Source organism: Carcharodon carcharias, chromosome 9, assembly GCF_017639515.1.
Source record: "Carcharodon carcharias isolate sCarCar2 chromosome 9, sCarCar2.pri, whole genome shotgun sequence".
Taxonomy (NCBI): domain Eukaryota; kingdom Metazoa; phylum Chordata; class Chondrichthyes; order Lamniformes; family Lamnidae; genus Carcharodon; species Carcharodon carcharias.
The window spans coordinates 95,651,540-95,778,861 of record NC_054475.1 but is presented as its reverse complement, the minus strand read 5'-3'; the positions used below and the strand labels follow the sequence as shown (position 1 = coordinate 95,778,861).

At 40.9% G+C, this 127,322-nt stretch overlaps 1 protein-coding gene across 2 annotated transcripts; it reads left to right on the top strand.

The window, feature by feature from the left end:
- The first annotated feature begins 14,563 nt into the window (after positions 1-14,563).
- On the top strand, positions 14,564-122,621 carry zdhhc9 (zinc finger DHHC-type palmitoyltransferase 9). Of its 2 annotated transcripts, XM_041195807.1 has the most exons (10): positions 14,564-14,582; positions 15,017-15,184; positions 81,010-81,170; positions 93,688-93,846; positions 96,735-96,872; positions 102,605-102,653; positions 113,632-113,734; positions 114,855-114,958; positions 119,298-119,385; positions 122,263-122,621. In XM_041195807.1, exons 2-10 carry the CDS (start codon positions 15,027-15,029, stop codon positions 122,485-122,487), a joined length of 1,185 nt encoding a protein of 394 aa, XP_041051741.1. In that variant the 5' UTR covers positions 14,564-14,582; positions 15,017-15,026; the 3' UTR covers positions 122,488-122,621. The 2 variants fall into 2 exon arrangements, with proteins under 2 accessions (XP_041051741.1, XP_041051740.1); XM_041195806.1 differs by lacking the exon at positions 14,564-14,582 and having other exon boundaries at positions 14,760-15,184.
- The last annotated feature ends 4,701 nt before the right edge of the window (positions 122,622-127,322 follow it).

The following is a 127,322-nucleotide window of genomic DNA, read 5'->3' as shown; positions in this document are numbered from 1 at the left end:
CATGCAGCGCATGGTTGTGAATTATTTAACAGATAATACAAATACAGAACTTATGAGCTTCTGAGCTGTCATCACTATGCCTGAGGCTACACAGTCCTGGGTCCCTCCTGTCTAGAGATCCATCTGATGATTGCTGCCATTGCAGGAAATGTACCCTTCAGTATAATGATTTCTTTTGGGATATAAATGATGACTAAATTACAGTTGCAATCATTTCTTTCCTGGTGATACTTTTTCTCCTGTAAATTATTGTAGTATCGGAGATCACTTTAAGCTTTTAGGTTGCTTCAAAGTACATGATAATGTACTTTCCTGCTGAAATTATATAGAAATTACCTCAAATATGAGCTCTCAGTTTGCATGCATATCTTGCCCCATGCAAAATCATTGTCTTGTTAATTAACCTGATACCATGGGGCGAGCTGTATGCATGAACTGAATGTTATCAAGTGAACCATATTTGTCAAGGAATCAACATATCATGGAAACTCAGATGGCAGCTATATTAAAGAAAAATATCCATAGTACTCAAAGGGCTTTTATTTTAATCACTTGAGGTTGGTAACTGTTTAGAATAATGAGTTACACTATTACTACTTGTGCCTCTAACTAAGCTGTTCCAGTGCAGCTACAACACTAACATCTACCTGACAATGTGGAAAATTGCCCAGGTGTGTTCTGCCCACAAAAAGCAGGATAAACCCAATCAAATAAATATCTCATCAGCTTACTCCCAGTCATTAGCAAAGTGATTGAACATAGGAACAGGACGATTCAGCCCCTCAAGCTTGTTCTGTCCATTAGCTAAATTATGACTGATTGATACCAGCTCACCCCTATTTAATGCTTTTAATCTGTATACTGTACCTCACCTAATAAAAATCTGCTCATCTCAGTCTTGAAAATTTCAACTGAGCCAGCATTCACAACCTTTTGGAGGAGAGAATTCCAAATTTCTACTACCTTTGTGTAAAAAAATTGCTTCCTGATTTTGCTCCTTAATGACCTAGCCCTAACTTTAAGATTAAGCCTCCTTAGGAACATAGGAACAGGATTTAGTCATAGGGAACGCAGTGTAAGAATCAGAGCTAAACCTTTTTGGAGTAAAATTAGGTAGGACTTCGACACACAAAGGAAGTTTGGAACTCACTTCTTTCCCAACATGCTGGTTAGGTTAAAATTGCCTGCATAGTATCACACATGTAAAAACATGATTTTAAAGGTATAATTATTAACTCCCGATTTGTACTGGGTAAAGTTGTAAATACTGACACATGCCTCTGGGATCTGAGTCCCAAATCTCACAATGGCAATCAAATCAGGAGCTAAGTGGTTCATGATACAAAAAGAACATATTACAATGTGGTGTTTAAACATTCAGTGTAGATTATACACTGTATACAATATACTTCAAGTGTTATAACATAAACTACATACTTTGTTTCTCTAATCTGCTTATGAAAAGTGACATGAGGGGTAGTAATCTGATGCCATACAATTTCATGTCCTACATAAGTAACAGCTCTGTTACACTTAAACCTACATCACTTTACATTAACCTTACTCATCATGCCTGCAGAATAATAGGAAAAGGTAAGAAAGCCAAAGGATGCTTTTTAAAAAATAACAGTTCAGTAGCTGCACTGAGTTTATGATAGTAATTCAAAGTCAGGAATTTGCTTGAGTTAATAAACTGCTCAGGCTTCATTAATGGTGTTTTCAAAGCAGTTTGATAAAATTACTTCTTGTATAACTTACTGCCAGGTATCTTTTGTCACATGTAATTAACTACCAGATGTCTATTGCTTTATATGTACTTCACCAGCAGCTGTTATCCTTTACATAATTTACTGCAAAGCTTTATGTTATTGTTTTTGTTATTTTACAGGAACACTTCTAACTTTTAAAACATTAAATTATTTGATTAGGTGGCGACATTGAATTCTGTGCAGACTATATTAACAGGAACTTAGTAAGAACAAATAAAAGGATTTTGAACTTGGCACTCAAGATATGAAATTGGAAAAAAAGTGGAATCAAAGATTTTTGTAATTAGTATCAATGCAATTGCAACACCTGAATGCAATACAATACAATGTTCTACCTACAGGAAAGAACTATCAGCCTCAAAGTGCCCAGAGTGGGACAAAAGAATAGTCTAAGTTCTTCCTTATGATTATTCACCAGGGGCAATATCTAGAAAGTGAATGCAAGGATTATCTGGTGATAAGAGGACCAATCTCAACTGCAATGCCTCTTGTAGTTGGATAGCCTGTTAGCACACAATCTGAGCTCATACATGATGAGTGGTGACTAGAACAAGCTGATGGAATAATGGACTAAGAATCAACAAAAGCAACAAAATGAACTTGCATTTATGTAGTATCTTCTCACATTTCAGTAGCATAGGGAATCATTACAAATTTTGTACAAGTTAATTGCAGCCGATCCACTGAAGTTTTTTTTTCTGCATTAAAAAGATAGCCACAACAGTCCAATGCAGAATTATATATAAAATTCAATGGAGGTTTTCAACAACTAATGTTTTTTTAAGAGATTTGGATACCACATCTGACTCAGCATAGTGGCCTCCAGTTTTAGGTTGGTTCCTTATCTGGGGAGGCAGGATCTTCCAGTATTGTGAATTTTCTGCTTCAGTTCCACCCTCTCTGACATGGTATTATAATTAGTGAGAGGGCATAAACATACAATGAGTTATAAGAGCATAAATGAGGAAATTGAAAGAAATGTTTCATGTGAAGAGTTACTGGAATTTGAAATGTGTTAACACAAATGGCTACTGAAACTATCCTATCATGACACTTACGAAGGAAATAGATAAATAATTGAGGAGGATAATATTAGATAGTGCAGGGAAAGAAAAAGCTGAATTAGTGCAATTACTCTAATGTGAAGGTGGCCCAAGCAGAAATAGAATGGTAGCATAATGGTAATGTTACTGGACTAGTAATCCAGAGGCCTGGACTAATGCTCCAGAGATTAAATTAAATTAATAAAATAATTCTTCTCATTAACATCTGGGATTGTGCCAAAATTGGAAGAGCTGTTTCACAGAGTAGCCAAGCAATAGACTGGCATAGTCATACTGACCAAATCACACCTTACAGCCAAAGTTCCAGACTCCTCCATCAACATCCCTGCTATGTACTGTCCCATTGGCAGTATAGACCCACCAGACATAGTCACACAGTGGTATACAGAATGAGGGAGATGCCCTGGGAGGACTCAGCATTGACTCCGGATCCCATCAGGTCTCATGGTACCAGGTCAAACATGGACAGGGAAATCTCCTGCTGATTACCACTATCCCCCACCCCCCTCAGCTGATGAATCAGTACTCCTCCATGTTGAATGCCACCCAGAAGAAGCATTGAGGGTGGCAAGGGATCAGAATGTACTCTGGGTGGAGTCTTCAATGCCCACCACCAACAGTGGCTTGGTAGACCACCACTAACAGACCTGGTCAAGTCCTGAAAAGGCATATCTGCAAAACTGGGCCTGCATCAGATAGTCAGAGATCAGATAAAACAGAAAAACCTACTTGATCTTGCCCTCAACAGTCTGACTGTTGCAGATGCATCTGTCCAATTTAGAATTGGTAGGAATGACCACGCAGAGTCCCTGTGGAGACAAAGTCCTGACTTTACACTGAGGATGCCCTGCATTGTCCAATGCAGCACCACCGACATGGGAGAGATTCGGGACAGATCTCGCAATTCAAAACTGGCCATTCATGAGGCACTATGGGCCATCAGCAACAGCAGAATGGTATTCAACCACAATTTATAACCTCATTGTCCAGCATATCCCTCTCTCTACTAGTACCAACAAGCAAGGTGATCAACTCTGGTTCAATTAAGAGTTCAGAGAGGAGGGTATGCCAGGAGAAGCACCAGGCATGCCTAAAATTGAGATGCCAGCCTGGTGAAGATACAACAAAGGACTAAATGCATGCTTATCAGCTGAGGCAGCATGTGATAGACAGAACAAAGCAATCCCACTACCAACGGATCAGATCAAAGCTCTACAGTTGTGTTACATCCCGTCATGAATGGTGGTAGATAATTAATCAACTAAACAGAGGAGGAGGCTCCACAAATCATCCCCATCATTAATCATGGGGCAGCCCAGCATTTCAGTACAAAAGACAAGACTGAAGCATTTGCAACAATCTTAAACCAGAAGTGCCGAGTGAATGAGTAATCTTGGCCTCCTCCTGGGAGTCCTAGGACCACAAATGCCAGTCTTCCACCAATTCAGTTCACTCCACATGATATTAAGAAATGGCTGAATGCACTGGATATAGTAAAGACTAGAGGACATGACAACATCCCGACTACAGCACTGAAGGCTTGTGCTCCAGAACTAGCCGTGTCCCTAGTCAAGCCATTCCATAACATTTTACAACATTGGCCATCTACCTGACAATACAGAAAAATGCCCAGGTATGTCATGTCCAGAAAAAGCAAGACAAATCCAGCAGGGCCAATTATTCCTCCATCAGGTCTACTCTTGATCAGCAAAGTGATGGAAGGTGTCATTGACAATGCTATCAAGCAGCGCTTACTCAGCAAAAACGTGCTTATCGATGCTCAGTCTCAGTTTGGGTTCCGCCAGGGCCACTCTGTTCCAGATCTCATTTTATGCTTCATACAACCACGGATAGAAGAGCTGAATTCCAGAGGTGAGCTGAAAGTAACTGATCTTAACATCAAGTCAGCTTTTGACCAAGTGTGGCACGAAAGAGCCCTGGCAAAGTTGAAGTCAATAGGAATCAGGGGGAAAATTCACCAATGGTCAGAGGCACCCACAGCTCAAAGAATGATGGTTGTGGTCGTTGGAGGCCAATCATCTCAGCTCCAGAACATCACAGCAGGAATTCCTCCAAGCAGTGTCCTACACTCAAACAATTTTAGCCATTTCTTCAATGACTTTCCTTCCATCATAAAGTCTGAAGTGGAAATGTTTGCCAATGATTGCAAACTGGAACTAAACAGTGTTCAGTTCCATTCACAACTGCTCGGCGCTGACGCAGTTTGTACTTGCATGCAACAAGACCAAGACATCATGCAAGCTTGGGCTGATAAGTTGGAATAATATTTGTGCAACACAAGTACCAGGCAATGACCATCTCCAACAAGAGAAAACCTAACCAATTTTCATTGATTTTCAATGGCATTACTATCATTGAATCCCTCACTATCAACATCCTGGGGATTACTATTGACCAGAAAGTTAACTGAGCCAGCCACATAAATACTGTAGCCACAACAACAATTCAGAAGTGAGAACTCACTTCCTGATACCCCATAGCCTGTCAACTATCTAAAAGACACAAGTGAGGAGTTTTATGGAATACTTTCCAATTGCCTGAATGGGTGCGGCTCCAATAACACTCAAGAAGTTCAACACCATCCAGGATAAAGCTTCACCAGCACTCCATCTGGTGCCTTAAACATTCACTCCTTCCAACACTGTCGCACAGTGGCAGCAGTGTGTATCCTTGGAAAGATGTTCTACCAAAACTTGCCAAATTTCCTTCGATAACACCTTCCAACCCATGACTTCTATCATCTAAAAGAAAAAGGGCAACAGAGACATTTTTTTTTTTGCAAAAATATATTTTATTCATAAAATATCTTCAACAACATTCCAAACCATTTCAAAATCACCATTACAAAAGTACAATCAGGTTCAACTTTTACAACATGTATCACAAGGTGCATCAGTACAAACAATGAATATTACAATCATTAGCAGACATTCATTTTGAGCTGTACATCCTGAGGGGGTCTACACAGTTCCCAGTCCCTCGGTGCACTGTGGCAGAAAGGTCTTAGGCAGCGACCCTTCCCCATTGCGCCTTTGCGGCAGTTGCCCCAAGCTTTAGTGTGTCCCTCAGCACGTAGTCCTGGACTTTGGAATGTGCCAGTCTGCAACACTCGGTCGGGGACAACTCTTTGCGCTGGAAGACCAACAAGTTTCAGGCAGACCAAAGATCATCTTTCACCGAGTTTACGATCCTCAAGCTGCAGTTGATGTTTGTCTGGATGTGTGTCCCTGGGAACAGCCCGTAGAGCACAGAGTCCTGTGTCACAGAACTGATCGGGATGAACCTCGACAGAAACCACTGCATCTCTCCCCAGACCTTCTTTGCAAAGGCACAATCTACAAGGAAGTGAACAACAGTCTCTTCCACACCACAGCCACCTCGAGGGCAACGTACTGAGGGAGTGAGACTCCTGGCGTATAGGAAGGATCTGACGGGGAGGGCCTTTCTCACCACCAGCCAAGCTACGTCTTGGTGCTTGTTGGAAAGTTCTGGCGATGAGGCATTCTGCCAAATGACTTTGACAGTCTGCTCAGGGAACCATCCCACAGGATCCACCCTCTCCTTTTCCCTCAGGGCCTCTAAGATGTTATGTGCCGACCACTGCCTGATGGACTTGTGGTCAAAGGTGTTTCTCTGCATAAATTTTTCCACGAGGGACAGGTGGTACGGCATGGTCCAACTACTTGGAATGTTCCGCGGCAGCGTGGCCAGACCCATCCTTCGCAACACCGGGGACAGGTAGAACCTCAGCACGTAGTGGCACTTGGTATTTGCGTACTGAAGGTCTATGCACTGCTTGATGCAGCCACACATAAAGGTGGCCATCAGTATGAGGGCCATGTTGGGCACGTTTTTTCCCCCTTTATCTCGAGGCTTGTACATCACGTCCCTGCAGACACGATACATTTTCGACCTCCAGATAAAGCGGAAGATGGCTTGGATGATCGCCACCACGCATGGATGTGGAATGGGCCAGACCTGCGCCGCGTACAGCAACAGTGAGAGTGCCTCACACCTGATGAACAGGTTCTTATCCGCAATGGAGAGGGAGCGTCGCTCCCACATGCCCAGTTTCCTTTTCACCATAGACACTCGCTCCTTCCAGTTTCTAACACATGCCCTGGTCCCTCTGAACCATATGCCCAGTACCTTCAGGCCGTCAGCCCTGACAGTGAAGGGACAAAGGATCGGTCAGCCCAGTTCCCGAAGAACACGGCCTCGGTCTTCCCACGATTTACCTTGGCTCCCGAGGCCAGTTTGAACTGGTCGCAGATGTGGATCAGTCTGCGCACGGACAGCGGATCCGAGCAGAAGACGGTGACATCATCCATGTACAGGGAAGCTTTGATCTGAGTGCCTCCACTGCCTGGGATCATCACTCTTCTTATGCCCGGATTCTTCCTGATGGACTCAGCAAAGGGTTCTATGCAACACACAAAAAGAACAGGTGAGAGAGGACAGCCCTGCCTGACTCCAGATTTAATCAGAAAGCTATCTGATTCCCACCCATTGATTGAGACTGATGTTAGTGTAGATCAGTTGGATCCAATTGCGAATTCCCTCCCCAAACCCCATTTTGGAGAGCACATCCACCATGTAGGTGTGTGATATTCTGTCAAAGGCCTTCTCCTGATTCAGGCTTATGAGACAGATATCCACACCGCTGTCCTGTACATTGGCAATCATATCCCTGAGCAGCGCAAGGCTGTCAGAAATCTTCCTGCCTGGCACAGTGCAGGTCTGGTCAGGGTGGATCACCAATTCCAGAGTGGATTTGACCTGATTGGCGATGACCTTGGACAGAATCTTATAGTCCACATTCAACAGTGAAATGGGTCGCCAATTTCTAATTTCCTCCCTTCCCCACCTTGTGCTTGTAGATGAGGGTGATAATGCAACAGAGACATTAGAATATCACCACTTACAAGTTCATAAGATCATAAGAAATAGGAGCAGAAATAAGCCATCTGACCCATCAAGGCTGCTCCACCTTTCAATAATATTATGGCTGATCTGATTGTGGCCTTAACTCCATTTCCTGCCTGCATCCCCTGCCCAACCCAAAACCCTTGACTCTCTTGTAGATCAAAAATATGACTAACTGTGTTTTGAATATATTCAATGTTCTCTGGGGAAGAGAATTCCAAAGACTAACGAGCCTATGAGAGAAGAAATTCCTCCTCATTTCCATCTTAATGAGGGAGACCCCTTACAGTTGGGTTTACTAGTAGTGATTAGGTAAAGGGACCCTGGCTAATTTTTCTCCCTGTAGCCCATGCAGTGAGGTCAATTGTAGCACCCCAGTTGCTGCTGAAGTACCATTGGTGTTTTATTTTTAATAAACATTTGACCTGGAGAAAAGCATCTGCTTTGAAAAATAAGCTATGTCATGCTGACTTTTGTTTACCTGGGGCCTGAGGCAAATGACAAATTAGAGGATGTCTCGCAATTCTGAACAATTTACAATAAGTGACTGCAAATGCATTACTTTATACTAGTCACCATGAGTCAGAATAAAAGTATGCAGTACTGTAAGCTGTGTGAAATCATCTTCAATTACATTTAATTAATGATTATAAGCAAAATATATGACAAAGAGTACAATGTTGATTGATGAACAGCTGTGACTGATGTCACAGGTTAAAGTCAGAAACAGTGTTATTGTAAAAACAGAATTATGCTAGCAGTATAATTTGAGTGATCTTAAAGGTTTACCTGGGCTTTCACTTTTCGATGATACACACTGCTACCACTGCGCTCGTGGTGGAACTCAAAGAACTGATCAAGCAGTGTTCATCAGTTATTACCAGGGACTATATTCCTGGAAGGTTGAAAAAGTAAATTATTTTTCATTTGTTCAGCCTCCATATACAAATACAATGTTATTGTCAACTAGAGGGAAAGAAAAATACCACTGTCCCTTCAAAACATTTATGCTCTATGTGGTCACATAAGAGTCAATAATGCAATGTTTTGCACGCGTAAGACCATTCCCATTAGGTGACGGTGCTTGTTTTATCAGGTAGTGGGGTCTGAGGTCAAGTTCAGTACCAACTGTATGTGTGCTGACAACCTATGCACCTATTGAAGTACATTGTGGAAAACTATAGACACAGAGAATGTGATTATCCATCCATTGTTATCAAAGCTGCATTGTCTCGTAATGTGGTCAGAGCACCTGAACAGGGCTCAAGAGCCTCATTGCTCAACAAAATGGATAATGCATGAGAATTACTATGTTCATCTTCTCTCTCAAAATAGGCTCATCCTCTTTTCACTTTTTTGGTGGAACTGCTCTAAAATGGGTCTATCAATTCCACACTTTGTTTTTCTTGTTTTGCTGTGTTTCCAAAACCGAACTTACTGTGAGTTTTCTAATGCTGTATCCTATCTATTATCTATTTCCATTTCAATGGGGATGGGGCATTATGTAGGAATTATGTAATTCCTCACTAGGAGTTATGGATACCTATTTCAACATGCCCCTTGATTTGCAGGTTCTGGAGAAGGAGTCAAGAGGACACATCCAAAATAGTTCCATTTGTACCTCAGGTGATGATGTAAGGTGTGACCATAAGTTCTTACTCTCATGTACAAAGGGAATTAGACATATCTGAAAGTACTGCACAAATATGCAGCTGCTTTGTGGCTCTTGCAGTGCAGCATCCGTAGGAATCCTTGGAGAGAAATCATGGGCCTGTAGCATGTCCCTTTAAGGACTGCCTGTTAGGCTGAATGTAGACATAGCTTTCCTGAATGCAGCTAAGTTTTCCTACCTCAGGACAAACCGATACCGCAGAGGGAATTTCAAGCAAGTATTCAGCCAATTATTTACATATGCAGGGCATTAGTGCCTGTTGCAGATATGGGCCAGGATATCATTCTTTTTGCCTATACCAATATGGCAGGGGATACACTACTAACTCATAAAGTGTGTGCCTTCCTGTCTGCAATATTTGCGGCTTAGGACACTTCTAGTGACCAAGAACTCATTGCTATGCAGCCACATTTCCAAGCCATATTGTCTTATGCTGTGTTAAATATAATGTTATCTGATATATGTCAAATTGACCTTTTACGCTAGCAAAATTTCTGGGCTGGAGTTCAATAATTATATGCCCTTAAGTGTAAAATCTGTTGTCCTGAATACCAATAAAACTAAATTTAACCAACTTTTTACAACATGGTGGGAGAGATGTTTCAGGAGGTGCTGGGAAGATTTTTCGGGTATGATGGGGTGGTAGGTATAGGAACCTTAAGCAGGTGTGAGAGCCTGAGATAAACATGAAGAGGACTTGTAGGGTGTAGGAGCTCTGTAAGGTAACAGTCATGGAGTTTGAGTGCATTGAGAGAGAGGACTAGGGTCTAATAGAAGTGATTGCGTTGAGGAGAATTTCGGGGCCCGGAGTATGGGATCACAGTAAAGCGTGGGTGAGGGTGTGGGGTCTAGTAATGGACTTGGAATGGGACAGTATTGACATGTCAATGGTGGGGTGTGGAAGCACTGGGGAAGAGATTTTTTTGGGTGAATTTGCATGGAAAGTTGCAAGGTGACACTTACAAAAGCACAATGATATGTGTTTTTTTGATGATAAATCAGTTGTGGGCGATAGGCAACGTGCTTGGAAATAGAGGATGGTCAACAAGAAATGACAGGAAGGAGTGGGGAAAGATAGTGCATTTAGCCTATCATAGCACAAAAGGTGGTGTGGTTATGATAGCAGTGGGTTCAGATTTGGCCTGTTCCTGGCACAGTGGGTATTGGAAGGTTTTTTCAGCAATGACTTGGGAAAATATACATTATTAATTTAAACTGCTGAATATGTATTTTAGTAGTCCAGATCTTGCTTGGAAACCTCAGTAGACTGGCATCTGTCACGTACAACTCCTGCATGGAGCTAGAATAAAGACACATTCTAGTATAAGAAATAAGAGTGTCCCCAAGTGTCCAGGCCATCAGGTACCTTAATGTGAGTTTGTAAACATTGAGTATGTGAGGACAATTGAATGACCTATGTCATGAAGAGATATTAATGTCTATAATGTTATTGGAAATTATTTTTTAAAAATAGGGTTTAGTGGTGTGTGTGTCTTAATTGGATTAAAGCTAGCTAGTCTGGGTGCTTTGATGTATAGTAGTTTTGAGATGTTAGATAAACGTAAGGAAGTAAAAAGGTAAAGTGTAATTTTGCATTTGTTGAATAAAACATTCAATAGTGAGAGTAAAATCTTGCACCTAGCTGGGAGATGCCAAGCAATGTGTTTATATTATTAATAAAATTAGTGGGTTGAAAATGTTATTGTTAGAAGATGTGATGTTAAAGCCTAGGATACAATGGGAAATTTACATTCAAAGGAAAAGCTAGGTATAAACTGAAAGGAGTTTGTGTGTAAATCAGAGGCATTTAAGATCTATTCAGCCTGTAAGCCTACAACTGTGTCTGCAAAGGAACCAAATTGCAAGGAACCGCATTTTGAATTTATAAGGTCAAATATGTTTTGCCTGGTGTCTGCTTAAAGTCTATGGGTTATTGTTACCCTGGTGAAGATTTATCTGGGAGTGATTAATTTGGTGATTTGTTTAAAAGTTATTATGGTAGTAATTTGCAGACATGTGTATGTAATTAATTTGTTGTTAAATTAATAAATGTTTAATTTAGTTTTATATTAAGAAAAACCATTCAAGGCTCGGTGGTCTTATTCCTGAATTCAGAGCTGCATCTCAAACATACCAATTGAAAATATAGGTTACGACAGTTGTTCAAGTTTCCCTCTGGGATTTAAACAACTCAGCCTTTACCAACTGCTGTGTTATAACACCTATGCTCCATTCAAGATTTATCCTTCTAATAGTTTGCAAATAGGAATTGGAGATACACGGGTCTAAAATATGTTAATTTACTCCTTTCTTCATCGAAATTTACTTAGCAGGAGTTAGGAGGATAACAATAATCATAAAATATTTGTTCCAGCATAGAAATAAATCAGCTGCTACTCACAATCTTCCAATTGTCTATTATAAAATTGCTCTAACAGTATTTTGTACCCTTGCAAAGTGTTAGGAACTTTATAACCATTGTGTGGAATCATTGCTCATAATTTGTGCTGACTACTAATGAATTGCATATGACACTAGACAATTTATTGAACTTGTTTTTGTCTTTGAGAGGACAAATAATCCTGATCTTTAAAATGCTAAGAAGAATAGATAACTTAGATGTGATCAAGTTATTAAAATTGGACTGAGTATACAGCTAGAGGATATGTGTTGAAAATCAATTAGGCTTAAAATAGAATTCAGATTAGAATGTTTTTTTCCTCAGGGCTGATCTATTAATTAACATATTGAGGGTAAAAGTCTGAGTTAATCAAATACCTCTTGGGTTGATGATTCCTGAACTGTTGTGACTTTGGAAAAGTCATTTTAAGGGAAGCAATCTGTCCGAGATACAAAATATTTGATAATTTGCCTATTCTGCATAGCACGATTGAGTCCAGGTCTTTGTATATAGAGAATTGTAGGATTAAATTGTAAGATTAAACATCTATTGTGTTATGGAATTCTTACAGCCTCAACCACCTAGCTTTTCTTTCCCGCCAAGGTCTCAGGAAACTATTAGTTTTGGAAAGTGTGGTAATCCTGGCATTGAAAATTGCAAAACAAACTGAAATAGTTGTTCTGCTCATACCCAGTGGCGAGGATGTGAAAATACATGTAAATCAAGATATTGAGCTCTGGGGTGCCAACTGTGTGGTCTGATGCAGCTAGCTGGATTATGGGTGGCTAGTATTGGGCTGATCAGTTGACAACCAGAGAAGTGCTCTTGCATATGGAGCACTCCTGCTCCTGCTGGTCCCACAAAAACAATTTTAAACTTATCTTGGCTCAATTTCTTCAGCTATATTGCATCCAAAAGAGGGTAAGATGTAGGAGCAGAAGTAGGCCATTTGGCCCATCGAGTCTGCTCTGCCATTCAATGAGATCATGGCTGATCTAATAATCCTCAACTCCACTTTCCTGCCTTTTCCCCATAACCCTTGATTCCCTTACTGATTAAAAATCTGTCTATTTCAGCCTTGAATATACTTAGCAACACAGCCTCTGCAGCCCTCTGTGGTAAAGAATTCCACCGATTCACTACCCTCTGAGAGAAGAAATTCCTACTAATCTCTATCCAGTTTCACTCAAAACTGGTCTGAGCTTGCATAGTACATGCTCCAACTATTTTCAACCTAAAATATCAATCAGGTTCCTGAGTTCGCATTATAATTGTGACCTATTTTTTTGAAACAGGCAGTTGCTTTGGGCTCCCAGCACCATTCTCAAAATGGTGCTGCCACATTATCAGTATAACAGGTTGTTAAGGCTATTCATCATATTTTGAGTTTCTTATTTTCCTGGTAGTGGCAGGCAGAGCAAATGAAAATCGGTCTCAAAATTTGTTTCTTAAAAATTAGTTTTCCACTTATTACTGAGCCTCATTGAGATCGGAATTAGATATATTGGAACATAATTCACTGAAGCCATGAGCCTAATGGCAACTGCTGTTAGATTTTCCCTTGCCTGTTTAAACTCATCAATATTTTGCACCCCAACTTAGTGGAAATGCGAGCTGAAAAGCTCATAGCGAGGGAAATCAGGCATCTGAAACTTGAGTGAACAGGGAAAGTAACTGATTAAATGAGATACACAATCAAATTGAAGGATTATTAAATAAATGGAGATAAATGGTAAGGACTGAGAAGGAAGAGAGTTGTGGAGGTGAGATCACTGAAAGCATTTAAAGAGGAGGTACATAGATGTTTGAAATATCGGGGAGTTGAGGGCTGTGAGGAGCTGGCACGAAAGAGGAGTTGAGGCCCCTGGGAGATCAGCCATGATCTTATTGAATGATGGGGCAGGCTTGAGGGGCCAAATGGCTTACTCCTGTTCCTATTTCTTATGCTCTTAAGTATAAAGTAAGTGAGTGAATTCAATTGCAAATCAGATACAGAAAGAGAAATAAAGAGAAAGGGAAAGAAAGATTGGATTGAGAGGATAAAAGGGGGAAATTATTAAAAAAATTACATTTCACACATTTAAAATATCCATCAATTAAAATCTGACGAAATAAGTCTCCATACTTGTAATATTTAATTTTCAATGCCAGAGTGGTTAATTGATAGTAGTCAAAAATTAGCATATCGTTAAAAGAATCTCTGACGGCTAATCTAGTCTTAATTAAATATATGCAAATTTTAAATTGCTCCAAAATAGGCTCCTTGCGTCAATGGAGCTCTAACTTTCTGGGGCGAGTATCTACTGCGCAAATGCAACAACTTCACGCCATTGAATGCAGTCGAATAATGAACCAGTAAGATACCGTTTTAACAAAGATAATAGCTGAGTGGTGCCTCTTGGACGGCAATTTTTGGGTTTCATGTTTAATCACAAATCAGTCTTCGTCTGAAGTTGTTGCAGTATTTGCGCATAAATACTTTTTTAACACAGCAAATTGTGATCATGAAGCAGGAATATTGGTTTTAATAGACATGACACCTTTACTGACTCCATCTGTGAAAATTCTACCCCCACCATCTCCCCCCGCCCCCCCATGGCTTTGATCGTCGACTAATATATGAAAACATAAGCCGTCATTTGCATCCTCTGTTCTAATCTCTTCAAATCTGCCCTTGGTTCGAGCCGGCGATCTCTAGCAGCAGGTAACAGTGGCCACTCCATCTCTCGGTAAGGATGGTGTGAATGAATGAATGGGTCGCTTCAAGTTGCCGGAACAGCTGGAGGTGCGCGCACGCGTGCGCTTGCCCGCCCGCCCCACGTCGACGGGAACCAGCAGGTGAGCGGGGGCGCGCGTAAGGCCGTGTTACCCAAGTGGGACTGGGAAAGGGCGTGGCCGACGGGAGCTTCGGCTGAGCCTCAGAGATGGAGCAGCGCACAGAGAGGTAGCGCTGAATATCCCTTCAACATAGGAGCCGGGGTAGAGGCAGGAAAGGAAGGAGCAGTCAGGGATAGAGCATTGCATACCCGGGGAACAAAGACACATAGTAAGGGCGATAAGTGCCAGCTACATTGCACGCTGTCATCGAGCTCTGAGACTTTTAAATCTATTTTTTTTTAATGAGGTCGTGATATATATTTCACTTGTAAATAATTATCGAAAGGAATACAACGATGAAGAGCGAGAAAAAGCCAACGCGGAAATGGCAGAAGCTGCCTGGGAGAAACACGTTCTGTTGCGATGGCAGGATCATGATGGCTCGACAGAAAGGAGTTTTTTACCTCACCGTCTTCCTCATCGTGGGAACCAGCGCGTTGTTCTTCGGCTTTGAGTAAGTAACAATGACAAGCATAGTCCAATTGATTTTTGAGGGAAATGGACGGATTATAAGGACTTCTGAAAGTGGCGAGAATCGTATTATTTAAGCAGGAAAATCTTGTGTTTGAGGGGCCATAAAGCATTCGGAGCGCAGCTTGAATTTCTATTTAAATCCATTCCTGGCGTAGAGCTTGCAACTGCTTTTCATGCATTTTATTGTATGGATTTGAAAGACCCTGTGTCCACTACTTTTGTTAGTAACCTGTCATCTTAGCTTTTGGATGCAAGTTACTACTTTTTGTAATAAAAATAAATCTATTTGTTTCGAGGAGTTTATAATCTTTTTCTCTAAAATTTCACTTGTAAGCACCGTGACCTTGGCAGCTATAGCATATTTGTTTTTTATGTTTTAATCATTTCTAGATTCTAAAATGACCATAATTTTGCGATTTGTTATTTTGGTCAACAAAAATGCAAGCCTCAAAGGTCACAATTCTTGTGGACTGGGAGTGGAGAACAGCAAGACAGCTCAAGTAATTCTCATCGTGGTGACGTTCGCGATTAAACGATGCATTATAATTCGATTTCCTTCGTGCCGTCGTATTTGACAAATTATAGATAAAATGGCTTGCCAAATAAAGTTTGCGGTGTCGAATTTAAAGGAGTTACCTTTTTAGAGTACTTTTTAAAATTAAGTATGATTACTCGCCATTGATTTTTAAGGTATAGCTTTAAAAGTTTCAAAACTGTTTTCTTAAAAGATTCAACTGATTAAATGCATGACGGTGTGTTGAAAAGTCCTCGATTTGTTTCATGGACTTATCCCAGTTAATTTCAGGCAGGGCAAGAGTGGTTGCCTGAATTTCCCTGGATGTAGAAGGAACAATATCAGTTTGGTTCCTGGCTGTATAGCATTTGGGAACAGCATCCTCCTCAGATGAGGAGTACGGATATCTTGGTGTCTCCTTGAGGAACCAGTCGGACTTGCCTGTAATTGTTTTATGTTCAAATGGACTAGTGACATTTGAAGAATGGTCATTTGCTTGGCTAGCCTGTTTTGTTCTACCAGCATGTCCTGTAAGGGAAAAAGTAGTGATTTTTTTCCCTTAATTTGCATCTATTTTAAAAATGCAAGAGTCCCCCAGGCTGGACCAATTTGTGTGTTTTATTTCTCATTTTGCTATGAGCAGATAGTATTGTATGTAAGCATTTCCTTTTCCCATTTGGTCATTACATTTACAGCATTGAATTTTGTTTAGAAAATAAAGTAGTCCAGTGTCTTGTATTAACAATAGAATTGCTAATGATTATAAATGTTACCCTTTCATGTAAGTAGGGACCAAGCAATGTATAGATCAGGAAGCGTTTAATTTGTGATGCCCTCCATTAGTCCACTTTATAGTCTCCCTGTGACAACTTTGGTACTTCTAATTAGATTAGAATTGGTCAAATTAGTTTTGCATAAAATCCTTTGGTATATTTTCCTGAAAATTAACTTTGTATCCGTAAACAAATGTAATTAATGCTCCCAAATTATATCCAGCTCAAGCAAGCCCATATGTGAAGAAGTGTTCTTTGCTTCAGGAAGCTATTAAAGCTATTCAAACCAATAAAAGTGACAGTTATTGTGTTCCGCCCACCCTGTAAAGTTACCTTGGAATATCAGTGGGATGGTTTATGAGCCAGCAGGTGTATTTTAGTGTTCAAACGTTAGTGCTGAGCATAAATTTGAAACTAGATATTCAATTTTAATGTTCTTTTTAAAAAATAGTAACTAGATCCTGTTATCAAAGCTATGCTGCTCCTATCCTAGCCTATGCTCTCATAGGCTTTTATGGCCTTGTTCCTGCTGAGTTATGTTGGTGCTCTGTACCCGGTGTCTTGTCAAAGCCCCATTTTCATTTTCAAATCCATATGTAACCTCACTCCATTCTACCTTTTTGGTCTTTCTCAATCCTACATGCATCCTCTGTTCTCATTCTGCTTTAATGTGCCACACCATTTTCCACACCATGCCTCCAGCTTTTGTTGCAGTGGATTAATCCACTGTAACTACTTGCATTTGGAATTCTCTTCAGTTCCCTCAGCATTGTTATCTCCCACCAAAGCTTTTATCAGAGCAATTAATTTTTGACCATACTGTTGGTTGCCCAACTTTTCGCCTTCCATGTGTCACCTGATTTTCTGTGAAGTGTTTGGATAGTTTTATTCTTTGGTGGGTGCTATGTAAATGCAAGTTGCTATTGCCCATGCCTTGTTTTGCCCAATATTTCCAGGTTCCTTGAAGTACTGTGTAATATAAGCGCTTTACACTGGTTGCTGTATCTCTCTCAGCTCATGGGAATGGGTAAACTGAAAAAACGTTAACTGCTCTGTCTTTTCTTTGTCGTAAATGTGTTTGTGTTTGAAAAGGTTTAACGAAAAACAGGTAGTACAGCATAATAAATATTTCATTTCTATCTTACATTGTCAGATGGTAAAGATGTTAATTCGTAAGGAACTAATTGGAATCCAATCTTGAGCACTTGAAGTGTGATAGTTCGCAAATTAGGCTTATTAGGGTTATGAACTGCACAACAGTAAATTTAACAGATTAATAATCCAATTTGTTGGTCCAGGTTTGCATTGACTATGTTGTGCAAATGCTCCCTTCACTGAGTGTTAAAACTGAAGGATATTCTAAAAGGGAAGTGATGAGGTATGAAAGATTTTATCCTGGGTTAGGAGTGTTTTGCACCAGGATTTGTGAAGTGAATGGGATTTTATGCTTGGATCTGAGCATGTTTATTTGGATTATGAATACCTCCTTTTGCCCAGATTTTTTGCAATACGGTTATGCATAATGTGGGATTTTTTCTTTGACAATGTAAAGAAACACCATACATGACTTTGCTCGTCCTGCGAATAATATTTCAAAGGGACAGGGTCCAAGTACAAAAATGTGACACCCTGTAGAATTTGGTACAGCACTTTTTTCCTCTGTTGAATTAGGTTTAAATCTTGGATCGGTTACTGACCAGTAGTCAAATAGTTTGAGATCAAAATGCAGTTTTTATTGACCTTGTTGCTGCCATGGTTTTCCCCAAGGGCTTCAGGACCCTGCCATCAGGCTTGAATGGGAGTCAGAAGCCCAGATTTTAGGGAACTGTCACTCATCTGTGATTTTCCCCAAATAGGCCAGTTAGTGTCTTGCCATTCAATTAATGACATTGGGCTGGCTCTCAAAGCTGGAGGGCCAGTAAGATGATCAGTAGCAGGATGCCTTATTTGCAGGTAAGACAAGTGGAGGCATCTCAAAATGGATCCATCCTTTCACCAACTTTTTGAAATGTAAAATTAAAAACATAACTGAAGCAGCTCAGCCATCAAGTGCAGTTGCACTTGAAGACGGGTATGCAAAGAGGGCCTCGGCCGAGTGCTGGCCCCCTGGTCTGCCACTGGGAGTTTTCCACCACCTCTAGGACTTGGAGACTGACTGGAAAAATTTCAGCTGGCCTCTGACAATAAGTCACCAATGAGTTGAATTGACCACCTGCCACTGGGCAGTAGTGCTTCCACCCCAACCAAGACCTTCTCCACACCTGCCTCTGAAAAAATGCCACAGGGGTGTTTTGGAGTTGGGGAAACTGGCACACTGATCCTCTCAATGCCTGCCCCCATCAGGGGCTATAAGTAATCCCTGTAGAGTCATTATAGCACAGAAGGGGGCCATTCTGTCCATTAGCTCCATACCGATTTGCTGTCAAGCAATTCAGTTAATAACATCCCTCCACACACTACCTGTAGCCTTTCAAGTTTCTTTCCTTCCAATTGCTTGTCCAATCTCCTTTGGAAATGTTTCCACTTCCTCCACCCTTATTGGCAGTGAGTTCCAGGACATTACCACTACATTTAAGAAAAAAAAGTTCTTCCTCACATTCTTGCCCAAAACCTTAAATATGCCCTCCAGCCCTTGTCCATCAACTAATTTGAATAGCTTCTCTTTGTCTACCTTACCTAAACCTGTCATAATCTTGTATACATCGATCGGATCTCCCCTTAACGTCCTTTGCTTCTGGGTGAACAGCCTCAACTTAAAAAGAACATGAGCAGGAACAGAAGTAGGCCATTTGGCCCCTCAAACCTTCCAGCCATTCAATAGGATCATGGCTTCACTCCATTTTCCTGCTTGACCCCAATAGCCCTTGACTGCGTTGTAGATCAAAAATCTGTAACTCTGACTTGAATATATTAAATAATCAAATCTCCTGTGCTCTCTGGGGTAGAGAATTCCAAAGATTAATGAACTTCTGAGAGAAGAACTTCCTTGTCACCTCCATCTTAAATGGGAGACCCTTTTTTTAAAAAAATGTGCCTCCTAGTTCTAGATTCCCCTATGAAGGGAAAATCTTCTAGCATCTACCCTGTCAAGCCCCCTCAATATTATATATTTCAATAAGATCCCTTCATTCATCTAAACTCCAATCAGGATAGGTTCAACCTTTCTTCATAAGGCAACCCTTTCATCCCATCAATTTAGTGAAACTTCTATGAATTGCTTTCAATGCAAGTATATCACCTTTTAATAAGTAGACCGAAACTACATGATTCTCTAGGTCTGACCTCGCCAATGACCTGTACAGTTGTAGTGAGACTGTCCTATATTTATACTCCATCCCCCCCAGTAAAGGTTATTTGCCTTTCTAATTACTTGTTGTACCAGAATGCTATCTTTTTGGGACTCATGTACGAGGACACCCAGATCCTCCTTCTGCAACATTGTGCAGGCTCTCTCCATTTAAATGATATTTTGCTTTTCTTTTCTTAAAGTGAGCCACCTCACATTTTCCCACAATATACTCCATCTGCCAAATTTTTGCCCATTCACTTAACCAATCTAGATCCCTTTGCAGACTTTATATCCTTCTCACAACTTGCCTTCTTACTGATCTTTGTATTGTTAGAAAATTTGGCTGAAATACAGTCTGTCCTGTCAGTCAAATCGTTAATATAGATTGTAAATAATTGAGAGCTCAGACTGATTCCTATTGCACACCACTAGTTAGTTTGCCCACCTGAAAATGACTCATTTACCCTTGTTCTATTTTCTGTTAGCCAATCCTTTCTCCATACTCATTATTGCCCCCAACATCATGAGCTCTTAGCTACATCTACTGGCCACCTTTATCCGCACTGCTTATTCCTTTCCACCCACCTGTGCTGACTTTGCCAGATTGTCTTATGATTTTATGTTTTGCTATTACTCCCTCAATAGATTCCAGCATTTTCTCAATGATAGGCTAACTGGCCTATAGTTCCTATCTCCCTCCATTCTTGAATAGGGGCATTAAATTTGCAGTTAACCAGTGCACTGGGACCTTGCTAGAATCTAGAGAATTTTGGAAGATTATAACTAACGTATCTACTATCTCTGCAGCCACTTCCTTTCAGACTCTGATGCAGACTATCGGGTCCACTGGACTTGTCAGCCTTTAGTCCCATTAGTTTTCCGAGTACTTTTTTTTCTCCTAGTGATTGTGATTGCTTTAAGCTCCTCCCTCCCTTTTGTCTCTTGGCTTTCTACTATTCCTGGAATGCTTTTTGTCTTCTACTGTGAAGGCAGATACAAAATACTTATTCAAAATCCCCACCATTTCATTGTTTCTAATTAATTTCCTAGTCTCATCCTCTAAAGGACCAACGTTTACTTTGGCTACATTTTTAAAAAGTATTGAAAAACACAGTAAAAGCTTATACATTTCTTGTTAGTTTATCCGCATTCCAATTTCTCGCTAAATTTTTTTTTAGTCATCCTTTGCTGGTTTCTAATTTTCCCAATCTTCTGGCTTACCATTAATCTTTGCAGCATTGTGCATCTTTTATTTCATTTTGATACCATCCTTAATTAACTTTCCACCCACCCAACCATTTGGTGAAGATTTGAGCAAGCGCTTCTGCTATCTCCATTCGCACTTCCCTTAGCAAGCCATCCAGACCAGGTGAATTATTGAATCTAAGCACAGCCAGCCTTTCCAGTACATCACCCCTGTGCCGCCCCCTCTCCCCCATCCATTACCTAATTTCTGCTTCTACCACTATTTTACCAGCATCCTCTTAATGAATGCTGATACAAAGTACTCATTAAATATCTAGCCTTGCCCTGTGGCTGGAAACACATATGACCATCTTTGTCCTGAATAAAATCCACCCTGCCACTAACTACTTGCCTACTATTAACATGCTGGTAGAAGATTTTGGATTATCTTTTGTCAACTGCCATTCTATTCTCATTTGCTTTCCACACTTTTTTTCTTCACTTTCCTTCTCAACTTTTTGTATTTGGCCTGGTTCCTGCTTGAAGAATTCACTGTACATGCATAATACAACCTTTAAAAAAATTTTTGTTTTATTATGTTCTCTATCTTCCTTGTCATCCAAGAAGCCCTGGCTTTGGTTCCCCTTCCTTTCCCTCTTGTTGGAAAGTATCTAGTCAGTACTGGAAACATCTCCCCCTTATAGATCAACCATTGTTCTGTTAGCATTTTCCTGTCAAAATTTGGTCCCATTTTACCCTGGCCGGTTTCCCCCCTCATTCCCATTGAAGTTGATCCTCTTCCAATTTAAGTTTTACTTTAAATTGCTCCTTGCTGTTTTGTTACTAATCGGAACCTTATGATGTGGCGATTACTCTTTTCCAAATGTTCTCCCATAGACATTGGTCCACTTCATTCCCCACCACCAGTAATGCCCCCTTCTTACTTGGACTGAGAACTTATTAGTCAAGAAAGTTCTCATGAAATTTCTCTAGATCCTTTTTATTCCAACATTAATTATCCAGATATTGATTTGAATAAAATATTGCCACTCTAGTTCTTGCATATCTGAGGTTTCCCTGAAGATTTGCCCTTTTAACTCTTCCTCACTATTTGGCTGTCTATAGAATGCTCCCAGCAGCATGCTTATACCATTTTTGCTTCTAAGCTCTGACCAATTGAGTTCTGCCCTTTGCCCCCCTAAAGAATATTCTCCTTTCCTTTCAGCACTACAATGTCTTCCCTAATCAGTATTGTCACACCTTTGCCTACCTTTGCCATACAAACGTTTGAGAATGCACCAAAAGCAATATATGCAGAGCATTTAATTTATTTGCCCTTGGCTTGTGAGCATTGCTGACAAGAATAGCATTCATTCTCGATCTCGAATTGCTTTTGAGAAGATGGTGGTGAGTCACCTTGATCCATTGCAGTGAGTATGCTGTGGATATACTCATGTTGCTGTTAGGGAGTGAGTTTGAGATTTTTGACTCAGGGACAGTGAAAGAATGGCATTATATTTCTAAATCAGGAATCTGTGAGACTTGGGTGGTGCTGCCATGTGCTTGCTGCCCTTGCTGTTCTTGGTGCTAGTTTTCATGTGTTCGCAAGGTGCTGTCAAATGACGCTTGATGAATTGCTGCAATACATCTTGTGGCTGATACACACTGCTGCCACTATGTGCTGGTGGTAGAGGGAGTAAAAGTTTAAGGTGGTGGATAGGGTGCTGATCAAGCAGAATCTTTGTCCAGAATGGTGTCAATCTTCTTGAGCATTGTTGGAGCTGCACTCATCCAGGCAAGTGGAGAGTGTTCCATCACAATCCTGATTTCTACCTTGTAGATGGTGGACAGGCTTTAGGGAGTCAGGAGAAGAGTTAGAAGCTGCAAAATTCCCACCTTTGACCTCCTTTTGTAGTTGCAGTATTTATTTGGCTGGTCCAGTTAAGACCCTGGCCAGTGGCAACCCCGAGGATATTGATGGGGGATTCAGCCATGGTAATGCCATTGAATGTCTAGAGGAGATGATTATATCCTCCATTGTTGGAGATAGTCATTGTCTGGCACCCATGTAATGCAGGTGTTAATCACTTATCATCCCACAGCTGAATGTTCCGATTTTGCTATTTATGGGCACAGGCTGCTTCATTATCTGAGTCGTTACAAATGGTACTGAACACTGCAATCATCAGTGTACACCCCAATTCTTGATCTTATGCTGGAAGGAAGAGGGTTGAAGCAACTGAAGATGTTGGGCCTTGCATACTATTCTGAGGAACACCTGCAGTCTTGTTTTGGGACTGAAATGATTGACCTCCCAACCAGAACAACCATCTTCCTTTGTGCGAGGTATGACTCCAAGCAGTGCTTAAAATTTTCCCCGATTCCCATTGGTTTCAATTTTGCTTGGGCTTGTTGCTGCCACACTTGGTGAAATGTTGCCATGAGTCATGCACCCGTTATGAAGCGTGGTAGAGTGAGAAATCAAAAGGCCGATGCAAAATATTGATTTTTACCTGTCAATGTCATTAAATAGTAACGACTTCAACACCATTTGCTTCCCCAAAATATTTTTATTTGCATTTTTTATCTTTGCAAATTTAAGACTTCTCCCCCTCTATTTGGAGATTTAAAAAAAAAAATCCACCTTTAAAAGGCCAGATACTCTTGTGGGTGACCTACTGACTAAATGCACAGCAGATATGGTATTGATGCGCACACATTGTGTTTAATCCATGGCTGATCTCTCAAAGCAAGGCAGGTTTTCCTTAGCCTGCCTAGGCATTGAAGTAGGAAAAATAAAATCAGCTGTGGGAACCTGCTGGACATTGGGCATACTCCCAGAAGCTTGCTAACATGCATGGAATTAATGTTGGTGTCCTCCGGAGAGGAGGCAAAGAAAAAGCAAAAATTGGGGTGAGGAAAGTTAGGTAAATTAAACTAATATTTTTAAGCCCAATTAGTAAATCCAGCTGTTGATGTGAGATCAAATATCCATTTCACCACCAGATATATTGGTGTGACTTGTCATAGGGATACAAGGGGAATTTGTTTGAAATTTTAGTGATGTGTCTGGATATACATTTTGCTTTTATATTTACAACACTGCACTGTTCAGCTTCTATTTTATCTTTGGAGGGGGTGGTGGTGGGAAGTAGGTGGAGTAGGTTTTGCTGCTGGAAATGTGGCTTAAATGCTCACTTGTTGAGTTATTGCTTGGTTTGGAATAGTGTTAACATCATTTTGGACATAAGTGGGAGCTGTCAAAGTGTGGCCTATCTGGATGCACTCCAAAATTAGCAAATGAAGTGAGTGTTTTATCCCTGTGGCTGATCAGACTTGTGCCAGTAACACTCTTTTTGGGAAATCAAGGTAAAGATATAGGTTTGTGGAATATCACCCATACTGACAAGCCAAGAATCCTCAAATTGGTAGTCAGGTGATCTCCAACATGGATTCTGAAAATGTTAGTCATGTCAACTATTTGTATGTTGTGTTCCAACCCAGTGTCAGCATGTTGGTGTTCCTTGAGAAAATGCATCATGGATTGGAACTTTTGTGATCCTTCAAGGTTCTTCCATGAATCGGTTGGCTCAAGGCTTCTGCACCTGTGCTAAACATTTCCTAGTGGTTGACTCATTATTTGAGTGTCCAAGCTGAAAGTGACTTAGATGGATCATAATTTGTTTCTTGTTTTCTAAGCTCGCTTTCCCTTTATTTGCTTCACTTCCATTTCTTTTCAGTTTTTAGTCATTATCTTGGATTAGCATCACATTTTGCATTCAACTATGAAAGTGGCAGAGCTAGGACTGTGCTCGAGGACCTGTGTGCAACTGGTTTCACCTTCGTTGTTGGGGTTGGTAGTATAGAAGGAGGGGCACAGGCAAATATTTGTATACTCTACATGTAATTTTTATTTTTTTATTTATTTTCCTCAAACCAAAATGCAGAAGTTGGCAAAGACATTTTGGGAACACAAACCATGAAAGTTCACCATGAATTCATGGTTTTAGTTTTGAAAGAGCAATAAAATGTTGTGTTTTGTTTTCTTAAATTTTCTAATCCAAAATAATGTAATAAGTTGACTTATTTCAACAAAATATCAGTTTTTATTTAAATCTATTCATAAAACGCCTGCTCAGGAGAATTTGGGTGAGACTTTCATGCAAAGGAAGTGCAATCAGTAATCCATCGTCTACAATGTGAAAATGTGTGGCAAAGAGTGCACCAAAACATCATTTATGGTAGGGGAGATCCCTCAAGAGAGAATTCTCTTCTTATCACTTAACTGAATATAAACATCATCAATGCTTCTATCCCTCTAAAAACCATTGTCGGACATTTACTGTCTTGAACGGATCCTCTAGGCACTGAGATTAGATGCAAAATTCCTTAGTGTTAACCTTTTTTGTTTTGATGTTTGGTGTGTTACTGGCCTATTTATATCCTGTTTTTCAGACAATTGAATTTGAACAAGTTTGACTGAGAAACTCTGATTAACAAGACATAAATTTCTTTTAAACTCTGCTTATCAAACACATGAATAAATAAAACCCACAGATATTTCAGCATTTTGACTTGCTGATCATATTCTCTTTTTCCTGGAACAAGCTGGATCGTTATTTTGAGTTTTATTCATGGGACATGGGCATTGGTGGCAAGGCTAGCATTTATTGCCTATCATTAATTGCACTTGAGTAGGTGGTGAACTACTGCCTTGAACTTCTGTGGTCGACATGATATAAGTGCACCTAAAGTGCTGTTGAAAGTGTTCTAAGAAGTTGATCCAGCGATGAAGGGGATATATTTCCAAGTCTGGATGGTGTGTGGCTCAGAGGGGAGCTTGCAGGTATTGGTGTTCTGATGCACCTGCAGCCTTTGTTGCTGTAGGTGGTAGAGGCCGTAGGTTTGGAAAGTGCTGTTGAAGGAATCTTGGCAAGCTGCTGCAGTGCATTTTGTAGATGGTGCACACTGCTGCTGCTAGGTGTGCCATGGATGGATGGGGTGACAAACGAGTGGTTTCTTTCTCCAGGATGGTGTTGAGTTTCTTGTAGTGAAGCTGCATTCATCTGGAAAAGTGGAGAAAATTTCATTACACTCCTGACTTGTGCCTTGTAGATGGTGAACTGGCTTCTGAGAGTCAGGAGGAGAGGAGTTACTCTAATTTTCAGCCTCTGACCTACTCTGGTCAGTGGTGGCCCCCACCCACCCCCAAATGTTGGTGATGTGGGAATTCAGCAACAGTAATGCTGTTGAATGTCAAGGAGAGCTAGTTAGATTCTATCTTGGGTATTGTCATTGCTTGGCATCTGTGGCTCAAATGTTAGTTGCCAATTATCAGCCCAAGCTTAAATGTTATTCAGGTCTTGCTGCATGTGGGCACAGACTGCTTCAGTATCTGAGGAGTTGCAAACAGAACTAAAACCGCATAATTATTGAACAGTCCCACTTTCTGACCTTATGAGCGGCTGAGAGGTCATTGAAGCAGCTGATACTGGTTTGATCTGGAGTACTGCTCTGATGTCCTGGGGCCGAGATGATTTGGTCTTCAACCACAACCATCTTCCTTTATGCTAGGTATGACTCCAGCCAGTGAAGAGATTTCCTCCCTCTTTTCTACCACCGTCCCCCACTCACCCCACAGATTTCCATCTTGCAAGGGTTCTTTGATGCCACATTTGGTCAAATGCTGCCTTGATGATGAGCTTTCACCTTGCCTCTGGAATTCCGCTCCATGTTTGGCCCAAAACTGAGGTCTGGAGCTAAGTGGTGCTGGCAGAACCAAAACTGAGCATTGATAAATGCTGCTTGATAGCACTGTCAAGAACACTTTCCATCACTTTGCTGATTGAGAGTAGACTGGGGCAGTAATCCAGCTTGGGTTTTTGTTGCTTTTTCTGGACAGGATATACCAGTCACATTGTTGGGTAGCTACCTGTCTTGTAGCTGCACTGGAACAACTTGGCTAGGGACATGGCTGGCTCTGGAGCACAAGTTTTCACTACAGTTTGGATGTTGTCAGGGGACTGTTTAATAAACTAATCACACTGGATATAGTAATGTTGCATGGAATGAATCAAATTAGCTGAAGATTGGCTTTGATGCTGGAAACCTCAGAAGGAGGCCGAAATGAATGATCCACTTGGCACTTCTGTTAAAGATGGTTGTCTGGTCTTTAACCCTATGTGTACCATGACACGAGTTAACATACAATATAGATAAAACTCTTTGTCCCGTTGCATTTTTTGTAATTATTTGTTTTCACATGTAAGTTTATGTTTTGGGATGTTTTTGAGGTATCGGCTTTTGTTGAGCTCTTTGTTCCCTCCTGATTTACAGGATTGATATTTTAAATTACAGGAGGAGGGGGAGTCTAAAATCCCCATTTTACAGTTCTGTGATTAAACAGATTAGAACCAGCAACAGGAATTAATTCCAGACATTTCACTAGAATAAAGACTGTTGTCAGATCCTTGTTTTGAGGTCCAACCATGTGTTTTTTTTAAATGGTAGAGATATGACTCCATTAATTGAACCATAATTGAGATTAGTTTATATACAGTTTCCCCCTCTTGCCTCTTGAATTGTATTTATAATCTAGGTTGCTTAGCTATTGCAAGTATTTTCATAATCCCTAAGGTGCATGTTGACAAAGCTATTGACCCTTGATGGCAGCATGCCAGTTACATCAATAATTGCCCAGTGAACAGCGAACAGCACAAGGTGCAAGCTCTTGAGGTTATGGTGTTCCTTGTAAACAGGTGGTAACAATTACCAGTTCTGTACAACATAATGTTTTAATATAAGTACACTTCTTGAGGTCATTACCCTTTTTTATATAAACAAGCAGGTAATCAAAGTGTTGCTAAATGAATTAGCCTGCTTTGCTCCTCTTAAAAATAAATGCATTTGAAAATTTGTGGAATTGAAATGTTCAATAAATAAGTCTGCATCCAAATGAAAAAAGGCAACTTATTGTTTCTGGTGGGGCCTTTTGTTAACTATCATGGTCAGGAAGTTCTCCTAAATGTATCTTAGCAAAATGCAGGAGAGAATGGGTTGAAATCAAGACTAGGAGTTGCAATTTGAGAACTGGGGGGAATCATAGTAGTTTTCAGTCTTAAAATCTCAAGGTTGTTGGTTTACAATCAAAAGATTTGAGATTGTAAAAATGGTTTGGCAAGTTCAGGACAGATGTAGGCACATTTCTTAATGCAAAGTGTGATCAGCACCTGATCAAGTGGCAGAGACAAAACCCCATCAAGAGAGTGTGACATTTTATGGTGATCAAAAGTTTCTATGCATGGATGAGCCAAATGTGTCCCTTGTGCACTTGTTGTTTTAATACATAAAAATAAGCTTCATCCTGCCCCAGTTCCAAAGTTCACTGTGGCAGCAACAGCTGCAGTTGCAATGTGTTGAAGGTCGGGATACCATAACTGGTTGACTTCTGTAGGTGAGCATGTATTTTCAGCAGCTGGAAGAGTTCTGTAGAACTATATTATCACCTTGCTGAGGAACTCCTGCATTGTTGCAAAAATGAACAGCTATAATTAAAGTGTTCCATTGGGTGCAGTTAACATTGATGGTCTGTAGTATTTACTGGGTTAGTGGAGTGGGGAGTGGTTAGAGTTTTCCATGTGATTATGGTGTTTGATGTTTTAAAACATTTTATAGACTGAAAGGTATTGCCTACTGGGTGTACTGTTAATTTGTACAGTGAAAATGGAATGGAAAAATGGATGGACAGAGGTGAAACTGTTCAGTCTGCCCTTCTAAGACTAATTATTTCCTGAATGTGCTGACTCTGAATAATGCCTGCTGCTGCTGAAGGCAAGTTATGAAGAGCTGACCAGAGAGGCATTCTAATGTTGTTTTTGAAAGAACACCTCAAGACACGTTATTTTTCAGCTAATTGAAAGACTGTATTCATAGTCTGAGGTAATGATTTCCCACGTGAATCCATTTTGAGGCTTGAAAATTGCTGTGACCCCAGAGTGAGTCAGATTTTGGGGGGGTGGTGGTGGTGGTACAGCTGAGAGAGCAGTTGGATGGGCATCAGGTCTGTGTGAGAGTGAAGTGGGGAGAGATTTGTGAGAGCAATGTGTTTAAACTGCAGGGTTTTTAAAAACACCTACCTGTGCTCGACTATTATTTTTGGGACAGGAATCATGCCTCAGATTGTCAGTTAGGGCATGCCCACCATCATTTTGGAAAAAAAATGTGAGGGTTTAAGGGACCTCGCAAATCCATGGCATCCATTGTTGCCTCTAAATTTGCAACCACAGGATCTTGTCTTACGACCCCGCTGGGGGTCATGACCTATAGTTCGGGAAGCCCTGGGTGAAGGAACTAACAAATAGATCCATGTCCATGGATATACAAGGTTGATATCCAAATTCCAGTTGGAGTTAGATAGTGCAATAGTCAACTTTCAGTTTATAAATAGCAATTGAATTGCGATTAGATACAGCCTTAAGCTTATGTTTTAACTCCAGATAAGAATGAAATAGTATTTTATACCAGTGACAGCTGACTGGGTTCATTATGTCCTTAATACCCTTTAGAAAGCAGTACAAGGTGTTACCAGGTTCTATTTTGCAGTTGATTGAATTTACTGACTTCCTTTTGCCTTCGTACTGCAGTTTAATGTACAATGTTGAAGATAATTCTTTATATTAATTATCTAATTAGAAAATTTCTCGACAAGAGGTTTGTAACAGCACATTTACTGCGGTTACATTTGAGCAATTGATTTGCTGCATATTATACTAATCTTAAAACCAGTTAACATTTGCTAAAGTTTGTGGGTTCTTTAATCTTTTGAAAGAATGAAGGCCCTAGTTTGGTCCACTGTGCTGTTCGTTGAACTCAGCTAAGGCAGCATGCATGTGTGCTTGTTTTTTTTTGAGTCCCTGCCTGCTAGAAAAATATTGGCCAATGTTCCCACATCTGATCTCATTCCAACAACCCCTCACTGGAAGTGCATACTTGTGAATGTCAGTTGTTGAGATCTGCCTTAGTAGTTATGCTTCCTGCTAGTAATAACTTGCCCTCACTCAGTTGGGTTTACATTTAAAAAAAAGTATTATTTCGGCAAGATACTGAGGGCAGCTGGCCAATTTAGACTTGTAAGAAATTGGTGGAAGAAGGAGGGTGGAAATTTCTTTGAATATATTTGCACAATGTAGAGGGCAAACATTGGAACTGCGCATTGGTCATGCACCTTTAGTTGATCTTTCATTTCACTTGTATGCCGTTGAAGCTTTTCATCATGAGGACAGTTTTGTAACAACACAATCTGAAAAGGAACAACAATTTATAGTGCATAAGAGGGTGCTAATGGTTGGCAAGTGAATTCTGGTAAAGGTGTTGCCATGGTGAATGCACCAGGGAGCAGTTAACTGCCAAGGTCTTGTTTAAATTCTTCTAACCAGGTAGGTCGACTCCTGTCAAGGTATTGCCATGGCGAATGAAGCAGGGAATGGCTGTCCCCTAAGCTTTGTTTAGTTGAAAAAAAGCAATGTGTGGATACATTCTTTGTTTGCAAGGGCCAGGGCCATGTGTGAATACGTGTAGTGTCTAGACTTGGCCTAAATAGCCAAGTGGTTATGGTACAGGGTTTGTAACCCCAAGATCAAGAGTTCAAATCTCACCATGGCAAATTATGAAACAACGTAACTTCATCTGAAACAGATGGAAACGGGTTTGTACTCGAAAGAGTTACATGTAGTTTCTAGCATATGTAAATGAGCCATACTGCGAGCCTGACTTGATGATCTTAAGTTGGTAGTGTAATTAGCGTAATTGGGATTGTTTAGGAAGTGTTGTCCAATCATGGAATTACAACTAACATTGGACACTTCTGAGTTTTGCAAGCATGGTCTGGTTGAGTACAGTCAATGCCTTGTCTGTTGCAAACAGTCGAAGGGATGCGCAGTTTGATAAAATGCACCAGTTGTTGGAAAGTACAGCCTAAATACCTGGCATCCATCTATCTTAGCTATGACTTGTTCTGCACAGAGATTTTGGGCCAAATGGTTGAACGAGTTGCTATAAATCATTAAGTTTTCCACATACATGGTGGAGGATTCCTTCACCTTTGTGAAGACTATAAATGATTGGCATATCGATAGCAATTCTGTGTCCATGTGTTCATTGGACATTGCTAGCCTATTCATGAATGTACCACTTGAGGAAACCATAGACATTTGACCTATGTCACTATATCATAGCGATATTGACGTGCTGCTACTGTTTGAATCGGTAGTCATAAAACTTATGAACTTGGGAACTTTTGTAACTGATTTCAGTTTTAACGACACCATGTATGCCCAAATAGATGATATTGCCATGGAATCCTGTGTAGCTCCAGCTCTCGCCAACATCTTCATCGGTTTCCACAAGAAATATCTCTGGAATGACCCCTGATCTCCTACCCCTTGCATGCTTCTGATATGTAGATGATATGTTTGCTGTCTTTGAATCTGCAACTGCACATAAGAATGCCCTTACACACCTTCATGGGCTCCTTCCTGTGCTCAAATTCGCCTTTGAAATGGAAGAGTCGAATGCGCTCCCTTTCTTCGACATGCAAGTTGAGAAATCTGCTAGTGGATTTTCTACTACTGTCCACTGCAAGCCCGCCTTTGCTGTTGAATATATTCTTTTGGGGTTCCTACAGTTCCACTAACTATAAGATTGGCCTTATCAGCAATCTCGTGAATAGGGCCCGAGCTACTTGCTCATCATGCAAGCTTGATGGTGACATAGGGAACATCAAAGCTGTCATGCAGGATAATGGTTACCCTGATCAGATCATTGGTCGCTGTTTATTGCACAAACTCATGGGTCTAAAGCCACCATTTCTGGTCGAGAAGTGCTACAGTTGCCATGGAAGAATAAAGTGTGTCAAATTTGAGCAACCGGTGAAGCTAGTCATTTCACGCTGTGACTATACAGTAGCAACACGAGTGGTATTCTTCACTGACAGGATGCTGCCATCAAATCAAAAAGATATTGCTTACTGTACAAATGAGTAATGTGATACATGAATTTGTGCTAGTGTGATGCAGTTATGTCAACCATACGTTCCAATGACTGGAGGATTGGATCAATTGGCACATCCTTTCAGCCATATGCAACGGGCAAAGTTCTGACCATATTCAACCAGCCCGTGCTTGCAAAATTTGAGCATTATGTACAATATCAGCTGTGATTCTGCATTTGGACAACACTTAGTGTTATTCTTAATAAAAAGTCCCGAATATGCTAACGACCATTTTAAGATTATCAGTCAGGCTCGCAGTGTGGCTCACTTACACATGCTAGAAGCCACATATTCACACATAGGACCCTGTCCTTTGTAAACAGAACATGCCCATGCATTGCACTTTCTTTGACTGAATGGAAACTTAGGGGGTCAGCCATTCCCTGGTTCAGTCCCTGAGGAAGTGCCTTGACCAGAGTTGACCAGCCTGGTTAGAATATTAGTACGAGGTGATAGGAGTGAACTGGCTCCCTCCTACTTAATTTCCTCAGTTGATCACAACAAAGGCTTAAGTTTCTTGTTTGCGAGGGGCCGCCGTTTCTTGTTTGCGAGGGGCCGCCGTTTCTTGTTTGCGAGGGGCCGCCGTTTCTTGTTTGCGAGGGGCCGCCGTTTCTTGTTTGCGAGGGGCCGCCGTTTCTTGTTTGCGAGGGGCCGCCGTTTCTTGTTTGCGAGGGGCCGCCGTTTCTTGTTTGCGAGGGGCCGCCGTTTCTTGTTTGCGAGGGGCCGCCGTTTCTTGTTTGCGAGGGGCCGCCGTTTCTTGTTTGCGAGGGGCCGCCGTTTCTTGTTTGCGAGGGGCCGCCGTTTCTTGTTTGCGAGGGGCCGCCGTTTCTTGTTTGCGAGGGGCCGCCGTTTCTTGTTTGCGAGGGGCCGCCGTTTCTTGTTTGCGAGGGGCCGCCGTTTCTTGTTTGCGAGGGGCCGCCGTTTCTTGTTTGCGAGGGGCCGCCGCAATTATTACGAGATTTTGGGGCGCTCCTAGGTTTCTGGTAGGGCTGGCTTTGCAAACCAGGTGATGCTCTTATTCCAAAAGTGGGAGGGGGAGAGAGAGAGCAGTTTCCAGCCTGTCTGTTCTGCTGGAGATTTTCTTGACGTCCCCTGTGTCAGTTGCAATCTCTGTTTATGGTGAATGGGCAACCTTAACTTGAAGTACTTCACCCATTGTGTACTTCTAAGAGGTTCTTGGCGTCTGTCTGTGGCAGCCATTGTTTCAATAGTTAGCACTTCACATTTTTAATTTCTCTTCCTTACACAGTTGCATGTTTCGAGGGTTGTCTGGAGTACAGGAAACATGTCTCCCTACATGCTCCCCTGAGGGTAATTTGTTTGTTTCCCACCTTCACCTTAGAATGTGGCCTTTCATTTTTTAAGCAGCTTGCTCTGTCTCAGTTCAAGTTACCAAATTTCCAAGTTAGCTGAAAGTTGCCTTGTGATAAAAAAATTTACACACCAGCATGGCAGTTAACGTTCTCTGATACATTCTCTACGGCAATACTTCTGCCAATAAAAGTCCACTTGCCAAGCAATCAGCACCTTATTCTCATGCGGTATAAATTGTTCCCTTTCTGTGTATGTGTGTGTGTATATATAATATATTCATAAACAAATATGGCAATCTTATGGCATCTATTGAATCAACTCTTGAGGAAAGGTGTTCTGTGGAATTGGACAAGGGAGTGTGACAAAGCACTGAAGGTTGTTGCTTGGCAGTACAGAATTTGAGCTCCATGCTTCTCCAGATGGTAGAGCATCTTTTTCAGCCTATCATCAGTTCCAAATAAGCAGAACCATATGTATGTTATCCAAATAGAGCTCTAGTCTGATTTCCTGGCAAATTTGGTTGATCACCCTTTGAAAAATTCTGGGGGCTGCCGAAACACCAAATGGCAGCCTATGAAACTGAGAGACCTGTGTATCAATAGTTCAGTATGACTTGGACTTGTGATTTAGCTCAAGTTGCAGATAGGTGTTTGTTTTCAAAGTTAGATCTGACAATCTGGCCTCCTATCAATATTGCAAAACGTGGGGGTCCTGCTCACAAAATATTGTGTTGATTACATTCTAATATCTGATTTAAGGTTACCTTATCCCTATGTATATTCCTATGCTACCATTTGACTTTGGTACTACCCCTATGGGAGTAACCCAATTACTCTGTTTTACCTTAGATAACGTTCTCAGTCCAAGTCTTTTCAGCTCTTGCCCTAGTTTCCCCATTAGAGCATAGAGTACTGGGCAAAACCTGTAATAAACTGCTCTTGCGTTTCTCCAATCTTGTACATTAGCCATATATCTTTGAATTAGTTTGCTGGTTTCACTAAGCACCTGAAGGTACATCTAGATCACATTGCAAGATATGTGAGTTTTGCTTCAACACAAAAGCTTGTTTTAATAAAGTGTTGTTAAGTAGTTTCGTCTGAACAAGATAAAAGCAAAAAGCTCTGAAGAAGAGCCATATGGACTGAAAATGTTAACTCTGTCTTTCTCTCCACACATGCTGTCAGACCTGAGTTTTTCCGATATTTTTTGTTTTTGTCATCCGAGCAAGGCTGGTTTTTCATCCTTCACAACGATGGGCAGTTTTGCACACTGCTCATTTGTATGTGACTGGAACCAACACTTGCCATTATGGGAGTTTTCTCCTCTCTAACTTCCTAATTCTAAGCACAATGTCTCTAGCTGATGTTAACTCAACTTTTCAAGTGATTCTAACTACCTGATGTCCCCATGTCGACCTCTTTGTTTAGTGGAGCCAATGTTGCTTGGACCACAATCCCTTGTGAATTTCCACTAGGCATCCGTGTGCTTGGATCATATGGATTTCAAGCAACCACTTCATTGACAACTAAAGCAGTGGCTGCAGCTTCATCCATGCCTTGGCAAAATGAACTTTGTTGCAGCTGTAGCATTTTTGGCACAGAATGCTTTCAGAAATGGACCAATGTTGGCCTGAGCACCACCAAGAAGATTTTGTAGCACCATTGTTGTCACAAACTGCTTTTGAAGCCTTCTGCTTACTCAGTTGCAGTTTATTTACTTCAGTTAACTGGTTGTTAACTCTGGCTTCTCTTGAGTCACATTCTGCTATGCCCATGGACAATGCTGTTTGGCAAGCTATGTCAGCAATTATTGAGAATGTGTTCACTTTTTAAACTGCGCATTTCTTGAAATTCTCAAATTACAACAAATGGATAGCCTTTTCAAGGTCATGATAAGCTCTCTAATATCCCCACTGGGCATCTGATTCCTTGTTCCAAACGCATGACTTTCTGCAATCTCCACTGGCTTGGGATTGTAGTGCTGCTCAGACTTGCACCACTGTCAGACATTTTGTGCATCTTCTGGCTTGGCTTAGGGGTGAGCAAATTTTCAGTGCTTCATGCACTTCTGACAAAAATATCATCCTTTTCATTTCCCCCACTGTCTGATTACTGGTTAGATTATCAAAATCTTCTAGGATATTATTAGCAGTGAAAAACATCTCCTATTCACTTCACATAAATACCGAAAGACACTCACTCACAGCTTTGCCCCAGTTACCCAATAATACCTGTTATGCAGCCATCTTTGTACACCCATGTGTACAACATTTTTTTCTTCTAAGACCGGATTTTCAAATCTATTTTGCAGCATGCAAAAAACACACTTCCTCTGGTCCCTTTGAAGCTGCTTCAACCCAAATTTGTTCTGTTGGGGAAATTCACAATTCCACTCATGTTGGCAGGCTGTGATATCTTTGCAGGACAAAGTGTGTGCTGCATGGAGTTCAAGTACCCCAACTGAACTGGTTTATTCAGGTTTTGATTTAAATACATACATACTCAACTGGCCACAAGAAGGTGCAGGTACAATTACGTTATTCCCCCCCATGTGCCTTCTGCTGCTTGGGCCCCAAGCCCTGGCATGGCTCCCAATGCTCCTCAAAACCCATCTCTTGTCTTAACAGTTTATATGGTGCTGTTAAACTTTGCTTGATTATTGTCTTATGAACCATCATGGGATGTTTTCATTGTTAAAAAGACTATATAACTTCATGTTGTGGGAGGCTTCATCTGGTATTTTTTTTGTAACAGGATGTGACAACACAGATCATAAGCAGTTTCTTTGTTCACCTTTCATTCCATGGTGCACCTACTTGATCTCCCAGTCTTCCCAATTAAATGGTCAAGGTTGTTAATGTTAAGATTATCTGGTGTGAGGCAGTTTCCTACTAATTCATAATAAATGCACCAACTGTAATTTTTAATTTCTAGATCACTAAATTTCTCTTTTTTTTAAAAGCTGGATAAAGATATATTTAAACAAATCTTTTGGCTAGAGGCTGGCTGTGCTAGGAGAGAGGTGAACTGCAAGCTGCTTACTCTTTGGTCATTCTGTGTTCTGCATCCTTCAATCTGGTTTCCAGCAGAGATATGAAGATGTTTTGGGGCTTTATCACACTATCATTATGGACCTCTAGAAAATGGCCCTTTTATATTACTGTTGGATGCGCTCTTTACTTCATGGGAAGAGAGAGCAATGATCATCAATCTGTGTTTTGGGCCCGGAGTAACTTACCTTCTGAATTAGTCTTCCTGCCATCTTACAAGATGTGAGTCAGGTGTATGATGGAATATTCTCCACTTGTCTAGATGAGTGCAGCTGCAACTATGCAGTAAATCCCCATTTTAAGTTGTCTCATTCAGTGTTGTTCTGCTTAGTGCCATGAATATAATGGAGCTGGTATGCACACTTGGTAAAGCAAGATGGCCTGATAGTGCTGTTTCACGCCAGGGTTGCTGTGGCATTGCATGACCCCATTGGAGCAGCCTCTCCTGTGCCCTCACCCTGAGCGTTTGAGTGGGAGGCAAGTAGAAAGCAACACACTTCCTGATGAGTTATTTCATTTATGAATATAGGAATTAGAAATGTACAGTATTTCAGCTTAAAGGTATAATGTTTTAATTGCTTTTTCTGACAAGCAAGGTCCTACAGAACCTATCTACAACTTTTACATTGGTTATAAAAGGAAAGCCTGATTTGCTTAGTTGTTTCACTTAACGTTTTATTTTTCAGAATGCAGCAATAACTTAAACCAGACATTACTGTTCTTGAAAGTGAACGTCAGGACAAAGTAGCCCTCTTTGGCACCTCATCCACCACCTTAGCCATTCATTCCTTCCTCCACTAGTGCATCATGGCTGCAGCGTGTACCATCCATAAGTTGCACTGCAGCAACTCACTAAAGCTTCAACAGCATCTTCAAATTGTGGCTTCTAGTTAGAAGGGCAGCAGACACATGGGAACATGACCACTACAAGTTCGCTTCAAAGTTGCACGGCGCATCCTGGTGTAATATCTCGCCATTCCATTATTTTTGTTGGTCAAAATGCTGAAATGCTACGTAATACTGCTGGAGTACCAGCACCAAACAATCTGCAATGGTTCAAGCAAGTAGCTCACTGCTACCTTGTGTGCAATAAACACCTGACCTTGCCAGCATTCCTTGAATTCTATGACCGAATCTGGAAAAAAGAGGAAAGTCTGACAAAATCATAAGCTGCATGATCTCAACCTTTTAACATTTTGTATTAAAACATAATTTAGTAAAAGGAGTTAATACTGGAACTCTCCTTGAAAACAACTAAAGGATAAACAGTTTTTATTTTTAGGTCAATCAACATTGTGTGAAGCATAGGTTCCTTTTTAAAGTTGAGAAACTGAAGTTTTCTTTGGTTTCTCATTTCCAGTACTTGGCCCGTAGCTCTGTAGGCTATGGCGTTTCAAGTGCTCATCTAAATACTACTTCAAATGTTGAGGGTTCCTGCCTCTATCACCCCCTTAGGCAGTGTGTTCCAGATCCCAACTAGCTCTGGGTGAAAAGAATGTTTCCTCAAACCTCCTCTAAACCCCCTGCCTTTTACCTTAAATTTATGCCCCCTGGTTACTGACATCTCTGCTAAGGGGAAAGGTTTCTTCCTGTCTATGCCTCTCATAATTTTGTATACCCTCAGCCTTCACTGCTCTGGGGAGAACAACCCTAGCTTACCTCATCTCTCTTCATAGCTGAAACACTCCAGCCCAGACAACATCCTGTTGAATCTCCTCTACACCCCCTCCAGTGCAATCACACTGCTCCTATAGTGTGGCAACCAGAACTGCACACAGTATTCCAGCTGTGGCCTAACTAGCGTTTTATACAGCTCCAATATAACCTCCCTGCTCTTACATTCTGTGCCTTAGCTAATAAAGGCAAGTATCCCATATGCTTTATTAACCACCTTATCTACCTGTGTTGTTGCCTTCAGGGATCTATGGACATGTACACCAAAGTACCTCTGATTCTCTGTACATCCCAGGGTCCCATTGTTTATTGTGTATTATTCTCTTGTCTTGTTAGTCCTCCCAAAATGCATCACCTCTCAGGTTTAAATTCCATTTGCCACTGCTCTACCCATCTATATCATAAAACCATTGAAAAGTTACAGCACAGAAGGAGGCCATTCAGCCCATCTTGTCCATGCCAGCCCGAGGACACCCAGGTGCCCTTTCTAATCCCACCTTCCTGCACCCAGCCCATAGCCCTACAGCTTACAGCACTTAAGGTGCAGATCCAGGTACTTTAAGAGTTTTGCGTTTCTGCCTCTACCACCAACTTGGGTGGTGAATTCCAGACACCCACTACCTTCTGTGTAAACAAGTTCTTCCTCATGTCCCCCCTACGCCTTCTGCCACTTATCTTGAATCTATGTCCCCTGGTTCTAGAATTCTCCACCAAGGGAAACAATTTTATCCTGTCCACTCTGTCTATTCCCCTCATAATTTTGTACACCTCAATCAAGTCACCTCTCAGCCTTCTTTGTTCTGAGGAAAATGCCCCAACCTATCCAATCTCTCCTCGTAGCTACACTTTTCTAACCCTGGCAACATTCTCCAGAGCTATTATATCTTTCCTGTAATGTGGTGACCAGAACTGCACACATTACTCCATTTGCGGCCTCACTAGTGTTTTATACAATTCCAACATTATATCCTTACTTTTATATTCTATACCTCTGCCAATAAAGGAGAGCATTCCATGTGCCTTCTTTACAACCTTGTCTACTTGAACTGCTGTGTTCAGGGACCTGTGCACTTGTATGCCACGATCTCTCACTTCATCTACCCCTCTTAGTATATTCCCATTTATTGTGTAATCCCTGTAAGTGTTTGACCTCTCTAAATGTATGACTCACACTTCTCTATGTTAAAATCCACTTTACCGTCCACTCCACCAACTATATCATTTTGGAGTTTATGGTTATCCTCTACGCTATCCACTACTCGGCCAATCTTTGTGTCATCTGCAGATTTCCCAATCATGCCCCCCATGTTCACGTCCAAATCGTTAATATATGACACACACAGCAAGGGTCCCAACACCGAGCCCTGTGGAACACCACTCAAGACAACTTTCCATTCGCAAGGGCATCCATCGACTGTTACCCTTTGTTTCCTGTTACAAAGCCAAACTTTTATTCACCGTCAACACCTCTTTGTCCTTTTGTCTGACATCTTTTGGCAATCTCCACCCATCATTGGCTCTCTATCCAGCTCACCTGTCCCGTTCTCCGCCCCCTCCCCCCCGAAACCAGCTTATATTTCACCTCTTTTCTATTTTTCCTTAGTTCTGATGAAGAGTCAGTCGGATTTGAAATGTTAACTGTATTCCTCTCCGCAGATGCTGTCAGACCTGAGTTTTTCCAGGTGTTTTTGTTTTGGATTTCCAGCATCCGCAGTTATTTGCTTTTATCTTTTATCCAGCTTGCCACATTACCCTGAATCCCATGGGCTTTTACTTTCCTGACCAATCTGCCACGTGGGACCTTGTCAAATGCCATGCTCAAATCCATGTACACAACACCCACTGCACTACCTTCATCAACCCTTCTTGTCATTTCCTCAAAGAATTCAATCAAATTCATCCTGTAATCTAAGGCATTCTGTTACTCACAATTAGAGGTTGTGGTGGAAGAATTAATCCAGGCTGGTCTCTTGGTTCAAGACAACTTCTCAGTACTACGAACTTCCTAGTAACTTCCACAGTGTTCCAGCTGTAGCTTTTTTATTCTATTTAGATGGAATAACTAATGCTCATCACCTGTTTAACTAGCAATTGGTTTTAACAAGCTGATTGCCATATTAACACTCCCCCCCCCACCCCCCCAAACCCTCACTATTTACAATGCCACCAATTTCCGTATTTTCTATGAACTTACTGATACCTTTGATATTCACGTCAAAACATTAATCTCAAGTCTAAATCATTAATTACTTGATTGTTTAAGCCAGTGGGTAGAGTTAATTGAACAGAGAAACATCTAGACACAAGACCTGGGCTCTAGCAGAGACGACATGTATAGAATCCTGTAAATTGAGAGATTTGAATGTATTGTAAATAAACTTTTTGGATTTAGACATGTCATCTCTGCATTGCTGGGAGATAATTCAGTCGTCTAAGACATATAACAACCCAGCAAATACAACAGTAACTCAAAATGTTTCTCAAAGCCTGTCTGAAATGGAGGAAACACAAGTGTTGGAGAGACTGAGCGCTTCTCACAAAAACATCCGTTTTATATGACAAAGATCTTCTGGAGTTTCTTTTGTTTGCTTGCATAAGTTGCCAGTGAATTTAGTAAAAACATTCAAGGTTAAATAAATGTGGTTAAAGGTTCTGTGATAAGATATTTTTCTGTATGGAAGGGACAAATTCAATAGGCTGCCACATTCCATATTCTATGTTGGTATGATCCTACACAGCAATCGAAGGGTGAATAGCCTGTCTTCCTCCCATTCTGTTGCACAAACAATGGCTCAAGATCTAGAATTTTTAGTGGAAGGGTTTGGCACAGAAAGGGTTAACATGGCCAGTAATGCCCAGACTAGTCTAAAAAGAATACATGACCCGAGTCTAGAAGACAGCCTTGTACTGGACAGGTGTGTGTAGAAGCAAGGATGGAGACAGTTCCTAGCTTGCACCTTATACTGTATATGTAGATAGCTACTAGTAGTTAATAAGCACTTAAACTATATAAGACTCAGAACCTCCATGAAACCTACCAAACTAAACACAGCTACACACATCTGACTTTGACATGATCAAATATCCTTAAAAGAAAATATATATCAGCGAAACGATTGTTTTACACTGCTCCCTATCTGGCCTTGGCACTTTTGTCTCACCATCCATTGATGTATTTTTAAGTTACAATAGGCACATTTGGCAATCATTAACACTTTGAGGTTAGTTTGGGTAACAACGTTGGTGACCAGTTGTGTGTGTCTAATTGATTTGTTGTACCATTAACTATTTTTTTTTTTTGCAGGACTATTTATGGTGTTGAATGGCTTTCTCATGTTTAATTCTGTAAATATTTGGTATTGAACAGGTTTCAAAGCAAAATTTAGAGATAATGGGGATGATGCAACACTGCTTAACCAGTTTAATATTTAGAGCAGCCAAGGGAATAACCACCTTGTGCAATATAACAGTTAAAGCATACCATCTTTAACCCAATCTGTTTAGTTACAATGTTTTGTCTATTTACTCATTGAACATTTACCACACTTAAGTAGGAATAGGTACAGAAAGTGTGCTAGCTGGCAAAGAATTGCTGCCTTTTGCCCTTTGCTACACTCCTGAATTTTGAAACTTGGGAGCTCCATTGAATGAGTGCAACGCACTAGGTATATGTGAACATGTGCTTTCTACATACTACAATAATATTTACTGTGGATGTTGGCTAATTGCTGATAACTTTAACACTCCGTTAGTTGCATGTCAGTTGACTTATCAAAAAGTCTAGAAGCCCTGTTCCAGGCTGATTTCCTGACTAACAGCATTAGAAATGTAGGGCTAAAACAATAGTAACATTAGTATTCACGCAGTGTGGTTAGCAGGATTTCAGTGATGCAAGGTTATGTAGTAACAAAAATAGACACATTTAGCAGGTAACAGGGCAGTGGTGGATGGGATGTTAAAAGATGGGAAAATTCAATTGAAATTATACTAAAATCACATCAATACACCCCTTCTACATTGCAGACGATGAAGTACATATTCCATCATTTAAGCACTTTGAGGACCTGAACCAAGTAAGCCCTATTCCTTGTCAGTGGCGTTGTATCCATTTGAATTGTGGGATGTCCAGCAGTACAATTCATACATTTGATCTTTCCAAATATGGGTTGTGACTGGACAACTATTTGAACTGTAACAAATAACTTGATGGCAGGTTTGGCAATAATGGAAGTAATTTTCTAGGATTCACGCAAAAGGAATTTCTGGCCTTCAAGAACAGTATCAACTATGTTGCCTCCAAAGAGGCACTCATGCCCCCATGACTGCAGAGATCAAACCTCAAAGAATTGTACAAATACCTTTTACATTTCTAAGGTCAGGCCCTAACCAAAGGAGATGATCAGTCTGTGAGGGCAAAAGGACCTTGATGTCTCTGAATTTATTATTGTTTGAAACTTTAACCATCACAAGAATGTAGAAAAGGAATATACATCCTTTGTCCAAACCAAGAAATGTGTCTCATGTCACATGGCCCAAACCAAGGTGGAGAAATGGGAGTCATGTCACATGCCCCGCACAGCCCATTATCATGCCTTGTAGAGTTGCAAAAGGTAGACTGCCATTTCACCATCCAGCAGGTAGCAACAGAACCAGAGTTCACTTCCAGGTTTTAATGCCTGACCCCCATCTAAATTGTTTCTACTGGATCTTCTGAACTTTGTACTACAAGACTAATTAATCTCTGTGCCTATCCCAGCAGGAAAGTCATCTCTTCTGGATAAGTGGATTATCCAGTATCATCTACAGCCTACTTCCTCTGGGGAAAAAATACTTTGGGCTTTGATTCTGGACTTTGGGCTCGTAAAACATTAATTCTTATCTTCTCAGTGGCCTTTGCCCTTTTCACTCCTTATGGCACTTATTGGATGAATGTACTGGGGCTACGTAGCGATGCCTCCTCCACCATTTTGTGTGTGAAATAAACTAGCCCTTTTAGTTCATCCTAGCACGAGTTTGCTGTGGGGTTATTAATACAAAATTGGATCACACTGAAACTGAGGGGTTGGGAAAATGTACCGCCTCTTAAAAGGGAGAAATCAAAAAACGCCTTTGTGTGCGAACTGGTGGTGAGAGGAGAATCAGGGCTGTTTAAATTAAACCACCACTTGTCTGTAACATTGTGTTAAGCACAATACCTTCATTATCACATTGATCTGGCTCGGAACACCTGGTAGTAATACTGCTGTGATATGGGAGAAACCTTTTTTCCATCCAAGGTGTACACTGAGTGTGAAATGCAGCCTTGAGCATGGAATTGTGCTTAATGATGGGAAGGCATATGCATTTACGAAGACAGTATTTTATATAAATTTCCTTGGAAAATCAGCATGTTATAACTTGAGAGGTAAGTGAATATTTGAGATGCAAAGCAAGGTATTTGTAAGTTGTGACTCAAGTAACAGCAAGAAACAACCATGATAAAAACTTGAATAGTGCACTGAGTTAAATACTGGCATGTTGTCACCTTTGAACCTGTTAGGAAATGCAGCTCCATGGGCAGGTTATTAAATCTCCTTTTTCTGCTGAGTGGAAAGTGTCATGTGTGAAATATAAACAGCATCAGTATAGTTTTTTTTTACTGAGATGAGCTAAACTAATAATTCGGTGCTAACTGGTAATATTCCAAGGCCATAGGATTGTTGGTATAGGAAACTTCTATTTAAGTACTTAATTGGAGCAGAGGTATGTTGGATAAAATGGAGGGAGTTCATCCTACAGTAGCCATTTCTTGAAATGTTAGTGCTGAAATCTGTAAATTGAGATAGGAAGTGTTGAAGATTCTCCAGTATGGATGTTACTTGCTGAAATGAGGGAAAATAAGAAATCTATAATGGAAATTATTAGTATTATTGTAGGGGAATTGAAGGGAAAGTTTGTAAATTCAGAAGCAGTGCTTTTAATTTAAGATTTCGAAGTGAATCGAAAGAACTTGTATTACTATCACACCATGTCATATCCTTAAGTCACCCCAAAGTTTCAGCCAATAAGCTAGTTGTCAGTTAAACGTGGCAGCTGATTTGCGTGAAGCACAGTTTCAGACCTTCAGACCCCGAGTCTCCATCATAAAGGCCACATACTTCCATCCTGGCAACAATGCCCTTGATAGTTTCTACCTTAACCCTTCTGTTGTTGAAACCCTCTTGTTTTTTTAAATAGTGTTATTCAAGAAACTTGTTTGCAGCCTGAGGGATGAATTGCAGTGTAGTTGACTTTGAAAAATTCATATGTAGGCTAAGCGATCGGGTTAAAAACATGCAAAAATGCAACAATCATGCAGTAACAAAAATAGACAAATTCAGCAGAAACAGGGTAGTGGTGGATAGGATATTAAAAGCAGAATATTAAATTAGACTTAATTACAAACTAATATGCTATTCCTACATTACAGACACTGAAGTACATCTACATTTCATAATTCGGCCTGTCTGCAAGCATGACCCAGAGCTCTCTATCTCTTGCCATTTCAATACACCACCCTGTCTTCATGCCCACATGTTCGTCCTTGGCCTGCTGCAATGTTCCAGTGAAGCTCAACGCAAACTGGGGGAACAGCAACTCATCTTCCGATTAGGCACTTTGTAGCCTTCCGGATTTAACATTGAGTTCAACAATTTCAGATCATGAACTCTGTCCTCCATCCCCACCCCCTTTTCCCAATAATTTATCTTTTTTAATATATTTTTCTTTTCCCACCCATTTCCATTATTTTTAAATGTATTTCCATTTTGTTTCATCTCCACCTTTTTAGCCTATTTCGATTTCCCCCCCCCGCCCCCCAGTAGGGCTATCAGTCACTTGCTCACCCTGCTTTCTACCCTTAATGCCCCCATTAGCACATTACTTAGCTAACATCACCACCGTCAACACCCCTTTGTCCTTATGTCTATGACATCTTTGGCAATCTTTTCTTTGCCTCCACCATTCACTGGCCCTCTATCCAGCTCAACCTGTCCCATCCCCCCTCAACCAGCTTATATTTCACCTCATTTCTATATTTCCTCAGTTCTGATGAGTCATAAGGACTCGAAACGTTAACTGTATTCCTCTCTGCAGATGCTGTCAGACCTGCTGAGTTTTTCCAGCTTTTTTATTTTTGTTTCAGAGTTCCAGCATCCTCAGTATTTTGCTTTAATCATAATTTAAGTACTTCATTGAGGATCCGAGCCATATTCGCCTTCCCAGTGACGTAGGCATCCCATGAACAAATATATTAAAATAAATTGTGTAACCATCTCCCCCTCAACTGTTTGCCCCTCCGACTGATGTTTTCTGCATTTCTCCTCCCTTCACCCCACTGTTGGCACCCAAGCCTTAGCCAGTGAGACGCCATGTTCTGGAATAAAAGGAAAATACTGTGGATGCTGTGGATCTGAAATAAAAACCAAGAGCTGGAAAGACTCAACAGGTCTGGCAGCATCTCTGGTGAGAGAAAAAGTTAACATTTTCAAGTCCAATATGACTCTTTGGAACAGTTCTATAAAAACATTTCAAGTTCAAAATGGTGACTCTGTTTCTGTCTTCAGATGCTGCCAGGAATGCTGGGCTATTCCAGCACTTTGTTTTTACCCCCATGTTCTGGAGTTCCCTTGGTAAACTTCTCTTTCTAAACTTCCCTTTCTCCCTTGGTTCTCTTTTAAGGCCCTCATCTAAATCTGCCTCTTTTACTAAGCTTTTGATTATCCTTCCTAATATCTCCTTTGGCTCAGCATCCATTGTTTTTATTAAAATCTGAGGCAACTTGGTATGTATATTTCTATGTTAAAGGTGTTGGTGGTGTTTGCTGGAGGAATATTGGACAACTGAGAATTGCCTGCCCTTCAATACTGGCATAAATCCCTTATGCCCACCTGAGTAGTGAAACCAGTTTAGTGTCTCAGCACTGCATTAGTTTCAGCCTAAATTATTTGTGCAGGCCTGAATTGAGACTTGAATGCACAATCTTCTGACTCTGGAGTGTGCTACTCCCTTTGATAATTAATTGTAAGGATTTAATGCCATCTCTGGATTATGAACTACTAGAACTTTGGTCTTTTGGATTACAACTTTGATTAATCATTGTGCTAATGCATAATTCATAATCTCTTTGACTACTAGTGCATTTGTGTAAATTAGTGAATTGCTTGATGCAATGGTAGTTTCTCTTGAACTCTATATTGTGGCTAATTATTATTATATTATTACTAATAATCATTAGTTTCTGGAATGTGGTGTTAAAATCCTATTCTGTTGAGAATGGAGTGAGAATTGCAATATAGCTACCAAGCATTCACAAAACTTGCCCTCATCACAGATTGTGCTTACTTCTGCTGTCTTGTCTGTATTTGCCATGCTCATGCCGAAAAAGAAACTTATGCACAGTAAATGTAGGAAATTTAGCCCACTCCTGACTTGTGCCTTGTAGATGGTGGACAGGCTTTGGGGAGTCAGGATTTTGATAGTCGGGTATTCAGCAATGGTAATACCATTGAATGTCAAGGAGTGATGGTTAGATTCTCTCTTGTTGGAGGTGGTCATTACCTGGCACTTGATTGGCATGAATGTTATTTGCCAATTGTCAGCCCAAGACTGGATGCTGTCCAGTTCTTGCTGCATTCCAACATGGACTGCTTCATTATCTGGAATCATAAATGGTGCTGAACTTTGTGTAATAATCAGCGAATTTCCCCACTTCTGACCTTGTAATGGAAGGAAGGTCATTGATGAAGCAGCTGAAGACAGGACCTAGGACACTACCCTGAGGAATTCCTTGAGTGATGTCTTGGAACTGAGATGATTGATCTCTAACAATTGCAACCATCTTCTTTTGTGCTGGGAATGACTCCAACCAGTAGAGCTTTCCCCTGATTCCCATGGACTTCAATTTTGTTAGGGCCCCTTGATGCCACATTGGTCAAATGCTTCCTTTCTGCCATCTTACTGTACAGGTAGTGGTGAGCAATACTTGTACATCGGATATGATTCCAGAAATGAAAATGTGCAAGTTGTAGATTTTTAAGCAGCTGGGAATGAACAAGAATACAGAACTTTCAAAATTGACATGGTTGCTTCTCGGGGATCCCTTTATTCTGAGCACAATTGATTTTTTTGTCAAAAAGTTGTTCCCAATATTTTAGCAAGCCAAGAGATGTTCAGACTACTTTTTTGTTCATACAGTTTGTAAATATATAATAATTTAATTTAAATTTGCAAAATTTATTTGGAAGAATGCTTTCAGTAATTCAGTCACAATTGATGAATTATACTTTAATGCTATTCCTTTACGACTAGTGCTGCCCTTGTCCAAGAACACATATGCAGACCTTTTTCTGTTGGAACTCATGGATTGTGTTCAGGAGTTGGAGCCCTAGGTGGGTGGAGAGCAGCACTCTTCCTATACAGGCTTAGACATTTATGGGGAAGCTAGATAAGTATGAGGGGGAAAAAGGAATAGGACATGCTGATAAGGTTAGACAAAGTAACATGGGAGGAGGCTTGTGTGGAGACCAGTTACGCTAATTGGATTGTTTGTGCTGTATATTCTATGTAATTCTATTTAGGGCATGGTTACTTTGACTTTTCCAAAACTAGAAGAGATGAGGGGTGTTGGTGTAGGAATGTGGAAAAACATTTCAATTTCCAAATGTATAAACCTGTGTTGAATCTCCCATGTACACCTAGTGTCCCAATACCTGAATATCACAGTATACGTCTGTGTCCTAAACATTTAAGCTGACACTATTGTACCTTGCCCTAGGAAGTTTGCCCTTAAATTGGCTTGGGGCCCTCCTTAACTTTGCAGTCTTAAACTTGCCACATGGTTGGGATCTCTTCTACAAAACTGGTTAGAATAGAGGTCTAGTTTTAGAAATAAGCTGTAAATGAAGGGCTCCTAATACATTTTAGTAATTTGTTATAGCTTTTTTCTTTTGCACAGATTTTGATTTAGTTTACATGACATCTCTTTCCTGTACTATTGATGCTGCCATTAAACAAACTACTGTGTGAGCAAGGGGTTTTCCTGGTCTGGGTGCTGTGTTCTGCACTTGGTACACACCCAGTGAGCCAAAAGTACTGGTTTCCAAAGCAGAAAATCACTCCTTTATCTAGAGATGTGCAAAACTGATGTCACATTGCTTTTTGCTGTATGTCACATTGTTGTAGTCCCTTGGGTTTCTCTGTTTATGGGTGAATTAACTTCTGACTATCAGTGTATAACCATGGCAAATCAACAATCCTTGTTTTTGACACTAAATTTCCCCATTCCAAAAGAAACCTTTGTTTGAACAATACTGCTTGAACCCTGGTAAAACAAATACAACCTCAGTGGTTTCTCATGGTGCTGCTGATGGTAAAACTAAATGGGAGCAGTAGATACCACACCCATCACCAGACAACAAACCTTGCATTGTTGACTTACACTAACTGTTCTGTCTTCTAGTGTCAAAGCAGGTGGGGGGAGGGGATGGCTGGTGAACAAAAACTTGCAATCATGAGTTTCAAACAGCAGTGTTCAATGTTTGACTCTGCTGTGCAATACATCCCATAATATAAGCAGAATAAATTCCAGAGCAGCAGCAGCTTATGCAGAGCTGTATGCAATTATTTCAGTAAGCTGTTATTGACCCATTATTTACCAGTAAGTTTGAGAACTTTGAACATTTTAAGAGCCATCAGAAGCGTAGTTTTTTGGAGTTAAATATCATCTATGTTTTCCATCAGTCCTTAGTTGACACAGCAAAATCGCTTATTGCATTAAAGAATGTAGCAGAAAACATTCAATTCTGTGGTCAGCAAAACCTGCAGGACAGAGGCTGAACGAAGCTCCCTGCCCAAGCATTAATCAGTACATATATGTGCATGGTTATGGCTCTACTTGCAGGCTTGACTTGTGCTTCTGAATTTGCAGCCCAAAGAGCAATATAGAGGTTTCAGAGAGCATTTTGCTGGGCAGGTATACAATTTTGAGGTTTTGTTTATTGTTGAGTTTGAAGAAGCTTTTGCACTCAAATTAGTAAAATGTATACAAACAATTATCAGTAATGAAGCAGCAATTTTTCATATTCTGTTTGGAAAGAATAAGTCCTGAATGTGGCTAGGTATTCATTGAAATAGCCTATATTTAATGCAGGTAGCAAAACACTCTAACCATACAGAACTTTTTACTTGCCCTTAATGTCCCTGTTCTAATGACTCACACTGGGACACTGGACTTCAGGTAGCCGCTGCTTTCTGGTGCATTATTTAAGTGGCTATTTTTCCACATGTAAGCCCATATTTTATGAGCATTCATTTTTGGATAGTGTTTGGATGGCTTGGGAGGAAGGGTAAGTGATGGGGGAAACCTAGACTCTTCAAAATTTTGCTTCAAGGACCATCAATGTTTGTGTAACAGATTTGAACTTGCGCCCCAGAAATAAAAGGGCTATACCTAAACTACACCATGCTGCCTCCTTTAATCAATTTGTCACCACACTTGAAAACAGTTAATAATTGTCATCAACATTATTGATTACAAAATGGGCATTGTTAATCCATTTGAATGTTTGTTTATTTTTAAGTGAAGGACATTTGGCTGTATTTATTCCAAATTGAGGGGAATTGCGATACAACGTATTGCATGGTTAATGTGTTTACCCATTAAGCTGGAAAAATGGGCCTTACAATTTTGTTTATACACAGTTTAAAAAAACGTTTGTGCAGTTAACTCAAGATTGTGGCCATCAATTAACCTTGGTGTAGGAGAGCCACATCTCTTTCTCATTTTCATAAGCCTCAAAACTTGTCTCTGATTCACATCAGCTGAATGCCATTTGACTACTTCCCTTAACTTCCTTTAGTTTAACTTGCCTTCAGCTCACTCAGCTCCTTCTAATCCCTACTTGAGAATTGCTGGTATTTCTTTAAATGCAGCTCTATAAGTGCATGTAAGCCACTTGTTACTTGCTTAAATTTATAGTTATGATATGGGAACGAAGCTATTGTCTTGAATAATTTGCATCACATATTCTTGGAATAACAGTGAGGCTCATGGACCTAGAAGGCTATTACTTGTGGAACAGTAAGAACCCCACTGCCTCTGCTGTCCATTTTGCTTCATTTCAGTTTTAATGGTCCGAGTGGAGAATTGTTGAACCGAGGCTGCTGCATCTCCCTGCAAGTAATTGATTGGGAAGGTGGTGCCTGAGAGTTCTTAATGTTTCTTGGTGTGGGGATAAGTTTGTGCCCTCTATCTCCTTCAAAGGTACCAAGACTCCCAATACTGAAGATTGAATAGTATAAAAATGATTTACTATATATACACGTGTAAAATTCAAGTTTCTAGGGATAAATTTTTAGCTGATAAGTAGGTGATCAACTTTTACAGTAGTACTATTTTCGTGGGGTTGAAATCCACTCCCATCGTCTTGCTATCACAAGAGTTGCCAGATCCCAGCCAACCACCTACCATCCTCCACCCGAAAAGTAAAAGAAACTTTTGAATAAAGGGTTCACGGATGGGATATGCTGTTATAGATGTAGTACTAATAAACAAGTGTTAAGCAGATACTAGAGTGTCTCCTGTCTGTCCAAGAACCAAATCCTGTGCCCAGAGTCTAAGACAGAAGGAGCCAATCTCTGAAAATGATGGCAATGGAGACATTGATGTAAAAGACACCATCGGTGTTATTGAAGGAACCAGAGTGAATAAACATTTGAAAGCACCTCAAGAAATTTTAGCAAAAGGAGATGACACAATGGGAGGGGTAACAATGACTTAGCTAGTGAGCAGTCCCTGTGCTTGACATGCCAGTTTAACTGCCTTGAGGGCCAGCAGTGGGAGTTATGGAAGTGCCATTCTGTCTAGTATTGAGCAGGTCTTCATGAAAAAGAGCCAAAACTTTGAGTTAGTTCCTTTCTTTATGCAGTAGGTCCAGTAGCAGATGATATTCTCCTCCATGCAGGTGTCCCCGGCAGATTTTGATTCTGTTATTAAAGCCTTTGATAGTATCTTTAATCCACCTGGTGTCGAGCAGGCGATTCAGAGCATTGAATTGGGTTATAATTTGTGGCAACACTGAGGCTTCACATGACTCTCTAGGTATGGTAGATCCATAGGCAGCAGCAGCCGCATCCATACAAAAGCCACGCTGGTAGCCATTTTGAGATACTTGCATTGTGGTGCAAAAACCCAGCATAGACACCAAGACTGCCCAGCAGGGGGTGTGGAATGCGTCCAGTGTGGCAAAACTGGCCCTTTCAAGTGTTTCTGCAAACTCAGCAATTTTAATCAAAGTCAGAGACCAATTGATATTTAAACAATGCATCCCTTCCAATAAATGGCAAGTCCAGAAAATAACTACCCTATGAGTTCCCAGGGAAGCAGATGGTCTTAACCCTATTGGTCAGTTACAGTCCAAGTTTGAGGCTTTGATACTACTTATAAAATTAATAGAGGAGCAGCTGTTAATGCATTAGCAGATGACTTTGACAGGCTTCAGCTGATGACCTATTATCCATCAGATGTCAAGTTACAAGGTCCAGGTGGCATAGACCTTCGTGTCAAAGGCAGGATTATTGCTCCTCTGAGCTACAAGGGGCAACAGACCATTGATTCTGCTCTTCATAATTGATGTATATCACTATTGAGTTGCTATGTTGACATATGTCTCGGAATCTTCAACTAGATGACATTCATCATTTGAACAACTGTCTTTCATGCAATAATTTTCAGCCTTCCACTTAGAAGCAGTGGAAACTTTTGCTTCAGAAGTTGAGGAAGTTTATACACTCAGCAATAAGTTCCTTCCTTTCACAGTGACACCATCTACTAGACCCAGGACAGACAAGTTATCAATCTTGGTTCTTTACTAAGTAAGGTCAGAGGTGGAGGATACAGAAGGCGCTGCAGCAGATAGTGATTGTCCCCCTATGAAGATCTGCTGGACCTGAATTGGCTCTTCCAGTGAGTAATGCGGAAGAATCCCTTGCAGTACAGTAAAGCCCTGCCATTTTGCGTGGGTTACGTTCCGCAAAACCTCACGAACCATGAGAATACTTTACAATGGAAGCCAGTTAGGTTCCAGCCATCCTAAAATTCTACGTGTAGTAAGGATCAAAGGCAAAAGACCTGTTTGTAATAAATTGAGAAATTTACTGGAGAAATTGTTTAATAAAACAAAAATGTAAAATTTTTCACACTTACAGCACCTCACTTGAGAGTGAAGGTGGAGTGCGAGTAGGGCCAAGGGGAGTTCTTGCTGCTGGGGTCTTTGGGTGGGTGGGCAGGCTGGGGGGGGGGTTGTTGTTGTGTGTGTGTGTGTGTATGTGTGTGTGAAGAGGCTGGTTCTGGAAAATATGTCATGGATACCTCCCCTTTTCTTTATTCAGGTGGTTTTTCTTTTCTCAGCATTTTGTAAAGATGGCTTCTATTTTTTATTTTTAAAACCACAGATAAGTGAATGGGTGAAGTGGTGTACAAAGACTTTTGCGAGAATAAGGGAATTTACAAAAAAGGAAGTCATGAATGGTGGGGCTTTACTGTACTGAGTGACCTCCTTAGAGGTTGAGGTCCTAGAGAATGATTCGCCTTTCCTGTTGATGGATACATCTTATGAAGCCACTGTTGTCTTTTTGGAGGAGTTAGCTATGCTTTTAATGGCTGCACAGCATTCAGATCTTAGTTCCACTGAATCTACCAATTTATTGCCTACTTTATCATTTGCCCACGAAAAGTCTTCCAGAGAGAGTGCTTTGCCTGAGTCCTGGTCAGAACCCATAGAGGATCTCACTGCTAAAGAGCTGGTGCATTTTAAGGGTGAAAGTCAGTTGGCGTCCATTTTCAGTCACAGATGAAAGTTGTCTTCTCTTCAAAGCTGGAGGTCAGCATAGAAGCTGCAGCAGAATCTTTAACACCTCTGAAGCTGCAGAATCCAGCAATCCTATCCCAGAGTTCATTGCCGACAAGAAATTCCTTTCATTATAGAAAATGAGGCTGTCTTCTCTCCATATTCTCAGCAATTCTTCCCATTGCCCAAAATAGAGCAACCTCAAGTGTGGCTCTCTTACCACTGCCTATAGAAAATAGATGGTTCTCCCAAAAAACGATTGGGAAATCATTTCTCCTTTTCCTGACCAGTCTTACAGGAAGTTGGTCAATTTTTCCTTCGTCCAAATTCATTGATCATCAATACCTTTTCAGCCTTTGATATAGCAGTCAATGATACAGCAATGACAGTCTGTCTTGGAGTGGAAGATCGTTCCTCATAAGCTTCTTCCCAGAGTCCTTTGAGGGAGCAGCAAGTTCCTCCGTATACTGAGTTCCTTTCTAGTCCCAGAGGGTCCAATGGATGATTCTCTTTTCAATCAGTCTTTGTTGGAAAGTCTTTGTTGTCGTTTCTAGTTCAGTCATCCTGAAACCTGTACTCTGCTTTCCAGCTATGCCGACAGCAATGCTAATAGTGTTGTCCTATTCTGAAGATCATCTACTAGATGCAGAAGAAAGCTCTTATGTCACCAAGATGCCTTCCCTAAAGATGGAGAATACTGTGGGAGATTGAATCCCCCAGAACTCTGATTTGGTGAGGGGAAGAGTTGGAGTTGGCTAGAATCTGTAGTTGTAAGAAAGGAGTTGCAGAAATTTAATATAAATAGCTAAAGACATAGTTTCATGTTCATTGTTTAAAAAGTAGGAAAACATACTTTGGGGGGTGGTGTAGTATAAAGGGTTAATGGATGGGATATACTAATATGATGTAGATGACGTACCACTGACATTGATCAGTCATGTGTTAGACTCTTGAATTTGGAATCATGCTTGGGAGGTAGGTGTCTACTCTGTAACCTGTTTATTAATACAACATCTCAAATGTTAAGCAGATATCAGAATATGCCTTTAGCCTAAGAATTAATCCCACGCCCAGAGTTCAAGACAGAAGGACCCAATCTCAGAACACGAGCCAAAAATAATTTGCATTATTGAATTTTGAATAAATAACCTCAATGGAGATGGGCATTGGATTGTGTACAGTAAATTCATCAAATCCCTCGAGTTAAGGTGCGTACTACTTGTCGAATATAGTTCCGTTGGCTACATGTCAGCCATCTTCCGTGTATTGCTAGTGTTGGCAGGCTATGTAACATGGTGGAAACATCACTGCATACTCTATCTGGACTTGCACTTTGACAGGATCTAATCGATGATTGAGGGCAGTTGCTGAGGTTTTTTTTTCTCCTGTTTTGTCTCAAGCATGAACAGTGAATTCAGACCAGTCATTGAATTAGCAAATTTCCTCTTGTGCCATTTAGTCATATGCTTTTTATCAGCTAAGCTATTTTAACAGCTGGAATATTCTGAGGAAAATATAATTTGAGTACTGGCTTAGGAGTATCAAAATATGTACCCTTGGCATTCTGCCAGTGATTTTAACCAAATTCTCTAAATTTTGCATTTGTCTCATATTTAAGAGCTCATTGTTTTAAATTCAGTATTTCTTGTCATTAGAAAACTTTGATTTTTCTGTTCCTGTTTGCTACCATTCTGAGAATCATCAAATGACACAGGTACAGAAGGAAGACATGTGACTCTTGTATTTTGTATTTCCTGTAGCCCTGCAGATTCTCCCCCACCCCCTCCTTTTTTAAAGTATTTATCTATTTCCCTTTTTAAAAGTCATTATTGAATCTGCTTCCACCACCCTTTCAGGAAGTGTGTTCCAGATCAACATTTTGCTGTGTATATAAATACTTAAAAAAATTCTCCATGTTGCCCCTCCTTTTACCAGTTCTTGGCTTACCAACCCTTCTGCCATTGGAAACTGTTTCTGCTTATTTGCTCTAAAACCATTAATGAATTGGTTTGTGTATCAAACATCTAAGGAGAACCAGCAAATTCAAGTTCTCTATTAGAATAAATCAAAAGCAAAATACTGCAGATAATGGAAATCTGAAATAAAACAGAAAATGCTGGAAACACTCAGCAGATTGGGCCGCATCTGTGGAAATTTCATGTTTTAGGTCAATGGCCCTTCATCAGAACAACTTTTAGAACTTCTCTAACCTCTCTCCACAACTGGGTCTTGACATCTTTCCTCAAGTGGGTGCCTATAATTGGACACACTATTCCAGCGAGGACCTAACCAGTGATTTATTACAGTTTAACATCGATTCCTTGCTTTTGTCCACTCTGCCTCTGTTACAAAGCCTAGGATTCCATCTTTTTTAAACAGCCTTCAGTTCCTGCACCCTCTTAAAATTGTAACATTTAACTCATATTGTCTCCTCTTATTCTTCCAACAAAAATGCATTACTTCACACTTCTCTGCAATAAATTTAATCTGTACATCTATTTCACCAGTCCATCTTATGCCCTCTTGAGGTTTGCTATCCTCCTCGCCTTGTATTACGCAGAGGTTTGTCACCTGTAAACTTTGAAATGATGCCTATATATCCAAATTCAGGTCATTAATATCAGTGCAAAAAAGTGATCCTAATACTGACCCCTCTGACACAAGACTATAGTCTACACTACCTACCCCATTCCCCAGTCTGTAAAGCAACTGTATTCCTCTCTGGTAGATATAAAGAAAATGTCCCCATTTGTGGAGTGCCCAAAACTAGGGCTATGAATATAAACTAACTAAAATTAATAGAAAATTGAAGAGACACCTCTTTACCCAGAGTGGTATGGCTGAGTATCATGCCATCACGAGTGAAGTAAATAACATGAATATTTAAAGGATAAGCACATAAGCTCTGAAGAAGGATCATATGGACTCAAAGTTAACTCTGTTTCTCTCTCCACAGATGATGCTAGACCTGAGTTTTTTTCCAGCATTTACTGTTTTTGTTTCAGATTTCCAGTTTCTGCAGTATTTTGCTTTTAGCACATGAGGGAGATGTGGTAAGGAGGAAATGCCGTGATATGTTAGATGATATAAGGTGGGAGAAGGCAGATGTGAAGAATAAATGTTGGCATAGGAAGCACAGTTGGTCAAATAACCTGTTTCTGTACCATGCAGTCGAGGTACTCTTAGATTTGTTTCTTGTCCGATTTTGTATCCACACCGCTATTGCTCCTTTAAACCTTAAGGCATTCAATTTTGTTAACCAGCCTACTATGTTACTTTATCAAAAACCATTTGAAAATTCAAATGTAATCAACCATGCTAGCTTCACCAACCCTCTGACACTTCAAAGGAATCATTAGAAACAAATTGTGTTTGACTAACTTAATCTGTGCTGGCTGTCATAATAACATTTTTTCCCCGAATTACCCTAATTTGTCTTAGAATTTAACTTCAAAGTATATCTAATAGCAATGTTAGGATAACTGGCTTTTAGTTGCTGGGCTTATCCCTCTCTTTTCTATCCACCACCACCACCCACTCCCTACCTTTTTTTTGAACAGGGCTGTAACATTTGCTATCCCCCAGTCCATTGGCAATACATCCATTGCTAAAGAGGATTTGAAAATTGTGGCCAGATCCTTGGCTATCTCAAACCTTGCATTCCTAAGCAGCCTAGGATGCATCTATCTTAACTGGGTGACTTTTCCACTTAACACTGCCAACCTTAAAGCAGCCTCTTTCTCTCTCACCAATTGTAGCAATATTTTGCAGAAAAGTTGAAACCATAATTCATTTAGTATACTTAACCTGCTAATTGCTAATTTTTATAGGAGCAGTTTAGAAATTCTAACTAAACTTTGAGGCAAGGCACAGTTGTGATGTGGTAACTCCTTCAAGGTTAAATAGTTTGCCATTTATGACCTGCCTGTTACATGAAGAATAGCATTTCGCTCATGTATCAGAGGGCTGCTAAATTGCTCACCTCGCATGAATTATGAGCAGTGTCAATGTTTAATGATGCCAACTTTCACCGATTTTTTTTTTTCAGAAATAAACTAAGCTGATCTCCACATCCACGTAGCGGCAGAGTTCAGATGAATGCTCTGATGTTGAACTTGTATGGGTATCTTTAAAATATTTGGATCTATGGAAATGTGGAAGGTCAATTACCCAGCAATTAGCACCGTTCTCTGCTTTTATAGTAGATTTACAGAAATCCTATGTATGTTATCTTGCATGTAATCACACATTGTGGCAATTGATGCAAAACTTTTTTGGAGCTGTGGGCTTGGGTTGAATACATTTCTGCTTGTGTACCAAGGCTGTTGAGTGAAAGCATGTAAAATTCTGGTTTGCATTGGTGATGGTACAGGGCATAACTGGAAACCTGACTCCAAAGTATAATTGAGGCCCAGTCCTCAACCAAGGGTGAGGCTGTCTTCTATGCCTTGTATTTTATAGTTTGGTCAAGTATTTTTATTTCAAAAAAAGTAAATGCTGGAACCACTTAGCAGATCTGGAAGCAATCAAGGAGAGAGAAAAAGCTAATGCTTATTATCTTTCAGAATCTTTATGAAAGTCATCTTAATTTCTCCATTAAGCTGAGAACTTGCTATTTTGAAAAGGTTTGCGTGTCACAGCAGAAGAAAAGGTTAAAGCATTTGCAATTGTCTTCAGCCAGAGGTGCCAAGTGGATGATCCATCTTGGCTTCCTATTGAGGTGCCTAGAGTCACAGATGCCAGTCTTCAGCCACTTTGTTTCACTCCACATGATATCAGGAAATGGATGAAGGCTCTAGAGATAGCAAAAGTCAATGACCTTAACAACATTCCAGCTGTAGTACTAAAGACTTGTGCTTCAAAAACAGCATACTCTTAGCCAAGCTGTTCTAGTACACTGACGTCTGCCCAACAATGTGGAAAATTGCCCAGGTGTTAAGTCCACAAATCAGGACAAATCTGATTTGGCTGACTACTGTCTCATCAGTCTACTCTTGATCATCAGCAAAGTTATGGAAGATGTTATGGAGAGTGTTATCAAGTGACACCTACTCAGCACTGACTAGGTCACTGCTCAGTTTGGCTGTTCTGTCAGGGCCGCTTGGCTCCAGACCTTACCGTTTTGTCCAAACAAAAAGAATTGAATTCCAGAGGTGAGGTGTGAGTGACTGCCCTTGACATCAAGACAGCATTTAGCCAAATGAGGAAAGAACTTTATGAAGGTTAGTGGCATGATGTATGATGGTGAATTTCCTACATTTATTTAGAGCAGTACACAATGAGAAAAGGCTACCCTTTTCAGCTTTACCAGCACTTGGCCCATAGCCTTGAATGTTATGACGTGCCAAGTGCTCATCATGAAGGTGGCAGAAATGAGTCTACTGGTGGTATCCCAGGTGAGAGTGAATATATAGATCGTGGTAATGTCCTACACACAAGGACTGCCATAAACCTCCAATATAGAGGATGTATAGCAATGTTCTGTAGGATGTTGACTTTGGGAAAGACAGGAGGGAATTTACCTATTGTGCATGTTAATTGATTGGTTAACATGGTTTAAAAGCAGCAATTCTATGATGTTAGATATAGCAACAATTAGAGTCCTTTTACAGCTACCCTTTCATGTGGCACCCCCCTCCATTCCCAGGTCCTGGCAGCCTAATTGGATGGCAGAACCGTCCCTTGCCTATTTAAGGCCCCGACCCAGGGGAAAAAAATACCACTGCTGAATCACAGAATCTCAGTGCAGAAGAGGCCCTTCGACTCTGCACCGACATGAGAAACACCTGACCTACCTTCCTAACCCCATTTACCAGCAGTTGGCCCATAGCCTTGAATGTTATGACATGCCAAGTGCTCATCCAGGTACTTTTTAAAGGATGTGAGGCAACCTGCCTCCACCACCCTCCCAGGCAGTGCATTTCAGACCATCACCACCCTCTGGGTAAAAATGTTTTTCCTCTCATCCTTCTGCCCCTCACCTTGAACTTATGTCCCCTTGTGACTGACCCTTCAACTAAGGGGATCAGCTGCTCCCTATCCACTCTGTCCATGCTCTCATAATCTTGTACACCTTGATCAGGTCGCCCCTCAGTCTCCTCTGCTTCAACGAAAACAACCCAAGTCTATCCAACCTCTCTTCATAACTTAAATGTTTCATCTGAGGCAATGTCCTGGTGAATCTCCTCTGCACCCCCTCCAGTGTAGCCACATCTTTTCCTATAATGTGGCGACCAGAACTGCACACAGTACTCCAGCTGTGGCCTCACCAAGCTTCTATACAACTCCAACATGATCTCCCTACTTTTGCTTGTTCCAATTTCATGACATATGTGGGTTCGTGACCCAGAATTGAACGTTTCTCTTTCCTATCTCCTGGAAAATCTGGCCGTGGTTTTGAAAGATAGTGTCATGGAATTCAATCTCAAACACCAAGAATGGAATTTGAATTATTCAGCCACTACATCAGTGGGTGAGATAATGTATTGTGCATTACAAATCATTCAAATATGCTTGTGATATTGCAAAAGGTTTACTATTGTTCTGTTTGACGATTATGGGCAATACTAAAAAAATGTTGTCTGGCCAGAGATGGGCAATTGACAAGCCCAGGGAAATTCCTAAGGCTTAAAATCTGATTCCATGTTGGCAGAGAGAGACAATTGAAGCTTGCTTGTAGCTCTTCCGTCTACCTGCTTATGTAGAGTACCCAATGACTAATCATTATGTTGAACCTTATTGTAAGTGTGAGCTTCAAGGCAAAATGATATATATGACAAGCAGTTAGCCAAGGTCAAACCTTACTGTATTTCCCATTAACTTCAGTTAGTGTCTGAACTACACCGTCTAACCACTGAATTCTGGTGCAGAAAAGCAAAGATTTGTTATAAAACAGCCTTACATTACAACATTGACTATGCTCAAAGTACCCTCAAGGCCACCTAGCCTTCCATAGCACCAACCCATTCAAACGCCGAAGATGCATTACCTACCCTTTTAACATCCTCCCTTCCCACTGGCCAAAGTCCCAAACATGGATGATAAAATTATTAATTTGTACTTATTTAATTTAGTATATTGCAGCTGCTGCTCAAGATGCAATCTCCTCTACAGTGGGGAGACCAAACAAAAATTGGATGAGTGTTTTCATTAGACATTTATATTGAATCTGCAAACATAATCTGGACCTGCTGGTTGTTTGTCACTTTGGTTCTTTGTCCCACTGCCGCATTAACTTTTGACACTTTTACAGCTTTCTGGACTTGCCATTTGAAATGTTTAAGCTAGCCCACGGATAACTTCCCAAAATATTACACAATAGTTAACATGAGAAATCTAGCTACACCTCAACCTGCTAAATTAGCTATCAGGGGCATCAGTCTTAAAAATCAGGATGTACTTTATTCAAACATTCAGTGCACTATCTTATTTGGATACTAGTATTAGCAGATCTCCAGGGGATTTATTCTGAGTCAGAGGTTATATTCTTGCGTGGAAAAGGGTGGGGGCATCTTCACTGAAAGGGAAAGAAGTTTGAAAGATCTCCTTAGAGACAATGTAGCAATGTTTTGAGATAAGAGCCCTGAAAAATAAATTGGCATTTCCCCTCCGGCACTAGTAACAAAGAAAAAAACATAGCATGCAAAATGAAGGGGCAGTTCTTTCCTTTACTCTCCATTGTTGTTAGTGTGAATTGTTATAATGGGCACCAGAAGTGTTAGGGTATGTCTTAAAGATGTCTCTGTGGTCTTTTGTAGGTTAACTGTAAGTCTTTATTAACTATTAGAACTATTTACATATGTGCAGTAAAGGGTACAAGCTAGGAGCTGTCTCCATACTTAGGTTTATTCACATCTCTGCTCCACATCACATTGGCCCTGGTCTGTGTCATGTGCCTTTTTTATGAATGGATTAGGTTAAAATTATCCTTAATATTAAGCAGGACCACTCAATGCTAAGTTTAAATTCAGAATTTCCAATGTTTCATTTTTATTCTTGTGCCATTCTTTTGTTAGCTGAGCTCAAACAAAAATAACTGGCTATCTATTTCGAGTACATGGCAAAATGCAAAGATTAATTCCATGCTAAACTTGTAACACTCTGCTAGATGAAGCTTGGATATAGTAAAAACATGTTTTCAGGAAAAAGAACAAAAATTTGGTAGTAAAACAAGAATAAGGGAAAAGATTAATTTCAATAGACATTTGTTGTCAGTAATTCCCATCAATAAACAGCAATCTTGGCAAGCTCTGATCAACACGTTTGCATGCTCGGAGCTGCAATATCCTGTCTTGATGATTCTCTTCAACCAATTGTGATAAATCTGACAAACTTTATGAACCAATCTTGAGGCTTCTCAGAGGGGCTGACATCTTCAACAGAAAATATGTAGAAGCATTTCAAAACAAAATACAGTACAAGTTTTAACATTTTATAGTTGGCAACTTTAGATTTATTTTGAAATTTGTTCTTAGGATGTATTGGCCAGGTCAGTGTTTATTGCAAATCCCTAATTGCCCTTCTGAAGGTGGTGGTGAGCAACCTTCCTGAACCACTACAGTTCATGTGTAGGTACACCCACGATCTTATTAGGCAATTGCAGGATTTTGACCCAGCAACAGTGTTGTTCCAAGTCAGGGTGGTGCCTCATTTGGAGGGGAATTTGAGATGGTGGTATTCCCATGTGTCTGCTGCACTTGTTCTTCTAGGGATAGAAACTGAAGTAGCTATCGAAGGAGAGCTGCCATTGTTTGCCAGTGTTGGAGGCAGAGTGTTTAAGGTGGAGAATAGCTTAGAGTTGTCAGAGCTGCACTCACACAGGCAAGTGGAGAGCCTTGCATTCCTGACTTGTTTTGTTGATGTCAGGAGGAGAGTTATTTGCTGCAGAATTCCCAGCCTCTGACTTGCTTTTGTAACCACAGTACGTCTTTGGCTGGTCAAAGGTAACACCCAGAATGTTGATTTGTGGGGGAATTTATACCAGTCATGTCAAGAGATGGTAGCTACATCCTGCTGTTGAAGGTGCTTATTGCCTGGCACCTGTTTGGTGTGAATGTTACTTGCCTTTTGTCAACCCAAGCCCGAATGTGCAGGTCTTACTGTATGCAGACACGACTGCTTTGGAATCGAATGGTTCTGAAGATTTTGCAGTTAACATCCCCACTTCTGACCATATGTTGAAGATAGAGTCATTGATAAAGCAGCTGAAATGGTTAGGCCCAAAATACTAACCTGAACATGTCATTGGGGTGATATGATTTGGTCTGCATCAACTCCAAATTAATGAGGGGCTTTCCCCCACCTGATTTCCATCAACTTCAATTATGCTAAGGGTCCTCAATGCCACACTTTTTCTTTATTCTTTGCGATGTGGACATCGCTTACAAGGCCAGCAATTTTTGTCCATCCTTAATTGCCCTTGAACAGAGTAGTTTGCTAAGCAATTTCAGGGGGTAATCAAGAGTCAACCACATTGCTGTGGATCTGGAGTCACATGTAGGCCAGACCAGGTAAAGATGGCAGATTCCTTCCCTGAAGGACGTTAGTGAACCAGTGATAATCGGTGAGAGTTTCATGGTCATTATGGAGATGAGCTTTCCATTCCAGATTTAGTAACTGAATTTAAATTCCACCAGTTGCAGTGGTGGAATTTGAACCTGTGCCCCCAGAGCATTAGCCTGGGCCTCTGGATTACTGGTCCAGTGAGATTACCACTACACCACTGGTTTTTCACTAAACATCCTTGTGTCCTGACCCTTTCCTCCAAATTGCTCAAATGTCTGTTTCCAGCATCTGAGTTCTCTCTCCTTTAACCTGACAATGTTTCATTTACTGTTGGAAAACCCAAAAACTTGCAACTTGTGCTGCGCTGCATCCCGAGAATGGAATGCTGCCCACTTACTGACTGTTAAACGGCTGTGCTACGATGTTCCCGCATAACCAGAAATTCTCACTGGCATCCGGAATTGGGAGGTAATCCGCCTCCGGATGACGATGGAAGATTGACAGTGCTATCCTGGTCTGCAAGCTGCACTTAATGAGGTAGTTGGCCATTGGTAAACCACCAGTCGGCACTGAGGAAGGCAGCAGGCAACTTTGGTTAAGTTAGTCTCCATAAACTTCTCATTTAAAGATGATGTGCTTTACTGCTTGCAGTTCTAGGTGCAAACAAAATCTCCCATGCTTGAGGTACATTTGTTAGTTTAAAATCCAGCTTCTGGAAAAAGTGTATTAGAATGCAGTGTGAAAATGAAAATGAACAAGATTTTTAAATGGAAATTGATCTTGTCATTGCTCATTGCATAGTAAAGTTAGAGTGGAACAGTGGAATCTGGCTGGGATCTTTTGACAAACAAAGCTTTGGATCAGTTTTTTTTTAAGAAAGTGGAACAAAAGTCTGTAGCTTGTAATTGTTTTCAAAAATTGGGTGCCTGAATAGAGTTGCGGATTCTGGCTGGACATATTCCAGGAGATGTCATAAAATGACTTCCTAACTTCAACTGCACCTCCCTGAGACTCCTGCCATTGCTCAACCTACATGTCAGTCATCATGGAGCCCCGCCTTCCAAAGCTTTTCGATATGTCTCGAATTTTTTTGAAAATCTGGTCGCCCTCTGGTACAATAAAACTAAGATTTCCTTTGAACTGTTGGTGCCTTGGTTCAGTGTGTTTGGTGTACTCTCTGCAGGTTTGATCCCCACACATTGAAAAAGTGATTGAGGCTGGGAGGTAAAGAGAAGGTATTTTAGTTAGAAAACAAAAATAAAAATACCTGGAAAAACTCAACAGGTCTGGTAGCATCTGTGGAGAGGAACATAGTTAACATTTCGAGTCCATATGACTCTTCAACAGCAATTTAATTACTTTAGGTATTTTAGTTAGGTTAGGCTTAATAGTTGTGGCTGTCTTCAATGGAGGAGCATAGGCTGGAAGAAAATAGCTGAGGTTTTTCTAAATAGATTGAGTAGATTCTGCACAGTTTGAAATGATAGCATTTAGGGAACTGAAAGGCATCTACATGAAATATTTACACAGAGGTTTTGATGAAATTATCATTTCTTACAGAGAAATCTTGTTCTCTGGATTGCTTTACTGGTATGTATGGAGAGTATGGATTGCTTGCAACCTTTAGAAGAGCGCTGGGCAAGTTCCTAAGAGGGAAAAATCATTTAAAATGATAAAAAAAATCAAGCAACCGGGAATTCTGGAAATCATGAGTTACCACTGTTTTCAGTCACTTGCTTGATTGTTATGGAGGTGGGATCATAGAACAATTTTCAGATCGTATTTCTTGAGTTCCTCACAAGCATTTTGGAGATTTCCGATGCTGCCAGACCTGCTAAGTTTTTCCAGGTAATTCTGTTTTCATTTTGGAGATTAGCCCACCCTATAATCATACAGTCAGAGGACATGTCATGTTTGGATGGGCTTGCTTGTCCCTACAACCACACCACCCCTCTCCACTTCTCCCCCCACTTTAAACCAGCTTATATTTCACCCCTCTCCTTGGATTCACATAGTTCTGTTGAAGGGTCATGAGGACTCGAAACATCAACTCTTTTCTTCTCTGCCGATGCTGCCAGACCTGCTGATTTTTTCCAGGTAATTGTTTTTGTTTTGGATTTCCAGCATCCGCAGTTTTTTGTTTTTATCTCATGTCATTAGAATGATGAGTAAAATTACTTGAGGCTCATTCAGAGCAAGGTACCAAATGAATGGTTAAATTTGAAGTTGTCCTGTTTGTATCGAAATATCTAATTTACCACACTGATATCAAGTTACCACACATGTGACATTTTGACATGATGAAAGGAAAAGTAAACTTTGAAAGGGTTGGAATAAATCTTATCATTACAGCAGTTCCTGTTTTACTTCACTCCCCACATTATTTCTGAAAGCACAGTTGTATTTTGTTGCCTGATAGGTGTTCTCGTTGCCTTTTTCAAATTGCTGTTTCTCATATGTGTCAGCAGATGATTTGATCATAGCTGATCCCAGTCTTGGCCTTGCTCAACATCCATGAGTGTTTTTCAGTAGGGGTCACAGTGTAGTAATTGGAAGTGAAACCTAACTTTATTTTTCTTTTGGTTCTGCCTTTTCTGCAACACATGGCATCAAGCACAGGCTGATAATCAAACCTCTTTGGCTTGTGGAGCTCAGTAACCTACTGGGCAGTGAACTTGTCCATTTTTGAGAGCTGTTATTTTAGCACCATCTGATCTACAAGGGGCATAACCAGAGGGCACGATAATCAGGCATTAGAGCTGCTCATTTAAGCCTATTTATTTAACAAACTAAGTTCTCTGATTAGGTTCAATGTTGTACATTTCACAACTCATTAAAGGTTTGGCAGCATCTGTGGTGAGAGAGAGAAAGTTAACGTTTCGCATCCATATGGTACGGACTCAAAACGTTAACTCTGTTTCTCGCTCCACAAATGCTGCCAGACCTGACTTTTTGCGAGCACTTTTTTTATTTCAGATTTCCAGCATCTGCTGTATTTCGCTTTCATTGCGACCATTATAATTGGGTGGTATTTGTAATGGAAGGTTCTTTGGTGACTCTATCTTAATGTTAACCCACTTGAGTTAGTAGCACAATCCAGTAAACAGTCAACTATTTTCTTTCTTTGACCACAAATGTCTTTTTTTTTTAGTTTGTGTATTTTAACAGGGGTTTACCTCAAAGGTTAGATATGGGACTCAGCTGAGTCCCACAAAGCTCAGCAATGTACTTAAATATCCACTTCAGAAAACCACTTTGCATTGCATGAGGTATCATTTATTTTCCATGTCAACTAGCCTTGTATATTATTTGGATTGAATGCAGTTTTTTCAAAAATGTACAGAACTAGTTATGGATGTGCATAAATGTTGTCACCGTTTTTTCAATTCATTGGGATGATTATGGCAAGGTCAGCATTTTTTGCCCATTCCTAATTGCCTTTGAAGGTGGTGGTGAACTGCTGAAGTTCATGTGGTGTAGATATACCTATAGTGCTGTTAAGAGGGGAGTTCATGGATTTTGACCCAGCCAGCAGTGAAGGATGGTGTGGGGCTTGCTGGTGATGATGTTCCCATGTGCTGTACTACCCTTGTTCTTCTAGGTGGCAGAGGTTATAGGGTTGGAAGATGCTGTTGAAGAGGCTTGCTAAGTTGCTGTAGTGTATCTGTTAGATGGTACACACTGCTGCCACTGTGTGCCAGTAGTTGAGGAAGTGAATATTTAAGGGATGGATGGATTAACAGTTAAGTGGGCTGCTTTGTCCTGGATAGTGTCGAGCTACTTGCGTGTTGTTGGAGCTGCACTCATCCAGGCAAGTGTAGTGTAATGGAATACTCTCCTGACTTGTGCCTTGTAGATGGTGAATAGGTTTTGGGGAGTCGGGAGATGAGTTACTTCCTGTATAATTCCCAGCTTCTAACCTGCTTTTGTAGCCCAAGTATTTATATGGCTGGTCCAGTTCAACCTCCCAGGATGTTGTTAGTTGGTGATTCAATGATAGTAATGCCATTGAATGTCAAGGAGAGATGGTTAGATTCTCACTTGTTGGAAATGGCCATTGCCTTGTATTTGTGTGGCAGAAATGTTACTTGCCACTTAACACAGCCCAAGTCTGAATGTTGTTCAGGCTTGCCAAGTGTGGCACAGACTACTTCATTATCTGAATGAGTTGCAAATTGAATTAAATACTCTGCAATGAATTAGCGAAAATTCCCCACCTAGATGTTCTGGAGGGAATGTCATTGAAGCAACCAAAAATTGCTTGGGCCTAGATCTCTACCCTGAGGATTACCTGCAGTCATGTCCTGGGGCTGAGATTGTTGGCCTCCAATGACCACATCCACCTTCCATTGTACCAGGTATGACTGCAGCCAGTGAAGGGCTTTTCCCTGGATTTCTATTACGTTCAATTTTAATAAGAGCTCCCTGATGTCTCACTGGGATGAATGCTATCTTGTGACAAGGACAGTCACTCTCACCTCATCTTTTGAATTCAGCTCTTCTCCTCTTTGGACCAAGGCAGTAATGAAGCCTGGAACCAAGTAACCCTGGGAGGATCCAAAATTAGCATTGATAAGATTATTGATAAGTAATTGCTGTTTGATAAGGCTATCAACAAATCCCTTTCCATTGCTTTGCTGAAGATTGAGTGTAGACTGGTTTGTCCTGCTTGTTGTGGACCAAGCTGGAACAGATCATAAATCTAGTGTGCATAGATCTGAAGCCTCAGTCTTCATTCAGCACCATGCATGGAATAATGTTGGAGCCTGTCGGCTTTGCTCTAACCAGTGCCTTTTGCTGTTATTGATAATGCATGGAGTGAAATTAATTGGCTGAAGACTGGCTTCTATGATGACCTCAGGAGGAGGTAGTTGGATTTAGCCACATGGCATATCTGGTTGAAGATGACTGCAAATTCTTCAGTCCCATGTTTTTCACTCACCCGTGGAGTTCTGCCATCATTTCAGGTTGGCGATGATCTTTCAATTGTCCAGGATTATGACAGGATTTAAGAACTTTTATGTGTCTTGAAGAAAAGTCTGTGACTTGGAACGTAAGCTCTGTTTCTCCTGTCACACCTGCTGCCAGATCTGAGTATTTTCAGCATTTTTTTTATTTCTGATTTCCAGCATCTGGTTTTTGTTTGTTCCCATCATTTGGTTTTCTATTAAATGTGGCTTCCACTGTTTACAACACAAGACTGTATGTATGCTAGTTTCACCAGGTCAGGATCTCCTTTTTAGGTATGCCTGCTGTAATTTCTGATGTGTTTTTCTCTGTTCTTTGTTTCAGGGCTGGTCTTATGGCTTAATGGTAATGGTGGACATTATGCTGAGGTATATGCTGAGCCATAGGTCACACATTGTGGTGGAATACAATGCTGCTGCAGTTGATGGCCCACAGTGCCTCATGGTTGCCCAATTTTGAGCTGGTAGATCTGTTATGAGTCTCTCCAATTCAGCATGGTGGTAGTGCTAACCAACATAATAGTGTGTACCTGTGTGAAGATGGGGCTTCACCTTCACAAGGACAGTATAGTGGTCACTCCTAATACTGTTATGAGCAAATGCCTTTGCGACCGGTGTATTGAGAGGATGATGTTGACTTTTTTCCCTCTTGTTGGTTCGCTTTCCACCTGTCACAGGCCCAGTCTGGCAGACATATTCTTCAGGACTTGACCAGCTGGGACAGTAGTGATGTTGCCTAGTCACTCTTGGTGATGGGTGTTCATGCCCCAACCCAGAGAACATTGTGTCCGTGCTGCTTCAAGGTGGTGGTGAACATGAAGGAGCACTGATTCATCAGCTGAGGAAAGGCAGTATATGGTAATCAGCAGATGGTTTCCATGCCCATATTTGACCTGATGTTAAGAGATCTCATGGAATCTGGAGTCAATGTTGAGTACCTGAAAGGCCACTCCCTCCTGACTATACTGGTGGGACTGTACATTGCCCCAGACTCCTCCATTACCATCCCTGGTAGTGTCTATAAAGCATGATTTGGTGAGTGTGACTGTCAAGCTGTTGCCTGGTCAGTCTGAGTGACAAGTTCTTCAATTTTGGTACAAGTCCCCAGATGTTAGTGAGGATGGTTTTGCAGTGTGGGTGTCCTTTTGGTTGTGTCAAATGCCTTGGTTGATTTGAGTTGCTGATCTGGTTTTATGCTTTATTTTTGTGGTGGCTGGATACAGCTGAGTGACTTGCCAGACCATTTCAGAGGCAGTTGAGAGTCAACCACACTGTTGTGGGTCTGGAGTCAAGTATAGGTCAGATTGGGTAAGGATGGCAGATTTCCTTACCTAAAAAGACATTAATGACAACGATCAGTTTTTTACTACCTTTTTTATTCCAAATTCAGCTAAATAACTGGATTAAAATGCTCCACCTGCCATGTTGGGGCTTGAACTCATGTCTCTGGATCGTTAGTTCAGGCTTCGGGATTGCTAGTCGATTAATATAACCACCAATATAAAATTGGGCAATGTGGAATGTATGAGTGCTGAAATCACTTACAGATTTTTCATGTAAATGTGCACTTGTGTCAGGTTCTTTTAAGATTTTGTGTAATTGAATTGCTTTTGAGATAAATATCAGATTTGTGTTCCAGTTAATAGTGGTGTAATGGCAACATTCTGAGTACAGAATGTGTTCTATCATAAAAACAAAAAAACTGCGGATGCTGGAAATCCAAAACAAAAACAGAATTACCTGGAAAAACTCAGCAGGTCTGGCAGCATCGGCGGAGAAGAAAAGAGTTGACGTTTCGAGTCCTCATGACCCTTTGACAGAACTTGAGTTCGAGTCCAGGAAAGAGCTGAAATATAAGCTGGTTTAAGGTTGTCGCTACAACCACACCAACCCCCTCCACCTCTCTGTCTCTCTATCTCTCCGCCCCCCACACACACACCTTAAACCAGCTTATATTTCAGCTCTTTCCTGGACTCGAACTCAAGTTCTGTCGAAGGGTCATGAGGACTCGAAACGTCAACTCTTTTCTTCTCCGCCGATGCTGCCAGACCTGCTGAGTTTTTCCAGGTAATTCTGTTTATGTGTTCTATCATTGTTTGGGTCTTTTGTTTATGAAAAGGGGGTGTTTGGGTTTTAAAATGTAAAGTTACTACATGTCCTATCTGGCTTGCTGTGTCATGAGAGTTCTGCCATGAAAGAAGCTCTAAGTTGCCATTGTACAATCATTTCAATAAAGGCATACAATGAGAAAGCATTGCTGTCTTTGATCTCGAAACAGGATGTCAGAAGTGCAGGTGAAAACAGAATTTTGAAATCCTGAAACTGCTGCAGAGAAACCACAGCTCAAAGGCATACAGAAATGTTCAAATCTGCTCAAAACTGCTGAACAAGGGCAAGGAAAAGCGAACACAAATAGAACGCTGCAAGTGAAATACTGTTCACATGGCTGTTTTAAATTTCCCCCTCCCAGCTTCTGTCAGGATGAAATGCAGTATGTAGCAGAGCTGGCATTTTTTCCACTTGCAATAACAAAATGATGAGCTGGCAACACCTGTGTTCATGAGCATATTGGGTATATTGAGATGAAGTGACAGTCAAAGATGGCATCTTGTACAAAGGAGATGAGAGGAGAGAAGCTGAAGTGCACCCATGCATGCCGTCGAGGAATTGAATAGAGTCTGAGAAAGCCAAGAGAAGTGCTGTACTGGCCAAACATGAGCAATGAAATTCAAGACCACATTGGCCAGTGCGGTGCCAAGCTAAACAAGGTAGAGGGCTGTTGATTACACGTGACATCCTAGACAGACCATGGGTGAAGCTGGGCGTAGACCTCTTCACTGTAGCAGGTACAGATTATCTTAGCACTGTCGACTATTATATTGACCACTGGGAGTTGGACCAGCTGACTTAAACGTTGACAGGAGAAATATTGGGATGCCTGAAAGTACACCTCAGCCATTGCAGCATTCCAGATATCATGATGAGTGGCAATGACCTTCAGTTCACGAGTGAAAAGTTCAGCTGTTTCACAAAGGATTTGGAAATTCAGCACTACACATCTCCACACTATCCCCAGTCAAATGGAAAGGCTGAGGCAGCAGTGCAGATTGCCAAAGGAATCATCAAGAAATTAAGCAAATCTAGCACAGATATCCATATGGCAGCCCTTGAGTGGAGCGAAACACTGACTGAAGGCAGGGAAAGTAGTCCAGTCCAAAGACTAATGTCGCGTTGCACCCAAACTACTCTTCCAATAGCAAAAAAGCTACTGAAACCAGAAGTAGTAACAACAGTTGTCTTTTTAAAAAGTGAAATGGCAGAAAGCCAGATTTCATGTTGACAAGACTGCCAAACGAGCCAGTCAGGGTACAAACCTGCAAAGCTCTCAACAGGAGTCAGCCCACATGGAAACTTGAGACATGTGAAGAGAAGTTGTCACCTCAATCGCAAGTGGTGGAAGTGAACGACCAAATATACCGGCACAACTACAAGCATATATGCCCAACTAGTGAAGTTGTTCCTTCACAGCAATTGGCCAGTCAGGGAGAAGCAATCTCACCAGTTGCACTGAGTACAGAACTAACTATCAATTCCAGAAGGCCATGTGTCCCCTTCAATGGAAATGAAAGAACAGTTACCATAGCAACAAGTGTCACATGAACAACACTCACTCTGGACAAGGAACATCACCCAGACGAACAGCCAATGATGGCACGTGTACCATTGATACCTGAATGATTGAAGGAACATATGCAATGCAGGGGTGGAGACTGACCAGTAGAACAAAGTTGCTAATGCATGAGAACAGTGGGCATATAGTGGGTAACTTGGGTAAGTCACAGTTACACATGATCATGTATGCAAATGCCTTCTGTTCATTAGGAAAAAAGGGATGTTTAGGTTTTGAAATGCAACAGTACTATTTGATCTGCCTGGCCTGCTGTAGTCATGTGAACTCTGCCATGAAGGAAGCTCCGTAAGCTGCCATTTTAAAATTAGTTCAATAAAGATGTAATATGAGAAATCAATGCTGCCTTTGAACTCAAAACCATCATTTGTGTGTGCTCTTTCTATCTTCCCTCTTCCCTTCCTCCTCACCTTGACAGGTTGCTTGCTGAGATTATAAGCTTTATTCATCATACATTTCCATATTAAGTCATTCTCAATAAGCAATTAATGCTTTTATTTGGAATAAACACAGAGTAAATAGTTCCCCCTCAAGTTCAGGCTACAATGATCTAAATTACACAACGTTAATTTTCAAGTTGAATGATGTTCATTGTAGAGGAAATGAGCTGGACTGCCACCAGAAGCTTGAGTGAATGACATTCCTATAAAGGAAAAGTCAGTAGGAGTGTTTTAGGGATAAAATTAAATCTTTAAATTGTTAACTCCTGGAACTTTTATAGAATTGGTAGGAATGGTCTTGTTCTTGAACCATCAATCTCTGCCTCCACATACACTATTGCCCTCATCCTATAGGGGCATTGTCACTGCAAGAAATGTTTGTTTTGTCATTTTAATGATCTTCCCTCAGGTGGCTGTTTACAAGGCCTTTTCCTAGACCACAACTTCTGTTCTTTAGCTTCATTGAGTCTTAACTGGGTTTGGGCTTGAAGGGGATTAACAAAAAAATGTTATACCTGCATTGTTAACTGTTCAATGGTTTTGCAGTTACCTAGATTAGTCTGAACATTTGTCTAAATTTATGTAAGCAAATCAACTAGCTTGTGCTTCTCCACAAGAACACAACACAGGAAATAGCAGGAGCAGATCATATGGTTTGCTGAGACTGCTCCACCATTCAACAGAATCGTGGCTGATCTTGGGCTTCAACTCCATTTTCCTGCCCACTCCCCACATCCCTTCATTCCCTGAGAATCCAGAAATCAGTCTATTCCGGCCTTAAATCTATTAAATTTTAGAGCATGCACAGCTTTCTGGTCTAGAGATTTCCATAGATTCACAACCCTTTGAGTGTAGCAATTTCTCCTTGTCTCAGTCATAATTGATTGGCCTCTTATCTTGAGACTGTGCCCCCGTGTTTTAGACTCCCAGACAGCGGAAACGATCTCTTAGCATCTACCTCATCAAGCCCTTTCTGAGTTTTGTTGGTTTCAATGAGAACACCTCTCATTCTTCCAAACTCCAGAGAACATAGGCCCATTTTACTTGGCCTTTCATTGTAGGACAACCCCCTCATCTTGGAGACCAATCTAGTAAACCCTCCCTGTACCGTCTCCAATGTAAGTATATTCTTTTTTCAATGCGGAGACCAAAACTGCACATAGTATTCCAAATGTAGCCTTACCAAAACCCTGTACAATTACAGCAAGACTTATTTATCCTTCTACTCCAATCTCCTTGCAATGAAGGCCAACATGCCATTTGCCTTTCTAATTGCTTGTTGCACTTGCATGCTAACATGGGTGTGATTATACAAGGAACACAAAGCCTCTTTGAACATCAAGACTTAAGTTTCACATGTTTAAAAGATAACCTACTTTTCCATTCTTATGACCAAAATTAATAACCTTGCACTTACCCACAATATACTCATCTGCTATCTTGTTGCCCACTCACTCAACCTGAAAGAACGTAAATAAATTTGATCATCATTGTCATCATTGATCAAGATCTAGGCACAGTTTTCACTGAGAAATATTAGGAAGTATTTTTATCTTTGACAAAGATATGGCTGGTACAGAGGCCAAATGTCCTCTGCCATGTGTAAAGAGGGTGTTAAATTGTTGTAGTCCCAAATCATATTGCAGTAATATACATTCACACGCCTGTATAAATAAATATTCAGAGTGCCTCATCACACTCTATTGCACTACAATCTGTGTGTTGAATTAATGCGGTTTGTAGCAGATATGCAATATAAGAAATACATTCAATGAAGCTCCAGCATTTGAACCTAAGTGTTATTTTGAGCTTCTCGAAATGACAGGCATAACATGAAGGCAGAAGGTGTCTTGGTGAAACCTAAACATTTTAAATGGATTTAATGCAGAAATACATTCAATGAATTTACAGGGCTTGAGTCAAAAACTGATTATTTCAAACTTCTGGGAACCACAATACATAAATAGAGGTGTAATAACTTGACGTACCGGTGGTTTTTTTCTTGAAACAGAAGTTTATTATAGAGCTCTTTTAGAAGCTACATGCTTGAACCAGGTCCACGACCAGAAAGCCATGAACCCTATCCCCCACCCAATTACCCGCACTTGCGACTGTCGTCAAGAACAATCACGTGATCCCTAATGAGCAGTAGGAAAAGCTATACCTTCAATCACTACATTTTCTTTCCCTTTAATTTTTTTACATTTCCTACTAACAAGGAATATTTTAATCCATAGCACACCTATACAGGTCAGGTGATTAAAGATTAAGACTCTGAGGTGGATTTCTTAGTGACATAGCCCTACTGCTTGAGGGTCTCCCACTGGATTGACATGATCAGGAACTGCAGCATCAGGTACATTATTAGGAAGTGGTGGTTCGGGGTTAGGCAATTCCACACACATTAGGTATGTCTATTCTAGGTTGATCTGTCACCTCAGATTAATGGTTCGATGTTAATTAAAGGCAGAATAGCTGGTTGTTGGAATGTCTCTATTGCTTAGATGATCAACATGTTTTTGAACAATTCGGTCTTCCACTTCTGCTTGGAGTGACAAGGGACCAGTTTCTGAGAAAATTGTACCAGGAACAACAAGGTCCACTTTCAAAATTCCACACAAAAACTGTATCTCTTCGAGCTTTGCTATGAATATCATGATTCAATTCCTGACTACTCTGATTCTTCTCTGCCTTCCCCTCTTAAGTTTGGAAACACCAGACTTAACCTTGTATGTAGGTGGCGTTTCATCCGTGATTCAGATGGTGTTGAACCTGTAGTTAAATCATGAGTCACATGATAATTGAGAAGAAAAAGGGGGAAGTAGAGTTTCTAAAGTACCATCGGGTAACCCCTTCATTCCGGATTTGAAAGTTTGCACAGCTCTTTCGGCTAACCCATTTGATAAGGGCAGATGTGCTGTTTTAATATGTTTGATTCCATTTAAATTCTATCTCAAGCTCTGTACAGGTAAAGACTGTACCGTTATCTGAAACAATGATTTCCAGTAGACCATGTATACTAAAACATTGGTGCAGCTTTTCAGCAGTTGCACTCTGTCAGTGATCTAACTTCATACACATCCATCCACTTCATGTGCATTGATGATCAATAAAAATGTAGAACCTCGGACTGGACCTACATAATATGTAGTCCAACCCAGGGTCAACTACGCCACTCCCACGGATGTAGTGGAGCTGTAACAGGCAACTTCTCTTGCTGATGCTGGAGACAGTGCTTGACTGTGCTTTTAATGTCACATCAGACATAGCTTTGTGCAAGCATTTTCATTTTCGATATGCCTGGATGCACACTGTGAAGTTCTGTAAAGTGTGATTCTCTTCCTTGTGAAGGGACGATGGCTCTTGATCCCCACAACGAGATTCCATCTTGACAACTTAATTCTGTTTTACGGGCACAGAATGGTCTCATCTCTTCAGACACTGGCGAATTTGACCACCTTGCAATACAAGATCCTGGACTTTGACAAAATTGGATCTCTGTTCGCCCAATTTCTAATTTGCTTCATGCATGCAAGTGAAAAATCCAAGAAATTCAGCACAAGCACAACTACTTGTGGCATTGGAGCATGTGCAATGCTGTCTGGTAACAACTTGCAATATGCAAGCCAGGACGGTTCATAAAGGCATACTCATATGCAGATAATGTCAAAGCCCAATGTTGAATTCTTGCTGAGGCTATTGGCAGAAAGGCTTTATTCTCACTGAATAAACCTGACACACTGGTGAAATGTCGTCCCTGCAGATACTGGTGCAATTTCTTCACTCCAAATGCTACTGATAAACCTTCCTTTTCTAGTTGTGAATAATCCTTTGTGGCTGCAGAGGGAGTTCTGGAGGCATAGCCAATTGGTCTTTCTGATTTGATTTCTGTCTTTTTCTGTATGCTGCAGAGTTTTGTCCCGCCTTTCACTTTGATTTCAGTTGGCCAAATTTCTCCTGGTGAAACCTTAACTTGGTTCAGTTCGGCAGTTGAGCTACCCATGGCTTCATTATCCACTTGCATCTTGGAAAGTTTCACTATTTTTCCTTCTAATACATCTTCTGTTTCATTCAGTTGATTCTTCAGCTCTTTAGTCTCTTTCTTGTATCTCTTGGCTTCCTCCTGGAACATTGAACATTTGCTGAGTCTTCTTTGCCAACTGTTTCTTCAGTTTGTTCAGAGTGGCACTAAATTCCTTTTATTTCTCCATGATTTTCCAGAGGAGCCAACTCTGATCTGAGGGATCCTTGCATCCTGTGAAGGTTCTCTTGATCCTTCTAACTCATTCCAAAACACTGTCATATTCCCTTAGCAACTCAGGAACTCCTCCTGTGTTCTCGAAATATTTCAGACCAGTTGAGCTTAATTTTTTGTAACCAGTCTCAGGCCAGAAGACTAGATCCTGCATTTGGCACTATGATCACAGCAAACTGGGCTGTCTGTTGCCTATAGGACATGGGCACTGTGGCAATGTCCTTTACCGGTATGGACTGTCCAATGCATGTCTTCAATTGAGATGTGGTTTGCTCCAGATTCAGTGGCTGGGTACCTTCATTAACGCATTTAAATGTGTTCTCTCATCACTGGTCGAGACTCCTGTATCTACCTCATTACTAATGGCTTCCCATTCATTTGAATGGTGACACTTATTGGTTCAGTTTTTACTGCTTTGTACAGGGAATAGATATTTGTATTGGAAGCTTCAGGTTCTGTTACATAATTGATTTCAATAATTTTGGTCTGTCTTATGGGCTGTCTTGATTTTCACCCTGTATTGCTTTATTATGTGCCCTTTCTTGTGGCAGTAATGGCATTCTGCTTCCTTGAATCTGCCCCTGTCCAGTATGTGGGTACCCCCACATCTGTAGCGGATTAACTTCGAAATTGTTGCTGAAATGCTTCCACTAGGCCTTTTTGTTTTTTGAGCAGCAGAAACTGTCTTGCTTTGCTGCTGTCTGTCTGGTTTTCGTGCCATGCCTGGGATAGGTTCCTGCCCCACTTGAAGAATCGCAATATGTTGCACATTCTGTAAAGCCTGGGAGTCCCCTGAAGTACTTTCTATGGCTAGCACTATTTCCATTGGGAGCTTCAAATCGATGTTGACTTCTGCGAGCAAATGGTGCTGAATGTCTTCATTGTGAATGTCACAAACAACCAGTTCTGCAAATTATAATTCAGTGCTTGTCGCAGTGCTCTGTCAGTTGCTTCAACTTCGCATTATAAGTTGCAGTGGACCCGCCTGGGGCCCTTACTCTGGAGTTAAACTTAAACCTCCGCATTATTACCGATGGCTTCGGCTGAAAATGCGTCTTTCTGAGGTCTACGAATTTGTTAAAAGACTTAGAATTGGGCATGTTCGGAGCCATCAGACTGCTGACGGTTATGTCTTGCTACCACAGACACTTGACAGAATTGCTTTCTGCTTCTCCTCCGTGGTAATTTCATTCACCACAAAATAAAAACCAAGGCACCCTACTGGCTCCAGTCTTCTATGGACGCGTCATAAGGATTGATTCTGCCAAAGGATGGCATGACTGGTGAGTGTACTTTTTTGCTTAAGAACTGATGTACTCTCGTTCACAAGGTGAAGTGTGGCTTTGGAGCTATTTTACCCTCATCGCTAAATGTAATGACTTGACATACCAGAGAGGTTTCTATTTGAAACTATTTCTAAAAGAGCTCTGTAATAAAGTTACATGCTTGAACCAGGTCCATGACTAGAAAGCTCCACTGAGCCCCACCCTGTTACCCATGCTTTGGACTCATTTGTCAAGAACAATCACATGACCCTAATAGGCAGTAGGAAAAGCCATGCCTTCAATCATTACCAGAGGACTAACAACACGAGTTTTAAATGTTAAAATGTAGAGAACACTATCTTGTTCTGCACCAGATTCAATTCAGTTGCGAGTTAACTGTTGAAAGCTTTGATTGTATAAAGGTTTTCAAGGTTGACTCTGGGTATTGCCAAATTCCATTGCTGTTTTAGGTAGCGCTGTTAACCCTACTGGATTCTGCAGCCATCTGCTGGAAATGGGCATCAATATTGCTTGCAGCCCCTCAGGCTTTACACTTTAAATCTGCTGCTGAAGCAGTGAACCCCATGATACTGCTCTCTCCCTCCCCTACACCCTACCAACTGCTGCAGAAACTGGGGCCAGTTGGTGTGTAGGGAATGACCGTGGGTCGGAGGTGGATGAGGGAAGTGGGCTAAGAGAAGGATGGAAGATTTGAGACTTTGAGTGGGTGGGAGGAGTGGAGATATGACAGTGTACCAAGCAACATTGTATCATTCAGTAGCACGTGGTGTGTTCTGAAAAATACATTGAATACCAGCTCCTGTATCAGCAAAGTAGTGTAATTGTTTTGAACTTCTGCCACAAGACATAACACATTATAAATATAATAACACTTATAGATGCCATGTGGTCAGAGCTCCACCTGATCAACCATCCAGGAATGTCTCCAACTAGCTTTCATAACCCTGTCGCAAAGTCAACAAGCAGTAATAGCACCACTGTTTAGGAGTGGGACCCTTGGTTTGCTGATATTTATAGGAAGGAAAAACCTAAAGCCTGTTAAGTTGGTCTCAGCGCTAGTATAACATATCTCATATGCAAGAAATATAGTTCATTTTTGGAAAGCATGCTTTGAAAAGTGGATGCTCTGGAGAGCCATACATTAAATGCAGACTTCTTAACATAAGCAGCTGCATCTCAATTGCACTTTCAAATCAATAAGATGCCAAAGGTAACAAAACCAGACCTCCGCCCTGCAGAAAGTTGGAAGAATGACAGCTGTGCTTTCTCGGATCTTGCAAGGCGTCTCTAAGGCAACAAGGAGGTAAGACATTAACTTCCAATTCCTATAGATGCTCTATGATAACTTCCCAATGTCCTGCCTACCAAGGGATTTGTAAAGTTCCATTTATACTGAAGTGCATGGCTTTTGGTTTGGACCAAGTACCTGCATAATGTTCCTGCCAGGCATTGCATTTCTGCCTATCCTTGTGATGTGTTGTGGTTGCACTCTGAAATTCAAAGATTAGCATAGACACTTACCCAGACTTCAACTGGAGATGTATGGCTTTTATACCTTTTCTTTGGATCATTAATTGGCAGGTATTTTTGTATATGTGATTATATAAAATGCAGTATTAAATGGTTTAAAGGCTAATTACAAGTACAGCTGCAGTTGCAAATAGACATCAAGAATCAATTAAGGGGATGGATATGAGCAAAAGCCATGTGCAGGGAGATGAGATTTATGAAATGTAAGAGTTTATCATGAAATTTAATGGAACCTAGAAAATGGGCAACTTTCCCTAACCAAATTTTGGGCTGCTTTTTATGGCCCACCCTGCCAGGTGTGTTTATGGCAGGGAGCATGTAAAACCCGACAGATGGCTACTGTCTTCGTGCCCAGCTCCAACCTGGTCCCCATAGTACAGTAGGTGGGCTGGCACGGAAATCAGGAGCCCATCCACTGTTTTGAAAAATCATTAACAGGCAATTGAGCTTGTTAACAAACTTATTGACCCAATTATTATGCCACCCATGCCATAATGTGGTTGGCATGGGCAGGCAGGCGAGAGTGGGGAGTCCACTTTTCAACCATTGGAGGTGAAAAAGCGAGAAGGAAGGGTGGTGCATCGAAGGTGTCCTGTATGCATTGGGGGGTTCCCCACTCCCCAGGATGATACTCCACCCACCCCAGCCCCCCAGTTGCCTTTTAAATACTGCTAAGTGCAGTTACGTTCGGTCTTCAATCCTATGTCATCTTCACACAGCTCTTTAGTCTCAAATGTCCATTTAATTTCATTGTGGTAGCAGAGGAGATTAGGTTTGAGTGTAAATCCATTATATTCTGTCCATTGTTTGTGGGATGTTGTTCACAGAATTCATATTGGAGTTGTCTTTTTTTTTAATAAATCCCACACATTGGGTTCAGTAAGTACTATTCAGTATGAAGATGATTTCCACTATAAAACAAGGGTTTGATCCTTTAATAACCTGCATTTACTCCTTTATAGCAAGAGTTTCTTTGTGTATGTGTGCATACTTGTTACTCTAGTCTGTAGGTACACTGCAGGTATTTGGTCCAAACCAAAAGCCATGCACTTCAGTATAAATGGAACTTTACAAATCCCTTGGTAGGCAGGACATTGGGAAGTTATCACAGAGCATCTAAAGGAATTGGAAGTTAATGTCTACCTCCTTGTTGCCTTAGTTAGAGATGCCTTGCAAGATCCGAGAAAGCACAGTTGTCATTCTTCCAACTTTCTGCAGGGCGGAGGTCTGGTTTTGTTACCTTTGGCATCTTATTGATTTGAAAGTGCAATTGAGATGCAGCTGTTTATGTCATCTAGCACTAAAATTGAATGTGAGCAATGTTACCCTGCCACCAATTTTTAATGCATGTTTGTATTGCAAGCTGGTTAGTTCAATTGATGAAACAAAAATAAAAATAAAAAATACCTGGAAAAACTCAGCAGATCTGACAGCATCTGCAGAGAGGAATACAGTTAACGTTTCGAGTCCGTATGACTCTTCAACAGAACTAAAAAAAAATAGAAAAGAGGTGAAATTTTAGCTGGCTTTGGGGGAGGGAGTTGGGACAGGTAGAGCTGGATAGAGGGCCAGTGATAGGTAGAGATAGACAAAAGGACAAAGAGGTGTTGAAGCTGGTGATATTATCCAAGGAATGTGCTAATAGGTGATATTAAGGGTAGAAAGCAGGACGAGCAAGGTACAGATAGCCCTAGTGGAGGTGGGGCGGGGGGAAGGGATCGAAATAGGCTCGAAGGCAGAGATAAAACAATGGATGGAAATACATTTAAAAATAATGGGGATAGGTGGGAAAACAAAAATCTATATAAATTATTTGGAAAAAAGGGGGATCGGAAAGGGGGATGGAGGAGAGAGTTCATAATCTAAAATTGTTGAACTCAATATTCAGTCCGGAAGGCTGTAAAGTGCCTAGTCAGAAGATGAGGTGCTGTTTCGCCAGTTTGCGTTGAGCTTCACTGGAACAATGCAGCAGGCCAAGGACGGACATGTGGGCATGAGAGCAAGGTGGAGTGTTGAAATGGCAAGCGACAGGGAGGTCTGGGTCATGGTTGTAGACAGACTGAGGGTGTTCTGCAAAGTGGTCACCCAGTCTGCGTTTGGCCTCTCCAATGCAGAGGAAACCACAATGGGAGCAGCGAATGTAGTAGTCCCTGCTCCCAGTGCTCAAAACGTTAACTGTATTCCTCTCCGCAGATGCTGTCTGCTGAGTTTTTCCAGGTTTTTTAATTTATATTTTTGTTTTGGATTTCCAGCGTTCGCAGTTTATGGTTTTTATCTTAGTTCAATTGGTGATTGTGCTAATTTAAATAAATTGGTAGGGCCAGGGCTTGAGGTGGAGACAGAGGATTAGTTCCTTACAATGCTAGTGTAATCTCCTAAATATTTAATGACTTCTAACTTTTTTTTCCCTCACTTGCCCTCCACAGGTGTCCGTATTTGGCTATTCATCTTTCCCCTATAATTCCAGTGTTCGCAATAGTCCTCTTCATCTTTGTGATGGCAATGCTACTGCGCACCAGTTTCAGCGACCCTGGTGTTCTCCCACGTGCTGAACCAGATGAGGCTGCATTTGTGGAGATGGAAATAGGTAGGAAAAAAGAAACACAAAAAACTGGCTTGTATTCAATAATTGCTTCACATTCATTCTGCAGCAAAAGCGAAAAACAATTTTCAGAGATAGGAATTAACCTTCAGTTCGTGGTTTGCCAGTCTGGGTAAGCATCTTTTATCTCTTGTAACCTGGGTTCAGAATTTAAAAACTTTGTATGAAGCCTTTTTTTATGGCTTAAAAAGCTTTGGACAGTTTCAACCCAGTCTCCAGTATAAGTGAGTCCATAGTTCACTTTAATCTGAATTTTATTGACATGATTAGAGATAACCGACTATAAAGAATTGTAAAGACCTACATTGTGACTGTTGTATTTGTGATTTTTGTATGTGATGCACTCTGTATAACTACAGGCAACTTTAAATTAGCGAAGAGTTGAATTCAACAGGAAGATCCAATAGACAGACTCTCTGATTACTAGGTGTACAGTATTTTTTTTTATAGTTTAATTCAAATATAGATGAAAATGTTGCTTTGTTTTAATTTCCGATGCGGTATGACAAAAGTGGGACGTGAGGTGATGACTACGTGATGTCCTCAAAAAATGGAATGCATGGGCACATCTACCATGTGACATAATTGTTCAGCATTGACCTCTACTCTAGCTGTACTACTTTTTACATAAATTGAGCATGACTCAGACAATTTAAGTTAAGCATTTAAGATGTTAAGATAAATTTGAGGAATAGGAATGTGAAACAAGCTTCTCCAATGGCATAGTTAGTGCATTATGCAATGTAGTAACCTAGTCATGTAAATAAAATAAGCCTGCATTTATATTGGAAGGTTCAAAGTTTAGTTCCATGTTGATGCTAAGTAAGTTAACTTCAGCTGAAGAAGAATCATTGAGTTGAAACGTTAACAGATTTGAAACGTTGACTCTTTCTTTTCCACAGATGCTGCCAGGCCTGAGTTCCAGCATTTTCTGTTCTTTTTTTCAGCTGAAGTGACAACTGGGTTACTACAATTTAGTCTTGTCTGTCTAGATGAACGAGAAAATATAACCAGAGTTTTCACTTTTGAAATTTTACAATGATTGATTCATGATCACTAATAGTGCTAGCTTTTTATTCCATATTTGTTTAATGAATTAAGTTTAAATTCCCCAAATGCTGTGGTGGGATGTGAACACTCATCTCTGGATTGTAACATCACGCAGTACGACAGAATAATAGTTTAGATAAGATGGTTCCATTTGCGGGGAGTCCAAAACTAGATGTCATAAATATAAGATAGTCACTATCCAATAAGGAATTCTGTACGAGTTTGTTTATGTAACAGCAGTTAGAATACAAAACATGCTAATACCTCAGAAGGTGACTGGCAGAACTGTATTTAAGAGGAAGCTAGATAAGCATGAGGTGAAAATGAATAGGAGAATAACTGGGATTAGATGAAGTAAGGTGGGAGGTATCTATTGTGGAGCATAAACATTCCCACGGATTAGTTGGGCTGAATAGCATATTTCTGTGCTGTAAATTCTATGTAATATTTTGGCATGTATATAGATATATAGAAATTAATTTCGTCCAATGGAAGGTCCGCAGAATCTCAAACTTGTCACAGCACAGAAGGAGGCCATTCAGCCTTTCATGTCTGCACTGTGGCGCTCTGTAGAGCAATTTAACATGTACCACACCCTGACCTTTGCCCCATAGCCCTGTACATTCTTTTCCAGGCAACAATCCAATTCTGTCCTGAATATCTCAGTTGAACCTGCCTCCTCCTCCACGCACCACAGGCAGTGCATTCCAGACCCGCACCATTCACGTGTGAATAAAGTTTTCCCTCAAGTTGCCATTGCTGCTTTTGCAAATTACTTTAAACCTGTGCCTTCTGGTTCTTGTTCCTCCCACCAATGCCAACAGTTTTTCCCTATCTACTCTGGCCAGACTCCTCATGATTTTGAATACCTCTCTCAAATTGCCTCTGTTTTTTCTCTTCCAAGGAAAACAGTCCTAACTTCTCCAGTCTATCTACGAGTGGCTCCAGGGATGAAGAACTTCATTTTTGTGAATTGTTTCTGCATCCCATCTAATGCTTTCATATCTTTTCTAAAATGTGGTGCCCAGAACTGATGCAATAGTCCAGTTGAGGCCAAGCCAGTGTTCGATACAAATTTAACATAACTTCCTCTCTTTTATGCTCTCTGCCCCTATTAATAAAGTCTAAGATGCTTTATTAACTGCAATCTCAACCTGTCCTGCCACCTTCAAAGATCTATACGCATATACACTCTCATGACCATGTAAAAGGCGTTTCCTTAAAGTGGCCTATGAGCTAAGAATTTGTTTATGTGGCCCTTTTTTAATTTGAGTGGTTCAATTTAAAAATAACCCAGTAGTCACACTTTATTCTTACACGAGATAAAGGTTAGTTTATTACAAAACTACTGCTTAAAGTTTGAAGAAAAGTGATAGTTATTAACTAAAATACAGATACAAAGATTAAAATGCAGATATAAAAAAAACTTAAAGATGAGATATCAGATCAGTCTTTGAGACATTGTTGCAGGCCCATTGCTTTAATTCTTTCTTTCTGAAGTGAAGGAGGTTGAAATTTGAAGTTCGACTAAATAGGTAGCTTTCCTTTGTGGACTCGGTGGTAGAACAGATGCTCAGAGAGAGTAAAGGCTTCTTTCCTTACTGGGCACTGTAGGTACTGACACTTGAAGATTGCATGCTTTCTTCTTAGCAGAGCAGTGATGATGCTCCAACTCCTGATGACTAGGATCCCCAGCTCTCTCGTGGCTCATGGCTGGTTCAACTGAGAGCTGTGTTATGTTGTCTCTGCCACACAAAATGGCTTCTTGGAGCCTCTCTTATATAGTTCAAAGACACAAAACGGCTGCTATGTTAATTTTCAGTAAGTGTTTCAAACAAGGCAAGGAAGGTAGCTAGATCAGTCTTTACAGGTTCTTTCTCCTGACAACACCAGCTGTGAATTCTCACACCTTTAGAAAATTCAATTGTGTTGCTCAAGGGAACCTTAAATTATTAATGATCCTCTTGGTGATTGATTCTGAGATACCACAGTTCATCAATGTTTAGGCAATCGTCAGTGGAGACAGCTGTTTGCTGTGACTTCCATCTTGAAAGGACTTTTTAAACCTTAAAGGTTTTTTTTCGCAGTAATGTACATTTAAGAAATTTTCTTAAAATCTACAATATCATGACTGCACGGTTGTGACAATACCCAGATCCCTCTGCTCTTGTACCCATTATTTCATTGCCTGCATTCTTCCTACCAAAATGAAGCACTTCACACTTCCCTGCAATAAATCTCATCTATGACTTGCTGCCTATTCCACCAATCTGTGTCCAGTTGAAATTCTACACTCTTCTCAGAGTTCACAATGCTTCCAAGTTTAATATCATTGACAAATTTTGAAATTGTGCCCTGTACACCAAGATCGAGATCATTAATATATATCAAGGAGAACGAGGGCCGCAATACCGACCCTTGGGGACTCCACTACAAATCTTCCTTTAGTCCGAAAAGCTGCCATAAACCACTGCTGTACCCTGTCACTCAGTAAGTTTTTCATCATTGTTGCTACTGTTCCTTATATTCCATAAGCTCGAACTTTGCTCACAAGTCTGTTGTGTGGCACTTTAAAATGCATATGGAAATCCATGTACAGCACATCAGCATTATCCTCATCTCCCTTCTCTAACTCATTAAAAACTTCAAGTTAGTTAAACAAACATGATTTGCTCTTAACAAATCTGTGCTAGCTTTTCATTAATTAATGTGCATTTATCCAAGTGACTATTAATTTTGGCCCCGTCACTGAAGTTAAACTGGTCTGTAGTTGCTGGGCTGACCTTGACACCTTTTTTGAACAAGAGTATAACAGTTGTAATTGTTCAGTCCCCTGGCAGCACCCCTGACCCTAAGGAAGACTAGAAAATTATGGCCAGTGCCTCTGCAATTTCCACTCACTTCCATCAGTATTCTTAGATGCATCTTATCTGGTTCTGGTACCTTGTCTGTACTTAAAAGTTGATAATCTATCCAATGCCACCACCTTATCACTTTTAAACTCTCCTAGTGTCTGAATTATCTCCTCTTTCACCATGACCTGTGCAGAGTCTTCCCTGGTAAAGACAGATGCCAAGTATTCATTTAATACCTCAGTAATGTCCATCAATGCATAAATCCCATTTTTGTTCCCTAATTGGCTCCACTCCTCGTCTTATCACCCTTTTACTGTTTATATACCTATAGAAGACTTGATTCCCCTTTTATATTAGCTGCCACTCTCTTTTCATACCCTTTGCTTATCTTATGTGCTTTTTCACTTTCCCTCTGAACCTTCTCTATTCAGCTTGGCTCTCTGCATTGTATTGTCCATCTGACATCTGTCACAAGGATAAAAGCCAGACGTTGCAAATGCTGGCAAAACTCAGGTCTGGCAGCATCTGTGCTGCCAGCTCTTACTATGTATTCACTATACCCTATGACCTCCCCCCTCAGATGCTGAATGTTCTGTGCGCAAAGGACTGTTTTCTCCCCTTCTGCCCTCACCTCAATGCCTGCCGGGCTCAGCACGATGCTGAACTCTTCTGCTGCCTTCGCCTCTGTGCCCACTTCTTTGGACAGGAGTTCTCCTGTTCTCCCTGTACCTGGATCCCTCCCTCTGGTCTCTTACCTGCTCTTGATTTTTTCATTGAGAACTATTGGCATGACATTAGCCGTCTTAATTTCTCTGCTCCCCTCACCCGCTTCAACCTGTCTCCTTCTGAGCTTGCTGCACTTTGTTCTCTCAGGTCAAAACAAAAACAAAAATACCTGGAAAAACTCAGCGGGTCTGACAGCATCTGCAGAGAGGAACTCAGTTAATGTTTTGAGTCTGTATGTCTCTCCATCAGAACTGAGGAAAAATAGAAAAGAGGTGGAATAAAAGCTGGTTTAAGGTGGGGTGGGGGTGGGGGGGGGCGGGGGGCGGGGGGTGGGGGTGGGGGGGGGGGGGGGGGGGGGGGGGGGGTGGGGGGGGGGGGGTGGGGGGGGCAGGTAGAGCTTACCCCCCCCCCCCCCCCCCCCCCCAAGCCAGCTTATATTTCACCTCTTCTCTATTTTTCCTCAGTTCTGATGAAGAGTCATTTAGACTCGAAACATTAACTGTATTCCTCTCCGCAGATGCTGTCAGACCTGCTGAGTTTTTCCAGGTATTTTTGTTTTTGTTTAGGATTTCCAGCATCCGCAGTTTTTTGCTTTTCTCTCAGGTCAAACCCTGACTCTTATCAAACCTGCTGACAAGGGTGGTGCTGTTGTTGTCTAGCATATCAACCTCATATCTCTGGAGATCTTCCCTCCACAGCTTCCAACCTCATATTCTCCTAACATCTCTCAGCCCATTTCCACCACCTGCCCAAAATCCACAAACAGCACTGTCCTGATAGACCCATCGTGTCAGCCTGCTCCTGCCTCACTGAACTCATTTCTTGCTACCTTGATTCTATTCTCTCGCCCCTTGTTCACTCTCTTGCCACCTATATTCATGATCGTTCTGATGCCCTATATCATTTTAACAGTTGAGTTTCCTGGCCTTAACTGCCTGCTCTTCACTATGGGCATCCAATCCTTCTGCACCTCCACCCCCTGCCAGGGCAGGCTGAGGGCTCACTGCTTCTTCCTTGAACACAGGTCTGAACAATCCCCAACCCTGCCAGTACAGACTCTCCTGCCTAGCTGAACTTGTTCTCTCATTGAGCAATTCTGCTTTAACTCATCTCACTTCCTCCAAATAAAAGGTAATGGCTATGGGTATCCACATGGGCCCCAGTTATGGCAGTCTTTTTGTGGGGTATGTGGAATATTCCTTGTTCCAGTCCTACTCAGGGGGCCCCTGGCGCTACACTTTCTTTTCTGGTACATTGATGCCTTGTATCGGTGCTGCTTCATGCTCTTGTTTGGACCTGGAAAATTTTGTTTTCACTTTCCACCCCACCAGCCTTCATACTTAAAGGATCAACCTCCACATTTCTGCCATCTCCAGCATGATGCCACTACCAAACACATCTTCCCCTCACCTCCCCTGTCAGTATTCTGTAGGGACTGTTCCCTCTGTGATGCCCTAGTCCACTCCTCCCTCAACCCCAACGCCTCATCCCCTTCCCGCAGCACTTTCTTATGCAATTGCAAGAGGTTTAACATCCCATTTTACCCCCTTCCAACTCAATGTCCAAGTCCTCAAACACTCCTTCCAGGTGAAGCAGTGATTCACTTACACTGCCTCCTCTGCATTGGAGAGACTAAGTGCAGACTGGGTGACTGCTTTGCAGGACACCTTTGCTCAGTCCACAAACGTGACCCCAACCTTTCTGTTCCTTGCCATTTCAATTCACCATCTTGTTCTCATGCCTGCATTTCTGCCCTTGGCCTGCCACAATGTTCCAGTGAAGCCCTGTGCAAGCTGGACTAACAGCACCTCCTCTTCTGATCAGGCACTTTACTGCCGCCCGAATTAAGCTGGACTTAACCTTGAGTTCAACAACTTCAGACCGGGAACTCTGTTCTCAGTTTTTCCCCAAACCCCTCCCCCCACAGGGCCAGCCTGTAACTTGTTTTTATGTTTTGCTTTCAGAGAGCACTGACCCTTGTTCTGCTATTAACACATTCTGCTATCGGACCTTTATGCTACAATTCGCACCTTCTTTGTCTTTAGCACTATCATTACCACTTCCTTTGTCTTGCGTCCATGACATTTTTGACAATTTCCTTCTGAGCTCCTACCTATCCTTGAACTTCTATTTTGCTCCACCTATTCCATCCCCTCTCCAACAGTATAAAACCCATCACATTTCTACCCCTCTTCAGTTCTGAAGAAGAGTTGTACAGACTCGAAATGTTAACTCTGTTTCTGTCATAACACTTTTTTGTTTTCAGTCTCTTTTGTCATCCAGGGAGCTCTGGATTTGTTTGTTCTGCCTATGTTGTCTGTTCCTGAACTATCTCTTTAAAGGCAGCCCATTGTTCAGATACCATTTTTGCCTGCCAACCTTTGATTCCAGTTGATCTGGGCCAGATCCATTCTCACCTCATTGAAATAAAAGCAAAATACTGCGGTTGCTGGAAATCTAGAACAAAAACAAAAATACCTGGAAAAACTCAGCAGGTCTGACAGCATCTGTGGAGGGAAATACAGTTGACGTTTCGAGGCCGTATAACCCTTCATCAGAACTAAGGAAATAGAGAAATGAGGTGAAGTATAAGCTGGTAGAGGGGGTGGGGCAGATAATCCTGTCAGAGAGAAAAGCTATACTTCTTCAAGGTAGACATTGCTTGAAGAGAGGTGGCAGTCAATTAAAGACTAAGTTGGCCTTCCCTCAATTATTTTTACTCTTGGGTTGTTCCATTATTCTTTTCTGTAACCAATCTAAACCTTTTTGTACAATGATCACTGTCCCCTAAATGTTACCCGACTAACACTTGATTCACTTGGCCCATTTCACTCCCAAGAACCAAGTCCAGCAATGCCTCCTTTCTCGTTGGACTGGAAGCATTGATGTAGAAAATTTTCTTGAACACACTCTAGGAACTCTTTCCCCTCTCTGTCCTTTACACTACTACTATCCCAGTCTATATTCAGATAATTCAAGCCCCCCTTTATGACTACTCTATAATTCTTGCACCCCTCTATAATTTCCTTGCAAATTTGTTCCTCTACACCTTCCCACTAGTTGGTGGCCTATGGGCTACACTGAGGAACATAATTGCATTTTTTTTTGCTCTTTAGCTCTAGCCAAATCAATTTTGTCCTTGACCCCTCTGTGGCATTTTCTCTCCACTGCAGTTATCATTAATCAATATTGCCACCCCTACCCCTTTGTTTCCTTTTCCTATCTTCTCTGAACACCTTGTACCCAGGAATATTTAATACCCAGTTTTTGTCCTTTTTTGATCCAGATCTGTTACAGCCACATCACCCTATTTCTGTGTGAGAACTTACCACACTCCAAAGCATTCACAAACATGCACAGAAACCCTAATTTTGACTTCATTACTTTCTCCTGTACTCTGAACCCACCTGATAACATATTTCCTCTTAGTCAGCTCCTATCTAAAATATAAAACATAGCTTCTGGATAAGGCAAAGGGTGGCAAAAATGGAACCTTGGGGCGAACACAAGATGTCTGTACAGAGAAGGGAGGGATGCCCAAGGCAGGAAATGTATTGACTGTATTGGAATACACAGTCTTTTGTTATTGTACATAATGCTTCAGTGCTGTAGAGGCTTTTTACTAGTAACTTTTTTTTGTGATTATATAGTAAACTAGGATGTCTAGATTAGGATAAAAACAAAACTGCGGATGCTGGGAATCCAAAACAAAAAATAAAAATTACCTGGAAAAACTTAGCAGTCTGGCAGCATCAGCAGAGAAGAGTGCAGTTGACGTTTCGAGTCCTCATGACCCTTCAACAGAACTAAAGTAAAAATAGGAGAGGGGTGAAATATAAGCTTATAAGAGAAAATTAGGTAAATCAGGAAGTAGCAATTAGTTAGTTTTTTAAAACCCAAGGTTGTAAAGGTTTATTGGTTCGAAAAAGCCAAGGGAAGCAAACATTCAATATTATGGATGCCCTGAAATGAGAAATTGTATACAAGTCTTAAATTTTGAAAGATGCAGCAAGTGGAGGAAGAGCATCTAAGTCTGCTATTGTAACCATCTGTTCCTTTCTCCCTCATGCTTGTCTAACTTCCCCTTTAAATGCATCTGTATTGTTAGCTTCAACTGGTCCCTGTGATAGACAGTTCCTCGTTCTTACCACACTCCGGTAAAGAAGTTTCTTCTGAATTCTCTATTGGATTTTTTGGTGATTATCTTATATTGATAACTTGCAGTTATCCTCTTCCCCACAAGGAGGCATTCTCTCTGTATCCACTCTAATAAAACCGTTCATAACTTTAAAGACCTCGATTAGGTCACCCCTCAGCATTTCCTTTTTCAGGAATGCCAAGGAGTTCATAGCTTAGCATATTTGACACTAAACAAGTCAAAGTCACGTCCGATCTGATCTGAAGTTTAACTATGGTACTGACAATGATGAGGGTTGTTCTAATTCACTCTCCAAGTTTATTAAACCTCTCACTCAAAATTAAGTATCGTTAAAGATTTTGGGATTATCACAATGCAAAGGTGGAGGAAATGTAACATTTTAGATTTTTGTAAATAAAAAATGACTAAGTGTTATCTTTTGAATTTAATCAGAATGGGCTGCAATTAATAACTCAGTCAATTATGCAGTCAAAAATCAGTCAAATACTGATTTAAAAAAAAATGCTTTTGCTGATTAGAGGTGACCTCTGTCAATCATCAGAGTTGAACACCTGCCACCCTAGGCAAGCTGAGCAAGTGGGACTGGTGACTTTCTGGCACAAGTGCTGACAAGAGCTGTTCTAATGCCATCCGAGAGGGCGTTAAAATAGGTAGTGTGCAATTCATGACTTCTCGGCTTTTTCCACAGTTGTCCATTCTGATCGAGATGTGTAAAATCATTGTTTTTTTTTTCCTTCTGTTACTTTTTCCAGTTCTGGTATGGCTTTTCAATCCACAATTTTTTTTCCTGTTGTTTTTGCTGCCTATTCCTGCTTAGTTTTCTTTCTCATGGCAGTAGATTTGAATGTCCAACTCCTGGGTGGTAATCTGGTTGAGTAGATTGGCCATCTGTCATTGAACCTGCCTGACTTTTATACCAATAAATTACAATGCCAGTTTGGTCTGCCAGCTTACTGTGCATGTGGTGAAGTGGAAAATGTACCCTGTGTCAACTATTTTTGCAGTAACTTAATTTTTTCAAAGTTAATAGGTGAGTTACCCACACTTTCTCGCTCACTTTTCCTGTACAGAATGTTGTAGTTGTGGTGGAATAAACAGCTCTTTTCTGGAAAATGTTAAGTAAATTTATTTTTGGAGCAAGTGGAACTGCAGTGGTTGATAGGTCAGCAGTGGAATAAGCTCCATTTTGTGTGACTTGTGTTGAATGACCTGCTTCATTGTCTGCTACAGTCTCTCATACTTTGAGAGAATGTCTGCATGAAGCAGAAATAATAGTTAATTATGGATAGGCTTTTCTCGCAGCACGATTTATTTTCATCACATGCGCGGTTCAGTGCAATGGTTCTAAAATGGTACCTTGTATTTAAGTTGTCATTTAATATTTTGCTCAATGCAATTATTCGTAGAAGTTAAAAAGTGCATCTGAACATGTAAATATTTCATAGTTAAAAAGGCAGCATTGTCAATGCAATAAATTGTTAACTTGCTCCTTTGAGGGGAATATAGAAATACTTACAGTTTACAGTTGTCTTGCTTGCATGACTGAGACCTAACATGTTGATGTCTATTGACAGCAGCCGTGTGTAACAAAACATTGAATTCATGGTTTCCCCAAACAATTTTTTAACTAAGTCCTTGCAAATACTCTTGTTGATCTTGTTCATTATCCCTTCACCCCCACATAACTCCTATTCAGCTTTAAAGCCATAAATGCTGTATTAGCATACACTTTTATATTTCCATTAAAATGCCCATGCATATTTAGTCTTATTTAGCCTTGCTGGTTTACTTTTTGCACACATCTTTCTCTCATTTCCCAATCACCAACCCACCCCTAGTTTTCTAAATGTTAACAACAACTGATCCCACTTAGGTGGGGTGGAGAGATGAGGGAAAGAAAAGCATGCCAGCATACATTGTATTGGCAGGGTTGTGGGGTAGGGGGCAAGGGTGGTGGTGGATGAATGGTAGAGAGAAGTATCTAACCTGAGGGGTACTGAAGAGCACCTCCATGTACTGCAGGGTGAGGGTGTGGTGGTGTGGGCCATGGGTGGATGGAGGAAGGTTCTTGGAGAGAAGAGTGCCTTGTCGAATTGATTTGGGGTGAGGAAGGTAAGTGCCACTGTGAATTAGGAGGATGGGAGAAATTACATGCCTCTGAACTGAGTTGGCAGGATGGGAAGCAAAGTCTCCATTTACTGAAGTTTGAGTGAAAAGAATGTTGAAACTTGAGTGGAGGAGAAAGCAGGAAAGTGACTGTTTCAGCTTCTGGAGGAAGTGATAGACTGATCAAAGTTACTTCCAAAAATAACTGGATACCTATCTATTGTGAAATGTAACAACGTGTAACTAGAATACACCCTTCCTGATGTAAGCAATGAAAACATTTTTGACAGCGATGTTCCTTCATTCCCTAGAAATCTACCAACTGGCATGAGGAAGTGGGTAAGGATAGGATTTGAAAGGGGTATGCAAAATTGGCAAATTGCCCACATCTCTGGGCGAAATGGCCAGGACCAGATTTGAATCTCCAATCGTTGTAAAGCAACCTAAAGAATATTTCTTTTTAGTAATGAACCATCTACTTCAGAGATTTTTGAAGTACTGTATAAAGAAAAGTAAGCAATTTCTAAATTTCAAATAGGAAATGGTTTTCATTGAAATTGAGCAAATAAATGTCCTGTACTTTTTGGAGTAAATATTATAATTGGTTCATCTTCCAATAGCATGGTATGTACAAATGTTATGAAAACCAGGTATTTTCAAGGGGGAGGGTGGGGGGAGGCATGCCTCAGTTCTGCCTAATTTTTTTAACCATTGAAGCTTTTTAACACATTTAGGCCCTCAGTACTTAAGTTTTCTACTCCTCTTTGTAGAAATTTTGTTAAGTTTTTCTCCCCATTGCACTTTATGTAATTACTTGTGTTTGAGGTATTTTGTGATGGTCATTTTTTTAAAAAAATTGTTGTCGGCTTTTGGCTTTTTTAGGTTGTCATGTATGGAAGCTTCAAATAACTTCTAGCAATCATCTAGACATAAGACCTTGAGTTATACCTTGTTCAGCAATTGGCAAAACTAATCAAAGACTGTGAATTGAAGCCTTTGAATGATCAATAATTGCATCCAAAACCTTTTATATCTTGCTAATGGTCATTCCATCCTGTGGATAGGTTTTCTGATTTCCTTTACAAGCAGGGATTTATCATCTTTAAAATCTTTGTAATTGGTCTTGATCTGTTTGAGTGCTGTTTACTTCCCGTATGGTCATGTGATCAAATAGCATTATTAGTCGTCCTTTCGTTAAATCCGTACCTCCTTTCCTCTTCTGAAGACATTGCCTTGTTAGAGCCTGATTTTGCAGCACTCTGATTTCGTTTTAGTATGAATGGGTTTTTACAATAAATTAGAATTCATTTGGAGAAAACTGACTTCATTACAGCACAAAAATGAACGTTCCATCTTCATAGGCCCTACCTAGTTATTTTCAACCATGAGTTATTTTCAATCCAGAGTACAAATCTGAGTGCTGATTTCTAATCTGGAGGTTTAGTGGATCTATGCCAGTAGAACCTACTCCTCCACACCATCAAATATATTAATTACCCTGAGTTCTCCAATTGACTTTATAGCAAAATTAAATTGCCATTGAAAAGCTTTTTTATTTGATACCGTTACCTAATGAATGTATGTGTTTGTTTACCATAACCTCCAGAGGCAGCGAATGGCAATGTCCCAGCAGGCCAGCGACCGCCACCAAGAATCAAAGATATTCAGATCAACAACCAGATTATCAAATTGAAATATTGCTACACATGCAAGATATTCCGTCCACCTCGAGCATCCCACTGTAGTGTTTGCGATAACTGTGTTGGTATGTAGGATATTCGTTATTTGCAATGTGCTTTAAAACAATGTGTGGCTAGGGATGGCAAGTTGCCTCCATTTGAGTGTAGAGGCATGATTTTCAATCCTGAGTCAGGAACCTGACTCCTGGATAATTTCAAGTTCCTGCCCTGCACCACATTGGCACATGTGACACTATCTCTTTATGTAGCTGCCCTAATTAAGCCTGTGGTGAGCTCGGCACAAAATTAGTGGCACTGAGCTCTGCAAGGAGATGGGAGGTGCACATTCAGCATGATTGTCAAAGACAAACAGCAGCCATAAGGGGGCCTGCTGCTGCCTTAGCAGAAGAGAGGAGGTAGAATATCAAAGGGCCAGAAGCTTCACTGTGCAGCGAAGTGGCCAGACTGCCAACTTAAAGGACTGCGACTGATCTCTCAAAAACCCCTAGTGGCAAAAGGTTTTCCTCAAATCTCCCAATTGCTCCCCGTATTGAAGCTGACAGTTGTGGCTGTCGTGCACTGGGCTGTTTATTTGAGAGTTTGCCAATCAGCAAATTTTGAAATTGCCATCTGGAAGTCCCCATCCCATTAGCAAGTTCCTCAAAGAGCAGGCAAGTGGGTTCCTTGCTTCACAACCTCTGCCCATGGTTTGAAAATTCTAGCATGTCCGAAGGTGTCAGGACACTGACACGCCATCCGGGAGCATTTTTGAAGTGCACGTGCTCTGGTTCTGGCCCCCACAGCTGACTGAAAATCCAGGCAGAAGGAAAGGATCCTGCAACTGAGAAACAGTTCCTATTTCAAGATGTGAAGCCCCTCAAACTGCTGTGGAATTAAACAGTGGAGATGTTGGAATGTGGAACTTAGGAGCAGGAATAGGCCATTCAGCCCTTCAGGCCTGCTCCACCGCTCAATAAGATAATGGCTGAATGTTGTGTCTCAACCCCACTTTGCTGTCTGGCCTCCATAACCCTTGACTCCCTTGGTCCAGCAAAAATCTGGCTAAATCCACCTTGAATAAACTTAATGACCCAACCTCCCCTGCTTTCTGAGGAAGAGAATTTCATGTACTAACTACCCTTTGAGAGAGACAATTTCTCCTCATCTCAATCTTAAATGGTAGACCTCTTATTCTTAAACGGTGTCCCCTGGTTCTAGTCTCTCCCACAAGTGGAAACAACTTCCTGGTATCTGCCCTATCAAATCCTCTTGGGATCTTCTATGTTTCAATAAGGTTACATCTCACTCTCCTAAACTCCATTGGGTATAGACCCAACATTTCTTAAGATAAGTCCCTCATACCAGCAATGAGTTGTGAATCTTTTTCTGAACTGCTTCAAAAGCAAGTATATCCTTTTTCAAATGAGGAGACCAAAATTGTACACAGTATTCCAAATGTGGCCTCACCAATGCCCTATACAGCTGCAGTAAAACTTCTCTACTTTTATATTCCATTCCCCTTGCAATAAAGAACAAGATTCCATTTGCCTTCCTAATCACTTGCTGTACCTATATACTAAACTTTTGAGATTTATGTACCAGGACTCCCAGATCCATCTAGCACAGAGTTCTTAATCCCTTTCCATTTAAATAGCATAATGCTTTTCTGCTCTTCCTGTCAAAGTGGACAAGCTCACATTTACCCACATTATACTCCATGTGCCAAACCTTTGCCCACTCACTTAACCTGTCTATATCCCTTTGTAGGCTTTCTACCTCCTCTTATTTGCCTACCTATCTTGGTGTCATTGACATATTTAGCTGCCATGCATTCAGCCCTGTAGTCCAAATCCTTGATGTAGGTTGTAAATAGTTGAGACCCCAGCACTGAGCCCTGTGGCATTCTGCTTGTCACAGCTCGCTAACCCAAAAAAGATCCAATTATCCCTACTCTGAACAGAGTTGGCAAGCTGCCTGGTTTAAATTTCAAACAATGCTTGGCAGTTAACTGTCAGTCGCCATTTAACTGGTGCATTCTCCATTGCAATGCCTCTACCTATCGGAGTCCACTTGCCAAGCAGTCGGCACTCTTCTTGTACAGTATAATGTTGTTGCTTCCCCTGACATTGGTATTCTTGTGATCGTCCTGATGGATGCAAGATGAAAAGCTTCCAAAAAATGTCTTTTTTCAGTAATATTCAAGTTCTGTGCTACCAAATGATTCTTTGGTACTCGATTCATAGTGATTTAAATGACCCAGAAGAACGTTGCTGCAGTTGTTGCCTTTGGGTACAGTGCTTTTAAGCAGTGAGGTGCCTAATGTTTTTGCATCAATTGACCATTGCACAGTTGATGCATATTTTGTTATCTCAAAGTTTAGATGCTCCTAAATAGTTAATGAACTCAGCACAAACCACATTAAGAACAAAGCTGACTATCAAAATTAAATTATTAGTTTGTGCAGTAGCTTTAGGTTAATTTGAATGGTGATATATTTTAAATTCAATAATTGAAATGCTGTTCTGTTCTTTATTTCAGTTGAAGGGACAGTTTCAGGTCAGCACAATGAATATTTGCTGCGACACATTCTGATACACTTTGCTGTGTGTCTGTTATAAGTTGATCCAGATTGTTCGATTTCACCTTTGGCTAACACAAAAGGCAAATGCCATGTTTATAAATCCCACCCACCCCCCCAACTCCTTATGGTGTTGAAAATTCCTGGGGCATACTTGTAAAAGCAAACAGCCTGCAAAAGTAAAATGTACCGCAGTTTGTACGTTAAAACTTGCAGTAAATTGAACACTTATTCTGTTTACATGTGATGTGACTGATGGAACTTAACTAGCTTTTTCTATCTACCAAATGTTTTTGCTTCACAGTTTGAAAAACAGGAGTATAATTTGAATTGGACTGGAAAGTTACAGGATTATGTGAAAACCTTCTCTAATTTCTAGTGTTCTTCCCCCCCCAGAACGTTTTGATCACCACTGTCCGTGGGTTGGAAACTGTGTTGGAAAGCGGAATTACCGTTTCTTTTACCTCTTCACCATATCATTGTCATTCCTCACTGTCTACATCTTTGCTTTTGATATTGTACATGTGGCACTGAGTAAGTAACCAAGAGAAAGTAATTACCTAGTCATGTTATTATCCAAAACTCTTACAGTAGGGTATGTTTTTAGAAAATCTGATTAACTGGTTATTTTAAGTGATAGGTCCATCTGAACCTTGCTCTTTTGCTTTTGATCCCTCTGCACAGAGAATCAGGCAGAATGTTGATTTGAATTTTTAAAAATATGATTGTAATTTTCCTCTTTCAGTTGGTAGTATTAGTGATGGGGAATGGAACTTCTTCCTATTTGGACAACCATGTTACGTTCTGCCCCAACAATGTGCACCAGATCGTATGCTGCACTCAATTGATGTATTTCCATTTCCCACCCTGAAAATCTGCAGCTTGAGTGAGATCCCTAATTTATTACTAAAATCAGGACTGCGTTGGCCTGTGTCCACTAAAAACTGTTCGCAATCCATCCAAGTAACTGCCTTTCAGGCATTAGAGAAAGGAGACTTTTGTCCCGGGAGTGGGAAGCTATTTTGTGACCCATTATGCTGGTCTTTCATTTTTCTTTTCCCCTCTCTCCATTGAGGAGTTCAATCAGTCAATAAAAGTTTAACACGATGTTTAACCTTGTTGGCACAGTAAAGCCCCTAATTTATTTGCATGTGTAGATTTGTTTTGGCATCCATTCCCCACAGTATTTTCCTTCCTGCGTGCACAACTGGTCTGGGCAGGGTTGGCATTGGGACAATGCAACCTGTGCATTACACACAGCCCCAAGTGAGTCCCCTGTATATTTTGTCCAGTAAAATGTAAGGACCCCAAAATTGAACCTCTGGGGTATCCACAAGGTGAAGTCTAACCCCCAACTGCCTATGGAATAGCATCTGACAATAGCCCTTGTTTCAATGGGTCGAGGTGTGATCAGCTAATTTTCTGTCAGTTAAAAGGCTAGCTTTCCAGTGCGCTCTCCACCATCAAAATGGTGAAATAGAGGAAAAATAAGCCAAGAACAGTTTTTAAATTTTGAGGCAGGTAAAAGTGCTTTATTTTTCAGACAGCAAATGAACATGCAGAGTAACTGTTGTCAGTAAACCTCAGACATTTTATGCAAAATAATATAACACGTACCCGGTTCTTTTTGTGGTTGACTGACTTGTTTTTGGCATTTCTCTGGACTATTTTTAAATGTAAAAACTGACCCAGAGCTCCCTGCTCTAGTTCTAGGCTCACATCTGTGTCTCTAATGCAGAAAAATTGGTTTTGCTTTATCACTTTTCTCTTTTGTTCAACATGAGACACCCGAAATAAAAACAGAAAATACTGGAAATACTCAGGGATGTCAGCATCTGTGAACAGAGACACAATTAGAGTGGAATCTTCTGTTCCTGTTGGTGGTGGGTATCATGGCAGGTGTGGGCGGACATTATAGTGAGAAGGCCAAAAATTGGTTTTACAGCCATGAAACCAGTTTGCGATTGTTCACTTCACCCGTCAATGGCGGGCTATGTTTCCCACTGCCACATGTTGGGAACCTAATTTCAATACTTTAGCATATCATTATAAGCCCTGCTTGTCAGAATCATCCCTGTACACTGAATCAAAACACGCCGACATGTTTCACAACTGTACATAAGCGAAGCGCACCTGACAAACTGCACTTTGCTTGGGACTTCGAGGTTTGTTTGCCTACCTTGCTTCAGGCAGCACTCACGACCATCAACACCAGGCTGCACAGGCAGCACCACATCACTTTTAGGGGGAGCTCACAGGCAGGTCTCTACTTACCAGACCAACTGTAAGGCGGGGGTGGCTTTTCAATGGCTGCAGGGCTATGGCCTGCATGGAGAGGAAGGAGAAGTGGACTCAGCCAAGGGAAGAGGCTGCAGGGCAAGGGCTGTGCTGGGGAAGGGGGTATCTTAGGGGGTGTGTGAGGCACCACGTTGATCTATACAAGTGGTGGTGAGGGCTGAGGAGATAGTCTCCAGAGGTGAAGAGGCCAGTTGGAGATGTGGGAGTATGTGAGAGAGAGTGGTGATGTCCCTTGAGCTGGCAGAGTGTGAAATGCCAGTGAATGTGTGATGGGCTTGAGTGACTGATGAGATGGTTGCCTTACCCTGGCGGCATAAATGAGATCATTCACTTGTTTTCTGCACTGGTTGGCCGACTGAGGTGTGCAGTCTTGGCACTGACCACCTCTGCCACTGTCCCCCAAACTGGAGTGGTGAGACTGATAGGCCTTGTGCAGCCAGAGCTGGGGTAGAGGATACCAGAAGACCTCCATTGTAGCCCAGGGATGAGTTGCTAAATTGGAGGGCTGCACTCCATGTCTTCACTGGAGCAGTCATGGGCTGCAAGCATTGATAAGCATGTTCGTGGCTGAAGTTTAAATATGGCACCCAGTGTGAGGAAGTAGTGAGATAACAGCGTGGTGGGCAAATCAGAAGATGCCTGCCAGTGAAATAGTGTGTTTCCTGTGGCCAAATACTTAAAGAAGTGGGAAAGAAACGATATGGCGTGAAAATCTGCCATCGCGGCCAGCAGGTAAAAAGTCTTTTTTCACACCACCTGCATTTAATGCAAACCTGGGACAATACTGCCCTTGATGTTTCAGGTTGATGACCTTTCATCAGAGCTCATTGACATGTCTCTTCACGGATGTTGCCAGACATACCGATTATTTCCTGTTTTTGTTCTGGATTTCCAGCATGTACAGTATTTTACCTATGTGTATGTGAACAACCTGTCTGCCTGACCTGGTGTTCAGCGATACTAGTATACCTCCCCTTTCTGGGCCCTCCCCTTTTGGGGTGGTGTTCTTATACCATCTCTTGCTATCCTCTGTGAATAGAGGTCATCCTGGCTTAGTGAACTTGGAATATTCCTGTTGAAAGCAGACTGAGCTGCAGCATTTCCCAAATGGCTCATGTATTTGCTGCATGTGTTCAATGTGTGGCTCATTCATAAACAACACCTTTACCTGAGCAGCTGCAGCCAGTGGTTTTTTTAAACTTAATAAATCAGCTTTTAAATGCAACTTAAGATCCTTTGCTTGAGATGAAGATGAAAAACTTCTGTTGGTTTTAGAAATGTATGGATTTTAGTCCAAGTGGAACTAGAAGCTTCCCAGAAGCAACAGTGAATGCTATTCTTTAAACTGTTAGTTCAGAGAGAAATGTTAGACTAGACATCTGGGAATCTTCCTGTTTTTCTTAACTGCCAAATAACAAGATGATAATACCAGCCAATGCCAGCCTACAGCCAACTTCCAGACTTGCACTTAGTAGGTACATTAGTAGGTAAGTGGCATGAAAGACCATCCTGAACAGGGGCAAAATGCAGCCATCCTTGACAACTGCTTTGCCAGTTTGCCTCAGTGTGCATCTTCAATCACCAAGAAGGACAGGAACAACAATGTGAAATATGATTTGCAAGTTTCCCTCCAACCCTCAATGGAGCATAATGTTGTTCCTTTTTATTAGGCTAATATTATGGAGTTCCCTATCCAACATGGCATGCAAACCTCATCACAACAAGAATTGCAACAGTTCAAGAAGAAACTTCACTACCACCACCTCCAAGCAACTAAGAATGAGAAATATAGTGTCACTGGTATCCCTTGAACAAACTAAAAAACTTAAATTGATTCACTTGTATGGTATTGTATATCACTTAAGTTATGCACCAACTTGTGCAGTGAAGTCTAAGGAAATAGCAGGATTCTTGAGTTTGACATCTAGTTTTGGCCATGCCTAGCTAGTTGATTTATGATGTTTTGGCTGGATCTTTAGACTTAGCTTGGTGTGGACCAGATTGTGGTCTGCCCTGCAGTTAGCTCCTTGCATGGCATTAATTGCCTTTGTCAGATCTTTCCTTCTGCCTGATAAACACATAGTCAAGGAGATGGCAGTGCTTATATTGTGGGTGTTGCCAGGTTGTGTCATATTTTCCTTTTGGGGGACACTTGATTTTGGTTAAAGCAGGGTCACGCTTGGCACATAATGAGGAAAGGGTTCTGTTTGAGAAATGAAATCAGCCATGATCGCATTGGAAGGTAGGGCAGGCTTGAGGGGCTGAATTGCCTACTCCTGCACCTAATTCTTATGTTCTTTCCATTCCAAGTGCATGTTGACAAAGGGTGCCTGCCCATGTGATATGGTCATGTTAAATTCTGGCATTAAATGGCCCATAAGGATAATTTTGTTGTCTTTAGGAAATGATCACAGGAGGTGGTCCAGATCATCACAAACTCTTCTTTACATCGTCACTGTTATTCATTGTGGGGACATATGCATTTAAGAATATTGAGTGCCTCCTTTTTATTGCAGGGGAAGGCACAGGCTCAGATGTGCCTGCAGGCATCAACGTTAGATTTGTTCAGGGAAATTCTTTGATTCCTCCAGGCTGCCTCCCCAAAGCTACAATGATAGTGATATGAGTATACAGATAACTCAGCCCTAGCTACCTTCAACAGGGACCATTCCACAGCATCCAGACCTCAGTAAACATTCTTGAGCATTGTCAAAAAATTGGGTCTCCAAAACCAAGAATATGTTTCTGCCTGCACCAGGCCTGCAAAGCACCAGTCATAATTGTTGATGACACCAATCTTGAGGTTATAGAAAAATTCTCACACCTTGGCAGTGTGCTCTTTAGGGATGCCACTATTGATGAATATATCTGCGCATGCATCCAGAAAGCAAGCTCTGGCTACAGCTGACTCCATGATTGGGTCTAGAAGCAGTTTGGCATTAAACTGTAGACTACAATCAAACTCTACCAGGCCATTGTCGTTGCCATCCAGTTGTATAGTACAGGATCCTGGATCTGCTACAGGGATTCCTCATTTGACATCGTGGTTGCTTTCCTAAGTATGACTTTAAGTGAATCAGATTTTCCAATTGGAATTAATGTATAAAGTGTGGGGGCTGAATTGAGATACTGTCCATTCCACAGCATGAAAGATGCAGACCCTTTTTGGCAAATGTTCTCCCCCCCCATTTTGTTTTGTGGTGATTTTGTTTGCCGTTCATAAAATAAAGCAATCTTCATTGTAGCAATTTTTACTTTAGATTTACAGCTAATGAAGATTTCACAAATGCAATTGACTACTGAATGGGCTGTTTTGGCAGACTGCTGGTTTTTCCAAACCAACTAATTACTTTGCCCATTTTTTTAAAGCAGTATAATCTATAAAACCATACTTGTATTCACACCTGGTGGTCTGAAAATGAGAGATTTTCTCTATCCTCAAAAAAAGTTCAGTCAAAAAGTATAAATGTGGTCATTATTAAAGCAATTGTATAAAAGTGCAGATCAAACACTCACTGCAAAACAGTTTACACCAGAAGATTAAAACAAACGCCTTCCCTTACCCATCAGTGATAATCTGATGCCTGTGTCTTTGGCACAATTGTAACCTCATTTCCTAGCCTTTACAGCTGTGCCATTTTTCTGTTGCTTAAGGCTTTCTCAGAGCTTAATTGTGTTGCTGCCTGGATTCTGAAAATGATGCCATCTTTTTGCTGCTACTGCCACAAGACTTCAGCCATCGACGTTATGTTCAGAATCCAGGAAGTTGCTATTGTGTTTAGAGATGCCACAAATTTGCATATCTATTGTATAAATATGTCAAATATGAATTTCTGATGGGGTGCCCATCCTGTGTAGGCCCACTTTATTTTACCTCCCCTACCCCACTTTTGTCTCTTGTGTTGTTGAAGGTTTTGTTCTCCTACCTCTGGCTTGTCTGTTCAAGATATTTTCCTTTTTTAAAACAGGATCCGTGGACAATGGTTTTTTAAACACACTGAAGGACACACCGGGGACATATCCTTTTGAGAAGGAATTAAAAACATGCATCAGTGTTTGAAATTATAAGCATATGTTGTGTAAACCTGTTGTGGCTTCTAGGACTTAGAAGATTTGTGTTGCATGGTAATCAGTAGCATGCATGTATTTTTGCAATTTCATATACAGTTTCTTAGCTTTGCTTAAAAAATAAAGTGGGTGAAGAAGTGAGGTAATGTATTTAAGATTGGATCAGTGGCCTCTGATTTAGTTCATTTCCACTGGTGGTGGTTGGGGCTACAATAGGTCTAAGAGCTCTGTGGTCAAGGAAGGAAAAATCCACATCCTGGAATCTGGTAGGTGAGAGTTGGGGAAGACATAATTGGATTTGAAGGTAATATTCCTGTGTTAAAATCTCTCATTTGCAACCAATATGTTCACAAAACTAAGAATTGCCATTTGGGTGAGGTATAAAGCTGCACTTTGCACAATGGAACTATAACACACAAAGCAGTCCTCAACACAGATTAAAATTGGTAAAAACAGAATGTGCAGTGTTGATGTACAGAAGTTGCATACATTGAGTGATTAGGATATTGCATCTATAATTTCAACTATCCTGACTCATTCAGATTGTATTTTCCACTTATGCCTATTATCTTGAACACTTAAGTGTAGGCAGCTCAGGGTTGAAGGACATGGGGCAGAATTTCGCCCTTGGAAGATGGGCGGGCCCCACCGGCTCGGCAGCGGGCGGACAGCCGACCCCTGCCACCGAAATGGGGCCTGCTGCCATTTTGAGTGGGTGGGCCAATTAAGGCCCGCCCAGTGGCCTGCCTGACAGGAAGTGCTGTGTGCTTCTTGTGCGAGGGTGGGGAAGGGATTTCCCCATCTGTCAAAGTGTGCTCTTTTGCGAATGGATGCAAAGAGCGCACTGGTCCCTGAGACTAAGTCCTGTCTCAGGGAGATTAGTGACAGGTAACAAAAGTCAAAAAATAGAAAAATTTAAAAATTAACATGTCTCCCTCATGTGACAATGTCACATGAACTGGGACATGTTAATAAAAATTTACAAACCTTATTAGACTTTTTAAAAACGGACATGATACCTCATCCCGCCAGTGGATGAGGTTTCATGCTTTATCAGAAGCCCACTGGGGCTCCTGGCCTGCCCGCCAGCCTTAAGGTTGGACGGGCATGTCTTTAATTATCTTAATATTCCTGTCAATGACCTTAATTGGCCATTGACAGGTCGGTGGGTGGACAGCTGATTTCGCTGTCCGCCCGCCTTCCTAAAGATTTAAAGGGACCGGGATGACGTTGGGGGTTCCTCCCAACATCATCCTGCGTCATTTTCTTGTCGGCATGCGGGCCCCGCCCCCAAATCGCCAACAGGAAAATTCAGGCCATGATATTTCCCTTGGGATAAGTTAGTATTTAGTCAAATCACACTTTAAACTGACCATAGAAGATGAGCGATGAATAGCTTAGCATTTACAAATGCCGAAATGGGATTATTATTTTGATGCTCAAGGGAAGCATTAGATACTGCTTTAATCAAACTTTTCACAATTTATTCAGTTGAATTGGCTGATGGATAGCTAGCCCTTCCTCCATTGCTAATCTTTTCTATTGATTTGCTACCCTCTGCATGACGTCATTAAACTTAACAGGGAGGTTGAAAATACAGTTTTAAGCTTAAGGCTAGAATTTCATTGTAGAATCTGTGGCATCTACACTTACTGATGTTTATCTTGTTTTAGACCTTTTTGGAACATGGGAACAGGAGTATGCTATTCAGCTTGCTGAGCCTGCCCTGCCATTCAGTTAGATCATGGCTGATCATCTACCTCAAAGTGCAGGAAAGTGGCAATCTCCACATCCGGTGATGTCCTTAGTGTCCAAAAATCTATTGATTTCTGTCGTGAACACGGTGAGCTTCCACAGCCCTCTGGGGAAGAGAATTCTAAAGATTCACCGCCCTCTGGGTGAAAAATTCCTCCTCCATCTCGGTCTTAAGTGGCCTATCCCTTATCCTGAGGTTATGTCGTCTGGTTTTAGACTCACCAGCCAGGGGAAACATCTACATCCACCCTCTTTAGAATTTTGTATGTTTCAATGAGGTAACCCTTCATTCTACAAAATTCTAGGGAAGACAGACCCACTCTCCTCAGTCTGTCCTCATAAGACAATCCCGCCATCCCAGGGATTAATGTGGTGAATCTGTTGCATTCCCTCCTGGCAAATATATCCTTCCTTAGATAAGGGGATCAAAACTATGCATGATACTCCCAGGTGAGGTCTCACCAAGGCTCTATACAACTGCAGCAAGGCATCTTTATTCATGTGTGCAAATCCCCTTGCGATGAAGGCCAACATACCATTTGCCTTCCTAAATGCTTGCTGCACATGCATACTAATTTTAAGTGACTCATGAACAAGGGCACCCAAGTCCCTTTGGACATCTGCATTTCTGAACCTCTCACCATTGTAAGAAATAATTCTGCCTTTCTGTTTTTCCTACCACAGTGAATGACTTCACATTATTCACATTATATTCTACCTATGTTCTAGCCCATTCACTTAGCCTGTCCATGTCCTCTTGAAGCCTCCTTGCATCTTCCTCACAACTTGTGTTCCCACCCAGTTTGGTGTCATCAGCAAATTTGGAGATTTTATAATTGACCCCCACACCCAAATAATTGATATAGATTATGAACAGCTGTGGTCCTAGCACTGATCCTTGTGGTACCCCACTAGTAACAACCTGCCATCTTGAGAATGATCTGTTTATTCCTGTTCTTGGCTTTCTGTCTGTTAACCAATTCTCATTCACACTAGTATATTTTCCCAATCCCATGCGCTCTAATTTTATTTATTAACTGGTGTGGGACCTTATCAAAAGCCTTCTGAAAATCCAGATACACCACATCCACTGGTTCTCCTTCATCAATGCTACAAGTAATATCCTCAAAAGCTCCCAATTTATCAAACATGATTTCCCTTTCATAAATCCATGTTCATTTTGCACAATTTTACCATTCTTTTCTAACATTTTCCCTCCTATTGATAGGAGGTCTGTAGTTCTCCATTCTTCCTGTTCCTCCCTTCTTAAATAGTGGGGTTACATTTGCTACTTTCCAGTTCTCTGGAACGTTTCCAGAATCTAGAATTTTGAAAGATAATCATTAATGCATCCACTATCTCCAGCCACCTCCTTCAGCATACTGGGATGAAGCTCATCTGCCCCAGGGGATTTATCAGCCTTCAATCTAGTTAACTTTCAAGTACTACCTCTTTACTAATACTAATTTCATTCAATTCTTCAGTTTCACAAGCCCCTTGGTTGCCTAGTATTTCTGGAAAATTTTCTGTATCATCATCTGTGAAGACGGTCACAAAATAACTGTTTAGTTTTAGCCAATTCCCTGTTGTCCACTGGAGATTCTCCTGTGCCCATCTGTAATGGGCCCACATTTGTCCTAGCTAATATTATTCTTTTCACACACCGAAAGAAGCTTTTAATCTGCCTTTATGTTCCTTGCTAGTTTGTATTCATATTCTCTTTTCCCTTAATCAGTTTCTTGGTCCTCCTTTGCTGGGTCTAAATTGCTCCCAATCCTCCAGGCTTATCACCTTTTTCTGGCATCCTTTATAAGCCACTTCCTTTGATCTAATGCAATCTTTAACTTATTTTGTTAACACGGTTGACTTACCTTTACCTTTGGGTGTTTGTGCTTTAGACGAATGTATATCTGTTGTAGACCATGTAGTATTTCTTTAAATACTAGCCATTGCCTGTCTACTGTCAAATCTTTGTGTATTTTACCAATCCATCATAGCCAACTTGCTCTTCATACCTTTATAATTTTGTTTTTTTCAGATTTAATACATTAGCTTCAGAATGAACTATATCGCATTCAAACTTAATGTGAAATTCCATCATGTTATGGTCACTCTTTCCCAAAGGCTCCTTTACAGCAAGGTTATTAATTAGCCCATTCTCATTACACAACACTAAATCCAAATTAGCCTGATCCCTAGTTGGATCCTCTATGTACTTTTCCAGAAACCCATCACATTCCAGGAATAATTCCTCCACGGCAGTAATGCCGATTTGGTTAATCCAGTCTTCGTGGAAATTGATATCACCCATTATTACTGTATTACCCATGTTATATGCATCTATAATTTCCTGATTTATGCCGTGCCCAACATTACCACCACAGATTTGTGGCATATAAATAAGTCTCACCAATGTTTGCTGCCTCTTGCTGTTTCTTAGCCTGAACTGATTGTACATCTTGATCCTTCGATCAAAGTTTGCCTCTTAACAAGGGACAAGACCAGTACATTAGTAAGAGCGTTACCCCGCCTCCCTTTTCCTTTTTGTCCATCCCTTCTAAACGCTGAATATCTTTGGGGACACTGTTCTCAATCTTGGTCACTCTGTGGCAACGTCTCTGTAATGGCAATTAATTCATAGCCATTTACCTCAATTTGAGCTTTCATAAAAAAGTTATGATTTGAATGCAATGTGCATTGGCGGCGATTCAAATACTGAAGTAGTCCATGTCCAAATGCAGCAAGACCTGGACAGTATCCAGGCTTGGGCTGACAAGTGGCAAGCAACATTTGTGCCCCACACTTGCCAGGCAATGACCATCTCCAACAAGAGAGAATCTAGCCATTGCCCCTAGACATTAAATGGCATTATCATGATTTAATCCCCCACTATCAACATCTTTAGGGTTACCATCGACTATAAATTAAACTGAACTAGCCATGTAAATACTGTGGCTACAAGAGCAGGCCAGAGGCTAGGAATCCTGCAGTGAGTAACCCACCTCCTGAATCCCCAAAGCCTGTCCACCATCTACAAAGCACAAGTCAGGAGTGTGATGGAATACTCCCCACTTGCTTGGATGAGTGCAGCTCTAACAACACTCAAGAAGCTTGACACTGTCCAGGACAAAGCAGCCAGTTTGGCACCTCATGCACAAACATTCACTCCCTTCATCACTGACACACACTGGCAGCAGTATGTATCATCTACAAGATGCACTGCTGGAACTCACCAAGCCTCCTTGGACAGCACCTTCTGAACCCATGATGGCGACCATTGAAAAGGGCAAAGGCAGCAGATGCATAGGAACAGCACCACATGAAAGTTGTCCTCCAAGCCACACACTGGCCTGATGTGGAAATATATTGCGGTTCCTTTACTGTTTCTAGGTCAAAATCCTGGAACTCCCTCCCTAACAGCACTGTGGGTGTGCCTACACTACATGGACTGCAGCGGTTCAAGAAGGCAGCTCACCACCACCTTCGCGGGCAATTAGGGATGGGCAATAAATGCTGGCCTGACCAGCAATACCCGCATCCTATGAATGAATAAAAATAAAGTGCCTTTAATTCTGCTTTTTTAACTTTATTCTCAATTCTGATCCTATTTGATTCCTACTTATGCTTCATGTCTTCTGTTTTTTTGCCTTCTACTTCCTTTTGCCAGTTTTGCTCCCCTCAAATCTGAGCTCCCTCTCAGGTTCCCTGCCAATCTAGTTTGAATCCTCTCCAACAGCTCTAGCGAATCTCCCTGAGGATGTTAGTCCTCGTCCTCCTAAGATGCAACCAGTCCAACTTGTACAGGTCCCACCTGCCCCAGAACCATTCCTCATGCCTCAAATCTGATTGCGCCCCCCTCCTACACCAGTTCTCCAGCCACGTGTTCAATTGCTCAATTCCCCTATTTATGTGATCACTAGCACATAGGACTGGAAGTAATTCTGAGATTACTGCTTTAGAGGGTCTGCTTTTCAGTGTCCTTCCTAGCTCCTTGAAACCTGCTTTCAGGACCTCATTCCCCTTCCTATCTAAGTCATTGGTACCAATGTGGGCGACGACCTCTAGCTGTTCACCCTACCCCAGAAGAATGTCCTGCAGCAGCTACTTGACATCCTTGACCCTGGCACCAGGGAGGCAACATACCATCCTGGAGCCATGCCTACAGTCATAGAAGCACCTGTCTGTTCCCATAACCAATGAATCCCTTATCACGACTGCTCTTCCCCTCTTCTTCCTCCCCTCCTGTACAGTGAGCCGCCTGTGGAGCCATAATCTTGGCTCTGATTGCACTCCTCCGAGGAATCAATGCCTTCACCAGTATCCTACACTACCTGCCTGGTTCTTTTGGACTGCCTGGTTCTCTTAGACTGCCAGGAGGTTACCCATTCCCTTACTGTCTCTGTGCTCCCAGCCTGATCAGCTCTCTGAATGCGCTAAACACACAGTTGTCAGCCTCGCAGATGCGCCACAGTGACTCCAGCTGCAGCTCGAGTTCTGAAACCTGGAGCTCAAGTTTCTGCAGCTGGTGACACTTCCTGCATATGTGGTCATCTAGGTCACTGGTAGTGTCCATGACTGTACTAAAGGACACACATTCCATGTGACCAAGCTGTCCTGGCTTGATTTCACTTACACTAACTTTATTTTACTTACGTGAAGAATACTTTAGTATTCTGAAAATTCACCAAGAATGGAATGAATTTTACTTATAGCACCTTTCCCAAATTGCTTCATAACTGATGTACCCTTGGAACGTAATTGCTGTTGAAACACTAGGGCAGACCTACTTGAGCGTGAAATTACATGCATTGACATCGGCTGAGCGTGCCAGCATCAACGCGCAGTAACACAATGATTTGGTCGGCCGGCGCGTGCCGAAGTCAGCAGCGCGCCCACCCACAATTAAGGCCTGTTAAGGCCATTAAATAATCAATTAACCTAATTTTTTTGCTGCCCATCCCACCTGATGGTTGGTGGGCAGTTGGAAAGGCCAAGCAGTCTTTGCATTTTTTGGAAACCTCACCAATGGGTAGGATGAGGTTTTCAAAAGCAAATTAAAACTAAAATAAAAGTTTTACAGTTGAATTAATAACATGTCCCTATTTATATGACGGAGTCATATGAGCAGGGGACACGTTATATAACATTTTTATGTTTGTTTTTTTTTAACAATGCTTCATCTCCCTGCGGCAGCTCTGTGCCTCGGAGATTATGAAGCCCGCCCTCACCATTTGCCCTCCTCCCCTGCCTACACAAGGAGCGCTGAGATCTGTCATTTGCGTTTCATGCTGGCTGGGCCTTAATTGGCCTGCCAGCATGAAACCGCGGCCTGGTGCTGATAATGGGCAGTGGTTGGCTCCCCAACAACCTCCTCAGAGCCCGCCCACCAAGGGCAAAATTCTGCCCCAGGAAATGCTGTAGACTGATTTCATACAATAAAGCCCTATAAACAGTGATGATGTAAATAACCAGAGACTCCATTTGTGGTGATGGTTTTGTTGAGGAATGTGCAAGTTTGCATACAAAATCCAAGGGGAGATGAATTTTCAGATCACTACTGGTTAGGAATTACTGCTTATAGCAGGCTAACGCTCAAACTCTTCATAGGGCATTTTTAACACAATCCAAATGGGTAACCCCATTTAAGATATTGTGATTTTGTTCCACATTTTTGCCAATCACAAACTTCCTGTAACAGGGTAAGGCCTCTGTTCCAAAACAGCAGAAAGGTCATATGCATTAAGCAATCATCTGCTATGATTACACATGATAATTTATAGCCTTGTGTCTGCATAAGTTATTTAACTTGAACCAAAAAATCTTTCAGCTACTTCTCTAGTATCAGCTTTTGTTTTGTAATAATTGAATACCACATGCAGAAAAAGATGAGTTTCCGGTTCTCAGAGGTGGTGATTTCTGTGGAGGAATAGTCAAATTTCAAGCTTTACCTAAGAATCAACCTTCCTTGGAGTTTGCACCCCAACTACTCAACTGGTGAGCACAGCGGGTGACTGAAGCATGCAGATTGAATTTGATCTTTGGCCCCTGCCAAGTTCAGTGATCTCAACCTGTTATATTTCAAACCTCTAGGGTGCTTCAGACTTGGGAGGGGAAAATCATCTATGCTTCTCTTCTGGATCATAACTATTCCAGTTTACCGTCTCTCCTTGTAACTCTTCTTTCCTAATCTGAGCAGTTCATAATCCCAGCGGTCAGTTTTAGTTGCTCATTAGTTCACCATCTTCAATTCCTGGATGCCTTTCTCTTGATGTGATCCCCGCTCCACCTCTCTGCTTAGTCACCTTTTATCTTATCTTTAAGACCCTCCATATAGCCCCCTTCCTGACCAAGTTTCTTGTTAACCCTCTGCAGCTCTTGTCCTTTGGCTCAGTGTCAACATTCTTGTGGGAGGCTTTGTGATTCTCTGCATTAAATGTGTTTATGTTGCAAGATTGTTGCTCCTAACCTCACCACCTTTTTCTTTCTGCCCCACAATCCCTGTAAAATAACCCTTCATTTGACAAGAAGCAGAGGTGTTGGACTGGAATTGCTGTGCTGGAAAATGTAAGGTTTAAGCAAAAGCTTAGCCGTGCATCCACAGCTGAACTCTGTTAGGAGCTGAAGCTTTGATTTATTCAGTTTCTGCCACACTTCCATCTGCTGACTCTGCATGTACTGAGAGTTACTATTGCAAAGTATTTCAGCAGGAGCCAGGCCCTTTGACCCACAGGTCCATGCCATTGTTGATGTTCTACATGAGTCTCTTTTCAACCCTCTTCATCTAACCCCATCAACATTTCCTTCTGTTCTTCTTCCATGTGCTTATTTAGTTTTCCCTTTTAAATGCTTCTATGCTAATCACCTCAATTACTCCATAGTGGTGAATTCAACATTCTTGCCACTTAGGGCAAAGACGTTTTTTTCTGAATGACTTTCTTATTTATGGGTCCCCATAACTACCCCATCGAATCTGAGGTCTCCTCTCAGATTTATCTTTTCTAGAGAAACAAGCCCTAATCTATTCAATCTTGCCTAATGGTTATAAACCTCTGCCCTAATACCATTCTAATAAGTAAATCTTAATTGCACTTGCTCTAAAGACTCTATACCCTTTTTATAAAATGGATGCCAGAATTGTACAGAGTATTCCAAAATGGAGTCTAACTAAGGTTCAATACAAGTTTTTAATATTTGGTTTTCACTTTTACTCCCCTAGAAATGAATCCTTGTTTTTTTGTTTTGATTGTGGCCTTATTAACCAGTCTCTACTTTGTGATCTGTGAACCTGCATCCTAGTTTCCTCCTCCTTTGGCCCTATTTAGGCACTTTGCAAGGAACATGTGTTCTCCTTATTCTTTCTATAAAATGTATTAACTTGTACCTGTGTACGTTGAAGTTCATTTATCAAGTACATATCTATTCTGCAAGTTATTAATATCTTCCTATATTTTGCTACAATCCTCTGCACCCCACAATTTGGTGCCACCACAAATTTTTAAATTGTACTTTCAATTCTCGAAGCAAAATTATTTACATAAATGAACAACTGTTCCAGCACTGTTTATGAGAACGGGCTAATTAATAATCTTGTCGCAGAAGAGCCTTTAGGGATGAGTGACCATAATATGATAGAATTTTACATTGTCTGAAAGTGAAGTAATTCGATCTGAAACCTTGGGTGTTAAATTTGAACAAAAGAAATTGTGAAGGTATGAGGTGAAAATTGGCTGAGGTGGATTGGGAGGTATTAAAAGGTATGAAGGTACACAGGCAATGGAAAATCTTTAAAGAATTATTACATAATTTACAGCAATTATACATTCCATCAAGGAACAAAAAACACATAGTAAAGTCAGCCAACTGTGTCTAACAGGAAGTTGAGGATTGTATAAAATTAAAAGAAGAGGCTTATAAAGTTGCCAGAAATAGTACTAAACCTGAGGACTGGGAGAATTTTATAGTGCAGCAAAGGAGGACGAAGAAACTGATAAAGGGAGAATAGAATGAATGTAAACTAGCAAAAAAACAAAAGCAAACTGTAAAAGCCTCTATAGCTATGTAAAAGGAAATGTTTGTTTGTAATGGACCCACATTTGCCTTAGCCCGTCAGGAGATTTTATAATGGGGAATAATGAAATGACAGAGAAGCTAAATGATTACTTTTGTCTGTCTTCACTGAGGATGATGCAAGAAATCTCCCAGACTTAAGAGATCCAAGGAACTCGGGAGAATGAGGAATTGAAGGAAATTAGTATTAGAAAGAAGGAGGTGTTGGAGAAATTAATGGGATCTGATATTCTACATCCCAGAGTGTTGAAAGAAGCATTTAATAAGGTAGCAGATGCATTGAAAATCATCTTCCCAAATTCTATAGATTTTAGAATTGTCGTATTGAATGGCAGAGCAGGCTCGATGTGCTGAATGGCCTACTCCTCCAATGTTTCTTGAGCACCACTACTCCCCAAATTTTTGCTAATCAAGTAACTACTTTTAACTCCTCCTGTGTTCTGTTTTGTAGCCAACTTACTATGTATTCTGCTTGTCCCTTGATTCCACATGCTCTGCCCTTAGTCATGCAATAACTGTTTGATATCTTTATTCAATATTTATTGGCAATCCAAATGAATTGCATCTAATGCATTACCCTGAACTGCTTTAGTGCAGTATTGAAGAAATGTTGCATTGTCAAAAGTAGAATTGCATCCAAAGGATCATTCAAGAGACAAGAGTCTGCAGACGAACATTGAAGGCCCAATAACACTAGGAAGCTCACGTGGGCAATATACCAGCCAATATCCTACACTGAGCTTGGGTTTATACTTTCTGATTCTGTTGATCCTATTTTCCTGCCCAGATGGAGTCTGACCTTCTGCATCTGAGTAGCAGTTTTAGCTTATGGGTATTTAAAATAAAATGATTTGTGTGCTTCAAAAATGAATATTTTGTGTTGGTGCTCAGTAAACAATATGTATTGCCTCTATTACTTTGATATTAAAAGCTGATGTGACTATTGAGTTGAAATGTTGCATTAGTTATGTTAGTACTGGTTATCTAAGTAACAGTTCATTTGTTTGAATTTTGTTCAGAGCTTGCTGTGGAAAAGGAAATAAATGTTATAACTGCATGAAACTGTATTTGCTATTGATTGGACATTCTTTAACTCTTCCATTACGGTACTAGAAGTGGTGATCTGCTTCTTCACATTATGGTCTGTGATTGGTCTGTCTGGATTTCACACCTATCTGATTGCACTTAATCAGACCACCAATGAAGATGTAAGTACCATGAATGCAACAGGGGAATGTGTAGAGTGACTTCTGGTTTTGGGGATATGACCATTACTAACCAACCACAAAACACTTGTAATACAAGTGTTTCCCTCTTTTTCCTCCAAAGGTGGTTGATTATCAGTGATTATTGAATGTGGCTAGTAACATGTGTGATTTGTGATCTCAACTTGATGTAATTACCACATAATTAAGGATTTTCTCTGCACCGCATTAAATACAATAATTCTGCCATTTATTCATATTTGTAACACCTGTACAATATTCCCATTTCTGGAAGCTGCTCATATATAGATGACTTCCACACTAATGATGCTCAGAACTAAATTATTCCAGATCCCAAGAACTGCTGTTGGAAGAAACAAAGTAGCCTTTCAATCAATTGTCCTCCAACAGTACACTGCAAACGATAAGGAACGAGCATTGCACATAAGTCAAGAGTTTTAACAAAAACACACCTTTAATCATCAATGTTAAAACTGCTTCAAGTGGAGTGCAACAAATTTGTTGATATAAAAGTATTTATTCTTTCTTAACTTTCTGAAATAAAATATTTTGTTTGCAGTTCATATTGATGTCAGATTTCATGCTTTCTCATTCAAGGTGATGCTCTTGCATAATAATCTTTGTTAGCTTCCTTTTGCATCCTATTACCTTAAAATCTTGGTGAATGTTGAATCCTGTAGTTGGAATATTTGCATTGATGCATAAATGTGAAATATGTGATAATTATAAAAACATGAGCTGTTAGAACCCGTTTTCAGTATTTTCAAGCATGGCATGTATTTTAGAAGTCAAGACTAAGTCTAACTTTTCAGTTGGGCCTCTTTAGTTTTTTTGTGATGGATGGTACTCTGTTGAACCTGAGTTTAATATGTGGAGGAAGTAGAGTTCCTGTAATCACCATTTTAATTTGTTCCATCAGGGACCCTACTGCCTTAAATTGTAAATAGGTACTGCACAGAATGATCCATCCGCTGCACATGTCATGGCTCAGCCTTCATATTAGTAGCATTATGTCAAGGTTCTTGCAGCTGGAGATGAGGCATCAGTATTTGTGCTTGTGGAGAATTTTATTCTTTTTAATTCTTCAAATTGCCTTTCACAGATTAAAGGCTCTTGGTCAGGAAAGAATGGAATTCATAACCCTTACAGCCATGATGGTGTACTAAAAAATTGTTGTGAGATTCTATGTGGGCCAGTGCCACCAAGGTAAGAAAGCTATTTTGTACAGTGTTTAAATTCAAAAGTGATGCCAATAATGCTGAATAAGTTAGGGAGCTCTTTCAGTTTCGTGGTCAACATTCATTCAGTACTATTGAGGGATAGCTGCACTACATCTTTTAGATGGTGTACACTGCTGTCATTGTGCATCGGTGGTGGAGGGAGTGCATACTTAAGGTGGTGAATAGGGTGTGCTCAAGCAGACTGCTTTGTCCTGGATGATGTTGAGCTGGTTGTGTTGTTAGAGCTATATTTATCCAGGCAGGAGAGTGTTCCATCACAATCCTGACTTGTGCCTTGTAGTTGGTGGGCAGACTTTGGCGGGTTGGGAGGTGTCACTCAGTGCAGCATTCCCAGCCTTTGACCTGCCCTTGCAGCCACAGTATTTTATGTGGCTAGTCCAGTTAAATTTCTGGTCAATGATAACTCTCAGGATGTTGGCAGGGGATTCAGTGATGCTAATGCCATTGAATATTCAGGGAAGATGCTTAGATTCTCTTTTGTTGGGGATGGTCCAGTGCACTTAAGGTGCCAATATTATTTGCCATTTATTAGCCCAAGGTCAAATGTTATCCAGGTCTTGTGGCATGAGGGCATGTACTGCCTCGATATCTGAGCCATCACGAATGGGTACTGGGCACTGATCGTCAGTGAACATCCCCATTTCTGACCTTATGTTGGAGGTAAGGATGTTGCAAAAGGAGCTGAAGATGGTTGGACCTAGGACACTACCCTGGCACTGAAATGATTGGCCTCCTACAGACATCTTATGTGCTAGTTTTCCCCCAATTGCCATTGATTTCAGTTTTGCTCCCACTCCTGGATGCCGTGTTCTGTCAAATGCTACCTTGGTGTCAAGGCCTGTCACTCTTTCTTCACCTCTAGAATTTAGCTTTTTTGTTTGTTTGGACAGGCTGTAATGGGGTCTGGAACAGAGTTTCCTGGGCAGAATGCAAACTGAGCATCAGTGCAGTTTGTTGCTGGGTAGATGCTGCTTCATAGCACTGGCACGAGAACTAAGAATGGGAGTACCTTTTTGGCCCTTTAAGCCTGCTCCACCTTTTGTTAAGATCATTGTTGATCTGATAGTGGCCTCAACTCTACTTTCCTGTCTGCATTCCCAATCCCCCCCACAACTCTTGACTCCCTTGTCAATAAACTTGAATATGTTAAATGACTCACTGCTTCCTGGGGCAAAAGAATTCCACGGACTAACTCTAAATGGTGATGGACAATTAAACAATTCACTGGAGGAGGAGGCTCCAGGAATGTCCCCATCCTCAATGATGGGGGAGCCCAGCACATCCGTGCAAAAGATGAGGTTCAAGCATTTACAACAATCTTCAGCCAGAAGCGCTGAGTGGCTGATCCACCTCAGCCTCCTGCAGAGGTCCTCAGCATCACAGATGTCAGTCTTTAGCCAATTCGCGCTTCTCCATGTGATATCAAGAAATGGCTGAAGACACTGGATACTGCAAAGGCTATGGGCTCTGACAACATCCCAGCAGTAGTACTAGAGACTTGTGCTCCAGAACTTGCTGTGCCTTTAGCCATGCTGTTCCAGTATGCTATCAACACTGGCGTCTACCTGGCAATGTGGAAAATTGCCCAGGTATGTCCTGCACACAAAGCAGGACAAATCCAATCCAGCCAATTGCTATCCCATCAGTCTACACTCGATCATCAGTAAAGTAATGGAAGGAATCATTATCAGTGCTCTCAAGCAGCACTCAGCCAAAACCTGTTTACTGACAATCAATTTGGGTTCTGCCAGGGCCACTCATTCCTGACTTCGTTACAGCCTTGGTTCAAACATAGACAAAAGAGCTGAACTCCTGAGGTGAGAATAACTGCCCTTGACATCAAGGCAGCATTTGACATGTAGCATCAAGGAGCCCTAGCAAAACTGGAGTCAATGGGAATTGGGGGAAACTCTACTGTTCGGTGTCTTACCTGGCACAAAGGAAGATGGTTGTGGTTGTTGGAGGCCAGTCATCTCAATTCCAGGACATGCAGGAGTTCCTCAGGATAGTGTCCTCAGCCCAACCATCTTCAGCTGCTTCATCAATGACCTTTCTTCCATCATAAGGTCAGAAGCGGGGATGCTCGCTGCTGATTGCACAGCGTTCAATACCATTTGTGATGACTCAGAAACGGACGAGGCCATGTTGCATTTAGACAATATTCAGGCTTGGGCTGACAAATAGCAAGTAACATTCGCACCACACGCTTGCCAGGCAATGACCGTCTCCAACAAGAGAGAATCTAATCATCTCTGAAACCCCCCCTATCAATATCCTGCAGGTTATCATTGACCAGAAACTGAACTGAACTAGCCATATAAATACTGTGGCTACAAGAGCAGGTCAGAGAGAGGTCCTCAGCATCATAGATGCTGAGCCAATTCGCGCTTCTCCATGTGATATCAAGAAATGGCTGAAGACACTGGACACTGCAAAGAGTATGGGCTCTGACAACATCCCAGCAGTAGTACTAGAGACTTGTGCTCCAGAACTTTCTGTGCATTTAGCCATGCTGTTCCAGTATACTCTCAACACTGGCATCTACCTGGCAATGTGGAAAATCCTGCGATGAGTAACTCACCTCTGACTCCCCAAAGCCTGTCCACTATCTACAAGGCACAAATCAGAAGTGTGATGGAATACTTTCCCCCTGTCTGGATGAGCGCAGCTCCCATAGCACTCAAGAAGCTTGACACCATCCAGGACAAAGCCCACTTAATTGACACCCAATCTACAAGCATTCACACCCTGCACCACAGATGCACAGTGGTAGCAGTGTGTACCACCTACAAGATGCACTGCAGCGCCTTTTAAACTCATGACTGCTACTATCTAGAAAGCCAAGGGCAGCAGACAATGGGAACACTGGCACCTGGAAGATTCCCTCCAAGCCTTTCACCATCCTGACTTGGAACTATATGGCTGTTCCTTCACTATCGCTGGGTCAAAATCCTGGAACTCCCTCCCGAGCAGCACTGTGGGAATACCTACACCTGCAGTGTTTCAAGAAGGTAGTTCACCATCACCTACTCGTGGGCATTTAGAGATGGGCGATAAATGCTGGCATAGCCAGTGACGCCCACACCCCGTGACCAAATTTTGAAAAAAAATTGACTTTCCAGCAAATTTGCAACCATACATTAGGTGCCTTCGCCCAAATAATTGATATGGGTTGTAAATGTTTGAGGCCCCAGCGCTGATTCCTGTGGCACTGCAGCTTGCCAGTACTAAAATAACCCCATCTGTTAATTTTATCCCCTACACCATGAGCTCTTAAAGTAACCTTTTGATGTGGCACCTTACCAAATACCTTTTGGAAATCTAAAACCACATCTATAGTTTCCTCTTTATCCATATCAGAGGGCAGTTAAGAGTCAGCTGCATTGTGGTGGGTCTGGAATCATGTATGGAATGAAAGATTTCCCTCCCTGAAGGACATTAATGAATCAGATGGCTTTTTATGACAATCCGGTAGTTTCATTATCATTATTAATGAGAATACCATTTTATTCCAGATGTTTTTATGAATTAAATTATTTTACTAATGGCAATTAAATTCCCTCAACTGTTGTGGTTGGACTTGAGCGCAAGCCTCTGGGGCATTAACCTGGCCCTCTGAATTACTCTGGACCCTTTCAGTGACTACAGCTGTTTTTACTGAGCAATAACTATCTGTTAAATTGTTAGAGTACTTCCTTTGGTTGTGATGTTAAACTGAGGTTGTCTGCCTATTCCGATGGATCAAGTGAATATCAAAAATTGCATGACAATGTTCAAAAAAGAACAGGGAGCCCTCCTGGCACCTGGCTGATGTTGCTCCTCAACTAGCAGTGCCAAAAATAAGCAGATTACATGTCACTTGTTTTGTTTGCCATTCATGGAACCTTAAAAGTTGACTGCTGTCTGGCTGAAGATTTTTTGTACAAATGCCTCAACTTTTTGAGGTTAAGAAAAGCTATGTGTGTATTGTTGACAGTACTTTTTAATTTTGAATTTTGCCCAATATTCAGCTCAGTGTGGGTCATGTCAAGCCTTGAATAGATTAATCTTGTGAAATGTAGCTTCAGATATTTTTGTAAGCACTCAATTATACAAAAGATGGTTGAAGATTAGAGAATATGGTACCATTTAAGTGACAGCCTTATCACAATAATAGCATATTATGTCCCATGTGTATGCTAGTTTGTTTGCTCATTTTAATTTTCTCTCCATCTTGTTCCAACTCCCACTCCATGTTAATGACATAAAAGGGAATGAAATGTTTTATGTAATTAGAAATTAATACCAAGTGCATTTCTTTCCAGTGTTCTTGACAGGAGGGGGCTTATACAGGATGAGGCTGGTGTTTCAGCCAATGGTAACCAAATTGCAAGCACAGTGCCACAAATTACGGTAAGATCCATGTGATATTTCTGTTGCTTAATTGTATCCCAAATACCTAAAAAACTGGAAAACCTAGACTAAGGAAGAAAATTGGGAGAGAACATTTTCATTATTAAGGATAAGTTACGAGGGAAAACCACAAAGCAGGTTCAAGGAACAATTGGATGGATTTCTGGAAGTGGTTGAGGGATCTGGTAAGGAGTGGGCTTGGTGGACCACATGGCCTGTTTCTACAAATAAACAAAGGGATTTGTTGGGGGGATTAAACCGCATTATTTGAACATAACTTGAGCGCACCAGCTAGGCTAACATTTCAGTCCCTTATTAAGGGGTTGCTATGTTGTTAATTGTCTTTGGCATTTGAGGCTCTGTCGTCAGCCCTCGTTTGGGTGTTAAAGACCTGATGGTACTTATAAAGTGGAGTTCTGATATTCCTCCCTCAATCCACCCCATCAAAAAAAAACAATTAGCTGTCATTTAATCCATTTGCTGTTTGAGACCTTGATTGTCATTATTGCCTACATAAGTCAGTGCATTTAAAAAGCAGTGAAGTGCTTGGGATGTCCCAAGGACATAAGACTCTTAATTACAAGTTCTCTCTTTTTTTGGTCCTCTGTCTTTTTTATTTTCATTTGGGTGCGAGCACAATGACGAGGCACCTGGAGAATATTAAAATTCAACTACTATCATTGGGACTGGAGTCCATTGTAGTTCAGGCCATGGCAAGTTCAGTTTTCTGAAAAGCTTAGTAAATCAGTTGAGGTTTTTTAATCATCATCTAGCAGCTTTCAAGGTCATTCTTAGGTACCAGCTGATAAGTAACTAGATTTGCATACATTTGTGTGTCTCACTCGTGCTTGCTGCTTTTGCTCTCATTGTGTCTCTCCCACTTGCATGCTGGCTGCAGTTTTACCAGCCCCCTTGAGGTGGACTGGGAGGTAGCACAGCTTGTAAAATGGTGGCAGAAGGAATTGGAATGCAGACCTGACATTTTCTCACCAGCACAGAATATTTCCAGCAAGTGGAATAGCAGCAGTTCGGCATCTTGCCAACTGGAAGTGGGTGGCCAGCTCATTCATGGGCCACTTTACACCCCATCTGTATTTTCATGGTATCAGCACAGCCACTTGTCACATGGGAGGCCATCAGATACATTGTGATGTATCTTCTTTCTGGTCATTCTGTAGCTCAGGGAGGGGCCTTGCAGCAGCCATGGCCAATCCCAGTTCCAAAACGACCACTGGAGGCCTTACCGTTCTGATCACCCGGCCCTGGCATATTGGAAAAATTCTTCCATCCACTCTCCATGGGTGCTTCAACACGGAGGCACCCTCTTTTTCTCCCTGCAGCCTCAGCCGCAGCCCTATAGATTGTTGACGTTGCTGGCCCTCTGGTCCTGCAGCTATTAAGGTCTTAATTGGTCACACCAGTAACATAACCGCTCAGCCCCACCATCTGCCTTTGTATGCTTTGGACCCTCCTTCCATTTGCTTGAGGTCAAATTCAGCCCACTATCTTTTGTGGTTTGCTCTTGCTCACACTTGTTTTATTTGTCTCTCTGTCCTACACATGCAAGCACTGTCTCATGTTCTTTGTATCACTTTTATCGCTTCACTTAGGGTAACTAGTTCAATACCAAGGGCTGTTGGTGGTTTGAAATTCCTAATCACTCCTTCCATTGCGCATCTTGCATCTCTTCCATTCATTAACCTCTGTTTACTGAATTGCCTGAGCTGCACAGCATGTACTCTTGCCAAACAAGGGTAATTATTTCTGTTTTCAATGCACTGAATATTGTGAAATATGTGGAATGCTGCCAGTTGCACTTTGCAGTCCATGCTAACCTTGCAGTTTTATTAAAATCACGGAATCTTAACAGCACAGAAGGAGGCCATTCAGCCCATCTTGTCTGCACCAACTCTGCAAATGAGCATTATGACCTAGTGCCATTGCCCTGCCTTTTACCTGTACCCTTGCACATTGTTTCTATTCAAATAATCATCTAATGTCTCCTTGAATGCCTCGATTGAACTTGCCTCCACCACACTTCCAGGCAGTGCATTCCAGACCTGAACCACTCATTGTATGAAAAAGTTTTTTCTCACATCACGTTTGCTTCTTTTGCAAGTCACTTTAAATCTGAGCCCTCTTGTTCTTGATCCTTTTATGAGTGGGGACAGCTTCTCCCTAGCTACATTGTCCAGCCTCCTCATGATTTTGAACATCTGTCAAATTTCCTCTCAGCTTTGTCCTCTCCAAGGAGAACAGTCCCAACCTCTCCAATCTACCCTCATAGCTGAAGTTTCTCATCCTTGGAGCCATTCTTGTAAATCTCTTCTGCACTGTCTCCAATCTGTTCACATCCTGTGAAGGTCACTCGGGAAGCATTGGTAGAACCAACGCCATCTCCTTTTGTGCTCCTTTTTAGCTGATCGTCGTGTCTTCAAAAATGTAGAAGCTGGTCATGTGGAATATTATTCGTCTAAATCTGATTTGTATTAATTATTTGCAAAAAGGCCAAAAACTGGGAGCACACATGATGTTTGTACCTTTTTTCAGAACTGTTCAAACAATTGTTTGTGTTTACAGCTTCCTTTGTTTCACATTTTACATTTGTAAATGCAATCTGGGTCAGGAATGCAAAATGATGGGAAGAAAATGGAAATTATTTATTCCCTTGAATGCTTGGATCACATACTTGGATGCAGAATTTACTGCACTTGATGTGCATTCATGCCTGCTAATTTTAAAAAAGGCAGAATTTTCAGGGCCATTGTAATGATTGCTACCATCATTTTGTTTCTCTCGTCCGTGTAGATAGTTGCATGTCTTCATGTGACTCGGCTGTAAAAGCAACTTTTCTTAATGATGTTTCTTCTTTTTTAGGCAAGTAGAGCTCCATTGATAGCCAATGAGCAGGCACCAGTAAAAGAAACTCCTGCGGTACCTGGGCAAACTGAACCAGAACCAAAAGAGACAATACCATCACCTGGCACAAAAAAGCGACTTCCATCTCCTCCGCCAGTGGACTTAAGTATGCAGTGTGGCACTACAGTTCTGCAAAGGGCTGCAGTTACAAAAGAAACTTCATACCAGGGCCATGCCTTCTAGTAAATTTGCTCCTGGACTAAGTGCAAAAAAAAGACTTGGCGCACAAAAGGAAGTTGGAAGACAGTTCCTGTAGCTAAATTAAGGTGCAAATTGGTTTGACACTGCAATTTTCATCTGATCAGTATTGTAGATTTTATATGAAGGAGTTTAGGGGGGGTGGGGGGTGGGGTGGGATGTAGATAATGAGGAATAACATCAGACCAGGAATGTTGAAGACTGGCGCTGAAAGGTTTCTGAGCAATTTGACCCAATGTACCTATTTATGGCCAGATCTGTCCATTCATAAATTAACATTTATTATTTTAGTTCACAATACAAAAATGCAATGTGACAGATGAACTTTACAAAAGTCACTGATGAAGTTTCTATTTATTACCCATATGTTTCATATTGTAACTTCATGAAAATAACTGGCAGGATAAATATTGTGTGAATACCTCATTTGATGTGCTGAATTTCAGGTGGGTTCTACACATAACATGTCGATGTTTGGAGCTGACGAGTATAACTTAACATGCCTGTAATCGGTGACATTTAATGAGTGATCAGCTATCCATTTTAGACAGTTGTGAGAAAGTTGTCTTACAGAATATGTAGTAATGTATATGCGTGTGTGTGTAACTGAGCAGTCTCCCTGAGTACATGAGCTTAATATGTAGGGTAAGTGATATTGAATTTCAAAATATGCTTGGGTAGTGCGATACTAATTTTTAAAAACAAAGTTGTGAACTAATGCTGCTATTGGTTGTTGTTTTCATGAAATTACAATCTCTTCCAAACACTATTATGGTGTCATTGTTGATTTACTAGTAAATTACGAACTGGGGCCACTCATACTGTGATAGCATGTAAAATAGACACGTGGCTTAAAATATTTAGCCAGGAGAAATTGTTACTGAGAGAAAAAAGCCTTTCCATTCCTGTGTGATTCTAAGGTGGAGTCATTGTTAACAAGTTGTTCTCCCTTGTACTTTTTAAAGGGTATTGAGTGCTCAGGTGCAAGACATAGAGCTGGCAAAAGGGAACTTGGAACATTCATGGTGCAAATGTGTTACAACAAATCACTTGTTCTAAATTAGGAAGTGAGTTCTGATTGAGATTACCTGCTATGATGGAATAGATGGTTTATAGAAAACTATAAATAGTTAGTCATTTATAATTTAATAGAAAAAAATCTTTATTGCTCAAAGACTACTTTTGCAGTTTAAGACTACCAAATTTCAACAAAGACCCAAAAGGAAACTGTGGCCTTGCCCGAAAGGCTGAAGTCCCTGAATTCCAAGGTATGCTGAAACTCTGACTTTCAATTTTCATGTCCCTAACTAAGGCATAAAGACAAACTAATAGACTGCTTTGTGCTCCCAATCTCTTCTGAGCTGACAACAGTGCCTTTCATAATACTGGATTAAACAATTTCGAAATTTGTAATACCTTTTTGAGATGCGTGATTATAATGTGTTAATAGTCAATGGTAGTAAGAATGGAATTGTGGCATCAATGAAAATGGTAATTCATTCGTTTGTTTTAGTCCTGTTGTGCAAAATTCCATTTTGTTGGAATTCAGTTATACTATATGCTATTACACATGCTTAAGTACAGCTCAATGGTCAATAGTTTTAATGAAGCCGTTCCATTCTGTAATTCCCCACTGTATGCTGAAAGACCTATAGTTCCAAAGCCAAACTGACCTAACGAGAATTTGATTTTCTTGTATGTGGAATTTGTTGCAAGTATGAATCTGATTCTTGGAACCAAAGTCTAGTTTCTTCTGGTTTGAACATCTCAAGTACAAATCAAATGCCTAGAACTGGAAATCCAATGGTTGCATTTTTGAAGAATTTATGAAGTGGAATTTCATCCTGATGACTTTAGATCACACTTGATTGTAAAGTAGATATGATGTACATTAATGTAATCTTTTAAACTGAAACTACACTTTACAGCACACCTTTAAATTACCAAATATGATTCCCTCTTGCAAAGCTTAAACAATAGTTATGCAATGCCTGACAACTGTTTGGGAGCAGTATCGGATTTTTTTGTTTGCCGTGTTTTCAACTGACAATTGACTCGAATAATGAAATTCATAACCTGCATATCTAACCAACTCAGGATATTTCATAGCCTGTTTCAACATTTTTATGACCTAAACAAGTCCTAATCAACTGAAGATTATAATGATTTGAATTAATGTCTTAAATGTAGCTTCCAATAGAAAAAGCTCCCAGTCTGCAAAGTAATTTTACGGTTATCTTTAGCCATTTCTCAGTCAAGATCCTAACCTGATTATGACTCTACTACTTTCTGTAATACACTTTTCTGGACAAACAATGGGGGAGCACTCTAGAAATGAAATTCCTTCCATCAATTTTGTATGTTGCTATCTTTGAAGTTTCACTTGAAATTAGCCAAATAAACATTTATCTTGATAAGCTAGTTTCAGTGCAACAAAAATGTGTTTGAGAGGTTACAATTTTTTGGGGATTTGAAATGTCATGAATCATTTGAAAAACCTTCAATATTGAACCTTTTTCCACCCTTTGATCTTGTCATTTGTTTAATGAGTGCATAAAAAAACTTCTTTACTCCACCTAAATGTTGATATGAATTAGAGAGAATGCATTATTAGAGGGTCAGTGTCTTAACTAAAGGGCTAGTGCACAAATAGGTGATCTGGATTCATCTTTCGTTCCTCCTAAGTCTGTAACTTTGATTTATGTGAAGCCTTTCGGGGAATCCGGATCAGAGATCAGACGTTTTTAAGTTGAAATTTGAAGATCAAAAATGGCACAGTTGCAGGTACTTGAATTGAAGGTCTTGGCCCCATGTGTCCTGTAACATGGAAAATCTCTTTTCCCCCCAAAAGACATTCCATCCAGCTTAAGCTGTGTGTATTGGCATTGCATCTCTAATAAGGCAGAATGTTTAAAAAACACAATCTGCTTAAGTAAAGGTAAGGTTCTAGAGCTTTAAATTCTGAACTGTTAAGTTATTATGCTCTTCTAATATTTAAGAATGTACTGACTGCTTTGACATTTTAAAACTCAAGTTAACTCTCAAGGCAAGGTAAAATATATTCCACTGGAAAATGTTAATATTTGGTATCTTTCTCAGTACTTTAAAGTCTACATTACAACTTTTTTAATCATACAAGGAAAGGACATCTCAATTTTGAGAACTACTTTCATTTTGCTACTTGGGAATTAGTTTTCTTTCTTTCCAGCAGCAGATATTGTGTAATAGTGCAAAAAGTTTAAGCCTAATGAGGAATTCAGTCATTGTAATTGAGCATAAGGCAACTAACTAAAATTGTACACCCTCCTTCCAAATGCTGCACCTGTAGTGAAATCTGGTTAACTTCAAACAGTTGTGTTACTGCTTCAATTTTAAGAATAATTTGACATTTGTGTTTTTAGCCCAATCAGATTATCATCTCCCTAAAATCACCACTTCCCTCCCCGATCCATGCATCCCGAGGTAATTCCCTTTTCTTTTTTCCCCTCTTTCCTACCCAACCCTACCCTACCTCACCCCACCCACCCTCCATCAACTGCCTTCACAGTTCAGAGGTATACAAGCTCCTCCAAACCTTTTCCAAGTCCCCTCCGCACCCACCCATTTCAGAGGTGTTCCTTTTCTGAGTTCGTGAAGGCACTCCGAATTCGTCATCACTCGTACCCACCGCCTTTCCTTTCCAGACCATGCAGACACACTCTCTCCATCTTCAAAAGATTTTGCTGGCAATCTCCTGCATCTCATTCTTATTGGCATTCTCCTCAATCCTATGTGGCATTACTCAATTCTGCCCCCCCATGTCAACTTCTCGCGAACTGCCACACAATACTCCTGCATCCTATGCTAAGCAATTGAGTGCCACTGAATACTCTGGATGGGAAGTCCTTCTGGCTTGTAGCAGATTCCCGCTACAGCATGTAGCAGTGTTTAAATTGTTTAGAGCAAGAACAGGAGTGGTGTTGACGAGGGAGAAACCTGGAGAGATGCTCTTATTCATCCGTTAGAGAACTGAAAATTCTGACTCTGCCCAGGGGGGAAGAAAATGCATATGTGGAAGTTTACAACCAATTCTCGCTCCATCTTTAATTGGTTTAATTGCAAATTGAAAATTGGAGTGTTTGTTGTGAAGTGGCTGATTCCATTTCATAATGTATTTGGTGGCAACTTTTTGGAATTGTGAACTGATGTTTTTGAGGTTCATCTGAGTAAAGGAAAAACAAAGCTCTTTTTGGTCGCAGAATGGAATTGGAAGAGACACAAGCCCATACTTCAACCTACTTTGAGGTTGAACAGTATGCCAAGGCTTTAACATAGTGCTCTATTTTCCTATTTTGCATCACTTTTAGGTAAGCACAAATGAAAATCTTTGTCTTGTGACAATGTCAGTATTTTTTCTTGATGTAGTGAAGCTTGGTAGAAATAAATAATTAGTTTTGTCTCATCTTTAATGTTTCTGTGGTACTAAACTGTCCTTGAGGTTCCTTTTTTATGGATTTACTATTTCCCTGGGAGATCTGGCAAAATGATTCGAGGGGGACACAATGGCTTTTTGAGTTTTCTCATGTTAGAATTCTGCTAAATGTATTCAGACACCTGTTGGATAGTGTGTGAATTTAAAATATTTTATCCAGCTCTGATTGGAGCTGCTTTACCATTTGACCTAAAGATGAGGCTTACTATACTGAAAAGGCCTCAGTTATCTAATTATTTTTAGTCATGAAGATTCTGTCCTATCTTGGGTACATTGAACCATTTCAAAAGGGGCATTGTTTTTGTGTTTCGGTTAATTTTAAAATCTCATGTACTATATGCTAAAGCAG

Excerpts from the sequence above, each read along its gene's own strand:
- zdhhc9 (XM_041195807.1), top strand. The coding sequence starts at position 15,027 with ATGAAGAGCGAGAAAAAGCCAACGCGGAAATGGCAGAAGCTGCCTGGG. Across the intron at positions 102,654-113,631 it reads CTGAAGGACACACCGGGGAC|GGTACTAGAAGTGGTGATCT; the intron begins ATATCCTTTTGA and ends CTCTTCCATTAC. Across the intron at positions 119,386-122,262 it reads GCACAGTGCCACAAATTACG|GCAAGTAGAGCTCCATTGAT; the intron begins GTAAGATCCATG and ends CTTCTTTTTTAG.